This window comes from Coregonus clupeaformis, chromosome 17 (genome assembly GCF_020615455.1).
Source record: "Coregonus clupeaformis isolate EN_2021a chromosome 17, ASM2061545v1, whole genome shotgun sequence".
Classification (NCBI taxonomy): domain Eukaryota; kingdom Metazoa; phylum Chordata; class Actinopteri; order Salmoniformes; family Salmonidae; genus Coregonus; species Coregonus clupeaformis.
Genome location: NC_059208.1, coordinates 52,463,500 through 52,589,437, shown reverse-complemented (window position 1 = coordinate 52,589,437; position 125,938 = coordinate 52,463,500). Strand labels below are relative to the sequence as shown.

Genomic DNA, 125,938 nt, shown 5'->3' with positions numbered 1-125,938 from the left:
CACCCAGTGGCTGTTTATGCTCCAGGACCTGCTGCCAAGCTGTGAGGTCATGCTGAAGGAAGGTCCTTACAGATGGAGGACCGGATCCACCCACAGATAGAGGGGTTAGAATGAATAGACTCTGGTAAATCCCACACGCCCACTCTGTTTATTATGGATACGAGGAACACAGTCTACATGGAGCCTGGCTGGTCATTCTGTGTTGCAGCTTTCCACTTTCTATTTACATTTAAGTCATTTAGCAGACACTCTTATCTAGAGCTACTTAAAAACTATTGTTTTTAGTTTTTATAAACAAACAAGATACATACATACATACATACATACATACATACATACATACATACAGTTGAAGTCGGAGGTTTACATACACTTAGGTTGGAGTCATTAAAACTAGTTTTTCAACCACTCCACAAATGTATTGTTAACAAACTATAGTTTTGGCAAGTCGGTTAGGACATCTACTTTGTGCATGACACAAGTCATTTTTCCAACAATTGTTTACAGACCGATTATTTCACTTATAATTCACTGTATCACAATTCCAGTGGGTCAGAAGTTGACATACACTAAGTTGACTGTGCCTTTAAACAGCTTGGAAAATTCCATAAAATGATGTCATGGCTACCACGTTCATCTGTACAAACAATAGTACGCAAGTATAAACACCATGGGACCATGCAGCCGTCATACCGCTCAGGAAGGAGATGCGTTCTGTCTCCTAGAGATGAACGTACTTTGGTGCGAAAAGTGCAAATCAATCCCAGAACAACAGCAAAGGACCTTGTGAAGATGCTGGAGGAAACAGGTACAAAAGTCGACATAACCTGAAAGGCTGCTCAGCAAGGAAGAAGCCACTGCTCCAAAACAGCCATAAAAAAGCTAGACTACGGTTTGCAACTGCACATGGGGACAAAGATCATACTTTTTGGAGAAATGTCCTCTGGTCTGATGAAACAAAAATAGAACTGTTTTGCCATAATGACCATCGTTATGTTTGGGGGAAAAAGGGGGTTGCTTGCAAGCCGAAGAACACCATCACAACCGTGAAGCACGGGGGTGGCAGCATCATGCTGTGGAGGTGCTTTGCTGCAGGTGGGACTGGTGCACTTCACAAAATAGATGGCATCACGAGGAAGGAAAATTATGTGGATACATTGAAGCAACATCTCAAGACATCAGTCAGGAAGTTAAAGCTTGGTCGCAAATGGGTCTCTCAAATGGACAATGACCCCAAGTATACTTCCAAAGTTGTGGCAAAATGGCTTAAGGACAACAAAGTCAAGGTATTGGAGTGGCCATCAGAAAGCCCTGACCTCAATCCTCTAGAAAATGTGTGGGCAGAACTGAAAAAGCGTGTGCGAGCAAGGAGGCCTACAAACCTGACTCAGTTACACCAGCTCTGTCAGGAGGAATGTGCCAAAATTCACCCAACTTATTGTGGGAAGCTTGTGGAAGGCTACCCGAAACGTTTGACCCAAGTTAAACAGTTTAAAGGCAATGCTACCAAATAGTAATTGAGTGTATGTAAATTTCTGACCCACTTGGAATGTGATGAAAGAAATAAAAGCTGAAATAAATCATTCTCTCTACTATTATTCTGACATTTCACATTCTAAAAATAAAGTGGTGATCCTAACTGACCTAAGACAGGGGAATTTTGACTAGGATTAAATGTCAGGAATTGTGAAAAACAGAGTTTAAATGTATTTGGCTAAGGTGTATGTAAACTTCCGACTTCAACTGCACAGACACAGACAGACAGACACGTACAGACGTACATACATACATAAACAACCAAACATCAACAGCCAAACATCAACAGCCAAACATCAACATGCCTTTCCTGTCTTTATCCCCACCCACCCCATCCCCTCCAGAGGTAGGCAGGTCTATAGCCTAAAGCCCTCAAACTCAACTCTGGACCTCAAAGCCAGTTCCACTGCATTTTCTTCATTGTTCCCCTCTAATCAGGGACTGATTTAGACCTGGGACACCAGGTGGGTGCAATTAATTATCAGGTAGAACAGAAAACCAGCAGGCTCCGGACCTCATAGTTTAAGAGTTGAATACCTCTGGCCTAAAGTCTATGAAATGGCCAATAGACCTACTGAATTATGTAATTCAAGGGTAGGCAACCCTGTTCCTGGAGTGCCGCAGGTATTGCAAGATTTTGTTCCATCTAAGCACCATATCTGACCAACTGAGCTAATTGATCAGTTCAGTGATTGCCTAAATTCAACACACCCGGTCTTCCAGGTCAGTTAAATCAAAATGTATGAAGTACCTGTGACAGTCCAGGACCAGGGTTGCCTACCCCTGATGTAGGTGCCTACATAGCAACTCAAAGAATAAGAAAAGAAAACAATGGAATGGAGATGCGTCGAAGTATTACAGGTCATTCTTATTGTTCATAAGATTCATATGGAGCATAATCCTTTCTGCCCAAAATACAGTTTTTGTATCCCAAATGGCACCCCAGTCCCGATTTAGTGCACTGCTTTTTACCAGTGTCCTATGCACCCTGGTCAAAAGTTGTGCACTATACAGGGAATAGGATGCCATTTGGGATGCATCCCTTGTTTCTTTTTCCCAAGGGTAGCTGTAAGGGGTGTAATGCTGCCACCAGGAGGCGCCTGAAGTTCTTCAACTTCAAGTCCCCAAGTCATCCTCAAGCTTTGGTTACTGCCTTGTGTCATCTTTGAGCTTCCAGCACTTTCAATTGTATTATTTATAGAATACATGATTGTTGGTATACATGCGATCACTTTTATGAAAAAGTACTGTTTTGTTATTGTCTTTTCATACTAGCACTGACTGCTGATAAATACTTTTGAGGGAAAATGTACTTGGTACGATTGTAAAATGTTGTTGCCCCACCTATCTATCTTAAGATGAATAAGACAAAAAAATGTAAATGTTTGATTTCTATAGAACGCCAACCAATATTATGGTGACTGAATATTGCCTTAGAATAACAGGCTTATGCAGCACATAAGGTAAAGGGTCTGATAGCTCATGAAATGGCCTGATTAGCACATGGCATCCATGGTTCTCTATATAAAAGTCATTGAAATAAAACAGTGAATTAACAGTAAATTGCCTAACCCAATGTTCTGTCACTAATACAGTGGCCTGACTAGAAACTGATCGCACAGCTCAAGTACTCTTATGTGAGCCAAGTCTCTCATAATCAGCACCATTCTGAACCCATAAAGACCAATAGGTTCGAACTCAGAGGGTTTTTCTGTAATAGAAAATAAATCACCAAGTCTATTACAAAGATGGAACATCTTTCACGGCTTTGGCTGGAGGTTTTATCTCATAACAAAGCGACAAAAAACAGGGATCGATTTTTTTTTTATGTGATTAAACTTAAGAACAATCTTGTCTGAAATGCGTATTTTTGTTGTTGACAAAAGCGAGGAGTGGAAACTTCAAAGTAGCAATTTGCATACAACTATTGGAACATTTTCATTCCTTCTAAATCCTTCTTAATGCTTCCTCCATTTCTGGTCCATGGGTGTTCAATTGGATTTGAAGAATTGTGTCACTGTCTGCCTCCTTCCCAACACTAGCATCCTGTGACCCCCAACTAAGGACAGGGAGATAGCCACGACCAGATATATAGTGTATTTATGACATCATCTCTGATACCACATCCTCAGTAATGGATGATTTACCCTGGACTCCTAATAGAGAACCTGCCAGACATATTACATTAATACTATTTATATCTAGCAGTTACCTTTGACTTCCATAAATATTTATTGCAGCCAAATCACAGAGCTACACATTTTCTTTAATAGGATGATTGAATAATGTGAAAAAGCACAGGATGGGTACAACGGAGTGGATGACAAAAAAAGGCTACTAGGTTGTTTTATGAAACTCCACATGAGAAGATTTATTAAACTTTTGTAATATCTTAGATGGTACGGAACAACACTGAAAACAAGAAAAATATGCCTGTGTACTGATTCTGCAGCCCAAACTAATATTTACACATCAAATCAAAATGCATGAGCGTGAACAGAACACGTTATTACTTTTCTATTGAGTTTGTTTCTCAACGGAAATTTGCAAGTTAGGGTTCATGTCAAAACAACAAAATAGATTGGAAATGTCATGTTATTGTATAATGGGTGGGAATGTACCTGCAGTTGTGTCAGTGTTATGTATCACAGATTACATTGTTGTGTTGACTTATTCCCATACTGTATATACAGACTCTGGTGAAGAGGTTAATGTTAATATAGTTTGTTGACTTCCTTCTAAGCCCAGCAAAGTAATGAATGTGCTGCCATAACGCTCTCCATCTATTTAGTGGGGCAGCAGGTACACTAGTGGTTAAGAGCATTGGGCCCGTAACCGAAAGGTCGCTGGTTTGAATCCCTGAGCCGACCTAGTGAAAAATCTGTTGATGTGCCCTTGAGCAAGGCACTTAACCTTAATTGCTCCAGTAAATTGCTTTGGATAAGAGCATATGTAAAATGTAGTGGTTACTACCTTCCTTTAGACCGGCTGTTCTGAAGGGGCTGAAAATGACCAAACTACCCAGTCAAAGCAAGATAAGAGGAGAAAGTGAAAGTTTTAGGGGAGAAAGGAAGCGGGATAGGTAAAGAAACAGGAGAAAGTGTTCTGCTGAAGTATCAAGCCTTTGGATGAGAAGGGGCAAGGTGACGAATGCAAGCATACATGGGGGGGGAAAAAAGAGGACCCAGAGGAAAATGCAGAAGTGTTGACACACATTCAGTTCTTTTTCCTACTTAGTAACAGGATTATAGTTAGAGGCTAAGTGGAATTTCAGGACAAATGGGAGAAAAACGACTGAGTCCTGTACAGACTCATTTCTGAGTTATTTATTATATCCATTATGTCATGCTGCAAAAACTTCATATAAAGCTAACCAAAGGTTTTTGTTCAAATGTACTATGTTGAAAACACAAAAAAATACATTCATTATTTTGCTAATATTGCTTAACAATCTAAACAGTGCCTCAGTAATACTTCATCATAAATGGTAGAAAACAGTAAACAGTTAAAGTATAAACAGTATTTTAAAAAATCTAAAATAACAATATATTTTTTATATTGTATGATAGTTGCCATGATAAATGTATACTACAATACAAACTGTCTTGAGAAACCTACTCAGCAAAAATATTGCTGGTGTAGGTTGATTCACATTTGATTGATTGGTTCGCTATTTTCAACTGTGCATCACAGTTAATCATTACAGAAAAATGCAGTGCAAGTAGCAAGCCAATTCTGGTGCAGTAAAAAAAACATACAATTCAACATTTCAATGTCTGTTCATTTACGGTCAATTCATGTGACCCTTTGAATAAAAATCACTGAATCAAATTGTTGACCATTTTAATACCTCTATTAGACTTTATTCTAATACGTTTTCTGGCGGTTGTTCTCATCATGCCTGCTCTTCTGCCTTTGTTTTTGGTTATCCATGGTTTCCCATCTGAAACAAAGAAAATTACATATCATCATATAGGTTATTATTACATCACAGTAAGGTCCAGAACGTTCGGTTTGCCTGCTGGGGGGCAGGGAAACACTCAGCTCTGCTAAAACCATCTAAAACTATTGAAAACTATGTGCAGATTAACCTAAACCACACATACTGCTCAGTTATAGCACACTTTTATTTTGTATTACTCAGATATACAATTAATGTGGCCAATATTGAGAGATTAAGATGTAAAGCAGCTGTTTTTGGACGCTGTACTTCATTGAAAGCTGGCCGCGCTTGATCCCCAGTTAGAAATTGACAAAGACATAAAGCATGTTTCTTATAATCTGATCCATAGTTAGCCAGCATTCCAGTCACACAATGACCTTAAACACAACCTGTCTATAATCTGCCACATTTCAATTATTACTGGGATACTAAAAATATATACAGTGAGTTAGCTTGCGTTAACGAAAAGCCCTGTAGCCATTACTGCAATTATGGGGAACATGCAGCGCTCCTAGTGGCCGGGGACTTTAATGCAGGGAAACTTAAATCCGTTCTACCTAATTTCTACCAGCATGTCAAATGTGCAACCAGAGGGAAAAAAACTCTAGACCACCTTTACTCCACACACAGAGACGCATACAAAGCTCTCCCTCGCCCTCCATTTGGCAAATCTGACCATAACTCTATCCTCCTGATTCCTGCTTATAAGCAAAAACTGAAGCAGGAAGCACCAGTGATTCGGTTAATAAAAAAGTGGTCAGATGACGCAGATGCCAAGCTACAGGACTGTTTTGCTAGCACAGACTGGAACATGTTCCGGGATTCTTCAGACAGCATTGAGGAGTACACCACATCAGTCACTGGCTTCATCAATAAGTGCATCGATGATGTCGTCCCCACAGTGACCGTACGTACATACCCCAACCAGAAGCCATGGATTACAGGCAACATCCGCACTGAGCTAAAGGGTAGAGCTGCCGCTTTCAAGGAACGGGACTCTAACCCGGAAGCTTATAAGAAATCCCGCTATGACCTCCGACGAACCATCAAACAGGCAAAGAGTCAATACAGGTCTAAGATTGAATCATACTACACTGGCTCTGACGCTCGTCGGATGTGGCAGGGCTTGAAAACTATTACAGACTACAAAGGGAAGCACAGCCGCGAGCTGCCCAGTGACACAAGCCTACCAGACGAGCTAAACCACTTCTATGCTCGCCCGAGGCAAGCAACACTGAAGCATGCATGAGAGCACCAGCTGTTCCGGACGACTATGTGATCACGCTCTCCGTAGCCGATGTGAGTAAGACTTTTAAGCAAGTCAACATTCACAAGGCCGCTGGGCCAGACGGATTACCAGGGCGTGTACTCCGAGCATGTGCTGACCAACTGGCAAGTGTCTTCACTGACATTTTCAACATGTCCCTGACCGAGTCTGTAATACCAACATGTTTCAAGCAGACCACCATAGTCCCCGTGCCCAAGAACTCTAAGATAACCTGCCTAAATGACTACCGACCCGTGGCACTGACGTCTGTAGCCATGAAGTGCTTTGAAAGACTGGTCATGGCTCACATCAACAGTATAATCCCAGAAACCCTAGACCCACTCCAATTTGCATACCGCCCAACAGATCCACAGATGATGCAATCTCTATCGCACTCCACACTGCCCTTTCCCACCTGGACAAGAGGAACACCTACGTGAGAATGCTATTCATTGACTACAGCTCAGCATTCAACACCATAGTGCCCTCTAAGCTCATCACTAAGCTAAGGATCCTGGGACTAAACACCTCCCTCTGCAACTGGATCCTGGACTTCCTGACGGGCCGCCCCCAGGTGGTAAGGGTAGGTAACAACACATCTGCCACACTGATCCTCAACACGGGGGGCCCCTCAGGGGTGCGTGCTCAGTCCCCTCCTGTACTCTCTGTTCACCCATGACTGCATGGCCAGGCACGACTCCAACACCATCATTAAGTTTGCCGACGACACAACAGTGGTAGGCCTGATCACCGACAACGATGAGACAGCCTATAGGGAGGAGGTCAGAGATCTGGCCGTGTGGTGCCAGGACAACAACCTCTCCCTCAACGTGACCAAGACAAAGGAGATGATTGTGGACTACAGGAAAAAAAAGAGGACTGAGCACGCCCCCATTCTCATCGACGGGGCTGTAGTGGAACAGGTTGAGAGCTTCAAGTTCCTTGGTGTCCACATCACCAACGAACTATCATGGTCCAAGCACACCAAGACAGTCGTGAAGAGGGCACGACAAAGCCTATTCCCCCTCAGGAGACTAAAAAGATTTGGCATGGGTCCTCAGATCCTCAAAAAATTCTACAGCTGCACCATCGAGAGCATCCTGACTGGTTGCATCACCGCCTGGTATGGCAACTGCTTGGCCTCTGACCGCAAGGCACTACAGAGGGTAGTGCGTACGGCCCAGTACATCACTGGGGCAAAGCTCCCTGCCATCCAAGACCTCTATACCAGGCGGTGTCAGAGGAAGGCCCTCAAAATTGTCAAAGACTCCAGCCACCCTAGTCATAGACTGTTCTCTCTGCTACCGCACGGCAAGCGGTACCGGAGTGCCAAGTCTAGGTCCAAAAGACTTCTCAACAGCTTCTACCCACAAGCCATAAGACTCCTGAACAGCTAATCATGGCTACCCGGACTATTTGCACTGCCCCCCACCCCATCCTTTTTACGCTGCTGCTACTCTGTTAAGTATTTATGCATAGTCACTTTAACTCTACCCACATGTACATATTACCTCAACTACCTCAACTAGCCGGTGCCCCGCACATTGACTCTGCACCGTTACCCCCTGTATATATAGCCTCCCTACTGTCACTTTATTTTACTTCTGCTCTTTGTTTTTCTCAACACTTTTTTTTGTTGTTGTTTTATTCTTACTTTTTTTGTTTAAAATAAACGCACTGTTGGTTAAGGGCTGTAAGTAAGCATTTCACTGTAATGTCTGCACTTGTTGTATTCGGCACATGTGACCAATAAAAATTTGATTTGAACATGCAAATGGTTGTTCGGCTGACAGATGTAATAAGTCTTATTCATTATATTCAACAACACCCCCTCCCTTCCCCCCCAGTTTTATCTTCAGATAAACAAAGAATAGAGGATACTATGTGTGTGTGTGTGTGTGTGTTGGGAGGTTCACATGCATACTTACGTGTGTGCCCGTGTGTGTGTGTGTGTGTGTGTGTGTGTGTGCGCATCATGACCATTATCATACCTTTAGCACAGACGTCCATGCAGCTTTGTCTGGATATAAAGTTGTTGCTGCTTCCTCCACAGCCTGAATAGATGAACTGCTCACACATCCTGGAGGCTGAGTTGTAGTAGTAACGCGGTACAGATGCAGCACAGCCTCCTTTATCCAGGGGATCCAGGCAGAGCACAGGAGTAGCTGGCAATCACACAAAACAACTATAAGAACTCTGGGAGAGAGTAGGTTACTCTTCAGCCAACATTAACCAAGACGCTCATCTTTGGTAGCCTGGGTGCCAGCCTGTTTCTGATCTCTCGCCAACTCCTTATGGAATTGTAAATAATAATAATGAATAGGTCATTTAGCAGACGCTCTTATCCAGAGCGACTTACAGGAGCAAATAGGGTTAAGTGCCTTGCTCAAGGGCACATCGACAGATTTTTCACCTAGTCGGCTCGGGGATTAGAACCAGCGACCTTTCGGTTACTGGCACAATGCTCTTAACCACTAAGCTACCTGCCGCTCCTTGTCATTCCAAACATGACAAGGAGTGTCCAGGAGTGGAACAGCTAAACAGACGGGTACCCAGGCTACATCTCTGGTTTCTTAATAATGTAAGTAGATATAAAATTGAGAGAGGGTACCGGATGGAATCATTTCAGAATAATATTGTCTAAGAAAAACAGGACAATAAGAAGAGAGTAGGCTACTCTTCAGCTGAGAGGCTCATCTCCGGCTTCTGAACATAAACAGACGTACAACTGAGAGAAGTCTGTATAGAGGGCTGTATGCAATAATGTCAAGAAAATGTCGGAGAAAATTAAGGCACTCGCATACTGTGAGACCCTTGAGTATAGTATTGATAGAGGAGACTGTTACGAGCGTCAGGGTTGGTCCTTTTGTACTGGTCTTTCTATCTAGTTTGAGTATAGTAGTGATCAGTGGAGGCTGCTGAGGGGAGGATGGCTCATAATAATGGCTGGAATGGAGCAAATGGAATGGCATCAAACACATGGAAACCATGTTCAATGTATTTGGTACCATTCCACCGATTCCACTCCAATTAGGGTGCCACCAACCTCCTGTGGTATTGATAGAGGAGACTGTTAGAGCATCAGGGTTGGTCCTTTAGTACTGGTCCTTCTATCTAGTTTCATTTCCTGATTTCTCATCAACTATTGCAAGTCCTCATGGCTAGGATGTGATGAGGATGTAGGTGTTTGCAATTAAATTGCCAAATTTCATGAAAAAGCTTCCTCTAATCTTGTTTCTACATCATTCCTCATGTAATTATTGTGAGCTAAGTTAAAGATGTTTCCTCAAAAGTAATACAAAGTTAATAACACAACAGAGTGAACACAGTAGAGTCTGATGAAACGTAGAATATGGTTTAACTAGCATTGTTTATGGAATAAGCCTATGTGCTCAACACTGGATGTGGAAATGTTTTATCTGTTGTGCTTCACGGCTAATCGAAAACAGCCAGACTGTTGACCTTGACTATTGTCCACATACTTTTGTGTGGTCTGCAGTACTCCATGCAAGACATCTGGTCCTGGAAGCGGTTCTCGTTGCCCTGGCAGCCTCCGTAGAAGAACTGCTCACACTGCATGGTGGTCATGTTGAAAAAGTAGCTCAAGAACATGGCCCGGCAGGGACCCACCTTTTTCTGGAACCTGCAGATCTGAGGGATCTCTGGTGGGGTGGAGAAGTTTGAATAGGAACTATTGAAAAATGAAACCGGTCACATTGTATGGCCTTTTATCCTGAATTGGTTTGGATGAATTGACAGTCCATTTCAAAACTTCACAACCACAAAACTTTTCAAAAGTGCTGTAGGCCAAATGTTTCATAAAATTCATGATTTTATAATTGTTTTGATGACATAAGATAAATGGCATATAGTCTAAATAAATAAATAAATAAAAACAACAACCAAAAACTGAGCGTGACTGAGCGTGACAAAAACAGACCTATATAAAATGTAAATAAAAACTTACTTGGTATTCTAAAACATGCTTTCTGACACTCCTGAAAACTCATGAAGTTGTTTGCATTCCCTTGGCAGCCTCCATAGAGAAACTCCTCGCATTGTTGAGTGATAGTATTGTAGTAGTAACGCTGGATATCTTCTCCGCAAGGTCCCTCATCTACTTGAAGTAGACACACCTCTGGAACGAGCAGAAACAAACAACATCAACACTACTGCTGGCTACAAAACGAGGTCAAGGAATGTCTGCTGAAGTACAGATTCATGTCAACAACAACTTTATCACTACTGAAAAGTCATGAGCCAACGCCCATCGATTGATTATGATTGCAAAGTATTTTGGTGCGTCGAGAAAATCGAATAAAATATTAATGTGGCTATAACCAGTTACGGTATTAAGAATACAGTTAATACATGATAACCGAATTTTTCTTTACCTTGTTTCGGTGACAATGCAAAAACGTAACAAAGCGAGCATGAAAGTATCAGAAAAATCAATGAACTGAGGTCCATTGTTGTAGATCTTCCCCAAGTTCAATTCTTCTAACTTTACGCATAATCAGTACAGCCATTTATACTCTTGTACACGCTTTCACAAGGGGCTCGAGGGGCGGGCTATAATGGCTCATTTCCACGTAGTAGGAACGATCTGATTAATGTTATGATTTGCATCATAGGCAACGTCACGTTTATACACTGTTAAACTAATTATGCAATATGTCCCTTCATCGTGCGCAATGGATACGGTCCAATCATTGACGTGGAAATAGACAATAAGAAATGTAGGCTAGTCTGGGAACGAAACTACTATGGGAGTATCATGAGAATAATGATTTGTTAACAGATGTATGACCATATATGTAATGTTGTCAACTGCTGTCGTTGGAGTAGATACACAACATATGACAATGTTTATTTTTGTTTTTCCTTTTCTTTGCAGTGTGGTTTCTAGTAATTAATTATTACAAATTATTAGATCTAGAACTCGACAATGTATTTATTAATGTGGGCCATAGGCTTCTAATGTTCTATTCAGAGTTCATGTATTAGGCCTACATCTAATTCAGATGAATGAAATTGATTTACAGTATGTGTGTGAATAGTCCACATACTCACTACAAAATATTGCCTTGTATCTAAGGAAGTGATACAGTATAAAACATTAACACATTGAGCTTCTGTCATTCTTTCTTATGTCATAGTCCCCATCACATCTGGCTGTTTCCCATTAAGCAACAATAACTGTCACAACTTTGGGCATCCATGCAGGATCTGGTAGATCAGCTTAATATTGCAGATAGATTGTAGCTTCCATCAATGTAATTGTCTGCATCACTTCCAATCCCCCATGTTATATATATATATATATATATATATATATATATATACACACACATACATATATACACACATACATATATACACACATATATACACACATACATATATACACACATACATACATACACACACATACATATCCTTAAAAATATATATATATTCCCCTTTATTACTTTCCAACCCCGCCACCCTTTCCCTACTTGGAGTAAACTAGTGAACAACAATGCTTAGGCCTCTACTTCCAGCTTATACTTACTATCTACATTTTATGGACACAGTCAATTTTACAATAATTATATTTTGTTTGCCTTGGTGAACTCTATAAGCTAGTCTCTTTACATCAGTAGAAATGTCAACCGGTGGGAGCTCTAAAAGAAGGTATAAAGATACATGTTTCAACAAGGAACAACTCAGTGGCCTTGTGGTTAGTGTCCACCCTGAGATCGGAAGACTGTAAACATGGGACCCAATGCCTCTCTGCTTGGCACTCAGCATTAAGGAGATAGATTGGGGGTAACACCTCGATCACACCGGCAGCGTCATTGCATTTTGGTACGCCAGAAGCACAGTACATTCATTTCCAATGGAACGCTGTGTTTGTCTTGCAGCATTGCGTTGCAGAGGCAGTTGCAATGAGTCCTGTGTGGTGCATATGTTGGATTTATCGAACGTATGCATCAAACTGTATGCGTAGACGGCTTGACAGGAATGGTAGCAGAAGGTGAATGTTGAACTTTTGTTGCACACATATCCAGATGATGCTGCGTACCATTTCGCGCAATGACGCTGTCGGTGTGATCAAGGCGTAAGGCCCTGCGATAGACTAGCGTTCTGTCCAGGGGGTGTACATGTACATCAAACTGCCTCACGCTATGAGTCGTTCCGGCTTGCACATGCCAAGGCTCGTGCAAGGCTACTTACTTTTCAACAAGGAGAGTAGAGTGAGGAAAGATAATCTGAGCTGCAGAGCACGAAACATGTTTGAATTCATTGTCAGTATTGTTTTGTTAACAGCATGAATGAATGGAAACATACATTTAGGCAGCGCAAAAAGAATATGGGCTAGACTGTGTATTATCCCCAGTTCAGGTGTAGGATCTTAATTTGACCACCCTGTTGCAGGATAGATACAGTGGGGAAAAAAAGTATTTAGTCAGCCACCAATTGTGCAAGTTCTCCCACTTAAAAAGATGAGAGAGGCCTGTAATTTTCATCATAGGTACACGTCAACTATGACAGACAAATTTAGAATTTTTTTCCAGAAAATCACATTGTAGGATTTTTAATGAATTTTATTTGCAAATTATGGTGGAAAATAAGTATTTGGTCACCTACAAACAAGCAAGATTTCTGGCTCTCACAGACCTGTAACTTCTTCTTTAAGAGGCTCCTCTGTCCTCCACTCGTTACCTGTATTAATGGCACCTGTTTGAACTTGTTATCAGTATAAAAGACACCTGTCCACAACCTCAAACAGTCACACTCCAAACTCCACTATGGCCAAGACCAAAGAGCTGTCAAAGGACACCAGAAACAAAATTGTAGACCTGCACCAGGCTGGGAAGACTGAATCTGCAATAGGTAAGCAGCTTGGTTTGAAGAAATCAACTGTGGGAGCAATTATTAGGAAATGGAAGACATACAAGACCACTGATAATCTCCCTTGATCTGGGGCTCCACGCAAGATCTCACCTCGTGGGGTCAAAATGATCACAAGAACGGTGAGCAAAAATCCCAGAACCACACGGGGGGACCTAGTGAATGACCTGCAGAGAGCTGGGACCAAAGTAACAAAGCCTACCATCAGTAACACACTACGCCACCAGGGACTCAAATCCTGCAGTTCCAGACGTGTCCCCCTGCTTAAGCCAGTACATGTCCAGGCCCGTCTGAAGTTTGCTAGAGTGCATTTGGATGATCCAGAAGAGGATTGGGAGAATGTCATATGGTCAGATGAAACCAAAATAGAACTTTTTGGTAAAAACTCAACTCGTCATGTTTGGAGGACAAAGAATGCTGAGTTGCATCCAAAGAACACCATACCTACTGTGAAGCATGGGGGTGGAAACATCATGCTTTGGGGCTGTTTTTCTGCAAAGGGACCAGGACGACTGATCCGTGTAAAGGGAAGAATGAATGGGGCCATGTATCGTGAGATTTTGAGTGAAAACCTCCTTCCATCAGCAAGGGCTTTGAAGATGAAACGTGGCTGGGTCTTTCAGCATGACAATGATCCCAAACACACCGCCCGGGCAACGAAGGAGTGGCTTCGTAAGAAGCATTTCAAGGTCCTGGAGTGGCCTAGCCAGTCTCCAGATCTCAACCCCATAGAAAATCTTTGGAGGGGAGTTGAAAGTCCGTGTTGCCCAGCGACAGCCCCAAAACATCACTGCTCTAGAGGAGATCTGCATGGAGGAATGGGCCAAAATACCAGCAACAGTGTGTGAAAACCTTGTGAAGACTTACAGAAAACGTTTGACCTGTGTCATTGCCAACAAAGGGTATATAACAAAGTATTGAGAAACTTTTGTTATTGACCAAATACTTATTTTCCACCATAATTTGCAAATAAATTCATTAAAAATCCTACAATGTGATTTTCTGGAATCTTTTTTCTCATTTTGTCTGTCATAGTTGACGTGTACCTATGATGAAAATTACAGGCCTCTCTCATCTTTTTGAGTGGGAGAACTTGCACAATTGGTGGCTGACTAAATACTTTTTTTCCCCACTGTATATATATTATTATTTGTTGACTCGATTTTCCCTTACGAAAAATGTATCAACCCCTACAAAAATGTCCATTAATTATAATCCACCAGTGGAGGCTGTTGAGGGGAGGACGGTTCATAATAATTGCTGGAATGGAGTAACTGGAATGGTACCAAACACATCAAAGTTGTGGTTTCCATGTGGTTGACACCACTCCATTTACTCCATTCCAGCCATTATTATTAGCCGTCCTCCCCTCAGCAGCCTCCACTGTAATCCACATAATAATTCACATTTCCTGTTGCTGCAGTATTCGTTTCCTACTGTAGCAAACTGTCTTAAATTAAGATCCTACATCTGTACCTGACCTGTATTTGATAGAATATTGAATAGGAGCCTTTGTCAAAGAAGAGAGGCCTATTTCCTAATACATCTCAATTACATAAGTAGAGAACTAGTAGTAGAGAACAGCGAAAGGAGAAGGAAATGATTTCATAACATGAACTCATTCATTAATCATTTCAAGCCAAGGCCCTTTTCTCTCTGTGACTGACCTCTTGGCTAAACCTTGATCCCATCTATCTCAGTATATTGTAGAGAAGGCTATCATCCTTCAATAAAAATGAACTTCTCCACCCCATTCTCCCCATGGCACAATACTCTCCTTGTTTTCCCTCAACAGAATAATGTCTGACCGCCATAGAGAGCAATAATGGCGTCTTTGGGTTTTAAGGTTTGTGGTAAACACAGGCTTAGGAGATCTTATACATTTTGTTCAATTAATTAATTATGTAATTTATTTCACCTTTATTTAACCAGGTAAGCCAGTTGAGAACAAGTTCTCATTTGTGACCTGGCCAAGATAAAGCAAAACAGTGCGATAAAAACAACAACACAGAGTTACATATGGGGTAAACAAAACATAAAGTCAAAAATACAACAGAAAATATAGATACAGTGTGTGCAAATGTAGTAAATTATGGAGGTAAGGCAATAAATAGGCCATAGTGCAAAATAGTTACAATTTCGTATTAACACTGGAATGATAGATGTGCAAAAGATGATATGCAAATAGAGATACTGGGGGTGCAAATTAGCAAAATAAATAACAATATGGGGATGAAGTAGTTGGATGGGCTAATTTCAGAATGGCTGTGTGCAGGTGCAGTGATCGGTAAGCTGCTCTGACAACTGACGCTTAAAGTTAGTGAGGGAGATAAGAGTCTCCAGCTTCAGAGATTTTTGAGTTCAATGAGATAATCTTCATCAGCTAACCTCCGGAGGCTGAAGAAATTCGGCTTGGCCCCTAAGACTCTCACAAACTTTTACAGGTGCACCATTGAGAGCATCCTGTTGGGTGGTATCACCGCCTGGTACAGCAACTGCACCGCCTGCAACCGCAGGGCTCTCCAGAGGGTGGTGTGGTCTGCCCAACACATCTGGGGGCACACTGCCTGCCCTCCACGACACCTACAGCACCAAAAAGATCATCAAGGACATCAACCACCCGAGCCACGGCCTGTTCACATCGCTATCATCCAGAAGGCGAGGTCAGTACAGGTGCATCAAATCTGGGACCGAGAGACTGAAAAACAGTTTCTACAGCATCTCAAGGCCATCAGACTGTTAAATAACCATCACTAGCCAGCTACCACCCGGTTACTCAACCCTGCACCTTAGAGGCTGCTGCTCTATGTACATAGACATGGAATCACTGGTCACTTTAATAATGTTTACATACTATTTTACTCATTTCATATGTATACACTGTAGTATAGTCAATGCCATCCTATTCAACTATTGCTGTATATATACTATTCTATCCTACGTATTCTACAGATATACTAAATATTCTATCCACATACTATCCATAATGTCTATACATCCCATCACACACACACACACACACACACATATATATATGAATAGTGTTCAGACCCTTTGACTTTTTCCACATTTTGTTACGTTACAGCCTTATTCTAAAATTGATTAAATTGTTTTTTTCCCCCTCATCAATCTACATACTATACCCCATAATTACGAAGCAAAAACAGGTTCAAAAAAATGTTTGCACATGTATTAAAAATAAAAACGGAAATACCACATTTACATTATTCAGACCCTTTACTCAGTACTTTGTTGAAGCAGCTTTGGCAGCGATTACAGCCTCGAGTCTTCTTGGGTGTGACACTACAAGCTTGGCACACCTATATTTGGGGAGTTTCTCCCATTCTTCTCTGCAGATCCTCTCAAGCTCTGTCAGGTTGAATGGGGAGCGTCGCTGCACAGCTATTTTCAGGTCTCTCCAGAGATGTTCGATAAGGTTTAGGTCCAGGCTCTGGCTCTGGCTGGGCCACTCAAGGACATTCAGAGACTTGTCCAGAAGCCACCCCTGCATTGTCTTGGCTGTGTGCTTAGGGTCGTTGTCCTGTTGGAAGGTGAACCTTCGCCCCAGTCTGAGGTCCTGAGTGCTCTGGAGCAGGTTTTCATCAAGGATCTCTCTGTACTTTGCTCTGTTCATCTTTCCCTCGATCCAGACTAGTCTCCCAGACCCTGCCGCTGAAAAACATCCCCGCAGCATGATGCTGCCACCACCATGCATCACTGTAGGGATGGTGCCAGGTTTCCTCCAGACGTGATGCTTGGCATTCAGGCCAAAGAGTTCAATCTTGGTTTCATCAGACCAGAGAATCTTGTTTCTCATGGTCTGAGAGTCCTTTAGGTGCCTTTTGGCAAACTCCAAGCGGCTGTCGTCTGGCCACTCTACTATAAAGACCTGATTGGTGGAGTGCTGCAGAGATGGTTGTCCTTCTGGAAGTTTCTCCCATCTCCACAGAGGAACTCTATAGCTCTGTCAGAGTGACCATCCGGTTCTTGGTCACCTACCTGACCAAGGCCCTTCTCCCCCGATTGCTCAGTTTGGCCGGGCGGCCAGCTCTAGGAAGAGTCTAGGTGGTTCCAAACTTGTTCTTGGGGACCTTCAATGCTGCAGAATTGTTTTGGTACCCTTCCCCAGATCTGTGCCTTGACACAATCCTGTCTCGGAGCTCTACGGACAATTCCATGGTTTTTGCTCTGACATGCACTGTCAACTGTGGGACCTTATATAGACAGGTGTGTGCCTTTCCAAATCATGTCCAATCAATTGAATTTACCACAGGTGGACTCCAATCAAGTTGTAGAAACATCTCAAGGATGATAAATGTAAACAGGATGCACCTGAGCTCAATTTCGAGTCTCATAGCAAAGGGACTGAATACTTATGTAAATAAGGTATTTTTTTTATTATTTTTTTTGCAAACATTTCTAAAAACATTTCTGGTTTTGCTTTGTCATTATGGGGTATTGTGTGTAGACTGATGAGAAAAAGTTATAATTTAATCAATTTTAGAATAGTCCAAAATGTGGACAAAGGCAAGGGGTCTGAATCCTTTCTGAATGTCTGTTTGTCTGTGTGTGTGTATGTATGTGTGTGCTCCTCCTAATATTTATATATTTATTAATTCCATTCTTTTACTTTTAGATTTGTGTGTATTGTTGTGAATTGTTAGATATTACTGCACTGTTGGAGCTAGGAACACAAGCATTTTGCTACACCCGCAATACCATCTGCTAAATATGTGTATGCGACCAATACAATTTTATGCACATAAACGCTTCATAATTTGTAAAGGTCATGTTAACTGACTGATATTATCGCATAGAATAAAACATATGCGATCTCATAAGCCTCTGTTAACCTCCAAGACCCTATTCCTTCTCCATTCATTTTGCCCATAGGAATGGCTGAACAAGAAGCAGTAAATTGTTTCTGGTTTTGGCTCTATACTCCCACACATTTTTCTGTCCTCACTTTTTCTCTGCACTGACATGTAACTTTGCTACATCTTAAAGCCATAGGAAATGTAGGCTAATAGATCCATAGGCTTCACATCTCTACACATCTGATGGTCCCATGTGGCTCAGTGTCACGATCGTCGTAGGAGTGAGTAGACCAAGGCGCAGCGTGTGAAACAAACATGACTTTAATAGTTAAAGTATACCAAACAAAACACGACTCGTGAAGTCCACGGTAAACAAATACCGACACGGAACAAAAACCAACAACACCCAAGGGAAAACATACAGTTTAAATATGGCTCCCAATCAGAGACAACCCACAACAGCTGACACTCGTTGCCTCTGATTGGGAGCCACTCTGGCCAACATAGACATAGAACAACTAGACACTCAACCACAGCACATAAACACACGGAATCTACACACCCTGGCTCAACATATAAAGTCCCCAGAGCCAGAGTGTGACACTCAGTTGGTAGCACTTACAACACCAGGGTTGTTGGTTTGATTCCCACGGGGGGATGAGTATCAAAATGTATGAACTCACTACTGTAAATTGCTCTGGATAATAGTGATCTGATAAAATGTCTACAATGGATCCGTCTGTTGCAGTATCTTTCCTTCATCTACACGCTTTCTATGCACTGAAAACTCAAGTAACCTTGCTTCATCCCAAAGGAATAGAAAATGTAGACTAATAGTTACTTAGACTACTAGCCTACACATCCCATGGAGGCAGCTGTTGCTATATTGCTCTATGATTTCAGCTCAAACTCATCCATCCTATCTACTGTATCTCCTGGAGAACTGCTGTCATTGTCATATTCATAATGATTATGTATCCTTCAACATGACAGGTTGAGGGTAAATACAGATTAGCCTTCTTATCATGCTAACCTGAACTGTCCTGCCATTCCCCTTGACCCATATCTGCACTGGAACAGTGAAGAGAATCACAGGCAAAATATTGTAGGTATCCACATTTTATTAATATTATTCCACTCTCACTGCAATTCTTAGACATCATAACAACACAATGGCCATGTGGTTTAAAAAAGAGACTCATAACAGACACCTGAATGGTTCACTTTTCCTTTGGAGAGTGGCCCTATGGCCTCTGCTATGATGCTGCAGTGTTGGAATAAAGGGCATCGTTTTAATCAGATTAAGAGATTAGGATGTTTATGCAGATTACTTTATAACCCAGATTGAGGGAGTGGAGAGGGATTTCTCTGGCAGTATTCAGGGGTGGAAGACAGGTACCTGTAAAACGCGGTAAGTATTTTTGTTCCTTGTATTTTATCAAATTAATATAATTATTTGATAAATTAATGTTATTAAATTCATTAATCTAGCGATCATAAGGAAGGGATAATCTGAGTGTAGTATTGGGGACACTTTTTCCTAAAATGTCAGCTAATGTCCACAACCCTAATCAACAAAAAAAACAAAAGATACGCAACCTAATGCCTACAAGGATTATTATCATGGTTCTACGAGACACATTCTAAAAAAGTTTTTGTGAGTGTGGCAATGCTTTACGAATATGTTTACCTTACCTTTGGTAACGACGTATTTGTATTAATTGACAGACAATGCCGGGGGTGATAAATATGGACGAGTTGACAGACCTGGATAAGGCTAAAATGGAAAGAGACCAAAAGAAGATTGAAGTCAAGCTTGAGAGATGGATGGTACGTTTGACCACTTTACTTTGATTGATCATTTTTCCAATTGTAAAAGTAATTTCTATGTAATAACAATAAGTGGAATAGTAATAGATTTGTACTGTATTATTTTAAACATGGATAAAAAGCCATGAAATGTTCCAAAGTGGAATGGATTGGTCATCAAAAGAGACTGTAATGACAGGTAGCCTAGCGGTTAGTAGCCAGTAACTGAAAAGTCGCTGGTTCGAATCCCCGAGCCGACTAGGTGAACAATCTGTCCATGTGCCCTTGCGCAAGGCATTTAACCCAAATTGCTCCAGTAAGTCGCTCTGGATAAGAGCGTCTGCCAAATGACTAAAATGTAAATGCATTCTTGATATTACAGTTGTGTGTGTTACATGTTAACCCTTCATTTGTACGACAGATGTCTAAGTGCTGTACTGAGTTTATGGAGGCCGTTCAGGCCGGTGTAGAAGAGGACACCCTGGTCAAAGGAATTGCAGAAGACAAGAACCCATTCAAGGAGTTGAAAGGCGGATGTGTCGTCTGCTGAAGAGGACAGGAGTCAGAACAGACAGCAGAGCTTTTCTTTCACCGATTAGACCCTCTAGTGCCCAAGGATATTCCCCCTTCCTTTGAAACATAGCTGGATCACCAATAGCCAACCGAGAGGAGATGGTAAAAAAAACAAAACAGATGTACATAAATCTAAACCTCATGAACCCATGTAAATGAATCCTTCTAGATTGTGCTCCCTCCTTGGTGTGATGCAGTAAATAAGGGTTGTTTTTGGAATGATTGTCAGAGCTTTGTTGGATGGTTTATATTGTCAGTAAAGAGCTTGTCTTCCATAAGTCTGTCTATAGTCTGAGTGTGTACCATCTGTTTCATTATTGGACAAAACCACAGTCATTAAATGAGCTTGTTTACAACTACAAGTCACCCTGAATGTTTTGTGAAAGACAGAGTACTTTTATAGGCTTGTAGACACATCCATTCTTAAAAGGTGGTATTGAGGAATCTGGCATCAATGGAAAAAAAGTTGTTATGAAAGTAAGGAACAGGTATGTTATGGGCAGCTCACCTGCCATTATAAAATCCCCCCCTTCTAGCCTAAAGCTTGCTACTTTGCCTGCCATGACCTACTACTACTACATATATGCCGCGTTCAAAACAACTGGGAACTCGGAAAAATACGAAATCAAATAATGACGTCGGTGATCTTCAGGTCAGAAAGGCTGATCTCTAGAAAGAGGCCCGAGTTCCCGAGTTGGTATTCCGAGTTTTTTTTTCCGAGTTCCCAGCTGTTTTGAACGCACTAAAGTCGAAAGTCGGAGATATCTGAGTTCCGAGCTCCCAGGTGTTTTGAACGTGGCAATATCCTATGTGACACGACCATTTGCGCATGTGCAGCTCATAGACCCACACACAACAGAAACTGTCACTTGCACAGAAATGGCTCTGCGACTGAACTTGGCAGCAAGCCGTAATTTCTCCAAATTAACCTCGTTTAGCAGTACAAGGAAGCTGACTGAAAATGTGTCATCTAAACCCAAAACCGCCAGTGGTTCAGAGATAACGGCTGATCATTTACTCTACACACCAGAGCATTTTGCACTGAAGGAATCTCTTAAAAAGGTACGCAAGACTGGTAGCCAGTTAGTTAGCATAGCATTACAACAATGAAACAGAATAAAGAAATCATGATTCAATTTAACACAAAGTTATTACTAATATAGCTTTCGTGGATATGAATATTGGTGGTATAACTTGCAAATGATAATGGCATATTACAAAACATGAAAGTAGGTGAGAGGTCACTAGCAGAAAGGCTAACTTGACACAAACGACTTTTTTTCTATTCGTATTATCTGAATAAAGTTGAAGTTCTATCCTACGACAATTTTTCGCAATATTACAAGCTTCTCAACCTAAACAAAACAGCAAAAGCTGCATTGTTTTGATACAGCCTTGTGGGAGAAAAAATAAAAGTCCACCGACTGTCACGTGACGTCTGTCTGAACTTGATATAAATACAATACTTTGTATAATGTTATTGTAGTCCTTTACATTATATATTTGACAATGTATCACTCATTAGTTTTATCCCACTTATAGACCACCAAATGTAGCCCTCATTATGGTTGAAACATGTTGCTGCATGGTTGAAACAAAGATCTCCATGTTTCTGTCACGATCATCGTCAATGTCATTCAATATATCAATGTCATTCATTCAAACTGCCAAACATCAAGCACATTTCATATTCATGCACAATTGTCCCAATGCATTAATAACTGGAATTTTGTCAAATCTGAACCAGTATCTGTGCATTAGAGACCTCATGAATGGTCTTGTTACCACCTTATTAATAGCAGCGTGTAGGATGTGTTGATCAGTTGATTGACAGGTGTAGGACTGTAGAACGATAAACTAGAAAAGTTCCTCTAGTATGGATGCTCACCAACGTTTTATAGTTATGTAGCCTATTGTTTATCATTAGTTATCGTTATAGTTATTGGCTTGGTGGATGGCCCGGGCCTTAACTCTGACACAACACAACTAACATTATTATCACAACAGAACTAGCCTACTAGTAAGTAGCTAACGATAGCGAACTTGAATTAAATCAATATAAAATTAGAATTTTATTCTCTATAAATTGACTTTTTCAAATGATTTACTCTTGCAATTTTGCAAACAGTGTGCTGCACTAGGGACATGAAGCAGAAGTCGAATCCATCACTTCCGTTGTTTAGCTGTGCCCATTGCAACCCTCGAAAATGAGGTGGAACGTCATTTCCAAACATTCTGAGAATGTATGAAAACTTGAAAATGTACATATCTAAGTGCTAGCTTGTCAGACAATGTAAAAAATAAATAAAATGTAATATTCTTCCTGTGGGTGTATATGAACAGATTTGAATAAGATTTAATATAGTCAGGTCCACTTTAATGTTTATCATGAGTGACTCTATAGATAATGAGTCAGGTGTATGATGCCTAGTTGGGACCAGAGCCATGTATTTAGAGAGTTGGGCCAATGCAGATTCTTCATTATGATGCATTTACATGACACTTCCAACATTATATGGCTGCCATGTTAGCTCCCTATCAACCTTCTATGGGGAATATTTAAACAATGCTATGTAACTGAATGTCAAGAATTAGAACAATATTCAAGAAGTTGGCCTAACTCTCTAAATATATGGCTCTGGTTGGGACTAGGCATAGGCTAAACTCTACAGTACCTGCAGCCCTCTAAGACTATGGCTGCCTTCCGCTTTGCTACATGACTAGGCTAGACAGTCACCGGGGACAAAGAGCTAAAAATATAGAGAGCCCATAAAAAGAAGGAAACCAAGACTGGGAGGTAGATGGAAATACAATTGTTTTCAATTGTGACTTAAACCTCAAAGGATGCAGGGAGGTTGAAAATGAGATGACATGCGGAAGATAGAAAGGATATAAAAGCAAAAAGGAAACAACTCACCAGTGGGACATATGGGAACTGTAGTTTATTACAATAATACAGTTGAGGGTTCCGTGCATTGTAAACTTGGGAGTGGTACACAAAAGGGTTACGAAAAATCCAGAAGGTCAGAAGCTCATAATCACATTGCAAATCCAATCAGAATATTCTAACCTGTTCTAACCTACGTTCCATTTTAGAGTAAAGTAGAACTTCTGAGATTCCTCAATTTCAAATCCTCGGCTCAATCATTTGTTTGACATTTTAAGATGTTGAAGAAATTGTGATAAATCAATTCTGCCTACTTCACCCACCTCAAATCTCCTTCATCATGCTGATGAATGCCCTAAAAACATGTTTAAGTGATGTTACTGGAATGTTATTGCACTGCTCCCAGCTAGGAGTGAAACACAGCCATGTCAGGGGAAAGTGGTGTTCTTGACAGTGCTCTTGACCCCAACTCACAATTCACAGCTCTGCGATGTGAAATTGTTCTGGTATGCAACCCTACCAGTCAACAATAACCTTTGTGAATGATTTCTAGTCCCAGTAGACATTTCCCTTTCCAAGACCTAGCAGATCCTCCCTATCCCCTTCCTCAGGATTTGAACTGTTATTTCAGAGGAAGAGCCGGACCCGTACTTTGCTCATAGCTGTCTGTTTGTCATTTTGATTATACTGTGCTTTATTTCTCACAGATTTATAACTCATGCATTCCTTTGGAGTGAGTGGAGTGTGTATAGTGTTATTGTTCTGGACAATCCAGAAAGAAACTCGTAGGTTATAGGCCTACCTGTCCAATACTCGTAGGTTATAGGGCTACCTCTCCTGTACTCGTAGGTTATAGGCCTACCTCTCCTGTACTGGTAGGTTATAGGCCTACCGCTCCTGTACTCGTAGGTCATAGGCCTACCTCTCCTGTACTCGTAGGTCATAGGCCTACCTCTCCTGTACTCGTATGTTATAGGCCTACCTCTCCTGTACTCGTAGGTTATAGGCCTACCTCTCCTGTACTCGTAGGTTATAGGCCTACCTCTCCTGTACTCGTAGGTTATAGGCCTACCTCTCCTGTACTCGTAGGTTATAGGCCTACCTCTCCTGTACTGGTAAGTTATAGACCTACCTCTCCTGTACTCATAGGTTATAGGTCTACCTCTCCTGTGCTCATAGGTTATAGGCCTACCTCTCCTGTACTCGTAGGTTATAGGCCTTCCTCTCCTGTACTCGTAGGTTATAGGCCTACCTCTCCTGTACTCGTAGGTTATAGGCCTGCCTCTCCTGTACTCGTAGGTTATAGGCCTACCTCTCCTGTACTCGTAGGTTATAGGCCTACCTCTCCTGTACTCGTAGGTTATAGGCCGACCTCTCCTGTACTCGTAGGTTATAGGCCTACCTCTCCTGTACTCGTAGGTTATAGGCCGACCTCTCCTGTACTCGTAGGTTATAGGCCTACCTCTCCTGTACTCGTAGGTTATAGGCCTTCCTCTCCTGTACTCGTAGGTTATAGGCCTACCTCTCCTGTACTCGTAGGTTATAGGCCTACCTCTCCTGTACTGGTAGGTTATAGACCTACCTCTCCTGTACTCGTAGGTTATAGGCCTACCTCTCCTGTGCTCGTAGGTTATAGGCCTACCTCTCCTGTGCTCGTAGGTTATAGGCCTACCTCTCCTGTACTCGTAGGTTATAGGCCTACCTCTCCTGTACTCGTAGGTTATAGGCCTACCTCTCCTGTACTCGTAGGTTATAGGCCTACCTCTCCTGTACTCGTAGGTTATAGGCCTACCTCTCCTGTACTCGTAGGTTATAGGCCTACCTCTCCTGTACTCGTAGGTTATAGGCCTACCTCTCCTGTACTCGTAGGTTATAGGCCTACCTCTCCTGTACTCATAGGTTATAGGCCTACCTCTCCTGTACTCGTAGGTTATAGGCCTACCTCTCCTGTACTCGTAGGTTATAGGCCGACCTCTCCTGTACTCGTAGGTTATAGGCCGACCTCTCCTGTACTCGTAGGTTATAGGCCTACCTCTCCTGTACTCGTAGGTTATAGGCCTACCGCTCCTGTACTCGTAGGTTATAGGCCGACCTCTCTTGTACTCGTAGGTTATAGGTCTGTTTGTTATTCTTGGCTAGTAGAGGAGCTGGTTCTCTTTATGTTGCTATCACTCCTTGCACAATCTTTTGGAATAGGCATTTTGGGGAGGCATTTTACATTGGCAATTGTTCATTTGTCTTGAAATGCTTTCCAACCCCCACGGAAAGCCAGAACTTGTGCTTTACTCTGGTTAAGATTCTAGAACAAACTCCATTATGAACAGTGACTCATGGCCCCTAACAGTGGTTTATGCACTGAAGGAAGCTGCATTAGACTAAATTAGTAATTTTCCCCACTTAACTGTATAATTATGGTGGTTTTAATTGCTTTTAATTTGCTCTTTACCTGCCATTGGAGAGTTGTTGTGCTCCACAGCAACGCTTGAAAGCAGATGAATGGACGGGTTTGTCAAGGGTCTCTACATTAACTACCAAAATGGGATTGGGAGGAAGCACACGTAGTTGCCTAAAATCTAACTATTTTATGTAGGCAGTATTAACTGTTTTGAACATTTCCGCCCAAAAGCAGGTCCATTTTTATGAGGATATAGATTTAGCGAAACAATTTTGAGCCTGAATTTCAGGTGGCTTGTTGAAACCAATTATGCATCGTAGATTACATGCGTATAGGCTATTAAACACTTAAAAGCTCAAGCAGGAAGCACCAGCGACTCGGTCAATAAAGAAGTGGTCAGATGACGCAGATGCTAAGCTACAGGACTGTTTTCAGTAACTGGCTTCATCAATAAGTGCATCGATTACGTCGTCCCCACAGTGACCGCACGTACATACCCCAACCAGAAGCCATGGATTACAGGCAACATCCGCACTGAGCTAAAGGGTAGAGCTGCCGCTTTCAAGGAGTGGGAATCTAACCCGGATGCTTATAAGAAATCCAGCTATGCCCACCGACGAACCATCAAACAGGCAAAGCGTCAATACAGGACTAAGATTGAATCGTACTACACTGGCTCCGATGCTAGTCGGATGTGGCAGGGCTTGCAAACTATTACAGACTACAAAGGGAAGCACCGCCGCGAACTGCCCAGTGACACGAGCCTACCAGACGAGCTAAATTACTTCTATGCTCGCTTCGAGGCAAGCAACACTGAAGCATGCATGAGAGCATCAGCTGTTCCGGATGACTGTGTGATCACGCTCTCCGTAGCCGATGTGAGTAAGACCTTTAAACAGGTCAACATTCACAAGGCCGCAGGGCCAGACGGATTACCTGTACGTGTACTCCGAGCATGCGCTGACCAACTGGCAACTGTCTTCACTGACATTTTCAACCTGTCCCTGACTGAGTCTGTAATACCAACATGTTTCAAGCAGACCACCATAGTCCCTGTGTCCAAGAACACTAAGGTAACCTGCCTAAATAACTACAGACCCGTAGCACTCACGTCTGTAACCATGAAGTGCTTTGAAAGGCTGGTCATGGCTCACACCAACACCATTATCCCAGAAACCCTAGACCCACTCCCAATTTGCATACCGCCCCAACAGATCCACAGATGATGCAATCTCTATTGTACTCCACACTGCCCTTTCCCACCTGGACAAAAGGAACACCTATATGAGAATGCTATTCATTGACTACAGCTCAGCGTTCAACACCATAGTGCCCTCAAAGCTCATCACTAAGCTAAGGACCCTGGGACTAAACACCTCCCTCTGCAACTGGATCCTGGACTTTCTGACGGGCCGCCCCCAGGTGGTAAGGGTAGGTAACAACACATCTGCCACGCTGATCCTCAATACGTGTGCCCCTCAGGGGTGCGTGCTCAGTCCCCTCCTGTAGTCCCTGTTCACCCATGACTGCATGGCCAGGCACGACACCAACACCATCATTAAGTTTGCTGACGATATAACAGTGGTAGGCCTGATCACCGACAACGATGAGACAGCCTGTAGGGAGGTCAGAGACCTGGCCGTGTGGTGCCAGGATAACAACCTCTCCCTCAACGTGATCAAGACAAAGGAGATGATTGTGGACTACAGGAAAAGGAGGACCGAGCACGCCCCCATTCTCATCGACGGGGCTGTAGTGGAGCAGGTTGAGAGCTTCAAGTTCCTTGGTGTCCACATCACCAAAAACGATCATCGTCCAAACACACCAAGACAGTCGTGAAGAGGGCATGACAAAGCCTATTCCCCCTCAGGAGACTGAAAAGATTTGGCATGGGTCCTCAGATCCTCAAAAAGTTATACAGCTGCACCATCGAGAGCCTCCTGACTGGTTGCATCGCTGCCTGGTATGGCAACTGCTCGGCCTCCGACCACAAGGCACTACAGAGGGTAGTGCGTACGGCCCAGTACATCACTGTGGCCAATTTTCCTGCCATCCAGGACCTCTATACCAGGCGGTGTCAGAGGAAGGCCCTAAAAATTGTCAACGATTCCAGCCACCCTAGTCATAGACTGTTCTCTCTGCTACCGCATGGCAAGCGGTACCGGAGCGCCAAGTCTAGGTCCAAAAGGCTTCTTAACAGCTTCTACCCCCAAGCCATAAGACTCCTGAACAGATAATCAAATGGCTACCCGGACTATTTGCATTGTCCCCCACCCACCCCCTCTTTTATTATCTATGCATAGTCACTTTAACTCTACCTACATATACATATTACCTGAATTAACTCGACTAATTTGTGTCCCCGCACATTGACTCTGTACTAGTACCCCCTGTATATAGCCTCACTACTGTTATTTTACTGCTGCTCTTTAATTATTTGTTATTTTAGTAATATATTTTTTTACTTATCTATTTTTTACTTAAGACTTATTTTTCTTAAACTGTGTTGTTGTTTATGGGCTTGTAAGTAAGCATTTCACTGTAAGGTCTACAGCTGTTGTATTCGGCGGGTGTGACAAATACAATTTGATTTGATAGTAGGTGTACTTTTAAGCTCTTCTATTGTGAACTCTATTCACCTTAAAAAAAGAACACCATCCATCTCATCATGCTGTTTAACATTGAGAATGAGGTTAACATCTAAATATGTAGGCATCATCTCCCCCTAAGAAGTGGTTGAGTTGGCAGAGAAAATGTGGGATCTTGATAGTGTCTTCTTAAGTAGTTTTCCAGCACCCTATTCCTTGTACACTGAGTATTATTACATATGGGATAGACACTGAGTGTACAAAACATTAGGAACACCTTCCTAATATTGAGTTGCACCCCCCCACCCCTTTTTGCCCTCAGAACAGACTCAATTCATCAGGGCATGGACTCTACCAGGTGTCAAAAGCGTTCCACAGGGATGCTGGTCCATGTTGACTCCAATGCTTCCCACAGTTGTGTCAGGTTGGCTGGATATCCTTTGGGTGGTGGACCATTCTTGATACACACAGGAAACTGTTGAGTGTGGAAAAACCCAGCAGCGTTGCAGTTCTTGACACACTCAAACAGGTGCGCCTGGCACCTACTACCATTCCCCATTCAAAGTCACTTAAATCTTTTGTCTTGCCCGTTCACCCTCTGAATGTCATGGAAAGAGCAGGTGTTCTTAATGTTTTGTTCACTCAGTGTATTGGGCACTGTAGTGCACTACATAGGGAATAGGGTGCCATTTGGGACGTACCCATGGTACCAAGGCTCTCTTGACACTCACATTTCTCCAGAACGGGAGTGTTTCCTCATCCCTTCACTCGCTAAGAACAGTCTTCAAGCATGACATAGGGGAGTTTGGCCCCGCGATGAAGGGAATGCTCTCAGGTGGATTTAAGAGAGATTTTCGTAATCCATAGTCATAAAAATGTCCTCTTGGAAATATATTACTGTAGCTTTATATGGAGGATCTAATGTTGCACTTAATGTGAACCACTTCATCTTCATGCTACTTGATGCCTGCACAAATCTCTGTATGTCCATGTACTGAAGCGGTATACTGTAACTGGTACCGTTGGTATTAGGACCATTCCATAGGGAAATTAGATTTTAGGTTAGGCTAACATTGTCAGATGCAAACAGGCTTGTTAGTCTCAAACTGTATTATAGTTGTTTCCCTCTTAATGTCCAGAATGACAAGAATTTGGATTGGGTTTGGGGAGCTAGGCTACATGTTGACACACTAGGCCTATCTCTATCTGCAGTCTTGTGAAACTGCAATATTTAATGAAGGCTCGTTGACAGCGAGTGTAAAGGACAGGTGGGAAGTAGCACGCACAATACCATCCCCTCCTTATCATAGCATGTATTCATCCATATGAGATTTTCTTTCAGTATGTTTTGTGTTCATTTTGTATTCATTGATATTTAGACCTTAGTCTAGCAGTCTGCCAGTGACGGATTACATAGATTTAAGTAGAGGTAGAACAGGACTACTGAAAATAAGGTTGACGACTTCGCATTTATTTACAACCATGTACCTTTCTTAAGTGTTCTGATAAAATGGTGAGTCAATTTCCAAGTACATTTTCAGGGGGAAGATAAGCTATTTATATTAACATTCATTAGATTGGAATGAAATGTCCCCTGTAGCTCAGTTGGTAGAGCATGGCGCTTGCAACGCCAGGGTTGTGGGTTCGTTTCCCACGAGGGGCCAGTATGAAAATGTATGCACTCACTAACTGTAAGTCGCTCTGGATAAGAGCGTCTGCTAAATGACGAAAATGTAAATGTAATGTAAATGTTAGTCTCACACACCCACACCATTGGCATACATATCCATTCTCACACATACAGACAACCTACGTCCAGGGCACACCTAGTCTCTTGACCACACAGACATGTACCAAACCTACGTCTATGTGTTTGTCATCTTTCCATCTATCTTTGTCTGTGTTGTAGATCATCAACCAGGATATCAACCCCTATGTGGACCAATGGGAAGCAGAGGGGATATTTCCTGCCCACAAAGTCTTCAAGCTCCTTGGAAACGCCGGGTTTCTGGGTGTCAACAAGCCAGTTGGTACGAACTTCTTCTGTCTCTTCCTCTATGAAATTAAATTGTCTCAAATCACCCAGTTAATTACTTTTTCAACTTTTTCTGAGCTATTTCTTTGCCTGATTCTGATTAATTTGTGGGAAATTATGCTTAACCTATTTCACGTTCTCCCCCTTATAAAACTGTGTCAGTTGAAAGCACTTCCCTTTGAAGAGAAGAGGACGGCTAATTTCAGACGATAAAGATGGTTTCATTAATTGAGTGTTTTCATGAACATTCACCTGAATCGGAGTGAGACGAGGAGCAGCATGAAAATAAGAAAATGGTGAAGCCTCATTCCCCGTGAAAGGGTCTCGAAAGATACAGCAGCAGCAAGCGATAATGGGTTCCTCATAGACCCCTGAGCGCCCAATGTGTCAAACTAGGCACTGCTCTTCATCAAAACTCAACAAAAGAGCCTCTCAAGGGCTAGCGTGAGAAAATGAAGTTGAGTAATTTCGTTGCATACCAGACTCAAGATGATTTATATGCCTAAAATGACATCATTTTCATAAGAAAAGTTAAGACGTGCTTAGCATGTCATTCTGGCTTTGGCCCAGAAGTAGCGACCATATTGTGGTGAGTGTAGATATTTGTAGATGTTTGGAGTCACATCTCACAAAAGCTGTTAGTCCTATCTCCATTCCAGATACTGTCCTTTACCACTGTGAAAAAACTATGATACTTTTTGTCATATTTTAATAATCCAGACAGTATATGGTATAAGACGTTTAAAGTGATGATTCATTCCAAAATCTAATTATGTCAATGTTTTCGGACCTCCAAGTCCCACTACCCACCAATCTAGATCCAAATACTGCATATCAACCCCAAATGACTAGAAAAGACAACTCATCTTGACATTAGTCCCCATAGATGTCAAAACATCTAACAAACTTTGATTTTAAAGTGAAATACTACAGAGAACAATGCAGTGGGTGTTGTTGTCGTGGTGGGCCCTATGGGGAAATTGGCTCATAAATCTAGCTAAGTCAGAGGAGAGTGGGGCGAGCAGCATTACAAAGTGCTAACTACAGAGCCCTTCAGCATTAACAGGCTGGATTAGAGAGAAGGGGGACAAGGAAGTCTGTCCCAGACACACCAGATTACCAGATGGTATATTAGATCATCTCTTTATGGTTTATCCCACACTGTGTCAGAGAGAGAGACTACCGCTGAGACGAGACACATATTGCTAATAGACTATATTGCTGATAGCCTATATTGCTGGTAGGCCTACTTGTGTTATTATTGTATATATTCAAGAATACCACAAGAGTTGAGGATACACTTTTTGGAACTTTATCTAGACTTGATCAGAACAGACGTTACAGGACATTGGAATCTCTCTCTTGCACCAGCTTACATACCAATGTAAACTGGTGCAAGAGAGAGATTCCAATGTCCTGTAACATACCCCATAATATACCCTGCTTGCTTAGCGAGTACCATTTCCTCCAGATTTGGCTCACACAAGGTTTGAACCCAGGACCTCTGTCTTGCTGCTAGTAAACGTGACCGTGACTGCCCTCCTGAAGTGTCTTGCCAGTCGGCACCATGCGAACAAAAGTCACTCCCGTTTAGCAACTGTAAATTGCTTTGGCACAATAGGCATCAAGTCACTTGCCGATAATGTTGCATACACCGTTGCGTACAGCATTTGAAAGGTCTATCATTTTCATCAAACACAATCAAAGTTAACATAAGCCCTAGATGCTCAATTGCCCAATTTATGGCATTTTAACAATGTGATATTGCACTCCAAGTGTATAACTTGAAATAACATGATGTAGGTAATTAAATAAAACATATTTTTTTATTAGCCTAGTGGTTAGGTGTGCTCTTTAGTGTATTGTCAGCTGGGTGTTCAACCAGTCTTTGCTGGGAACACTAGTTGCTACCGTAGGCGCACACCAGGTGCTTTCCATTTTGCCCCGGTGAGTCAGTACTGCCAGCAGCTGCCAATGCCGAACCCCGGCGGCGGTTAACTAACCCGGAAAACTCAATATCTGAGTTTGGGTCTGTGGAACCCTTGGTGGAGGAAATACCAGAATGATCTCCAGCCGTCTTGACACTGTCTTGCCACTGGATACAGATGACACTGGACGAGAGAGTGAGGTCGAAGCTGCGCAACTCTCCCTCACTTCAAAGCGTAAGTCATGAAACCATCACCCATAGTCCTGTGGCTTTCGGCGAATGATGAAGCTGTAGCCGTGGACTCGCACACAGGTTATTGGGTCGCTTTTCACTGGACTGAAGCAGCAGTGGAACTGAGTGTCTGAGCAGTACTATTCAGGTTCACACTGCTCATCTCCCCAGCATGAGGAAGGGGCTAGAAAAGGTGCCCTAAACATTGTCTGCTTTACTTTACCCTGACCAGCCTACCGCAGCTGGAAGGGATCCCAACTCAGCAGTGGAACAAAGAAAAGAAAAGTGACACCACTTAATATTGGTGCTTGGAATGTGCGCACACTTATGGACACTGCTGGACCAAACAGACCTGTGAGACGTACACTCTTGTAGGCAGAAAACGTGCCAGATACAAAATGGACATTGCCGCCATAAGTGAGACCCAGCTAGCTGACACGGGACAGATTGCAGAAGTTGGAGCCGGTTGCACCTTCTTTTGGAGTCGGCATGGAAAATAGGTTTTGGTTTTGCAGTAAAATCTCACCTGGTCAACCAACTGTCAAGCTTACCTAAGGGTATAAATTACCGTTTGATGACCCTGAAGCACCATTTACCAGGCAAAAAGCAGGTCACCATCATAAACAATCTTCAAACTACCCAACCACAAGAAAACAATATGGATGTACAGTCCAAACACTGGCATTGATTGACAATGGCATTGTCAGGAGGAGAGACAGACAAGATGTCAAGGGTGAAAAAGGCCATGTGCGATGCAGAATGCTGGATAGATCACCGACTCATTATCTCCAAGCTCAACATCCAGATCAAACCTCCCAGATGTCCACAAGGCAAAATATCCTCTAAAGGACTCAACATCTCTCGGCTGAAAGAGGAGAACATCCGGCAGCACTTTGTTGAAGCCCTAGACCACTGTTTGGAGTCCTTATGCCTTGATTCGGAAGACGCTGAGGCAGATTGGACAGCTTTCATAAATCTGCTGCATTCTACAGTGCTCAAAACAGTTGGTGCCGCCACACGCAAACACCAAGACTGGTTAGATGAGAATGATGCAGAGATTCAGGCACTCCATGATGATAAACATCCGAAGGACTGTCCAGTTCAAGCTTAGAGCTATGCAGGATGCTTGGCTCAGTCAGAAAGCAGAGGAGATTCAATCGTATGCCAACAGCAACAACACAAAGCATTTATACGATGCACTCAAGTCAGTCTATGGCCCACAACCCTCAAGAACCTCACCTCTCCTGATTGCGAATGGAACTACACTGCTCAGAGAGAGAGAGAGAGAGAGAAAATCCTTGCCAGATGGGCTGAACACTTCAACTCAATAAATGAAGAAGCAATCAACAGGCTGCGGCAAGTTGAAATGACCCTGTCTCTTGCAGACCTACCCACCCTGGAGGAAACAAAAAAAAGCATCTGTCTCCTCTCATTGGGAAAATCTCCAGTAGCTGACACCATACCAGCTGAAATCTACAAGGTGGGAGGGCCTTGTTTGGTTGAGAAGCTAACCGGCCTCTTCCAGTCATTGTGGAGACAAGAAGCTGTCCCTCAGGAGTTTAAGGATGCCTCGATTATCCACCTCTACAAGAGGAAAGGCAATTGCCAAGCCTGTGACAATCACAGAGGTATATCCTTGCTGTCAATTGCTGGAAGAATCTTAGCTAGAATCCTCCTGAACCGTTTAAAAGAACACCTAGACCAAGACCTGCTGCCCGAAACCAGTGTGGCTTCAGAAAGAACTGTGGAACAACTGACATGGCGTTTGCAGCTTGCAAACACCCAAGAAAAATGCCAGGTGCCATACTCTGACCTGTACCTCACCTTTTTCGACCTGACATAGGCTTTTGACACCATAAGGGCCTCTGGAAGATCATGGCAAAGTTTAATCACAATGGTGTGTCAGTTCCATGATGGCATGATGGCTAGTGTGCAAGATCACCAAGAGTCCTCTGAGCAGTTTCCAGTCACAAATGGAGTGAAGCAAGGCCGTGTTCTAGCACCAACCTCGTTTAGCATGATGCTCTCCACCATGCTGCAAGATGCCTTCCCAAATGACCACACTGGGATCCGTTTCATCTACCGCATTGATGGGGGGCTTTTCAACCTGAGGAAGATGCATGCCAAAACAAAGGTGGAGGAGGTGACTCTCCGCGACCTCTTGTTTGCAGATGACTGCACACTAGCTGCTGGCTCACTTGCTGACCTGCAGATCCTCATGGACAACTTTTCATCTGCCTGTGACAACTTCAGCCTCACAATCAGTACAAAGAAGACCGAAGTTATGTACCAACCTGCCCCCGGTAATCCTTACGTGACCGAACCATCTCTGTGAAAGGTCAGACAAATTGACTTACCTTGGTAGCACAAGTGTTGTGTCCCGTGTGGTTCACATAGACGATGAAACAAACAACAGCATCACCAAGGCTAGTGCAGCCTTTGGCCGTCTGCCATTTTCTGTGTTTTATTTTTACCCACTTTTTCTAGTCTGAGATGTTTTGTGGTCTATCCCCAATATAAAGCTTGCCTATGCTAAAACGTTGACTAACGTGGCAAGCTCTCAAAGTATGCTGTATGAGTCTGGTTAGATTGATTGGAATGGGAGAGGATTACACCGACCAGGAGGCTTAGGCCTGTACTGTTGGGATGGAGAAATACCAGATGGACTGGGAATGGTTTTCACAGAAGAAATAGCCTTAGTGTATGGGACACCTTTAAATGTGCCTTTAGAGGCCATGCAATTCAGTACTCATCTCGAAAACAAAAGCAATTTAGGTCAAAAGAGTCCACACTAACAAAGGAAATAGAATGTCTAACAGAACAGATAGATAGCAATAAAAACTGTAACATAGAGGCTCAGACTAAATTAGAGGAAAAACAAAAATAAATTGAGAAACTTATTCAAGAAAGATCAAGTGTAATATATTATAAAAATAAAGCAAACTGGATGGAATATGGGGGAAAAATGCACCAAATTATTTTTAAATCTTCAACATAGGAATGCTACCAAAAATAATTTATTGAAACTGGTTACCCATGATTCAACAAATGATATTTTGAAGGAGGAAACAAAGTACTTTAAGCATACGTTTTCGTTTGTCGCCTCCATCTCCTCTAACTGAAGCAAATTGTAGAGATTATTTTTCTATTGATAATGTAAAATTAGCAGCCATGCAGAAAGACTCATGTGAAGGTGAAATTACAGAGGAGGAACTTCTGGATGCAATTAAAGTCCGGGAAAACTCCAGGGTTGGATGGCATACCAGTCGAGGTATACCAAACCTTTTTTGATATACACAGAGGACCATTATTAGCATGTTTTAACCACTCCTATGTAAATGGTAGATTATCAGACACTCAATAAGAAGGTCTGATTTCATTATTACTGAAACAGGATACAAGTGGAAAATATAAAGATCCAGTCCATTTAAAAAATTGGAGGCCCCTTACACTTCAGTGTTGTGATGCAAAAATTCTAGCAAAATGTATAGCGCATAGAATTAAAAAGGTATTGTCGGACATTATTCATTCTAATCAGACATGTTTTTTACATGGGCGATACATTGGAGATAATACAGTGAGGGAAAAAAGTATTTGATCCCCTGCTGATTTTGTACGTTTGCCCACTGACAAAGAAATGATCAGTCTATAATTTTAATGTTAGGTTTATTTGAACAGTGAGAGACAGAATAACAACAAAAATATCCAGAAAAACGCATGTAAAAAATGTTATAAATTGATTTGCATTTTAATGAGGGAAATAAGTATTTGACCCCCTCTCAATCAGAAAGATTTCTGGCTCCCAGGTGTCTTTTATACAGGTAACGAGCTGAGATTAGGAGCATACTCTTAAAGGGAGTGCTCCTAATCTCAGCTTGTTACCTGTATAAAAGACACCTGTCCACAGAAGCAATCAATCAATCAGATTCCAAACTCTCCACCATGGCCAAGACCAAAGAGCTCTCCAAGGATGTTAGGGACAAGATTGTAGACCTACACAAGGCTGGAATGGGCTACAAGACCATCGCCAAGCAGCTTGGTGAGAAGGTGACAACAGTTGGTGCGATTATTCGCAAATGGAAGAAACACAAAAGAACTGTCAACCTCCCTCGGCCTGGGGCTCCATGCAAGATCTCACCTCATGGAGTTGCAATGATCATGAGAACGGTGAGGAATCAGCCCAGAACTACACGGGAGGATCTTGTCAATGATCTCAAGGCAGCTGGGACCATAGTCACCAAGAAAACAATTGGTAACACACTACTCCGTGAAGGACTGAAATCCTGTAGCGCCCGCAAGGTCCCCCTGCTCAAGAAAGCACATATACATGCCCGTCTGAAGTTTGCCAATGAACATCTGAATGATTCAGAGGAGAACTGGGTGAAAGTGTTGTGGTCAGATGAGACCAAAATGGAGCTCTTTGGCATCAACTCAACTCGCCGTGTTTGGAGGAGGAGGAATGCTGCCTATGACCCCAAGAACACCATCCCCACCGTCAAACATGGAGGTGGAAACATTATGCTTTGGGGGTGTTTTTCTGCTAAGGGGACAGGACAACTTCACCGCATCAAAGGGACAATGGACGGGGCCATGTACCGTCAAATCTAGGGTGAGAACCTCCTTCCCTCAGCCAGGGCATTGAAAATGGGTCGTGGATGGGTATTCCAGCATGACAATGACCCAAAACACACGGCTAAGGCAACAAAGGAGTGGCTCAAGAAGAAGCACATTAAGGTCCTGGAGTGGCCTAGCCAGTCTCCAGACCTTAATCCCATAGAAAATCTGTGGAGGGAGCTGAACGTTCGAGTTGCCAAACGTCAGCCTCGAAACCTTAATGTCTTGGAGAAGATCTGCAAAGAGGCGTGGGACAAAATCCCTCCTGAGATGTGTGCAAACCTGGTGGCCAACTACAAGAAACGTCTGACCTCTGTGATTGCCAACAAGGGTTTTGCCACCAAGTACTAAGTCATGTTTTGCAGAGGGGTCAAATACTTATTTCCCTCATTAAAATGCAAATCAATTTATAACATTTCTGACATGCGTATTTCTGGATTTTTGTTGTTGTTATTCTGTCTCTCACTGTTCAAATAAACCTACCATTAAAATGATATACTGATCATTTCTTTGTCAGTGGGCAAACGCACAAAATCAGCAGGGGATCAAATACTTTTTTTCCTCACTTTATTTGGCTAACTATTAAACTAACTGTTTAGCAGTTTTATGGCTTGGGGGTAGAAGCTGTTCAGAGTCCTGTTGGTTACAGACTTGGTGCATCGGTACCGCTTGCCGTGTGGTTGCAGAGAGAGCAGTCTATGACTTGGGTGGCTAGAGTCATTGAAATTGTTTAGGGCCTTCCTCTGACAGCACCTGGTATATAGCTCCTGGATGGCAGGGAGCTCGGCCCAAGTGATGTACTGGGCCATACGTACTACCCTCCAGTGTCTTGCGGTCGGTTGCCAAGCAGTTGCCATACCAGGCGGTGATGCAGCCAGTCAGGATGCTCTTGATGGTGCAGCTGGATAACTTTTGGAGTATATGAGGGTCCATGCTAAATCTTTTCAGCCTCCTGAGGGGGAAGAGACATTCTTGTGCCCTCTTCACGACTGTGTTGGTGTGTGTGTGGACCATGATAGATCCTTATCTTCAGATGACGACACATTTTTTGCTGAGAACGATGAGGGACTTGTAGAGCACAGGGATAATTTGGAATGCAAACATGAACGCGGTGCGAGTGTGGAGTGTTGGAATGAAAGTTCTAGGGCATAAAGGCAAAAAAGGCCAACTCAGGCCCTTTAGTACCAAGCAAGCACAAGCTTAAACTTCTATTTCAAAGCTTTTCATTTCTTGGAACATCTCTTTCTTGGCGCTGTGGTACAGTACAAAACAAAATCTGGCAGATATCAACGTATGAAACATTCACATTTAGACTATTTATTTATCCATAGGTCACGACCAACCCACTCCAGTTTCTACAAATGATATCCACGTTTGGAGGCACTGTACTGGAGCCAGCCTTCACATGAATAAAGCTTCAGAGCCAGATTGCTCTTCAGCTGATTATCTCATAGGAACAAAGCTCTACGGCTCACAAACACAAACACACCCCTTTTCTTCCAGAAGGAAAATAACCAGAACAGGAAACTGTTGCCCAGGCAACGGGGAGCAGAACATGGGTGACCTTTCCCTTCCTGTGTGCGTGTGCGTGTGCGTGATGTTATTCCACGCCCAGTCAGGACAGTGGGATCCAGAGTTCAGCCTCTGACATTGGCCCGTCTCCGGACCGACTTACGAGGCTTGGCAACCCGGACGGGTTTTCCACTGGCCAGCATTTTTCTGATAGTTCTGTTATGATGGTCCAATGTTATGTTACCCCTGACTTTCTCCCTCGCTGTCCTCCACTCTTCATCCTTAGTCATTACATTTACATTACATTTAGCAGACGCTCTTATCCAGAGAGACTCATGTAGTAATAACATAATTATATTACACATACTGTACCAGTAACTCGTTATTCTTGTACTAAGCTAAGGGATTAATGAGTACACTTACTTTTTTTGCATTCTATTTTACTTACTGTAGAATTCTCATTATGACCTGTCATTGGAATACATTGTAGTCCAGTGAGCCAATTGGGTCTATCATTGTGGCAGTCGTCATTGATACACCCATGAGTGATTCATTGGTCTAGAGACTTCCCATGTTCGCCTCCCTCTGGAGTCACGGCCAATTAAATGGTTCGCTCTCAGACAACTATTCCACTGATTTACAGTGTGTTTAATCTACATGCATGTTCAATACAGCAATCGATGAGGATGACTGTCTGTCTTAGAAACCCATTGATTTGCTACACTCTCGAGCACTACTCTCATATTGTTAGGGCTCATTTTGCAATAGAGGGGCTTATAATGGAGTTGGTTGACCTTATGAAGGGCTTATGTAGACATTATGAAGGGTTTATGAAGGCTTCATTAAGCCCTTCATGTTTTGTTGGTTTTAGGTGGGTCAATGTTGTGCTATAGTAGGACCCCGTCCTGTAACAACACACATGTAAGGGATATTTATGGCTGACAGTGATTCTGTTTGCTTTCCTTCGTTCCACTATTCACGTCCGGCTGTTTTGCTAAAATTCTAAAACTGCATTTCCCTCCGTCTATATTGTCCTCCACAGGGTTCCAGGCCTGTCACACATTTATCTCCACACAGCTGTGCCCATTTCCTCTATTTTTTCCTCTAGTTTCTGGCCCTGATTTTCAGTGTTTTCCTTGTCCTGCCACAGTTTTCCCCCTGGCTGCAATATTCTGATAGCCATTTGGCAGGTGACTCTGACCCTTCTGGCTGGAGAGGAGAGAATAGAACTCTCTGGTGTCAGTGTTCTTGTTGTTCTTCATCCTCGTCATCATTAGTGTCTCGTTTTATCCGTGACTACACGGTTTGTGGTGTTCATAACTAACATGATGAAATATGACAGAGGTGTCAGACTGTTGTCATGCTCCCATTGAATTACTGTATGGTTCCAGTCGGCAGATTAGAGCTAGTTGATTAATGTAAATTGTCCAATTTTGATATTCCAGTGAGAAGTAAATAAATCATTTCTAATGTATTCTATTCTCTGTGTCACCTTACAGATGCTTTTGGAGTGTCATTGAGTACAAACACACATAAATACTTTCCTAGCCTTGATTATTAGGTTGCCGGGCAACCAGGCTACTAGGATATGCTAAAGTTATGCTAAAGCCTATATAATTGATTTTGTAGTACAATAAAGTTACTTTAAGATGATTTGGACGTGAGGTGCGGAAAATGCTAATATAGGAGATATTGACTTCCATTGGATTGTGCCAAAAAAGCAAAAAGGTTAGCATTTGGAGACGGTGGCTAGGTAAACTAAAAGCATGGATTGCTGTCTTACCATGTCCATAGACTGCTTATAGGGTAAGGAAACCAATATGTCATGTTTTAATGTGGATCACTATCCCTTTAAGAGGGTGTTTGTATGTTATGTGTCCTAGGTGAACTATCCCTTTAAGAGGGTGTTTGTATGTTATGGTCCTAGGTTAACTATCCCTTTAAGAGTGTGTTTGTATGTTATTTGTCCTAGGTGAACTATCCCTTTTAGAGGGTCTTTGTTTAAGTTTCAAGTTTTAATGTCACATGCACAAGTACAGTGAAATGCCTTTCTTGCAAACTCAAAACCCAACAATGCAATAATCAATAACAATGTATTACTAGAAAAAAACACATGAGAAATAAGAATAGGAAATATTAAATACACAATTATGTAAGTAAGCATACTATATACGGGAAATATTTAAAAAGTCAGTTCCAATACCATACAGTGAGGGAAAAAAGCATTTGATCCCCTGCTGATTTTGTACGTTTTCCCACTGATAAAGAAATGATCAGTCTATAATTTTAATGGTAGGTTTATTTGAACAGTGAGAGACAGAATAACAAAACAAAAATCCAGAAAAACGCATGTAAAAAATGTTATAAATTGATTTGCATTTTAATGAGGGAAATAAGTATTTGACACCCTCTCAATCAGAAAGATTTCTGGCTCCCAGGTGTCTTTTATACAGGTAACGAGCTGAGATTAGGAGCACACTCTTAAAGGGAGTGCTCCTAATCTCAGTTTGTTACCTGTATAAAAGACACCTGTCCACAGAAGCAATCAATCAATCAGATTCCAAACTCTCCACCATGGCCAAGACCAAAGAGCTCTCCAAGGATGTCAGGGACAAGATTGTAGACCTACACAAGGCTGGAATGGGCTACAAGACCATCGCCAAGCAGCTTGGTGAGAAGGTGACAACAGTTGGTGCGATTATTCGCAAATGGAAGAACAAAATAACTGTCAATCTCCATCAGCCTGGGGCTCCATGCAAGATCTCACCTCGTGGAGTTGCAATGATCATGAGAGCGGTGAGGAATCAGCCCAGAACTACACGGGAGGATCTTGTCAATGATCTCAAGGCAGCTGGGACTATAGTCACCAAGAAAACAATTGGTAACACACTACGCCGTGAAGGACTGAAATCCTGCAGCGCCCGCAAGGTCCCCCTGTTCAAGAAAGCACATATACATGCCCGTCTGAAGTTTGCCAATGAACATCTGAATGATTCAGAGGAGAACTGGGTGAAAGTGTTGTGGTCAGATGAGACCAAAATCGAGCTCTTTGGCATCAACTCAACTCGCCGTGTTTGGAGGAGGAGGAATGCTGCCTATGACCCCAAGAATACCATTCCTACTGTCAAACATGGAGGTGGAAACAATATGCTTTGGGGGTGTTTTTCTGCTAAGGGGACAGGACAACTTCACCGCATCAAAGGGACGATGGACAGGGCCATGTACCGTCAAATCTTGGGTGAGAACCTCCTTCCCTCAGCCAGGGCATTGAAAATGGGTCGTGGATGGGTATTCCAGCATGACAATGACCCAAAACACATGGCCAAGGCAACAAAGGAGTGGCTCAAGAAGAAGCACATTAAGGTCCTGGAGTGGCCTAGCCAGTCTCCAGACCTTAATCCCATAGAAAATCTGTGGAGGGAGCTGAAGGTTCGAGTTGCCAAACGTCAGCCTCGAAACCTTAACGACTTGGAGAAGATCTGCAAAGAGGAGTGGGACAAAATCCCTCCTGAGATGTGTGCAAACCTGGTGGCCAACTACAAGAAACGTCTGACCTTTGTGATTGCCAACAAGGGTTTTGCCACCAAGTACTAAGTCATGTTTTGCAGAGGGGTCAAATACTTATTTCCCTCATTAAAATGCAAATCAATTTATAACATTTTTGACATGCGTTTTTCTGGATATTTTTGTTGTTATTCTGTCTCTCACTGTTCAAATAAACCTACCATTAAAATTATAGACTGATCATGTCTTTGTCAGTGCGCAAACGTACAAAATCAGCAGGGGATCAAATACTTTTTTCCCTCACTGTATTTACATGTGCAGGGGATACTGGAGTGATGGAGGTAGATATGTATAGGGGTAAGGGGACTAGGCAACAGGATATAAGATAAACAGTGTAGCTGCAGCTTGTATGTGAGCGGGTGTGTAGAGTCAGTATAAATGTATGTGCAAATTATGGAGTTTGTGTGTGTGTTGGAGTGACAGTGTGTAGGGCCCTGTTAGTGTGGATAGAGACTGAAATAAAAGGTCAATAAAGATACAAGGTTAACTCAGATAGTCCATGTAGCTATTTTGTTAGCTATTTGTCAGTCGTATTGCTTGGGGATAGAATCTGTTCAAGAGCCTGTTGGTGTCAGACTTGATTAATCGGTACCTCTTGCCGTGCGGCAGCAGAGAAAATAGTCTATGGCTTGAGTGGTTGGAGTCTTTGACGATTTTCCAGGCCTTCTTTTCATACCGCCTGATATAGAGGTCCTGGATGGCAGGGAGCTCTGCCCCAGTGATGTACTGGTTTGTCCACACAACCCTCTGTAGAGCCATGCGATCAAGGGCAGTGTTATTGCCATACCAAGCAGTGATGCAACCAGTCAGTATGCCCTCAATGGTACAACTGTAGAACCTTTTGCCAAACTTTTTCAACCTCCTGAGGGGGAAGAGGCATTGTCGCGCCTTCTTCCCGACTGTGTGTGTGTTTGGACCATTTTAAATCTTTAGTGATTTGGACACCGAGGAAGCTGTCGACCTGCTCCGCTGCTGCCCCGTCTATGTGGATGGGGATGTGCTCGCCCCCCCGTTTCCTGTAGTTCATAATCAGCTCCTTGGTCTTGCTGACGTTGATGGAAAGGTTGTTGCTCCAGCACCACACTGCCAGGTCTCTGACCTCCTCCCAGTATGCTGACTCATCGTCGCCGGTGATCAGGCCTACCACCGTCATGTCGTCAGCGAACTTGATAATGGTGTTGGAGTCGTGCGTGGCCACACAGTTGTGGGTGAACAGGGAGTACAGGAGGGGACTAAGCACACACCCCTGTGGGACGCCTGTGTTAAGGGTCAGCGTGGCAGAGGTGATGTTGCCTACCCTCACCACCTGGGGTCGGCCCGTCAGGAAGTCTAGGATCCAGTTGCAGAGGGAGGTGTTCAGACCCAGAGTCCTAAGCTTGGTGATGGGCTTGGAGGGGACAATGAACAGCATTCTCACATAGGTATCCCTCTTATCTAGGTGGATGAGGCCAGTGTGGAGAGCAATTGAGATTGCATCATCTATGGATCTGTTGGGGCGGTATGCAAATTGGAGTGGGTCTATGGTGGCTGGGATGGTGGAGTTAATGTGTGCCATAACCAGCCTCTCAAAGCACTTCATTATTACAGAAGTGAGTGCTACAGGGCGGTAGTCATTGTGTTTATGTGTCCTGTGCAGAGTATGGAGGCCTGGGCCTGGACTTCAGCTACAGTATAGCCGTGTCAGAGGAGCTGGGCAACATCCGCTGTGGAGGCATCCCCATGGCCATCGGAGTCCAGACTGATATGGCCACACCTGCCCTGGCCAGGTAATGTATATACTGCACCCATCTGGCCCATAGCCATGCTATTTTCATTATGAGCCAATCAAGCAAGTAATTTTCACATTTACATTTACGTCATTTAGCAGACGCTCTTATCCAGAGCGACTTACAAATTGGTGCATTCACCCTATAGCCAGTGGGATAACCACTTTACAATTGTTTTTTGTTTTTTTATTGTTTTTTTTTTGGGGGGGTAGAAGGATTACTTTATCCTATCCCAGGTATTCCTTAAAGAGGTGGGGTTTCAAATGTCTCCGGAAGGTGGTGAGTGACTCCGCTGTCCTGGCGTCGTGAGGGAGCTTGTTCCACCATTGGGGTGCCAGAGCAGCGAACAGTTTTGACTGGGCTGAGCGGGAACTATGCTTCCGCAGAGGAAGGGGAGCCAGCAGGCCAGAGGTGGATGAACGCAATGCCCTCGTTTGGGTGTAGGGACTGATCAGAGCCTGAAGGTACGGAGGTGCCGTTCCCCTCACAGCTCCATAGGCAAGCACCATGGTCTTGTAACAGATGCGAGCTTCAACTGGAAGCCAGTGGAGTGTGCGGAGGAGTGGGGTGACGTGAGAGAACTTGGGAAGGTTGAACACCAGACGGGCTGCGGCATTCTGGATGAGTTGTAGGGGTTTAATGGCACAGGCAGGGAGCCCAGCCAACAGCGAGTTGCAGTAATCCAGACGGGAGATGACAAGTGCCTGGATTAGGACCTGTGCCGCTTCCTGTGTAAGGCAGGGTTGTACTCTCCGAATGTTGTAGAGCATGAACCTGCAGGATCGGGTCACCGCCTTGATGTTAGCGGAGAACGACAGGGTGTTGTCCAGGGTCACGCCAAGGCTCTTCGCACTCTGGGAGGAGGACACAACGGAGTTGTCAACCGTGATGGCGAGATCATGGAACGGGCAGTCCTTCCCCGGGAGGAAGAGCAGCTCCGTCTTGCCAGGGTTCAGCTTGAGGTGGTGATCCGTCATCCATACTGATATGTCTGCCAGACATGCAGAGATACGATTCGCCACCTGGTTATCAGAAGGGGGAAAGGAGAAGATTAGTTGTGTATCGTCAGCGTAGCAATGATAGGAGAGGCCATGTGAGGATATGACAGAGCCAAGTGACTTGGTGTATAGGGAGAATAGGAGAGGGCCTAGAACTGAGCCCTGGGGGACACCAGTGGTGAGAGCACGTGGTGCGGAGACAGCTTCTCGCCACGCCACTTGGTAGGAGCGACCGGTCAGGTAGGACGCAATCCAGGGAGTGAGCCGCGCCGGAGATGCCCAGCTCGGAGAGGGTGGAGAGGAGGATCTGATGGTTCACAGTATCAAAGGCAGCAGACAGGTCTAGAAGGACAAGAGCAGAGGAGAGAGAGTTAGCTTTAGCAGTGCGGAGAGCCTCCGTGACACAGAGAAGAGCAGTCTCAGTTGAATGACCAGTCCTGAAACCTGACTGGTTTGGATCAAGAAGGTCATTCTGAGAGAGATAGCAAGAGAGTTGGCTAAAGACGGCACGCTCAATAGTTTTGGAAAGAAAAGAAAGAAGGGATACTGGTCTGTAGTTGTTGACATCAGTGGGATCGAGTGTTGGTTTTTTTGAGAAGGGGTGCAACTCTCGCTCTCTTGAAGACGGAAGGGACATAGCCAGCGGTCAAGGATGAGTTGATCAGCGAGGTGAGGTAGGGGAGAAGGTCACCGGAGATGGTCTGGAGAAGAGAGGAGGGGATGGGGTCAAGCGGGCAGGTTGTTGGGCGGCCTGCAGTCACAAGTCGCAAGATTTTATCTTGAGAGAGAGGGGAGAAAGAAGTCAAAGCATAGGGTAGGGCAGTGTGAGCAGGACCAGCAGTGTCATTAGACTTAACAAACGAGGATCGGATGTCGTCAACCTTCTTTTCAAAGTGGTTGACGAAGTCATCCACAGAGAGGGAGGAGGGAGGGGGGGGAGGATTCAGCAGTGAGGAGAATGTGGCAAAGAGCTTCCTAGGGTTAGAGGCAGATGCTTGGAATTTAGAGTGGTAGAAAGTGGCCTTAGCAGCAGAAACAGATGAAGAAAATGTAGAGAGGAGGGAGTGAAAAGATGCCAGGTCGGCAGGGAGTTTAGTTTTCTTCCATTTCCGCTCAGCTGCCCGGAGCTCTGTTCTGTGAGCTCGCAATGAGTCATCAAGCCACGGAGCTGGAGGGGAGGACCGAGCCGGCCGGGAGGATAGGGGACACAGGGAGTCAAAGGATGCAGAAAGGGAGGAGAGGAGGGTTGAGGAGGCAGAATCAGGAGATTGGAGGGGAGAAGGATTGAGCAGAGGGAAGAGATGATAGGATGGAAGAGGAGAGAGTAGTGGGAGAGAGAGCGAAGGTTGCGGCGGCGCATTACCATCTGTGTAGGGGCAGAGTGAGTAGTGTTGGAGGAGAGCGAGAGAGAAAAGGATACAAAAGTAGTGGTCGGAGACATGGAGGGGAGTTGCAGTGAGATTAGTAGAAGAGCAGCATCTAGTAAAGATGAAGTCAAGCATATTGCCTGCCTTGTGAGTAGGGGGGGACGGTGAGAGGGTGAGGTCAAAAGAGGAGAGGAGTGGAAAGAAGGAGGCAGAGAGAAATGAGTCAAATGTAGACGTAGGGAGGTTGAAATCCCCCAAAACTGTGAGGGGTGAGCCATCCTCAGGAAAGGAACTTATCAAGGCGTCAAGCTCATTGATGAACTCTCCAAGGGAACCTGGAGGGCGATAGATGACAAGGATATTAAGCTTAAATGGGCTAGTGACTGTGACAGCGTGGAATTCAAATGAGGAGATAGACAGATGGGTTAGGGGAAAAATTGAGAATGACCACTTGGGAGAGATGAGGATTCCTGTGCCACACCCCTCTGACCAGATGATCTCGGGGTATGCGAGAACACATGGTCAGACGAGGAGAGAGCAGTAGGAGTAGCAGTGTTTTCAGTGGTAATCCATGTTTCCGTCAGCGCCAGGAAGTCGAGGGACTGGAGGGTAGCATAGGCTGGGATGAAGTCAGCCTTGTTGGCAGCAGAACGGCAGTTCCAGAGGCTGCCTGAGACCTGGAACTCCAGGTGTGTGGTGCGTACAGGGACCACCAGGTTAGAGAGGCAGCAGCCACGCGGTGTGAGGCGTTTGTGTAGCCTGTGCGGAGAGGAGAGAACAGGGATAGGCAGAGGCATAGTTGACAGGCTGTAGCAGATGGCTACAATAATGCAGAGGAGATCGGAATGAAATGAACTAAACATCTGGGAAAGGAGAGAGCAGGGCCTCCCTCACCAAAAAACTCCCAAATATAACTCTCCCAACTTCCACCTCAGAAACTATAATTGTTTCACTGAACCACCCGAATAAAACTCTCCCAACTTCCACTTAGAAATTAGAATTGTTGTAAACTACAGCGGTTCAATGTTTCAAGGAATAGACTCAACTTACTTTATTCAGTTAGCTAACTATGACGCCATAGCTAACTAGCATGCTAGCATCCAATAACACACAGTTTAGCACCAATACTTGGTTACAACACACTACCAATAGTGTGTTAACACACTAAACAGATAATTCGTGTCCGTGTCTAGTTCTTTCATAACGCAGCAATAATTAAACGTTGGCTAGCTAGCACAAAGATATTGTATTTAGCTACTACAGTACAGCTAGCTGGTAGTGTTGGCTAGCTAGCAATGGCTGCTGTGTTGACTTTGTTTGAAAAACGGCGTCGCTGCGAACGAATGTAGCTGGCTAAAAGGATATTGTATTTAGTTGCTACCGTTGCTAATAGCTAATAGCTAATAGCTAATTTCATTTGAATTTTTGTATAATATTTGATTAGAGGAAAATAAAAACATACGATCACATTGCTCCTCCCCCCTAATCCTTCAGAACATTCCCTTTTGACCCCCCTCCCTCTATCTCCCACCCCTACCCTTCCCAATGACATTTAATGTCTATGGTAAACTTAAAGTATGAAGAAAAAAATGTATGCACTCACTAATTGTAAGTCGCTCTGGATAAGAGCGTCTGCTAAATGACTAAAATGTAAAATGTAATGTAAACTTAATCAATTAGTGTCTGTTTCCCACTGACACGAACACACAAGAAACATTTGTAAAGTAAAGCTTTTGTGAAGACTTAGAGACCACCCACTCTTCTGACATCTTAGTTTCAACATGCACACCAACAATCCAAAACTAGGACTTAGTGGCTTCAATAAGTAATAATTTACAGATGTTTAAATACTTTAGAATATATCATGTTGTTGATGATGAGTCAAGCAGCTGTGTGCAGGCTATTCATTATACATAGCAAAATAAGCTTAAAGTGATAGTGCGAGATTTTGGCAACTAAGCACTTTTTCTACTTGCCCAGAGTCAGATGAACTTATGGATTCCATTGTTATGTCTCTATGTGCAGTTTGAAAGAAGTTGAAGGTAGTTTTCAAGCTAACGCTAACTAGCGTTAGCGCAATGACTGGAAGTCTACCGAAACAGTTGCTTGAACAGCTCTTTAACCCCATTGTCTCTGTGTGTTGTGGTACTGTAGGTTTGGCTCTGAAGAGCTGAAGAAGGAGTTTCTGCTGCCCTCCATAACGGGAGACAAAGTGGCCTGTCTGGGAGTGAGTGAAGTGGGAGCCGGCTCAGATGTTGCTAGTACGATGCCTTCATTTAGTATCCCTCTAGTATGTTATTATGGCCTGACTTCTGCTCGCCCTAAAGCAGATTCTCAGTAAACACTCAACCACTCTGGGCCGGAAAAGGAGGCTCAATCTGTTTCTAATGCGGGTGACATCAAAGCACAAGCATGACTATAACACTCTTAACACTTATTTTTACTATTTTCTACATTGTAGAATAATAGTGAAGACATCAAAACTATGAAATAACACATATGGAATCATGTAGTAACCAAAAAAGTGTTAAACAAATCAAAATATATTTTATATTTGAGATTCTTCAAATAGCCACCCTTTGCCTTGATGACAGCTTTACACACTCTTGGCATTCTCTCAACCAGTTTCACCTGGAATGTTTTTCCAACAGTCTTGAAGGTGTTCCCACAAATGCTGAGCACTTGTTGGCTGCTTTTCCTTCACTCTGCGGTCCGACTCATCCCAAACCATCTCAATTTGGTTGATGTCGGGTGATTGTGGAGGCCAGGTCATCAGATGCAGCACTCCATCACTCTCCTTCTTTGTAAAATAGCCCTTACACAGCCTGGAGGTGTGTTGGGTCATTGTCCTGTTGAAAAACAAATGATACAACAACTGATTGGCTCAAACTCCACAAATTTCTTGTTAACAAACTATAGTTTTGGCAAGTCGGTTAGGACATCTACTTTGTGCATGACACAAGTAATTTTTCCAACAATTGTTTACAGACAGATTATTTCACTTATAATTCACTGTATCACAATTCCAGTGGGTCAGAAGTTTACATACACTATGTTGACTGTGCCTTTAAACAGCTTGGAAAATTCCAGAAAATGATGTCATGGCTTTAGAAGCTTCTGATAGGCTAATTGACATCATTTTAGTCAATTGGAGGTGTACCTGTGGATGTATTTCAAGGCCTACCTTTAAACTCAGTGTCTCTTTGCTTGACATCATGGGAAAATCAAAAGAAATCAGCCAAGACCTCAGAAAAAGAATTGTAGACCTCCACAAGTCTGGTTCATCCTTGGGAGCAATTTCCAAACGCCTGAAGGTACCACGTTCATCTGTACAAACAATAGTACACAAGTATAAACACCATGGGAACACGCAGCCGTCATGCCGCTCAGGAAGGAGACGCGTTCTGGATCCTAGAGATTAACGTACTTTGGGAAAAGTGCAAATCAATCCCAGAACAACAGCAAAGGAGCTTGTGAAGATGCTGGAGGAAACAGGTACAAAAGTATCTATATCCACAGTAAAACGAGTCCTATATCGACATAACCTGAAAGGCCGCTCAGCAACGAAGAAGCCACTGCTCCAAAACCGCCATAAAAAAGCCAGACTACAGTTTGCAACTGCACATGGGGACAAAGATTGTACTTTTTGGAGAAATGTTCTCTGGTCTGATGAAACAAAAATAGAACTGTTTGGCCATATTGACCATTGTTATGTTTGGAAGAAAAAGGGGGTTACTTGCAATCCGAAGAACACCATCCCAACCGTGAAGCACGGGGGTGGCAGCATCATGCTGTGGGGGTGCTTTGCTGCAGGAGGGACTGGTGCACTTCACAAAATAGATGACATCATGAGGAAGGACAATTATGTGGATATATTGAAGCAACATCTCAAGACATCAGTCAGGAAGTTAAAGCTTGGTCGCAAATGGGTCTTTAAAATGGACAATGACCCCAAGCATACTTCCAAAGTTGTGGCAAAATGGCTTAAGGACAACAAAGTCAAGGTATTGGAGTGGCCATCACAAAGTCCTGACCTCAATCCTATAGGAAATGTGTGGGCAGACCTGAAAAAGCATGTGCGAGCAAGGAGGCCTACAAACCTGACTCAGTTACACCAGCTCTGTCAGGAGGAATGAGCCAAAATTCACCCAACTTATTGTGGGAAGCTTGTGGAAGGCTACCCGAAACGTTTGACCAAAGTTATACAATATAAAGGCAATGCTACCAAATACTAATTGAGTGATGTAAACTTCTGACCCACTGGGAATATGATGAAAGAAATAAAAGCTGAAATAAATCATTCTCTCTACTATTATTCTGACATTTCACATTCTTAAAATCAAGTGGTGATCCTAACTGACCTAAAACAGTGAACATTTACTAGGATTAAATGTCAGGAATTGTGAAAAACTGAGTTTAAATGTATATGTAAACTTCCGACTTCAACTGTATATACACAACCGTTCAAAAGTTTGGGGTCACTTAGACATTTTTACGTCCATTTAAAATAACATCAAATTGATCAGAAATACAGTGTAGACATTGTTAATGTTGTAAATGGCTATTGTAGCTGGAAACGGCAGGGGCCTCTGTACGCCTATCTACATAGGCGTACAGAGGCCCATTATCAGCAACCAGCAGTCCTGTGTTCCAATGGCACGTTGTGTTTGCTAATCCAAGTTTATCAATTTAAAAGGCTAATTGATCATTAGAAAACCCTTTTGCAATTACGTTAGCACAGCTGAAAACTGTTGGGCTGATTACAGAAGCAATAAAACTGGCCTTCTTGAGACTAGTTGAGTACCTGGAGCATCAGCAATTGTGGGTTCGATTACAGGATCAAAATGGCCAGAAACAAATAACTTTCTTCTGAAACTCGTCAGTCTATTCTTGTTCTGAGAAATGAAGGCTATTCCATGCGAGAAATTGCCAAGAAACTGAAGATCTCGTACAACGCTGTGTACTACTCCCTTCACAGAACAGTGCAAACTGGCTCTAACCAGAATAGAAAGAGGAGTGGGAGGCGTGCACAACTGAGCAAGAGGACATTAGAGTGTCTAGTTTGAGAAACAGATGCCTCACAGGTCCTCAACTGGCAGCTTCATTAAATAGTACCCGCAAAACACCAGTCTCAACGTCAACAGTGAAGAGGCGACTCCGGGATGCTAACCTTCTAGGCAGAGTTGCAAAGAAAAAGCCATATCTCAGACTGCCCATCTTCATCTTTTTTTTTTATTGGCCAGTCTGAGATATGGCTTTTTCTTTGCAAGTGATATTAATTTTGGAAATCTGTTCCAAAGTATTCCCACGCATAATAGAGAGATACACTACATGACCAATGTGGACACCTGCTCGTCGAACATCTCATTCCAAAATCATGGACATTAATATGGAGTTGGTCCTCCTTTGCTTCTATAACAGCCTCCACTCTTCTGGGAAGGCTTTCTACTAGATGTTGGAACATTGCTGCGGGGACTTGCTTCCATTCAGCCACAAGAGCATTAGTGAGGTCGGGCACTGATGTTGGGCGGTTAGGCCTGGCTCGCAGTCGGTGTTCCAATTCATCCCTAAGATGTACGATGGGGTTGAGGTCAGGGCTCTGTGCAGGCACGTTCTTCCACAACGATCTCGACAAACCATTTCTGTATAGACCTCGATTTATGCATGGGGGCATTGTCATGCTGAAACAGGAAAGGACCTTCCCCAAACTGTTGCCACAAAGTTGGAAGCACAGAATCGTCTAGAATGTCATTTGATGGTGTAGCGTTTACATTTCCCTTCACTGAAACTAAGGGGCCTAGCCCGAAACATGAAAAACAGCCCCAGACCATGATTCCTCCTCCACCAAACTTTACAGTTGGCACTATGCATTGGGGCAGGTAGCATTCTCCTGGCATCCGCCAAACCCAGATTTGTCCGTCAGACTGCCAGATGGTGAAGCGTAATTCATCACTCCAGAGAACACGTTTCCACTGCTCCAGAGTCCAGTGGTGACGAGCTTTACACCACTCCAGCCGACGCTTGGCATTGCGCATCGTGATCTTAGGCTTGTGTGCGGCTGCACGACCATGGAAACTCATTTCATGAAGCTCCTGACGAACAGTTATTGTGCTGACGTTGCCTCCAGACGCAGTTTGGAACTCGTTAGTAAGTATTGCAACCGAATAACAGCACTTACAGTTGACCGGGGCAGCTCTAGCAGGGCAGAAATTTGACGAACTGACTTGTTGGAAAGGTGGCATCCTATGATGGTGCCACGTTGAAAGTCACTGAACTCTTCAGTAGGGACCATTCTACTGCCAATGTTTGTCTATGGAGATTGCATGGCTGTGTGCTAGATTTTATACACCTGTCAGCAACGGGTGTGGCTGAAATTGTCGAATCCACTAATTACTTTTGTATATATAGTGTATATGTGATCATATACAAATGTAAGCAGGGTTTGAAATGGTTATGTTTTAGTGAAATAATATATCTGTTTGGGCTTCTTGCGGTCAATTTGCAGTCTACAAATGATTTGTAATTATGTTCCGGCCCGCTGACCATCCGCTCAAGAAGAAATCTTCCTGCAGTTTAATCTATACTGAACAAAAATATAAATGCAACATGCAACAATTTCAATGATATTACTAAGTTACAGTTCATATATGAGTTTCTCTGGTATTAAGGAAGTCAGGATGCAAGAATACAAATAAACTCTTAGATGGAGATTTGATACAATGTATTTAACTATACGGACCCGGATTCAACATAACAAGCTGCAAGTGAGTTGTCTCTTGCTATCAGAATGAGAGACAAAGAGATCTCTCAGTTTATATACTTACATTTACATTTTACATTTACGTCATTTAGCAGACGCTCTTATCCAGAACGACTTACAAATTGGTGCATTCACCTTATAGCCAGTGGGATAACCACTTTACAATATGTTATTTTTTTATTTCTTTCTTTGGGGTGGGGTAAGGGGGGGTAGAATGATTACTTTATCCTATCCCAGGTATTCCTTAAAGAGGTGGGTTAGGGTTAGGGTTAGGGTTAGGGTCTCGGGAAGGTGGTGAGTGACTCCGCTGTCCTGGCGTCGTGAGGGAGCTTGTTCCACCATTGGGGTGCCAGAACAGCGAACAGTTTTGACTGGGCTGAGCGGGAACTGTGCTTCCGCAGAGGTAGGGGGGCCAGCAGGCCAGAGGTGGATGAACGCAATGCCCTCGTTTGGGTGTAGGGACTGATCAGAGCCTGAAGGTACGGAGGTGCCGTTCCCCTCACAGGACCGTAGGCAAGCACCATGGTCTTGTAGCTGATGCGAGCTTCAACTGGAAGTCAGTGGAGTGTGCGGAGGAGCGGGGTGATGTGAGAGAACTTGGGAAGGTTGAACACCAGACGGGCTGCGGCATTCTGGATGAGTTGTAGGGGTTTAATGGCACAGGCAGGGAGCCCAGCCAACAGCGAGTTGCAGTAATCCAGACGGGAGATGACAAGTGCCTGGATTAGGACCTGTGCCGCTTCCTGTGTAAGGCAGGGTCGTACTCTCCGAATGTTGTAGAGCATGAACCTACAGGATCGGGTCACCGCCTTGATGTTAGCGGAGAACGACAGAGTGTTGTCCAGGGTCACGCCAAGGCTCTTCGCACTCTGGGAGGAGGACACAACGGAGTTGTCAACCGTGATGGCGAGATCATGGAACGGGCAGTCCTTCCCCGGGAGGAAGAGCAGCTCCGTCTTGCCGAGGTTTAGCTTGAGTTGGTGATCCGTCATCCACACTGATATGTCTGCCAAACATGCAGAGATGCGAAGATTAGTTGTGTGTCGTCTGCGTAGCAATGATAGGAGAGGCCATGTGAGGATATGACAGAGCCAAGTGACTTGGTGTATAGCGAGAATAGGAGAGGGCCTAGAACTGAGCCCTGGGGGACACCAGTGGTGAGAGCACGTGGTGCAGAGACAGATTCTCGCCACGCCACTTGGTAGGAGCGAACGGTCAGGTAGGACGCAATCCAAGAGTGAGCCGCGCCGGAGATGCCCTACTCGGAGAGGGTGGAGAGGAGGATCTGATGGTTCACAGTATCAAAGGCAGCAGACAGGTCTAGAAGAACAAGAGCAGAGGAGAGATAGTTAGCTTTAGCAGTGCGGAGAGCCTCCGTGACACATAGAAGAGCAGTCTCAGTTGAATGACCAGTCTTGAAACCTGACTGGTTTGGATCAAGAAGGTCATTCTGAGAGAGATAGCAAGAGAGTTGGCTAGAGACGGCACGCTCAAGAGTTTTGGAGAGAAAAGAAAGAAGGGATACTGGTCTGTAGTTGTTGACATCGGAGGGATCGAGTGTTGGTTTTTTGAGAAGGGGTGCAACTCTCGCTCTCTTGAAGACGGAAGGGACATAGCCAGCGGTCAAGGATGAGTTGATGAGCGAAGTGAGGTAAGGGAGAAGGTCACCGGAGATGGTCTGGAGAAGAGAGGAGGGGATAGGGTCAAGCAGGCAGGTTGTTGGGCGGGCGGCCGTCACAAGTCGTAAGATTTCATCTGGAGAGAGAGGGGAGAAAGAAGTCAAAGCATAGGGTAGGGCAGTGTGAGCAGGACCAGCAGTGTCATTTGACTTAACAAACGAGGATCGGATGTCGTCAACCTTCTTTTCAAAATGGTTGACGAAGTCATCCACAGAGAGGGAGGAGGGAGGGGGAGGAGGATTCAGCAGGGAGGAGAAGGTGGCAAAGAGATTCCTAGGGTTAGAGGCAGATGCTTGGAATTTAGAGTGGGTACTTCAAGATAAACAAGTTTTAACCAACATCTGGCAACCATCACTGGAGGACCCTCCCAACCGAGATGGTACCAGCCAGCACCCCAGACGGGACAGTACCTCTATAACTTAAATTCTAAGATAAATAACATAGGTTCCTTCGGACTTCCTGGCTCCCAGAGTGACATGATAAATGGATTGAACACATTCCCAAATCCTGTGTAAACACGAAATATCAATAAGGAAGTCAGTCAATTGAAATACATTCATTAGGCCCTAATCTATGGGTTTCACATGACTGGGCAGGTGCGCAGCCATGGGTGGGCCTGGGAGGGCATAGGCCCACCCACAGGGGAGCCAGGCCCAACCAATCAGAGTTTTTCCCCACAAAAGGGCTTTATTACAGACAAAAATACTCCTCAGTTTCATCAACTGTCTAGGTGGCTGGTCTCAGATGATCCCGCAGGTGAAGAAGCCGTATGTGGAGGTTCTGGGCTGGCGTGGTTACACGTGGTCTGCGGTTGTGAGGCCGGTTGGACATACTGCCAAATTTTCTAAAACGACGTTGATATGCCACACCTGTCACCTGTCAGGTGGTTGGCAAAGGGGAAATGCTCACTAAGAGGGATGTAAACAAATGTGTGCACAAAACTTTTTGTGCATTTTGAAAATGTCTGGATCTTTTATTTCAGCTCATGAAACATGGGACCAAAACTTTACATGTTGCTTTTATATTTTTGTTCGGTATAGTTGATAATCCCTGATCTATACTATAATCTGTCCTCATGGAAATTGTATCTCAAAACTACAACAGCGTTCCCCATAATGTGATTCCTTTCGGGCTGCGTGTTAAGACAGTTGTTTGGAAAATGTTGTTCTACAGAACAAGTCATATTTCTCTCTCTCGCTCCTCCAGCCATCAAGACGAACGCGGTGCGTAAAGGGGATGAGTATGTGGTGAACGGTGGTAAGATGTGGACCACCAACGGCACCCAGGCTGACTGGATGTGTCTCCTGGCCAACACCAGTGACGGTCCGTCTCACAAGAACAAGTCCCTCATCTGTCTGCCTATGAACACTCCTGGTGAGACACAATTATATATACTTAGTCTACGAAAACTCTCCAATAGTCAATAGCTTCATCTCCAGTCATTGACCTTATGTTCTGAAGTTGAAAGCGGGCTAATGAAAGATTATGTTAGAATTTGTGCTAATCTTCCTTTTTAGGGTTCAGTGCCTTGCTCAAGGGCACATCGACAGAGTTTTCACCTAGTCGGCTCTAGGATTCGAACCAGCGACCTTTCGGTTACTGGCCGGGTGCTCTTAACCGCTAGGCTACCTGCCGCTCTCCATCTCCCATTGACTTCAAATTGTGATCTATCAACTACAGATGATTATATTTATAGTCACATTTTAGTAATACCTCTGATTACTCACAGCATGTTCAGTGTTCTGTGCAGAAGACAATGTCCAAGACCAAGGTGTTATTATAATCTCCAGACAGTCATTTCACTCCACTGTGTTGTTATAATTAGTTAAGACTCATTCCATTAGAGAGCTACCAGATAGCCTCTGGTATCCCAGCCAAGACACACATGATGACGTCTCTCTCCGTTGTCTCCTTTCCCTCACAGGGGTTCACATCGCCCGCAAGATCGACAAGATGGGGATGTGGTCTTCCGACACGGCCGAGGTCTTCTTCGATGACGTGCGCGTGCCCTGCAAGAACCTCATTGGTCAGGAGGGGATGGGCTTCACTTATCAAATGCTTCAGTTCCAGGAAGAGAGACTTTGGGCGTGTGGCAACAGTAAGCAAACCTCTCCAATTCCATCGTGTTCCCTTCCTCTCTCCCTCTCTCCCTCCCCCACTCTCTCGCTCTCTCTCCTTCCTACCAAAACTCTCTCTTTTGGTCTCTGGGGGTTTTTCGGTATTTCAGAGAATTTCTCAAAGAGAAACGTTATTATCTTGAAACGTAATTTTTCATCAAGAGTCATTCAAAAGGTTTCCGCATGTCAGCCAGTGTGAAGAAAAGGCCTTTAGCAAAGACATAAGCAGGAATATCTAATTGATGGTGACGTGAAGTTGTTGAAAGCTTCTTGCCCTGACTCATTATATCCCAGTTTATTTAGTCTGGGCTTGATAACAGTCAGTCTGAGTAGGTTGTTAGCCTTTAGAAAATAGGGTGCGTCACACGAACACACACACAGATACACGTACCCACACTGTTAAATCACTATATGCCTCCATCAGTTTGTATCATCCACCCACTTCCAAGTTAAACTAGTGACACACTTTGACCTCCAAGTTAAACTAGTGACACACTTTGAGGGGCAAAAAAAGGACATTAACTTCCTCACACAACAACTTGTTCACAGCCTCTGCCCACTCCACCATCTGTAACACAAACAACATCTATATAGACCTATTTCCTGGGCGCGCCATGAAAAGTTGCGCGTGCAGTTCGGAATCAGAAAGCTCTTTGTTTACCTAGCAGTGGATACGATCACACGCAACTTCAAATGCAGCTCATGCAAGTTAACAAACACGTAATCAGATGGTCATCGCAGATGTAATCAGAGGATTGATTACCTAGCAAGCCAGCCAGCCAAGTTAAAATATCAAAATTAGAGCTAGATAAAGCCAGAATAATAATATACTTGTTAAACATAACTATAGCCATCAGTCTTGCGTGTTTTCATGGTCATTACTCACTCACTGTTAAGTTTGCCAAGGTCCAGACTTTAGCGTTAGCTATCCTGCTACAGAGGTTTTTGGTGCAGGGATGCACAGTCACGCACAGTTGCTTGTAAACAAAACACGTCTCTATACTACCGTTTATTCCCCTTCAGTTCTAACCATGATGGACAACATCATCCAGGAGACCATTCAGTACACCAGACAGAGGAAGATCTTCAAGATGCCTGTTCTCTACCACCAGTCAGTCCACTTCAGACTGGCCGAGCTGGAGACAGAGATCGAGCTGCTGCGCTCCCTCCTCCATCGCTCCACAGGTGGGTCTGCTCAGGATAAGATAATGACTGCATCCCAAACGGCACTCCATTCCCTATGTAGTGCATTACTTTTGACCAGGGCCCATAAAGCTATGGTCAATGTAGTGCACTACATAGGGAATAGGGTGCTATTTGGGATGCAGGCAATGACTGATTTCTATGGGGAAATGTTGTTTTCAGCTGGGCCTTGTGCATACATTAAGTATAAACACAGGACGTAAGACAGATACAAACCAGATACGTGTTTAGATACAAACCAGATACGTGTTGGATACAAACCAGATACGTGTTAGATACAAACCAGATATGTGTTAGATACAAACCAGATACGTGTTAGGGAAGTTACTATGAAAATATAGTTTACCATGCTACCAATTACTTCACACTGGAAGAAGTTAAGCTACACTAAAGCTACTCTTAAGAAAAATATAGTTTACTTAACTAAAGTTATTTTGAAAATGTATTTCAAACTACTTTGTGATAAATAATAATATATAAATCTGAAATATCATAGACTACAAATTGCAAGAACAGGTCTCTTTGGAATCAGATGTTAACAGAATGTTTAATTTAGCCTATTAAACACAAAAATATATGTTTCAAGTGAGAATTAGGAAGGTCTGATGCCAGAAAAAGAAAGGACATTCTTGCCTACTTTACCCATATTTTCTATGTTTTTTTCAGAAACATTAGTGTGTCATTCCAGTAGTTAGCTGCACCGCTGCATGGCAAAAAAGTAATTAACACTAAAACACTACCAAGATTAGAATTAGCTCAACTACCACCAAGCTACTACAAAATGGTGTTAAGTTACTAGTTGAATTACACTGCCAGATAAATACAATCAGTGCAGCCTATGTATGATTCATAATAATAAGATGTAAACTTTAACATCTAGGCCAGTAACACAACACATCTAATAATGGTCATTGTCAGGAGACTGGACACATCTGGCTGTTGTCCGGGTTCCATGGCCTTTGAGGGGGTTTAACTAATGCTCAACCACTTTACCAGACAGTAGCTTCAATGCACTAGTGCAGCTGTTAATTGCTTCATCAGATAGGGACTAGAGGCATCTGTTAGGCACATGTAGACAGTAGACAGACTGTGGCCACTGTACACGTCCCAATTCTCCCATTCTCTCCTCTAAACTGATCTGACATTAAAGATCAATGACAATAATATCAGTAAGTAATATCAGTTTAGGACTTTGGAAAGGAAACCAGCAAGGAGATTGTAGATACAGACTTAGAGCAGGGTGAGTGAAATGAAACAGCTTGTACACATCCTAAATCTTGGCATCAACCTCTTCCCTGCGTCTCCCCTCCCCAGCTCTGTACATCAAGGGCAACGATGTGACTAAGCTGGCATCCATGGCTAAGCTGAAGGCAGGCCGTCTGTCCAGGGAGGTGGGGGACAGCTGCCTGCAGTACTGGGGAGGGATGGGCTATACCAGCGATGTCCTGGTCAGCAGGTTTTACAGGTGAGTGGAGAAGAAGAACTCTAAAAGAAGGTTCAAGACGGCAGCTTAATTCCCCTTGATGTTTATTGCTGACGCGTTTTGGAGCAAGCTCCTTCGTTAAAGCACTGAATAAACTTTGTGACACATTATGTAAAGGTTACAAGTTCTGCTTATAAACCTGTCATAAACATGACTAAATATTTAGTTTGCTAACCATTCATAAACTTTATATAATGTACATTTTATCATTCGTTCACATATTTACTAATGATGACTACATGTATAAACTATACTGAACAAAAATATAAACGCAGCATGCAACAATTTCTACGATTTTACTGAGTTACACTTCAAATAAGGAAATCAGTCAATTGAAATAAATTCATTAGGCCCTAACATATGGATTTCACATGCCTGGGAATACAGATATGCATCTGTTGGTCAAAGATACCTTTAAAAAAAGGTAGGGGCGTGGATCAGAACACCAGTCTGTATCTGCTGTGACCACAGTTTTCCTCATGCAGCGCGACACATCTCCTTCGCATAGAGTTGATCAGGCTGTTGATTGTGGCCTGTGGAATGTTGTCCCACTCCTCTTCAATGGCTGTGCAAAGATGCTGGATATTGGCGGGTACACATCGATCCAGAGCATCCCAAACATGCTCAATGGGTGACATGCCTGGTGAGTATGCAGGCCATGGAAGAACTGGGACATTTTCAGCTTCCAGGAATTGTGTACAGATCCTTGCGACATGGGGCCATGCATTATTATTAGTGATGGCGGCGGATGAATGGCACGACAATGGGCCTCAGGATCTCGTCACAGTATCTCTGTGCATTCAAATTGCCATCGATAAAATGCAATTTTGTTCGTTTTTCGTAGCTTATGCCTGCCCATACCATAACCACACAGCCACCATGGGGCACTCTGTTTATAACATTGACATCAGCAAACCGCTCACCCACACACCGCCATACACGTGCCAATTGCATGTTCATCTGTAAATTGCACATTTTTAGAGTTGCCTTTTATTGTCCCCAGCACCAGGTGCACCTATGTAATGATCATGCTGTTTAATCAGCGTCATTATATATCACAACTGTCAGGTGAATGGATTATCTTGGCAAATGAGAAATGCTCACTAACAGGGATGTAAACAAATTTGTGCACAAAATTTGAGAGAAATAAGCTTTTTGTGCGTATGGAACATTTCTGGGATCTTTTATTTCAGCTCATGAAACATGGGACCAACACTTTACATGTTGCGTTTATATTTTTGCTCAGTGTATTATAAGGAAACTCAAAAGGAGTTTATTTAACCCACTGATATATGCTGTCCTTTCACTGATCAGATGATGCAGTTCAGACCTCTTACAGTAGTACACTAATCAACTACGGTTAATACTACTGTAGTCTAATTACAGCGACACCCAGTGATGTGGCAAATTAAGACATTATATGGGTTGCATCCCAAATGGCACCCTATTCCCTACATAGTGCACTACTTTGGCCAGCGCCTGAGGGTCAAGGGCAGGTCTCACTGTCACGGTAAGTTAAAAGGTCTCTGTTTCATCACTTCCCCTGAACCTTGCTATGTACAAATACTATGTGTATGCAGATGGATAGTGTAAGGAGGATATTCATGTACGGTAAGTTCATAACCAGTTGAGTCAATACAGTTAAGCAAAGGTGCTGTTTTTTCACTGCAAAGAGTTGACTTTCAATACTAGTTAATTACACGGACATTCTGGGTATTCAGATTGGTAATTTTGCTCAGGAAATTAAACTTAATTCATTCAGGCATCTAATCAGAAACGAGTCCCCATTGTCACACTTCATGGACAAAATACATGTGGCTTCCATGGTTTTTAAGAATGCGGCAGAGGCAATAGCTGTCACAGTGACCACAGTGTTCATTTGTCTTTAAATACGCAGAGACGCCAGGTTACTGTCCATTGGAGGAGGCGCTGATGAGGTCATGCTGTCGATCATCTGCAAGTACATGGACACCCTACCCAAGCCCCCACCCAAGAAGTGATGTCACAGTGCCAGTATTGCTTTGCCGCACATCAATCCAGAACATTGTTCCCTTTCCTTTGCTTATCTATAATGACTGGATAGGTCGAAGTGATACCTCTACTTAGTTTCCGCCATATTGCTTACACCTATCCAGTCCATGAAGGGGAGTGAGCGAGGTCAGAAGGAACCAAACCATTTTCTGGAATTTAATGAACACATCACCAGAAGTGCAGTTTAAGATCTTAATTTATTCATCCATTTAACCACTATTCAGCCTGTTGCACTTAATGCATGTACTACACTACAGGGCTAGCCAGGAATGTTTTTTTTCTTCAAATAGGGCCTCCATGTTTCCATCCTGGGGAAACATGCCTAAGATTTCCTTCCATAAGATTCTTCAGTGTAACTTCAGTTCCATTAATTTCCTTACGACAATTGAAAACGTCAGTCCTACAGTAGATGTGAATTTGTGTATTCTTTTCACTGTGAAGTGAAGGAGGGGATTTGTAATCAATGTCTAAGATCAACTTTTGTCAGTACAGATTGTCAAATCTTTGTAGATAGTCGCAGGAATGCAATGAATAGTATGTACCGTTGTGTAAAATAAACTAAATGCTATGTACCTCAACTGAGCCTGAACAATTGTTGAGAAAATAATCAAACTCTCTGGCGGGTCAAATTCAAAACATCCATGTTTATTTACATATAAAACAAATTTTTACATCAGTTGTTAACGGGAGAACAGTGTGCAGTGGTGGAGGTGAACAGTCTCTGTAGATGGGACAGGAAACATCTTGAAGTGAGCGCGTACCCTAATAATTCATTCCTCAAAACAAATAAGATGTTTGTTTATAGTGGAACTCGATTGTTGGCCACTGTATGGATCAAATGTTAAATCAGTCTCACATTGGATCAAGCAACCTCTTCAAGAGCATTACATCCAACTGTCACATGTGGGCTGCGTTTCGAGTAGACGGGCAGACCAATTCCCATATTTTTTCACTAATCAGCTCTGAGAAATGTGATTGGTCAATAGAACAATTAGTGGGAGAAATATCAGAATTGGGCTACCTGTGTAAACGCTGCGTATGTCACATTTGTACAAATGTTACTGCTTAGCCTTACCAGATGTGTTGATGCAATAGATCACTCATCCTGTACATCTGCTACAAATCAACTTATATGCCTCATCGTTAAGGGACTCCGTAAGAAAGTGTTACATTACAATCGTAAACTTATGGCAGTGTCTACTCATTCCATCAGGGCTGTCTATAAAATTAATGTCAGACATTTTTTATTATTCCCTATTGCACATTGTTATTGATGATTTGGGGGGTCTTCTCAAACATTAAGCACATTCTAACAGTCTCATTGTCATCATCCTGGTCTTCTGATCCAGAGGTACACAGACTGGGGAAGGAGACAAGGCAGGGAGGGAAAAGCCGGGCCTCCTGTAACGCATCACCTCAGTTTGATAAACCAGTACAGGATGGTGAAGACCAAGAGGCAGAAGAGCAGCATGTAGCACAGGAGCTTGGTCTGGCTTCCCCTGGAAAGATGCTTCACTCTCCCTATGGTGGCCCCCAGCAAACCTCCCGTTGAGTCAAAGTCTGAGTCCTGTTAGGAGAAAAAGAACAAACCAATAAATCCAGTGACATGTTATGCTGCTCTGAAATTTGTAGTAGGGTAAATCCATTTGAATTCAATCGCTTTTTGACAGCACCCCTTATGATTCGAATGAACCCTTCCATACATATTTGCCCATTGTAGAAGTGCTCACAAAGTGACCTTTTGGACCTGAATGTCAAAACATTCAAGAGATAACGGTGCTCAAAGTTATATTTTGCATACCCCACCATAGCATGAGACATCCATGTCTTCATCACTGGAAAATATAAAATGGTTGAGAAAGAGTGTTGTCGAACTGTTTTTGAAATTAACTGAAAAATAATTATTTTTAATAACAAATTTAATTTAACCTTAAATCGTCTTATCTAAACGTGTCAACTCAGATTGTATTTTTTATATTAGTATATGGTGTAGCTTATACCCTATTTTACACCTGAGGTTTTAGTGTTTTGTTCCTGCCATTGGTTGAGACAACATGCTCTACAGGCTGGGTGTCATGTTTTGGCTGATAAATGTCCACACATCAGAGAATGTTGACCTGAATGGGAATATCTGTTTTAAAATGATACTGTCAAACCTCCATAGGAAACCTATTGAAATCATAGAAATATAGATAGAGTAGACATGACCATTTAAGTTAACATTCGACAGTGGGTGGACCGGCGGCCATCTTTGTGGTAGTAATTACAAGTTAAAATTTCAATGAATTATTATTGAAATGGCACCCACTCTGTATTCAAGAGCATGTGTCTCAACCGATGGCAGGCACAACACAAAAACCTCAGATTATGTAAAGAACGGTCTAAAATGCAACATATGCGAATATGAAAACAGTTTTTTTTTTTTTTATATAATTGACGTTAAAGGTTAGTTTTTATTCAAAAAAATGTTTTTCAATAAATAATAAAATAGTTTCACAACCCTGTTTATACGCTTTTAGATTGTAGCAAACTCAACCATTTATCTTTTCCAGTGATGAAGACATGGATGTCACATGATGGTATGGTATGCAAAATGGGTCAACTTTGAGCACCATCTCCTTAATGTTTTGGCATTCAGGTCCAAAAAGTCACTTTCTGAGCACTTCTACAATGGGCAAAAATGTATTGAAGGTTTTGTTCAAATCTAATGTGATGCTGTCAAAAGGTGATTGAACTCATGGTTTTACCCTATAGCCTATATGTTGAGCAATATTGTGACCTGTTATGGATGCAAACTCAGCTTTTAATGGATTGTGCAATCTGGTAGAAGAGGGTATAGATAAGGGAGATTTGTGTGAATGTTTCTTGAGTTGAGTAATTATGTAGAGTAGCCTATAGGAGTGGGTGATATTTGGGGAGACCTCTTCTACAATATGCTACTCCAAATATTGCAAAATACGATATAATCGTTTTGCGCCTTTAATGACAATCATTCCACACTGTGCAATTTTGGTGCTTATTTACAATATTATAAAGTAGTCACATTCTCATTCAATAATATTTGTGGCAAGAATAAGCCTTAGTTCATTCATTTAGACTTCATGCTCAACATACTGATACAGCCTAACTAATAAAACTGCACAGTTTTGAATTTGTAAAGTTCGAACAGTCTTGATCAACACCATATATCGTCAATGTTAAAAACCACAATATTCAATTTAATCATATAGCTAGCTATGGGCCAAACCCTAGTAGCCTAGATGCTCATGACTGAAAATGTCACTTGCTTACCATATCGTCCAACATGTTTTTCTGGTACTTCACTTCCGTTCCAATATCTATAGACAGCTGTAGCAGGACAAACGTGAAATAAGGTTACCAAAGGAATTAATAACAACATGAGATAAAAGTTACTGTATACCTTTGTGAACACGAAATACTAACATGTTTCAAGGCGCTGACTTTGGCTCTCAGACCCTCTTGTAAGTGTTCATTTTCCTCTTCGTACGCGCTGTATCCACTGGCCACATAATTTCCAGGAGGTCCTCCTTCGCCTGTGTCACAATTAACAAACCCATTAAGCTACCTAGCTATGAAGGCCTGTCAGACAGCATTATTAGCTAGCTAGCTAAGACAGCTCGCTAGTTATAGCTAATACTGTCCTGATGACAATTTCCAATACAACTCCGTTATAATGTAGTAGCTAGCTATATTCTGTAGCTTTCTAACATTAAATATATACTGTTAGCTAGCTAACTAGCCTGCTAACTTTAGCCATTGAATGAGCGTCATCTATTTAAAACGGGGGGCTCTTACCCAAACCTGCTCGTCTCATGTTCCTTTATTCAATCAAAAGATCCTAACTGTAACACTTAGGTGATAATGCGTATCAAAGCAGCAGTAGTTTTGTTGGTAGATAGTTTGCTAGCTAGCAACCTAACGTTAATTCAGCAGGAGAAGAAACGCCACGACATCGTACGGGAACGTGATAAGGCAAATGTTTACATGGACGACTCCGCCCACTCACGGCATGGGTAAAGTTACATCAAAGAGGTTTTGGTGACATTTTTAATAGCTAGCTCAACTCATCCGAGAGCAATGATAACAAAAAAAATGAAATTAATTGCCATCTCCAATCAATAGTTCATCACAGGGAGTGCAGCAGATTTAATTTCAAATGTACAAAGGGGCATCATAGGCTGCGTTTCGACAGGAAGCTCAATTCTGTCTATTTTTCAGTAATTGGTATTTTGACCAATCAGACCAGATTTGAAAAAGCTCTGACGTGAAAATATGTGACGTGATTGCTCAAAAGACCAATTAGTGGGAAAATATGTGTAATAAGCATGGTGATTATAACCATTACAGGTTGCTGCCATTGATCATGCAAAATATAAAATCACCTGCACACTCATGATTAGTCTGCTTGGTAATTTGGCAAACAGAACAAAGTGTGGTGTCCAAGTCAACGTTGCTAATTATGCTGTGATGATAAGAAGTCCGCTTACACTGTTCTTTGATTATAAAGATGTATTGTATCAAAGTTCACAGTATTAATTTACAGATATCTGCAGTTATATTTGGAGAGAAACGGCCAATCTGTTGATCCCATATGTTGTCTCTCTCTTCTTTGTTTAAGACATGGTATTTATATCCTATGTGACATAGTATGGCGTGATTTTAATAAACCAATCCCTGGCTTTTCACATATCTTCCCATATCCTCTTTTCCGAAAGCAGAGCCAAGTTCCTCTAACACACTTTTGCAAACGTCAGCACAATCATAGACCCTCAGACACTACAAAAGATAACATTAATAGGCTAAATAGCAAGTTTCATATTATTCGTTTTCCACCTCCCCCACCTCCCTCATACATGGCGCCATGCAATACCAAAGAGGAAAGTAATGTCCGTTCTTGGCAATATGATCTGTAACTGTGGTAAGGCGTGGTGATGCAAAAAGTGATATGTAACTGTGACATAAAGCGTGATGACAGATGAGGAAGTATTAGCCCATTTCCTCCTACAATCCTCTCCTGATTACATTTACATTACATTTTAGTCATTTAGCAGACGCTCTTACCCAGAGCGATTTACAGTTAGTGCATACATTATTTTATCGAACCCACAACCCTGGCGTTGCAAACGCCATGCTCTACCAACTGAGCTACATCCCCTGCCGGCCAAATCCCTCCCCTACCCTGGACGACGCTGGGCCAATTGTGCCCCATGGGTCTTAATGTCATATTTAGAGTTCCACTATAAAACTATGGGGCTCCCCCTTTCATTAGTAAGGGAAGACAAGAGGTGGAGAGAGCATGTAATGTTGTCAGAGCACCTTACCGATCACTGCACCTGTACACAGCCCATCTGAAATTAGCCCACCCAACTACCTCATCCCTATATTGTTATTTATTTTGCTCTTCTATAGGTGAGGCAATGAGCAGGGGCATTGCGAGGAAGTGATTATGATGACATACAGACAGTAGTATGTGACCCCAAACTCACCTTAAGGGGACAGTTGGACTCTACTTTAGAGATGGGATGAGGGGACGACAAGCGGGCACTGAGGACACCTGGGCACTGCCACCACTACCACTTACATGCTGACCACACCGCTCACATCACGTGCAAAATAAATGTACACATACATGCTATTCAATCATTTCATCCAAACTTGGTTCTGTTTTTGACGCTTGACGCACTGCAAGTCCCGCCTCTCCCATCTCCTCATTGGTTTTTAGGAGCCTATACCCACGTGGGTGATTGAAAGATGAACTGAGGTCCACACTCCAGTCCAGTTGGTGGTGGTAATGTGCCTTAAAGTTGGTTACCAACCGCCATTATAAAGTCCAAAGAAGAAGAAGAAGAAGACCAAAATGAGGAGAGATTACTAGAAACTAACTAGGTTTACCCTTTTATCTGTGGAGTAATTGTTGGAGTAGAGGACCTTGTGCATTTCAGGTAAAATAACAACCCAATGTTTATATCCCATTCATGGCAATTTAGCTAGCTAGCTTGCTGTTGCTAGCTAATTTGTCATAAATGTTTGATGCGTTTCGACCTGTCCCCAATTGTATATAGTTGGTTCAGAGTTTGTTTTTATATTTCAACCTGCGTGTCCTGATGCCAAAAGTAGAAGGGGGGCTAATGACTTTGAACGGGAGCTAATGAAAGTTTCACCTAGTGATGTAGTCAAATCAATCTATCAACCAAATGTATTTATAAAGCCTGGCGGGTCTGACTTAGAATATGTGGACAACTACAAATACCTAGGTGTCTGGTTAGACTGAAAACTCTCCTTCCAGACTCACATTAAGCATCTCCAATCCAAAGTTAAATCTAGAATCAGCTTCCTATTTCGCAACAAAGCCTCCTTAACTCATGCTGCCAAACATGCCCTCATAAAACTGAATATCCTACCGATCCTTGACTTCGGCGATGTCATTTACAAAATAGCCTACAACACTCTACTCAATAAATTGGATGTAGTCTATCACAGTGCCATCCGTTTTGTCACCAAAGCCCCATATACTACCCACCATTGTGACCTGAACGCTCTCGTTGGCTGGCCCTCACTACATATTCGTCGCCAAACCCACTGGCTCCAGGTCATCTATAAATCACTGCTAGGCAAATCCCAGCCTTATCTTAGCACATTGGTCACCATAGCAACACCCACCCGTAGTATGTGCTCCAGCAGGTATATCTCACTGGTCATCCCCAAAGCCAACACCTCCTTTGGCCGCCATTCCTTCCAGTTCTCTGCTGCCAATGACTGGAACGAACTGCAAAAATCTCTGAAGCTGGAGACTCTTATCTCCCTCACTAACTTTAAGCATCAGTTGTCAGAGAAGCTTACCGATCACTGCAGCTATACACAGCCCATCTGTAATTAGCCCACCCAACTACCTCATCACCATATTGTTATTTATTTTGCTAATTTGCACCCCAGTATCTCTATTTGCACATCATCTTCTGCACATCTATCACTCCAGTGTTAATACTAAATTGTGCACTATGTCCTATTTATTGCCTTACCTCCATAACTTACTACATTTGCACACACTGTATATAGATTTTCTATTGTGTTTTTGACTGTACGTTTTGTTTATCCCATATGTAACTCTGTGTTGTTGTTTTTATCACACTGCTTTGCTTTATCTTGGCCAGGTCGCAGTTGTAAATGAGAACTTGTTCTCAACTGGCTTACCTGGTTAAATAAAGGTGAAATAAAATAAATAAATAAAAAGGGTCGTTCTTCAAGATGTTCAAACATTCATAGATGACCAGCAGGGTCAAATAATAATCACTGGTTGTAGAGGGTGCAACAGGTCAGCATCTCAGGTGTAAATGTCAGTTGGCATTTCATAGCCAAGCATTCAGAGGTAGAGAGGTAGAGAGGTAGAGAGGTAGAGAGGTAGAGAGGTAGAGAGGTAGAGAGGTAGAGAGGGAGAGAGGTAGAGAGGGAGAGAGGGAGAGGGTTGAAAACAGCAGGTCCTGGACAAGGTAGCCAATCTGTTGAACAGGTAAGGGTTCAATAGCCACAGGCAAAACAGAAGAAACTGAATCAGCAGCATGACCAGGTGGACTGGGGACAGCCAGGAGTCATCAGGCCAGGTAGTCCTGAGGCATGGTCATAGGGATCAGGTCCTCCGAGAGAGAGAGACGGAGAGAGAGAGAGATGGGAGAATTAGAGGGAGCATACTTAATTTCACACAGAACACCAGATAAGACAGGAGAATTTCACCAAGTAAGACAGACTGACCCTAGCCCCCCGGCAAATAGACTATTGCAGCATACAGTTGAAGTCGGAAGTTTACATACACTTAGGTTGGAGTCATTAAAACTCGTTTTTTCAACCACTCCACAAATTTCTTGTTAACAAACTATAGTTTTGGCAAGTCGGTTAGGACATCTACTTTGTGCATGACACAAGTCATTTTTCCAACAATTGTTTACAGACAGATTATTTCACTTATAATTCACTGTATCACAATTCCAGTGGGTCAGAAGTTCACATACACTAAGTTGACTGTGCCTTTAAACAGCTTGGAAAATTCCAGAAAATGATGTCATGGCTTTAGAAGCTTCTGATAGGCTAATTGACATCATTTGAGTCAATTGGAGGTGTACCTGTGGATGTATTTCAAGGCCTACATTCAAACTCAGTGACTCTTTGCTTGACATCATGGGAAAATCAAAAGAAATCAGCCAAGACCTCAGAATTTTTTTTATAGACCTCCACAAGTCTGGTTCATCCTTGGGAGCAATTTCCAAACGCCTGAAGGTACCACGTTCATCTGTACAAACAATAGAACGGAAATATAAACACCATGGGACCACGCAGCCGTCATACCGCTCAGGAAGGAGACGCGTTCTGTCTCCTAGAGATGAACGTACTTTGGTGCGAAAAGTGCAAATCAATCCCAGAATAACAGCAAAGGACCTTGTGAAGATGCTGGAGGAAACAGGTACAAAAGTATCTATATCCACAGTAAAACGAGTCCTATATCGACATAACCTGAAAGGCCGCTCAGCAAGGAAGAAGCCACTGCTCCAAAACTGCCATAAAAAAGCCAGACTACGGTTTGCAACTGCACATGGGGACAAAGATCGTACTTTTTGGAGAAATGTCCTCTGGTCTGATGAAACAAAAATAGAACTGTTTGGCCATAATGACCATCGTTATGTTTGGAGGAAAAAGGGGGGCTTGCAAGCCGTATAACACCATCCCAACCGTGAAGCACGGGGGTGGCAGCATCATGCTGTGGGGGTGCTTTGCTGTAGGAGGGACTGGTGCACTTCACAAAATAGATGGCATCATGAGGAAGGACAATTATGTGGATATATTGAAGCAACATCTCAAGACATCAGTCAGGAAGTTAAAGCTTGGTCCCAAATGGGTCTTCCAAATGGACAATGACCCCAAGCATACTTCCAAAGTTGTGGCAAAATGGCTTAAGGACAACAAAGTCAAGGTATTGGAGTGGCCATCACAAAGCCCTGACCTCAATCCTCTAGAAAATGTGTGGGCAGAACTGAAAAAGCGTGTGCGAGCAAGGAGGCCTACAAACCTGACTCAGTTACACCAGCTCTGTCAGGAGGAATGGGCCAAAATTCACCCAACTTATTGTGGGAAGCTTGTGGAAGGCTATCCGAAACGTTTGACCCAAGTTAAACAATTTAAAGTCAATGCTACCAAATACTAATTGAGTGTATGTAAACTTCTGACCCACTGGGAATGTGATGAAAGAAATAAAAGCTGAAATAAATAATTCTCTCTACTATTATTCTGACATTTCACATTCTTAAAATGAAGTGGTGATCCTAACTGACCTGAGACAGGGACTTTTTACTAGGATTTTACTAGGACTTTTTACTCAAGAATTGTGAAAGACTGAGTTTAAATGTATTTGGCTAAGGTGTATGTAAACTTCCGACTTCAACTGTAGATACTGGAGGCTGAGACAGGGGGGGTCGGGGGACACTGTGGCCCTGTCCAACGATACCCCCCGGACAGGACCAACCACGCAGGATATAACCCCACCCGCTTTGCCAAAGCACAGCCCCCACACCACTAGAGGAACTTACTACATTTGTAAGTCGCTCTGGATAAGAGCGTCTGCTAAATGACTAAAAATGTAAATGTAAAATGTAAATATCAACAGACCACCAACTTACTACCCTGAGACAAGGCTGAGTATAGCCCACGAAGATCTCCTCCCCCGCACGAGCCCGAGGGGGAGCAAAAACAGACAGGAAAATTACATCAGTGACTCAAGTCGAGTATAGCAAAAAAAGCCTGGCTGACGCACCCCACCTAGGGACGGCATGGAAGAGCACTAGTAAGCCAGTGACTCAGCCCCTGTAACAGGGTCAGAGGCAGAGAAACCCAGTGGAGAGCCGGCCAGGAAGAGACAGCAAGGGTGGATCGTCACTCCAGTGCCTTGCCGTTCACCTTCGCACCCCTGGGCCAGACTACACTCAATCATAGGACCTACTGAAGAGATGAGTTTTCAGTGAAGACTTAAAGGTCGAGACCGAGTCTGTGTCTCTCACATGGATAGGCAGACCATTCCATAAAAATAGAGCTCTACAGGAGAAAGCCCTGCCTCCAGCTGTTTGCTTAGAAATTCTAGGGACAATAAGGAGGCCTGAGTCTTGTGACCGTATGTAAAGAAATGTACGGTAGGACCAAATCGGAGAGATAGGTAGGAGCAAGTCCGTGTAATGCTTTGTAAAAACCTTGAAATCAGCCCTACCCTTAACAGGAAGCCAGTGTAGAGAGACTAGCACTGGAATAATATGATCACATTGTTGGGTTCTAAGATTCTAGCAGTCATATTTAGCCCTAACGGAAGTTTATTTAGTGCTTTATCCGGGTAGCTGGAGAATAGAGCATTGCAGTAGTCTAATCTAGAAGTGACAAAAGCATGGATTAGTTTTTCTGGACAAAAAGTTTCAGATTTCTGCAATGTTACGAAGATGGAAAAAAGCTGCCCTTGAAATATTTTTGATATGTTCGTCAAATGAGAGATCAGGTCAAGTCACTAAACCTCGAGTCCGAATCGAGTCCCAAGTCCCGTGTGCTCGAGTCCGATGTCCAAGTCGGAGTCACCAATGGTCGAGTCACGAGGTGAGTTACGAGTCCCTATGGCTGAAGTCTCCGTGCTCGAGTCCTGGTCCAAGTGCTCAAATCTGAGTCACTGGGTCCACATCAACTCAAAATAAAGATATAGTGTAGCGGCAAGAGGGATTTTGTCAATAAATTATTTGCTATCCATTTTCCTTTCTTTCTGTGCCACAAAATGTTTGCATATAGGCTACTGGTAATGTTACCCGGGCCACATTCAGTTGCAAAACGTTCTTGAATGTTGCAGATAGAAATTCCATGAATAGAGCCGTTTTCCCTCATTCAATATGTCAGAGAGGCATGTTTCTTCTACACCCCAGGTTGTTAGTTGAAGCTAGCTAATGAGGTAACATGACCGAACAAGTTGTAGCCTAAACAAATGGTCAACGGTGCGGTCTGCAAGTAGCATAGTTTTAGAACGGCCCGCGATATACTTTATGAATGTAAAGTGCGGCCTGCCAATGCACGATAGAAAGAAAAAAACGTAGCGCCACTATTATGGTTCATATCTTTTTAACGGTAATGGCTAGGAAAATAGGGAGACTTAGCTAGTTTGTTGGCTACTAAGCTATATGGAATTGTTTTAAGAAAGTCATACCAAGGATAATTTTGCTATTTCATTTTTAATTTTAAGACCCCATGAAGTATAACAAAAATATTTGATGAACATTTTGATTTGGCCTTACTGCTATGCCAAGAGTGTGCAAGGCTGTCATCAAGGCAAAGGGTGGCTATTTGAAGAATCTCAAATATAAAATATATTTTGATTTGTTTAGCACTTTTGTGGTCACTACATGATTCCATGTGTGTTATTTCACAGTTTTGATGTGTTCACTATTATTCTACAATGTAAAGAATAGTCCAAATAAAGAAAAACCCTTGAATGAGTAGGTGTGTCCAAACTTTTGACTGGTAGTGTATATCTGATGCAAACAAATCTGCTGCTGGAAAGCAAACTTTTCTGACAGAAATGTGTCTTTTGGGACTAACGTTGATTTGTTTTTGTTTCATGTTCTTAGCTGTGTCAATGGGTTCCCTACCACCAGTAGATGCTTGCCTATTTTTTTTTTTAAACGCTGGCATATACATGTACAGTATTTAGTAGGCTTCATGCGACGAACAACAAAATTAAAATCTGTTAAAAAAGGAAATGCTTTAGCCATTTCCGTTTTCTCTTAGCTGCTCAGGATGTTAGCACTTAATAATATCTGGTTCACCCTGATTAGGCTAATTTGTCTGGCTAATGGAGAGATCGCTCATGAATGAGTCAGAGCCCAGCGAGAAAAGATGAAAAGAAAGTATGCCAGGAGGAAGAGGGGGAAAGGAAGGTATTCTACTAGACTATTTTTAAACATGAGATGGGATCTTGACTCCCACTCTTGACATTTCTTTCATCTGCTGTTGAAAGAATCCCTGCAGCCACTCAGCGATGCTAAAATTCCATTTGACTGCAAATTAGTTTTACCTTTTTAAAAAGTTGAATTCAGATGGTCAGGGGTCCTTTCATAGGGGGATTTATGTCTCGGAGTCCCAGCAATGCCCCATGTTCTCTACCTGGGGAGATTCATGTGATTTAATTTCAACATTATTTTTGTTTTGTTGTGTTAAAAGGGATACATGGAACAGGTTGCACCATTCAACAGTGGTAGCTTTTAATGTTAGCAGATTCCTTTGAATCTGTAAACAGGATGATTGTGTCTGTTAGTGTCTGTCTGTCTGTCTGTCTGTCTGTCTGTCTGTCTGTCTGTCTGTCTGTCTGTCTGTCTGTCTGTCTGTCTGTCTGTCGTTCTCTCTGTGGTCATGAATACCTTCAGGGGATCCAGTCACTCCTAAGGAGAGAGTAATTCATTACTCAAGCTGAAATAAGTTCTCTACATTATTCATGATTTCTCTGTGTGACTGCTGCACCAGACCTCCCCTCCCCCCCTCCCCCCTCCCCCTCCCCCTCCCCCTCCCCCCCCTCCCCCCCACCCACATCCTTTAAGGTAATATTAAGGATGTGTCAATAGAATGTTTGCAGTCTATTAAATTAGGCCTTAGCCTCAATTTGACTTCTCAAACCTTCTTGAATCTCATCTATCAGAGGGCATGGCACTGTTTGCTATGGAATTGAGAGTATTGATCGTCAAGTCCCTCTGATAAATGATGCAGTGGCTCCTGAAAGATGATTCAGATCGGTCTAGACGTTCATTTGATTATGATGTATAACATAGTATCTATAGTATTTTACTTGATCTGATTATGATAGTATACGGTAATTCAGTATATAGTGTTTCACTGACTAACTAGGGGAGAACCGGGACGAAAGTAATACTTCTAGTTTTTTTCCTAATTACTCAGAGATCGATAGCTAGAGACACCAAAAATCAGAGCCAACAGGCTGTGTTCAGTAAATATGTTCTCTGACCTGGACAAACTCTAAACAGGAGAACATTGGAGGAGGATATTTCACATCATGTGGCGGTGTTGTATCAGTGTTGATTGCACAGTCTCGTGTGTTATTCAGAGAAATATCATAGGTGGTCTAGATGTACTTTGCCTTGGCAATAGTGGCTTGCATCAACGATTGAATAAAATAAAAATAATATTAAATGTTCCAACAAACACAGACTCTATCTATTGGCATGGCAAGAGGAATAGTCACTAGGGAGACATGCAGAGATCGTTGTATTATTACAAGGTTGTTATAGAGGCTGTCCTCTGTTTGACTTTGCTGTATGCCTGCCCTAATCAACTCATCTGTTGTTATTTTGATATCTGAAAGACCGGAAAATAATTCAAAGCCTTGTACTGACAATCCCCATTAGGCCAGACAGGCTACACATTTTGGGCCTGAGTGTTTACACAGCTGTAGCCATTTCCACTTCGGCGAACATGATCCACTGTTTTCTATCTGGAGGGTCATCGTCCGGTAACGTCTGTACTGAACATGTCTGTGAGTCAGGGCACATTAAGATAACACTTTCACATAGAGACCTGGTCGAAAGTAGTGCACTATAAAAGGAATATGATGCTATTTGGGATGCAGACCAGGTCCTTCTGAGCACAGACATCCACTATATGTCTTCGTGAGTATGATCCTCAACTCACCCATGATTACTCCAGTACAGAATCACTAAATCAACCCTGGGCTCTGTCATGGTATATCATTCTAGGTCAGGGGGTATGTCAGGTTAGATGATGTTAAGGTTGGTTAATAATGCTGAACTCCTGATAACAGTGACGAATAGATGCAGTGGAATGACTATGCCTATAAAAGCATGAAACCAGGTGGTCTGGTAGAGATTGTTGTCCTTGATGATGTTTGACAAGGTGTTCAGTAATCCATTAACGCATCTCCCGTGTTTGTGTTTGTGTGTGCCCTAGTCAGAGGATTGACTTATCTTAACCTAGTAACCTAGATAGCAGGTAGCCTAGTGATTAAGAGTGTTGGGCCAGTAACCGAAAGGTTGCTGGTTCGAATCCCTGAGCCGACAAAGTGTAAAAATCTGCTGTTCTGCCTTAGTAGTAGTAGTTAACCCCGACCAACAACTGCTCCCTGGGTGTGGATGTCAATTAAAGCACCGCAACTCTCTGATTCAGAGGGGTTGGGTTAAATGTGGAAGACACATCTCGGTTGAATGCATTCAGTTGTGCAACTGACTAAGTATCCCCTTCCCTAAACCTAGTAACCTAGATGACTTATCTTAACCTAGATGACTCATCTAAAACTAGTAACCTAGATGACTTATCTTAACCTAGATGACTCATCTAAACCTAGTAACCTAGATGACTTATCTTAACCTAGATGACTCATCTAAAACTAGTAACCTAGATGACTCATCTAAAACTAGTAACCTAGATGACTTATCTTAACCTAGATGACTCATCTAAAACTAGTAACCTAGATGACTCATCTAAAACTAGTAACCTAGATGACTTATCTTAACCTAGATGACTCATCTAAAACTAGTAACCTAGATGACTCATCTAAACCTAGTAACCTAGATGACTTATCTTAACCTAGATGACTCATCTAAAACTAGTAACCTAGATGACTCATCTAAACCTAGTAACCTAGATGACTTATCTTAACCTAGATGACTCATCTAAAACTAGTAACCCCTCTGTTGGACTATACAGGAGCAGGAGTGTAATAAACTCACTGTTCAAACCATATAAAAATAATTGTGGTTCAGTTGGTAGAGCATGGTGCTTGCAAGGATCCTGGGTTCAATTCCTGCTTGGGCCACACATACAATAAAATGTATGCACACATGAGTCGCTTTGGATAAAAGCATCTGCTAAATGGCATATATTAATTACCTACGTATAGAATTACCTCGTGACTCGATGACAATTTGAAGGATCCCTATCAGTCATTCGATGGGTTTGTCCCAAATGGCACCCGATTCCCTTCATAGGGCTCTGGTCAAAAGTAGTCTGCTATGCAATGAATAGGGTGTCATTTGGGACACAGCCTGAGATGCCACCAGACAGACAAACAAGAAAGGACATGTGAGAATCCTGTCCTCTAAGAGCTAATGAATCTGATTCATAATGTAGCATTAGAAATATGGCTATAAGATATACACTAATTAGCTGATTCCTCTGTAGCATTAAACATAAAGTGGAAAGTTTGTGAGGTGAAGAAATAGCATAGCTGATGAGTCACTGTATAAGCCACTGGCAAAGTTAGCTACATCTAGTTAATAAATAATGTTGGAAATGAATTGGGTAATTGTAGAAGCCTGTATTGCATCTGCCCTGATTCTGACAAGTGTAATGAAAGAGTGGGAGTGAATGAACACTGACTGAACAGATAAGACATTGTGCATTGATGTCCTCCTCTTGATCTTTGAATATGTTAACTGGAGAATCTGCCTGCATCATCACATCTTATTTATAGATTGCTGTTTTGTCTTCAAATAGCTTTCTTTTCATTTTACATGGCCACCTTTACATGGCTTTACATGGCCACCTTTACATGGCCACCTTTACATGGCCACCTTTACATGGCCACCAGACACAATCCATTCAGCGGTAAATACCTATTTATGCACCTGTGGGTATCAGTGCATTAAATTCACAATTCTATACATTGATAAAGCCCTATATTCCTATTACCCCTGGAGGGCAGTTCGGTGTGTCGTGCTCTGCATGCCTTTTTTTTTTTTGTCATTTAGCAGACGCTCTTATCCAGAGCGACTTACAGTTAGTGAGTGCATACATTTTCATACTGGCCCCCCGTGGGAATCGAACCCACAACCCTGGCGTTGCAAACGCCATGCTCTACCAACTGAGCTACAGTTGTCCTCTATAATTGAGTATCAGCAGGACTCAGTACCATTCATCTCTTTCTGCTGGTTCTCTGCGTGACAGGCTTTGTCAGGTAATTCATAGTTTGCTGAATAGAGTAAATTGCCTGGTTTAACCTCCCTTCTGGTAGCAGCCAACTGCACAACGATGGACTTCACGTTTTGTCACAGGTGTAAGTGCAATTGTCATTCCAGGAACGACACGATACCCAGTTAGACACACTTTTCCTGTTTCCTTTATTCATGTCTTGCTTGGCAGAGATGGGGGCCCGGACTGTATTTAGAGAATGTATTTCCCCTGTGGAAACTGGCTGTGGATCGGTAGATCGGATGATGAGCAGTTTGAGCACAAGAGAATCTGGTAAACACAATGAAGCCTGTTTGTTAGTTTCAAAATAAATACTATTATGAGTGAATGCCTGTAATTTCCTTGAAATCTATTTATTCATTCTCTATATCCATGATTCATCTGTTCTAGTGACAGATTTTGCGACATTCAAATGAAATAGATTGATTGTCAGTAGAAAGGTGGAATTTGATTTAAATATCAGCTTTAAGCAAGCAGAATGAAAAGAGAAGTCCACGAACAGCTAAAGCTAGCTGGAGGTATTTATCTGCGGAGATCAACACACAAGCCTCACAGAGAATACGTTTGAAGACAGGCTTAATTAATGTTCTTAATCAAACCCAGCGCTGATCTTGATTATTATTATTTTTTCTTCTTTAAAATGAATCATCGTTGCAAATTCCCCTGGAAAACCTCTTGATACTCAGTATGAATTGCAGTGTTTTCTGAAGTTATTCAAAGGTCACAGTCACCTTGGGTACACATCAACAGCATCTATCTGGCCGTCCCATGTGTCCTGACTTCTCTATGAGGGGAACCGAGTGTGGAGGAGGACCTAGTGAGGGTGTGAAGGATCCCTGTCCCTTTTTTAGGATTTCAATCATCCTAACCGTCAGATGTCTGTCAAAAGACCAAAGCCAAAACCCTAATACTGCTCTCAACAGAAAGCCTCTCTCTGCATCATCTGGCAGGGGTAGATGTGGCCTGTTGCCATTGAAAGCCCATGAATGCATTCATGAGTTATCATTAAGAGTGCAATTATTTACAGCTATTATTCATATGATGGCATCTTATGACAGACATCTTATAGTATGATTAGCTAGTTATTATAGCATCATGAGTAAGACAATGCAGTGAGTTGGTCCTACTATTTTCTCCTTCATATTGAGACATAATATCCCGTCTTAGGCCACTCTACTGTGAGAAGAAAAACAGTGACGTCTAATCCAGATTCTCAGCACAAGCCTCTAAATTCCCCCACATACTGTATCTTGATGAAAACTTTGGCTCCCATATCTACTCCCCAGTTTAAAGAGATCTTACTACATCAACTGGCTGTGGCAGGAACATATATTCATAACGATGTGCATTAAACTGTAAACATTTACAGTTGTGTATTTGCGTTTGGTATTATTACATGTGACATAGACACTGAGTGTACAAAACATTAGGAACACCTTACTAATATTGAGTTGCACCTCCTTTTGCCCTCAGAACAGCCTCAATTCGGCGGGACATGGACTCTACAAGGTGTCAAAAGATTTCCACATGGATGCTGGTCCATGTTGACTCCAATGCTTCCCACAGTCGTGTCAAGTTGACTGTATATCCTTTGGGTGGTGGACCGTTCTTGATACACACTGAAAACCCAGTAGCGTTGCAGTTCTTGACACACCCCGTTCAAAGGCACTTAAATATTTTGTTTTGCCCAGTCACCATAGGAATGGTACACATACACAATCCATGTCTCAATTGTCTCAAGTCTTAAAAATCCTTCTTTAACCTGCCTCCTCCCCTTCATCTACACTGATTGAAGTGGATTTAACAAGTGACATCAATAAGGGATCATAGCTTTGACCTGGATTCACCTGGTCAGTCTATGTCATGTTCCTAATGTTTTGTCCACTCAGTGTAGATGTTGTAAGTCTAAAGTTTCCTCGTTTTCTGTATTGTACATAAGTGATTATACAAATGACATGAGTGCATTTTTCAGGAATTGCACCAAAGAAATCCATATTCTAATCTAAAATCAGATTTGTATAAAACATTTAAAAATCAATAGTATGTGTTTTGTAAAAAAAAGTTAAGCTGTGCAAAATCAAAAGGGCTTATTTTTTTGCTTTGGAATTGTACTGTACTCTACAGTGCCTTGCAAAAGTATTCATCCCCCTTGGCGTTTTTCCTCTTTTGTTGCATTACAATGGAATTTTATTTGGGGGTGAATACTTTCACAAGCTACTGTACATCTTAATTTATATTTTCTGAAAATGATATTTCTCATGGTGGATATTTGTGTTTTCTGAACACAGCAAGTGTTCAAACATTTCTAACCTTCCTCACTTCATCAACGTTCATAATGAATTCTGTATACCTGCTGTAAATTAACATGTGGCAGAGATAAGTGTTGATATTTGCTTTAATTAGCTACATAAAAATGATATGAAAGAAACAACCCTCAGAGCTTGTATGTGTGGTCACAAAATGAATACAGAGAGCAGAAAATGCAGAGAAACATTTTGTCTACAAAAGAGCATCATTGTCATTTAAGACAACATCAACCTGTCTCTTTAGCAATGGAAATGGAGATGGAAATGTATTTCTGTCTACCTCCGTGTCTGACTGAAGCTACTGTATTTCAACCTGGGGTGGCAGGTAGACTAGCTGTTAAGCACGTTGGGCCAGTAAATCCCTGAGCCTACTAGGTGAAAGATCAGTCAACGTGTCCTTGAGCAAGGCACTTAACCCCAGTTGCTCTGGATAAGAGTGTCTGCTAAATGACAAAAAATGTAATCTCCTTCCCTGTATTTTTTTTTTACATATCTCAAGGCTGCCTCTTCTGTACCTCTCAATATTATCTCTCTGAAAGGGGTCAAGGGTCAATCGTTTTTCATCCCGGGTTTCCGATTTCTGACTGATCTGTCGCAGCCGAGCCTAAACTCAGAAGTTCAGACTCTTACACTATAGAATTAGCAATGTCTCACAAAATCCCCCCATTGCCTACGTATGAGTCCTGTCAGTCCTGTCAGTCTGTAAAGCCGGGCCATAATTGTGCATCTTTAGTCTGAGTGATTACATTGGGGTGGAGTGTGTGTGTGTGTGTGTGTGTGTGTGTGTGTGTGTGTGTGTGTGTGTGTGTGTGTGTGTGTGTGTGTGTGTGTGTGTGTGTGTGTGTGTGTGTGTGTGTGTGTGTGTGTGTGTGTGTGTGTGTGTGTGTGTGCGTGCGTGCGTGCGTGCGTGCGTGCGTGCGTGCGTGCGTGCGTGCGTGCGTGCGTGCGTGCGTGCGTGCGTGCGTGCGTGCGTGCGTGCGTGCGTGCGTGCGTGCGTGCGTGCGTGCGTGTGTGCGTGCGTGTGTGTGTTTGAGACAGAGAGAGAAGGATGTGACACTGATGTTTACTGGTGTAGAAAGAAACTGAAAGAGACATGAATGAGGCAGAGAGGCTGACACTAATTCAGAGTTTGATTATGCTTTGATATTCAAACATGCTATATGATGTTGCGGTTCACAGACAGAAATAGTTGAAAATCAGACATAGAAGCTCTGCTTTGGGTCTTATTTCATCTCTTTGTTCAAACAAGATGGTAAATTAACAATTGAGAGGATCTTCACAGCACTGGAGGCTAGCTTGAGACACTTCAGTCTTCAGAGCTGGAGCTCTAGTCATTGACCGATGAACAAATCAACCCTGCTGATTAAGTATCAACTTCAGCTAATTTGTCAGCCCACTGCCCTTATAGTGTGTGTGTGTGTGTGTGTCCATTTCTCAATTTCTATCCCTAGCGGTTCAGGATAGCACCACACTCGCCCCGGCCAAAACCAACATGCCTAATACTGCTCTCTACACCTCTAATCCCCGTTCAGCTGATCCGCTTATATTTCAGCAAGAGTGATTTGAAATGCCCACTGATTCTCAGGGAGGAGAGTCTATTGATAAACAGATTATGCCATAGCCGCCTCCAGTGGCGCTCCTTCTCTCTCTCTCTCTCTCTCGCTGTTGTTTTTCCAAAAGAGAAGAGTGGACTATCAGAAAGATGAACGTGTAGATAAAAGTAGCATCAATTGCATAAGCACTTTGTCTTTTTTTAATTTAATTTATTTAGGGGGTAGATCAGCATTTCTGCATCAAGTATATACAGTGTCTTAGGAAAGTATTCAGACCCCTTCACTTTTTCCACATTTTGTTACGTTACAGCCTTATTCTAAAATAGATTAAATCGTTTTTTTCCCTCATCAATCTACACACAATACCCCATAATGAAAAAGCAAAACCAGGTTTTTAGACATTGTTGCTAATTTATTACAAATAAAAAACTGAAATATCACATTTACTTAAGTATTCTGACCCTTTACTCAGTACTTTGCTGGAATACCTTTGGCAGCTGAAACACGATTACAGCCTCAAGTCTTTTTGTGTATGACGCTACAAGCTTGGAACACCTGTATTTGGGGAGTTTTTCCCATTCTTCTCTGCAGATCCTCTCAAGGTCTGTCAGGATGGATGGGGAGCATTGCTGCACAGCTATTTTCAGGTCTCTCCAGAGATGTTAGATCGGATTCAAGTCCGGGCTCTGGCTGGGCCACTCAAGGACATTCAGAGACTTGTCCCGAAGCCACTCCTGTTTGTCTTGGCTGTGTGCTTAGGGTCGTTGTCCTGTTGGAAGTTGAACCTTCGCCCCAGTCAGAAGCAGGTTTTCATCAAGGATCTCTCTGTACTTTGCTCCGTTCATCTTCGCCTCGATCCTGACTAGTCTCCCAGTTCGTGCCACTGAAAAACATCCGCACAGCATGATGATGCCACCACCATGCTTCACCGTAGGGATGGTTCCAGGTTTCCTCCAGACGTGACGCTTGGCATTCAAGCCAAAGAGTTCAATCTTGGTTTCATCAGACCAGAGAATCTTTAGGTGCCTTTTGGCAAACTCCAAATGGGCTGTCATGTGCCTTTTACTGAGGGGTGGCTTCCTTCTGGCCAATCTACCATAAAGGTCTGATTGGTGGAGTGCTGCAGAGATGTTTGTCCTTCTGGAAGGTTCTCCCATCTCCACAGAGGAACTCTAAAGCTCTGTCAGAGTGACCAAGGCCCTTCTTCACCGATTCCTCAATTTGGCTGGGCGGCCAGCTCTAGGAAGAGTCTTGGTGGTTCCAAACTTCTTCCATTTAAGAATGATGGAGGCCACTGTGTTCTTGGGGACCTTCAATACTGCAGAAATGTTTTAGTACCCTTCCCCAGATCTGTGCCTCGACAAAATCCTGTCTCTGAGCTCTACGGACATTTCCTTCTACCTCATGGCTTGGTTTTTGCTCTGACATGCACTATAAACTGTGGGACCTTACATAGACAGGTGTATGCCGTTCCAAATCATGTCCAATCAATTTAATTTACCACAGGTGGACTCCAATCAAGTTGTAGGAACATCTCAAGGATGATCAATGGAAACAGGATGCACCTGAGCTCAATTTCGAGTCTCATAGCAAAGGGTCTGAATACTTATGTAAATAATGTATTTCAGTTTTTAACTTTTAATACATTTGCAAAAAATTCTAAAAACGTGTTTTCGCTTTGTTATTATGGGGTATTGTGTGTAGATTGCTGAATTTTTTTATTGTTTTTATCCATTTTAGAATACGGCTGTAACGTAGCAAAATGTGTAAAAAGTAAATAGGTCTGGATATATGTACAGTACCAGTCAAAAGTTTGGACACACATACTCATTCCAGGGTTTTTCTTTATTTTTACTATTTTCTACATTGTAGAATAGTAGTGAAGACATCAAAACTATGAAAAAACACATATGGAATCATGTAGTAAACAAAAAAGTGATTTGAGATTCTTCAAAGTAGCCACCCTTTGCCTTGATGTCAGCTTTGCACACTATTGGCATTCTCTCAACCAGCTTCATGAGGTAGTCCATGGTGCTTGCCTACGGAGCTGTGAGGGGAACGGCACCTCCTTACCTTCAGGCTCTGATCAGACCCTACACCCAAACGAGGGCACTACGTTCATCCACCTCTGGCCTGCTAGCCCCCCTACCTCTACGGAAGCACAGTTCCCGCTCAGCCCAGTCAAAGCCATTCGCTGCTCTGGCACCCCAATGGTGGAACAAGCTCCCCCACGACGCCAGGACAGCGGAGTCACTAACCACCTTCCGGAGACACTTAAAACCCTACCTCTTTAAGGAATACCTGGAATAGTATAACAGTAATCCTTCTACCCCCCATCCCCTCCCCCACCCCCCCATTAAATAAATAAATAAAAGGGAGTGGTTGTCCCACTGGCTATCCTAAGTTGAATGCACCAATTTGTAAGTCACTCTGGATAAGAGCGTCTGCTAAATGACTTAAATGTAAATGTAAATTTAGTCACCTGGAATGCATTTCAATTAACAGGTGTGCCTTCTTAAAAGTAATTTCTGGAATTTATTTCCTTCTTAATGCGTTTGGGCCAATTAGTTGTGTTGTGACAAGGTAGGGGTGGTATACAGAAGATAGCCCTATTTGGTAAAAGACCAAGTCCATATTATGGCAAGAACAGCTCAAATAAGCAAAGAGAAACAACAGTCCATCATTACTTTAAGACATGAAGGTCAGTCAATAACGAACATTTCAAGAACTTTGAAAGTTTCTTCAAGTACAGTCGCAAAAACCATCAAGCGCTATGATGAAACTAGCTCTCATGAGGACCGCCACAGGAAAGGAAGACCCAGAGTTACCTCTGCTGAAGAGGATAAGTTCATTAGAGTTAACGTCACCTCAGATTGCAGCCCAAATAAATGCTTCACAGAGTTCAAGTAAAATACACATCTCAACATCAACTGTTCAGAGGAGACTGCGTGAATCAGGCCTTCATGGTTGAATTGCTGCAAAGAAATCACTACTAAAGGACACCAATAAGAAGAAGAGACTTGCTTGGGGCAAGAAACACCAGCAATGGACATTAGACCGGTGGAAATCCATCCTTTGGTCTGATGAGTCCAAATTTGAGATTTTTGGTTCCAACCGCTGTGTCTTTGTGAGACGGGTTGTGGGTGAACGGATGATCTCCGCATGTGTAGTTCCCACCGTAAAGCATGGAGGAGGAGGTGTTATGGTGTGGGGGTGCTTTTCTGGTGACACTGTCTGTGATTTATTTTGAATTCAAGGCACACATAACCAGCATGGCTACCACAGCATTCTGCAGCGATACACCATCCCATCTGGTTTGGGCTTAGTGGGACTTTCATTTGTTTTTCAATATGACAATGACCCAACACACCTCCAGGCTGTGTAAGGGCTATTTTAAGAAGAAGGAGAGTGATGGAGTGCTGCATCAGATGACCTGGCCTCCACAATCCCCCGACCTCAACCCAATTGAGATGGTTTGGGATGAGTCGGACAGCAGAGTGAAGGAAAAGCAGCTGACAAGTGCTCAGCATATGTGGGAACTCCTTCAAAACTGTTGGAAAAGCATTCCAGGTGAAGCTGGTTGAGAGAATGCCAAGAGTGTGCAAAGCTGTCATCAAGGCAAAGGGTGGCTATTTGAAGAATCTCAAATATAAAATATATTTTGATTTGTTTAACACTTTTTTGGTTACTACATGATTCCATATGTGTTATTTCACAGTTTTGATGTCTTCACTATTATTCTACAATGTAAAAAATAGTAAAAATAAAGAAAAACCCTTGAATGAGTAGATGTGTCCAAACTTTTGACTGGTAGTGTATATATATAACATTCAATTGGTTGCAAGAATTTTGTATAATCATTTAAATTGAAAAACGTTTTAATCCAGCGTGGTTTTGTGTATCAGTTCATAAACCGTGTGCCAAGGAATCGGTACATCGAAAATCTCTTCCCAACTATTTTGCTATCTTTATGGCACAGCTGTACATTTTTTAGTCATTAAATGAAACTGGTATACTTTTTTATTTATCACCATTTTCTTTAACCAATTTTGGTCTTTAATGCAGGGCTGACAGACAAGTTCCTTACTTTCTCCCCCTCCCACTTGCCTCTTCCACTTGCTTAGGACCCTGTGACTAAACACCTCCCTCTGCAACTGGATCCTGGACTTCCTGATGGGCCATCCCCTGGTGGTAAGGGTAGGTAACAACACATCTACCACGCTGATCCTCAACACGGGGGCCCCTCAGGGGTGTGTGCTCAGTCACCTTCTGTACTCCCTGTTCACCCATGACTGCATGGCCAGGCACGACTCCAACACCATCATTAAGTTTGCCGTCGACACAACAGTGGTAGGCCTGATCACCGACAACGATGAGACAGCCTATAGGGAGGAGGTCAGATACCTGGCCATGTGGTGCCAGGATAACAACCTCTCCCTCAACGTGATCAAGACAAAGGATGTAATTGTGGACTAGAGGAAAAAAAGAGGACTGAGCACGCCCCCATTCTCATCGACGAGGCTGTAGTGGAGCAGGTTGAGAGCTTCAAGTTCCTTGGTGTCCACATCACCAACAAACTTTCATGGTCCAAACACACCAAGACAGTCGTGAAGAGGGCACGACAAAGCCTATTCCCCCTCAGGAGACTGAAAAGATTTGGCATGGGTCCTCAGATCCTCAAAAGGTTCTTCAGCTGCACCATCGAGAGCATCCTGACTGGTTGCATCACTGCCTGGTATGGCAATTGCTCGGCCTCCGACCGCAAGGTACTATTTGTGAGCGGTATTGACATTTTGAATGCACCAAGCTGTCTGTTTGAACTACTGGCACATAGCTCGGACACCCATGCATACCCCACAAGACATGCCACCAGAGGTCTCTTCACAGTCCCCAAGACCAGAACAGACTATTGGAGGCGCACAGTACTACATGACTACATGGAACTCCATTCCACATCAAGTAACTCATGCAGGCAGGAAAATTTGATTAAAAAAACAGATAAAAATACACCTTATGGAACAGCGGGGACTGTGAAGCAACACAAACATAGCCACAGACACATGCTTACACACACATGTACACATGGATTTTGTGTTGTAGATGTATGGTAGTAGAGTAGGGGCCTGAGGTCACAGACAATGTGTTGTGAAATCTGTTGTGAATGTATTGTAATGTTTTTAAAATTGTATAACTACCTCAATTTTGCTGGACCCCAGGAAGAGTAGCTGCTGCCTTGCCAGCAGCTAATGGGGATCCATAATAAATACAACTACAAATGTCAGTTCGTTAACTCATCTGTAGGCAACACAGGACTGAATGCTGTTTCTTCTAGGTTCATGAAAAACAACCAAAGAGCATAAATGTTGAATACAATTCATGACTGTGTATCAATGTCTGTTGTCGGGTGTCACGCCCTGGCTCTGGGACTCTGTTATGTTGAGCCAGGGTGTGTAGTTTCTATGTGTTTGTGTTCTAGGTTGTTTATCTAGCTCATGTGTTTCTGTGTTGGCCGGGGTGGTTCTCAATCAGAGGCAACGAGTGTCAGCTGTTGCTTGTTGTCTCTGATTGGGAACCATACTTAGGCAGCCTGTTTTGCCACAGTGTTTGTGGGATCTTGTTCCGTGTATGGTTTGTGGCTGTTATCAAGGACGTCACGTATCGTTTTGTTCGTGTATAAAGTATGTTCTCATTCCACGCTGCGCATTGGTCCACTGTGTTCGACGAGCGTGACATCGGGGTTTGAATCTGTTTGGTGGATTTAGTAAACTTCCATAAAACATTGGGACGTTTTGAAGGACGTCATCCAACGATAGACAACTAAAACCTTCAGCAGGATTCTCAGATTAGTTGAAGTGCAGACATAAGTAAACATTTCACTTTGTTGTTGTTGTTCTTTGTTGTTTATTCTTTGTTGTTAAATCATGTTCAGAACTCTTTCACCCAAAAAAAAAAACTAGTTGGAGGCAGTAAACACTGAAAATATATTTGGTGTACTTCCCATCCTTCTAAACCCATAGTTTGTTGTTGCTGTCTGTCAGTGTCATTTCAATGATTCTGTGTATTGGAGTTTGTGATGAGCACATGGGTATACTATGGGTTACCTGGGTTCAAATACTATTTGTTTTTTCTTTCAAATATGATTAAGCCTGCTTACAGTGCCAGATGTGCGGGGCTTAGTTGGACTATGTCATTGGTACCATTGCGCCTGGCAAGCTCAATCAAGCGCAGCGCAAATATTTAAAAGACCACAAACAAGCCTACTATTTGAACCCAGGTCTGTTTGTTTGAGCAGCACGTTCGTTCGACTGGGTTAAGGTTGTGGAGTGGTCAAAGAGGTTTGCTTGACGGTTACCGCTGAAAGCAGAGTACTGGCAGATCTGCTCATGTAACCATCTGTGAGACAGTTGAACAGTTGAATCCCAGGGCTCCTGCGTATATCATCACTGTGATCCCTCTTCTCTGCGGGGAGTTTTCATTCTAATCTGTACACAATCCTTCCTTTGATATTAAATATTTTCCTAACTCAAGTTGAAAAGGACAAAGGACATGAACATATAAATTCAACATGATGTCTATGCCTAAAAGCAATTTTAGAGCGGCTAGTTAGACGGATATAGAGATAGACTCCTTGGATGGACTGATTTCTCCTTCTTTGTATCATAGAGATATTTCAGATGTTTTATCTATTGTAAGGTGTAAGTTCGACGTCTAGTTTTCATTTACATTTGGTTGAGTTGTCAACTAACTTGAATAAAACAAAAAAATAAAAAAATATCACTGTTATTGGATTTAGGTTAAAAGCTCAGTGAAAAAATACGAAATCCCCTTACGTTGATGAGTTTTTGTAAATCCAATCAGTTTTCCAAGGTGATTCAACATCATCACATTGAATTTTCTTGTTGAAATTACGTGTAAACAACTTTGATTCAACCAGTTTTTGCCCAGTGGGGAGCCGCAATCCAAACACTTAGGAAAGGAGTAGATTTACTAAGTTAGAATCGGGGTCTGACAGACTGAACTGTGGACTGAATTATTAAGGATCATTTATTGGATTTAAATGTACATTAAATGTATTATTTTTATTTTTATTTTTTTTAAAGTCATTTAGCAGACGCTCTTATCCAGAGCGACTTACAGTTAGTGAGTGCATACATTATTTTTGTATTATTTTTTTGTATAATATTTTTTTCATACTGGCCCCCCGTGGGAAACAAACCCACAACCCTGGCGTTGCAAACGCCGTGCTCTACCAACTGAGCTACATCCCTGCCGGCCATTCCCTCCCCTATCCTGGACGACGCTGGGCCAATTGTGCGCCGCCCCATGGGTCTCCCGGTCGTGGCCGGCTACGACAGAGCCTGGTATGTACACAAAGGAAAGCCTATATATCCCTTGGTATATTTTTGACTAGCTGTCTATAGCAACAATTGTTATGGTCTGATGCTCATCGGAAAGAAAATGTCCATCAGGTCAGTCTGAAAAGAGACAACAATCTCTTCAACCACGGATGTATTTATGATTCAATTTGTCTCCATGTGTTCTTGTTTTGAACCACTTTACCTATGGGTGGCTGTGCTTTTATTTCCACTAATAGTTCCTGTGGTTCCAGGAACCCATCCTACAGTAGACATTACAGTCCATGTACTTTAGGTAAAGTCTCAAATGGCAGCCTATTCTCTATATAGTGCACTACTTTTGACCAGGACCCATGGTCAAAAGTAATGAGTGTACTATAAAGGGAATAGGGTGCCATTTGGGACACAGGCAATGCGCTTTAGTCTAGCACATGCTGCAACACTGTCACAGCCCATCAGTACACACTAATCACCTCTACACTGTAACAGCACTGCAGACCCTCAGCCTCTCTGTTTGATTAATAAAGTATTAGTACACTGACATTGACACATTAAGACACAGTATGATGATCAGTCACCCATCAGTCACCCATAGTCACCCATCAGTCACCCATAGTCACCCATCATGATGAGTGATGATTATCAAGCGTGTGTGTGTGTGCGCGCGTGCGTTCGTATGTGTGTGTGCGTGTGTGCGTACAGAGCATTATTACATGTTACGCTAATAAGGTTTTAGAGGTCGTTTGCTGGTCTTTCTCATTTATAAGGCGGTGTGGGAGACTGACAGGACTAACACGGGATGCAAACAAGATTGACATGCCTTAATCCAATCTGAGGTACAGTACCAGTCAAAAGTTTGGACACACCTACTCATTCAAGGGTTTTTCTTTATTTTTACTATTTTCTACATTGTAGGATAAAAGTGAACACTATGAAATAACACAAATGGAATCATGTAGTAACCAAAAAAGGGTTAAACAAATCAAAATATATTTTATATTTGAGATTCTTCAAATAGCCACCCTTTGCCTTGATGACAGCTTTGCACACTCTTGGCATTCTCTCAACCAGCTTCACCTGGAATGCTTTTCCAACAGTCTTGAAGGAGTTCCCACATATGCTGAGCACTTCTTGGAGGCTTTTCCTTCACTCTGCCGTCCGACTCATCCCAAACCATCTCAATTGGGTTGAGGTCGGGGGATTGTGGAGGCCAGGTCATCTGATGCAGCACTCCATCACTCTCCTTCTTCTTAAAATAGCCCTTACACAGCCTGGAGGTGTGTTGGGTCATTGTCCTGTTGAAAAACAAATGATAGTCCCACTAAGCTCAAACCAGATGGGATGGCGTATCGCTGCAGAATGCTGTGGTAGCCATGCTGGTTATGTGTGCCTTGAATTCTAAATAAATCACAGACAGTGTCACCAGCAAAGCACCCCCACACCATAACACCTCCTCCTCCATGCTTTACGATGAGAACTACACATGCGAAGATCATCTTATCCTCTGCAGCAGAGGTAACTCTGGGACTTCCATTCCGGTCATCATGAGCCCCAGTTTCATCGTAGCGCTTAATGGTTTTTGCGACTGCACTTGAAGAAACTTTCAAAGTTCTTGAAATGTTCCATATTGACCTTCATGTCTTAAAATAATGATGGACTGTCATTTCTCTTTTCTTATTTGAGCTGTTCTTGCCATAATATGGACTTGGTCTTTTACCAAATCAGGCTATATTCTGTTTAACCCCCCTACCTTGTCACAACACAACTGATTGGCTCAAACGCATTAAGATGGAAAGAAATTACACAAATTAACTTTTAAGAAGGCACACCTGTTAATTGAAATGCATTCCAGGTGATCACTTCATGAAGCTGGTTGAGAGAATGCCAAGAGTGTGCAAAGCTGTCATCAAGGCAAAGGGTGGCTATTTGAAGAATCTCAAATATGAAATATATTTTGATTTGTTTAACACTTTTTTGGTTACTACATGATTCCATATGTGTTATTTCACAGTTTTGATGTCTTCACTTTTATTCTACAATGTAAAAAATAGTAAAAATAAAGAAAAACCCTTGAATGTGTAGGTGTGTCCAAACTTTTGACTGGTACTGTATTACAATCACACTGTATAATATTGAAATAGAAGATCATTCAAAACTGTCTCATAAAATATTACATGTGAAAAGTATGAAAGGCTGTTTCAAATAAGCCGTGTAAATGAAGTTATTTATCTGATATATTGTCCTGTACATACAGTGCATTCGGAAAGTATTCAGACCCCTTCACTTTTTCCACATTTTGTTACGTTACAGCCTTATTCTAAAATGGATTCAATTGTTTTTTTCCTTCATCAATCTACACACAATACCCCATAATGACAAAGCAAAAACAGGTTTTTAGATTTACTTAAGTATTCAGACACTTTGTTATGAGACTCGAAATTGAGCTCAGGTGCATCCTGTTTCCATAATTATTTAATCAATTTTAGAATAAGGCTGTAATGTAACAAAATGTGCAAAAAGTGAAGTGGTCTGAATACTTTACGAATGCACTGTACTCTACGAAACAAATCATAAAAAGTCCTAGACTGCAGAACGCAATGTCTTTAAGTTCATGGACACATTTCAATAAACTAATGAATTTTTATCATATGCATGATTACCTCAGCGCTTCCCTCAGCTTGGGTCCGGGCGAACAATCTTTCAAGAGCATTGATCTGTGTGGCTGCCTCTTCTCCCCAGAGCCTGTCTATGGACTTCTGAAGCTTCATCTTTATTTATGAGCACTAACTGTCGGGTGCACCTGCCCTACCGCATCTCCAAGTCTAATTCATGCAGATGGCATACTTTTATTTTCTTGTGGGAACCTTATGGGATGGGACACTTGGGATGGGGGCTAAGGGCTGGAAATGGCACTGGACCCTGCAACACAAAACAAACTCAGCTGGATCATGTCCAATCAAACTGGAAAGTTTCAAGTTTCAAAGTTTATTTGTCATGTGCACAGGATACAACAGTTGTGAAACAGTAGTGAAATGCTTACTTGCAAGCTCTTTCCAACAGCAGTATTCACTATCAAGGTGAGAGGAAATATTATTAAGGAAAATATGAAGTAATAATATAAAGTAAGAAATAGGGCTGGGAAAAAACAGAATGCAAGCTATATACAGGGTCAGTATCAGTACCATAATTACAGTGCAGAGGGATACTGGAGTAATTGAGGTAGATATGTACAGTGCATTCGGAAAGTATTCAGACCCCTTCACTTTTTCCACATATTGTTACGTTACAGCCTTATTCTAAAATGTATTTAATAATTTTTTTCCCTCATCAATCTACACACAATACCCCATAATGACAAAGCAAAAACAGGTTTTTAAAAATGTTTGCAAATGTATTAATTATTTACATAAGTCTTCAGACCCTTTGCTATGAGACTCGAAATTGAGCTCAGGTGCATGCTGATTGGAGTCCACCTGTGGTAAATTCAATTGATTGGACATGCTTTGGAAAGGCACGCGCCTGTTTATGTAAGGTCCCACAGTTGACAGTGCATGTCAGAGCAAAAACCAAGCCATGAGGTCGAAGGAATTGTCCGTAGAGCTCCGAGACAGGACTGTGTCGAGGCACAGATCTGGGGAAGGGTACCAAAAAATGTCTGCAGCATTGAAGGTCCCCAAGAACACAGTGGCCTCCATCATTCTTAAATGGAAGAATTTTGGAACCACCAAGAGTCTTCCTAGAGCTGGCCGCCTGGCCAAACTGAGCAATGGGGTAGAAGGGCCTTGGTTAGGGAGGTGACCAAGAACCCAATGGTCACTCTGACAGAGCTCCGGAGTTCCTCTGTGGAGATGGGAGAACCTTCCAGAAGGACAACCATCTCTGCAGCACTCCACCAATCAGGCCTTTATGGTAGAGTGGCCAGATGGAAGCCACTCCTCAGTAAAAGGCACATGACAGCATGGACTTTGCCAAAAGGCACCTAAAGGACTCTCAGACCATGAGAAACAAGATTCTCTGGTCTGATGAAACCAAGATTGAACTCTTTGGCCTGTATGCCAAGCGTCACGTCTGGAGGAAACCTGGCACCATCCCTATGGTGAAGCTTGGTGTTGGCAGCATCATGCTGTGGGGATGTTTTTCAGCGGCAGGGACTGGGAGACTACTCAGGATCGAGGGAAAGATGAACGAAGCAATGTACAGAGAGATCCTTGATGAAAACCTGCTCCAGAGCGCTCAGGACCTCAGACTGGGGCGAAGGTTCACCTTCCAACAGGACAACGACCGTAAGCACACAGCCAGGAGTGGCTTCGGGACAAGTCTCTGAATGTCCTTGAGTGGCCCAGCCTGAGCCCGAACTTGAACCCGATCGAACATCTCTGGAGAGACCTGAAAATAGCTGTGCAGCGACGCTCCCCATCCAACCTGACAGAGCTTGAGAGGATCTGCAGAGAGAAATGGGAGAAACTCCCCAAATACAGGTGTTCCAAGCTTGTAGCGTCATACCCAAGAAGACTCAAGGCTGTAATCGCTGCCAAAGGTGCTTCAACAAAGTACTGAGTAAAGGGTCTGAATAGTTACATAAATGTGATATTTCTGGGGGGGTTTATGTCTAAAAACCTGTTTTTGCTTTGTCATTATGGGGTATTGTGTGTAGATTGATGAGGGATAATTTTTTTGGAATCCATTTTAAAATGAGTCTGTAACGTAATAAAATGTGGAAAAGGTCAAGGGGTCTGAATACTTTCCTAATGCACTGTACATGTAAACTTGGGTAAAAAGTTACTGTTAGCAGGATAAATACTAATGGTGATAATAATCAATATAGCAGCAGTGTAAGTGGTGAGTGGGTGTGTGCATAGTGATGAGTGTCTGTGTGCGTGTGTGTGTGTGTGTGTGTGTGTGTGTGTGTGTGTGTATGCATGTCGTGTGCAAGAGTGTCTCGGAGCCTGTTGGTCCGAGACCCAATGCTCCGGTACCACCTGCCGGAAAGTAGCAGAGAGAACAGTCAATGGCTGGGGTGACTGGTGTCTTTGGCAATTTTTGGGCCCACATGGTATGAATGTCCTGAATGGCTGGGAGCTCGCCCCCAGTGATGTGCTGGGCCGTCCACACCACCCTCTGTAGAGCCTTGTGGTCTAGGGCGGTGTAGTTGCCATACCAGGCAGTGATTCAACCACTCAAGATGCTCTCGACGGTGCATCTGTAAACGTTCTTGAGGATCTGAGGGGCCATGTCAAATACCTTCAGCCTCCTTAGGGAAAGAGGAGTTAGGATAGATCTCTTCTCACAGCCACAGAGCGCTGAGTATGGCGAGAGAGACTAGGTAGGATAGGTGAATGTTGTGTAGGTCCCTCAAACTCAACTCTGGACCTCGAAGCCAGTTCCACTGCATTTTTTCATTGTTCCCCTGTTTAGACCTGGGACACCAGCTGGGTGCAATTAATTATCAGGTAGAACAGAAAACTAGCAGGCACTGGACGTCGTAGTGTAAGAGTTGAATAGTTGTATAGGTAATAACAAGATGTGTTCAATTGAGAACAAAAGAAAAGCACATAGGTATTGTTTGAAGCAGGATTATGTAACTGAAAGAGGGTCTTGATTCACCAAGGGCATCTAATAAAAATGAGTTTAGAGTCACATAATCCCCCATGCCCTTAAAGCATGTGTCAAACTCATTCCACGGAGGGCCGAGTGTCTGCGGGTTTTCACTCCTCTCTTGTACTTGATTGATGAATTAAGGTCACTGATTAGTAAGGAACTCCCCTCACCTGGTTGTCTAGGTCTTAATTGAAAGGAAAAACCAAAAACCAGCAGACACTAGGCCCTCCATGGAATGAGTTTGACACCCCTGCCTTAAAGCTCCTGTGAAACACACCTCAATCAATAAAATAAATCAATGTCATTCAATGTCCACTTTTGATACACCTAAGCACGCGCGCACGTACACACACACACCAGACCAAAGGCAACTTCAGGGGAGAAAAACGCCTTTGACAAATGTAGGGATACTTGTCTTTTAAATGAGATCCACACCCACCAGAGATTATGAATCAATTTAATGTTGTCTTTTGAGGCAGACAGGGAACCGACCAGACAGGGGACAGACCAGACGGAGAACCGACCAGACAGGGTACTGATCAGACGGAGAACCGACCAGACAGGGGACAGACCAGACGGAGAACCGACCAGACAGGGAACAGACCAGACGGAGAACCGACCAGACAGGGGACAGACCAGACGGAGAACCGACCAGACAGGGTACAGACCAGACGGAAAACCGACCAGACAGGGGACAGACCAGACGGAGAACTGACCAGACAGGGGACAGACCAGACGGAGAACCGACCAGACAGGGGACAGACCAGACGGAGAACCGACCAGACAGGGGACAGACCAGACAGAGAACCGACCAGACAGGGGACAGACCAGACGGAGAACCGACCAGACAGGGGACAGACCAGACGGAGAACCGACCAAACAAGGCACAGACCAGATGGGGAACCAACCAGACAGGGGACAGACCAGACGGAGAACCGACCAGACAGGGGACAGACCAGACGGAGAACCGACCAAACAAGGCACAGACCAGATGGGGAACCAACCAGACAGGGGATAGACCAGACAGCCTGGAGGTGTGTTGGGTCATTGTCCTGTTGAAAAACAAACGATAGTCCCACTAAGCCCAAACCAGATGGGTTGGCGTATCGCTGTAGAATGCTGTGGTAGTGTCGTAGAAACATTTGACTAAGAGATAATCAACTCAAACAAAATATCTCTATAGACACAGAATCTGTGAATTCAAGAATTTAGACTTTTATTGCAAAACAAAAAGCCGAGCAGTTCCATGAAACGGCTGTCTCTCTTTGGCTTAGAGCTCCCTTTTATACACATACACAAATGCACAAACATACCTCCATGGCATATTCAGTTACCCCCCTTATGGCAAATTCCTAACTTATTTTAGTTCTGCACCACCCTTCTTTTTCAACATCCAGCTGTCACACAATGTCCACTCCAAAAGGTCATGAATGCTTTTTTCTATATGAAGCCTCTCATTCTATCATTCTATTGGCTGCGTGGCTTAGGCCCCCTTCTTAAAAAAGAACTACAGTAATGCATACCATGTGTCTATAACAAGCCCATGGCCACAGTTTGGAGCCCCTGCGACAGAGCACATACATTCATTTAAACATAATCATGTTTATTACTAATATTATTATTTTACCTTTGACCTCTCCCTACTTTTGCCTTAATGATACATAAAATAATACCATATATCCCCCCTATGGGACATTCCAATATTGTCCCAAATAATACAAAGATTAATTACTCATATCACAAGTATTATAACAATCAAAATAATCAATATCCATATCTAATCAAGTAATTGCCATGTCAACATCACTAAGCATTAATATTAATAAGTTATTCAGATCAGTCAGTCCACTTATAATTTATAATCATAATCAAATTAATTACCCAAAACAACTTTAGAATGACAATTCTTAATTAGTCACCTTTGTTCCATCATTCAAAGTTAAAACTCTCACCTTGGCACATATCGATACTGGCCGAATGTACATGTATGTTATAATAATTCTAGCATTAGCTTCCTCATAGCAAGAATTACATCAGATCAGTACCCTAATGCATTGTCCAAATTATTATAAATTTAGTAGTGTATAATACCTCCTTAATCAACATACTACCTCAACTAACACTCCCTTCCTCTACCGGCACTCAATCTTCTGGCGTCTTCATTATGTTCTTCATTATGTTCTTCATAGTTCATCTTGGATTACCCATAGCAATGTCCCAATTCCAATGTCACACCTGAACCACCACACCTCCACCATCATCCTGTTTTGTCCATGTGCAAACCAGTATACCCAAACTAGGAAGAACGTTGCATTTGCATATACCTCTTTCCTCACATTCTTGAAAGAAAAAACACAAAAGAGAAGGCATTTGATTGCTTTGATTTGATGCTGGATTCAGGGCAGAGGTGGGTCAGACAGGAACCTCTTCAACGCCTTTGTTGTTCCTCTTCAGCCGAGTAAAGGATTTTTTTTTTTTTTTATTGAGGTTTACACCGTTCTGGGCCAATTGATCTCTGCAATGCATTACGACACCATCCGTAGTAACCTCAGGAAAGGACAGATCATAACAATTCAGTTGAGTTAATTTCCAATCCAAAACATCCCTATTAACATTGTCTACATGACAAATCATTATGTTTCACATTCTCCCTTGAATTCTTCCAAATTATATAACCCAATTGTTTTATTGTAACATTCCTATCTTTTTGCTCATACTCTATTTGACATTACTCTGGTGTTTCCCTTTCCTTGTTCCTATTCTAACAATTGCTTACACTTCTCTCTTCTAATAACACTTTCCCCTGGAAATCTAACACCAAATACTACATCAAATTGTTTATCTAAGTCTTGGACTGTTTTCCTTATGTCTATGATTCACCTATCTCTTTCTTTCATTACCTTAAGGTCACACTACCCCATGTGACTTCCCCATACTCTTTGTGCTGGTTTCTCACACACCAATACTATTTAACCCTTGTATTTTAATAGTGATCCCTTCCTGTATTTTTAGTTATGGTTCCTGCCTGTGCAAGAATCTACATTCTACTCCTGTCTATATCCCTTCTATGTCTTGTTCTTCTGCTCTTTATTATTATTATCAGTACTCCATTCCCCTTATTCTCAGGTAACTAGTCAATTACATAGAAATCAATGATGAGGATATCTGGTGCATCTTGGAGGTCTGGAATCTCTCGGCGATCTGGAAGGTCCTTAGAGTATCTTAATCATCAGTTCCCTCACTCTGGTACAATGGTTAAGATGATACCCGATACTCCCCTCTATCAGTACCATCGTTGGTATAACCTGGACAACGATATGTAGGTCACTTCTGTTGTTAACCTTCCCCCGTCACTAGGGTCTCCGGATCAGCCAAAATCCCAGAATCCCTCTCAATCTATCGACATCGGTCTGTGAAAAGTGTCCTTCTATCAGCCTTCCCATAGGGAAGCTCAGAGTTACTGCTGCAAAGACACAAGCACAGACACACACAAAACACAACAATGCTACCCCATGGCTGAGGTTGGAACACTCCCATAGTGGGAAACATGGATCTTAGTATCTGTCTCCACCAGTTTTACCATCATTAAGGTAGCCAACAACCCTGGTGCAGGCCCCTCCACATAGGGTCTTTCCAGCTCTTTCTTCTGTAGTCTTTTGCCATCACATAGTCTCCAGGGCACAGAAAATACTCAGATTATCCTACTCAGTTGGGCATAGTTATCTTCACCCATGAAAAGAAAATCTTAAGAACATTGTTAGGTTAGGTGAGACACAGTATGCTACTCATGTCCTCTCATCCGTCAAGAGAAGCCTTGAGATTATGAAGCACACCTGCTTCCAGCTTGTTGTCATCCACTTATTTCATAGACAGACCACCTCTACACCATGCCTCCTTTCACAAAAATGATTTAACCTAACCCATAACACATTATTACTACTGCTCACATCCTTAATACACCTTGCATACTTCCCCACAAAACCATAATAAACCATTAAAACCTCTGTAATCCCAACTTCCCCCCTTGGACACATACATCACATCTTGATTCATGTGTACAAAAAACAAAACAAAACAATATTGCCTATCAAACCTAACATAATAACTAACCTTAAAATGACAACCCTTGAGCATATCTTTACTTAACTGTATTCCATAACACTATTCAAGGAATACTTCTCCTTCAGGACTAACTCTCTCACTTCATCCTTGTCCTGTTTAGACTCATTTATATATAGGATTTTTCCAATTTGTAAACTTCTTTACAATTATCCTTATTTTATCTAACCCCTTAATTCAGCATGCCTCTAGAATTCATAGTGCGGGTGATCAGGTCACACTATAAAGCCAGGACAGATTTCAGAGGTCATTGAAATCATTCAATGAATTGTTTCATCCTATAGTATACTACTTCTAACAACCATCAAAACCTTTCATAAATGTTGTAATTCCTTAGTACAGCTCTTTTCAAAATAAATCACACATATTTACTTATCCCTCAGTAAATAAAACCCACATTACATGTGTATGCCCCTTTAAGATATTTCACTTCCATCCTGCCAAAAAACCCCAAATAGAAATAAAAATCCTATACAACTAACATTTCATACTAAGTAGTTTGTTTGTGGTTATTTGAACACCACATAGTAAAACAATAAACAAACAAAAATGGCCAGGCCTTATTTATCTTTGTAGCTTCCTATGACAACCTAAAAATAAACTACTTAATTTTACTAACTACTTCCACCCTAGCCGACAGACTTTTTAAACCTCCCACTAAAGAAATCCCCATGTTCCTGGAAGAGAAAGTATACATGTCGTTAACATATAATCAACAATCCAAAGTTAGTAATTACACACAAAACATCATACATACAGTACATAGAGCAAGTGACGTCACCCAACGAAAACCACACTAGCTTTCACCGCTAACTAGCTAGCAATCTCCTGCCGATAACAATAATAATATTAATATGCCATTTAGCAGACGCCTTTATCCAAGGTGACCCACAGTCATAATATTCAATCTCCTATGACTTCCTACAAAATACACAATCCTTGTACACTTAACGTAACCCATAATATCCCTTATAGCGCTCTCACGTTTCAGCAAGCCCCAATGTTTAACACCCACAGACAAAAATTGAAATTCTTCCATTTTTCCTAGCAGACCAAATAAAACACACTTTCAAACAGCGTTCTGCATTTACCTCTATCATAGGGTTTAAAAACTAACTTAACAACATTAACCATCCTAAATTGCCGTAGTAACGTCATGTTCGGTTCAGTTCATCTATTACCATATAAGACATTCACTTCTCCATGCGTCGTAAACTATATCCCATTTCTCCTGTAATCAACTAAAATCATAGCCACGCAATTATACCATCACTCCGCCATTACAGAATGAATTACTATCCTTGCTAAGTCAGCTACAAGTAACACCAAACACTTGCTGTAGTTCACCATCATATATTTAAATAATCAATTTATCACAATCCAATTTATCTATAGACATATTCCACTATTGTCACTCGTTTAATCTAGCAAAACGTTATTCAATGACTACCACGTACTCTCCTCTCCATACCCGTTAACATTTTAGCAGATGCTCTTTTTCCAAACGACACTCAATTCGTGAGCTCATACTTTTCTATACTTATACTAGCCCCCCTTGGGAATCAAACACCCAACCCTGGCGTTGCAAGCACCGTGCTCTACCAACTGAGCTACAGCGGACCACAGATGAGCGTATAGTGCCTTTTTCTGACAATGTTATAATTGTAGCCTATTGCATTACTTTTGTTTAAAATATAAGTTTGTTTATTCAACAAATCTAGAAGCCACTATAGCATAATAGGCAAAGCTTCTTGCATCCCCTGGTTTACGTAATGAAAATACATTATCATTCTACAATTCACCAAATATTCGCATACACCACTGGTGACGCAAACCATAGAATAAAATAATAACAATTAAAATTTTGTCAAATAGATGTTTTCCATCCAACTATTCAAACTTTCTTTAAATAACTATTTCAGCTAGATACAGTCAAACAAGTATGACTCTTTTTTACCGGAAACTAATTCATGGCATTAGTAAAATCTATTCACATCTCAACAAGAACTAATAATATATGTATATTCATAATACTAAAATACCTTACTTTCATTCCTGTCTACCTAAACAATTCAAATTATGGCCATAACTTTATCGCAATTGACAGTACGCTTATTTAGAATATAGTCTCTCCTCACTCCTTCCCGTTGAATAAGTGAGTCCTTCAGTCCGAAAAGAAGCAGGCTACTAGATCTTCCAATCTTATCCTGACTATTCCTTCAATCTAAACAACCCACAACTATAGCTAAAATATACTTAGAAAACCTAGACTCTGTTCAGCGATGCAGAATCTATGCTTTATCGAAATGACAAGTTAATCCTCCTTTATTCCAATGATAATGGTCAGTAGTTTTAGTATCTGGCACATACCACACTTTATCAGAAAATAGCTTTGAAGAACACAGATCTCACACGCTCAACGTAATCAACTTAGCAGTCAACAAGTCAAACCCCACATTCATTGATTTGGAAACAGATCTAACAACCTAACCAAATGAATTATATATCTGCTTCTGAAATAATAGATAGTTTATTACAATGCTTAATTCTACCACATGTCCTATGTACTCTCTCCCATTTCCACGTACGTCTACGTGTTTGAGCAAGTCAACACCTATAATTTTATCCAATCCCTCGTATTTTCCACACTCACATAAATTTCATTATATTCCAATTTATTCATATTTACCAAACCATTCATGTTTCTAATTATTCTTTATTGCCACAAATCAGTTAATCACCATCTAGTCTCAGCGGAACAAACAACAAATTACCAAAATCCTTTCCCTCAGTCATAGAATCCTCCTAGAATCATATAGGCTGGTCACTATTCCCTGATCTTACAAAATTCTATGACAGGCATTGTTGTACGAAACTCCAAGATATAATCTACAAGAAAAGCTTATTATTTCAATGTATATATAATTATCAAACACACCTCTATATCTCATCATTCAAACTTCAGAGTGTGACTAATTTACATCATTATACCACTCTTATTCCATATTTATGTTGTTCTTAAACGCCCTTAATTACTCTGTATAACCTACAGGAATATTTTATTCTATCAAAGGGCCCAAATTTGGAATGTTAACCCTATTCTAGTTATTATTTTACGTAGTCAATTTATCATAATACTGCATTACCTCTAAAGTTTCTAAATATAATGTCAGACACATACCCTAACAGATTTATCAAATTACAATGCATAGACGTCATATGACCACACCAATAAATGTGACCTGTTCCTCCAACAGGATTTATTCTACCCCTCCTGGTAACGTGAATTTTCTACACTCAGTTGGTCAATGAATATCCACGCACCATTTATTCTTCTCTTTCCTAATGTGAGATTAGGCACACCCTTTCTCCATCAGACAGAAGCTTCAAACAACCTCAAATAGATTTCCTTTCCTTACAGAAAGGCTATTTACTTGCAGGATTTCATATTATTCTCACTCACACAGATGAGTAGCCACTTGTGCCCAAATGAATCAGACAGTTGAATGACTCACAGCCACCAAAGTAAACCACTCACTCACATAAGATGAGCAGACCTAGTCTTGGTTTACACTTTATCAAAAAGTTTGAGCCCCTGTGATTATTTAACCCGTTCACCTACTCAGGATGACCCAACTTTTTTACCTGTCAGACCCTACCTAATTTTGGCATCACCACACACAGGATGATGACCTGCCCGTTCAGTCCTCTGGAATTTTAGCTTTCCAAAGCGTTTATCCACAGGATTTATATTTATTAGCCCCCTAGGTCTTAAGCTTTCTCAACACCTAATTTTGGCATCACCACACACAGGATGATGACCTGCCCGTTCAGTCCTCTGGAATTTTAGCTTTCCAAAGCGTTTATCCACAGGATTTATATTTATTAGCCCCCTAGGTCTTAAGCTTTCTCAACACCTAATTTTGGCATCACCACACACAGGATGATGACCTGCCCGTTCAGTCCTCTGGAATTTTAGCTTTCCAAAGCGTTTATCCACAGGATTTATTGGCATCACCACACATAGGATGATGACCTGCCCGTTCAGACCTCTGGAATTTTAGCTTTCCAAAGCGTTTATCCACAGGATTTATTGGCATCACCACACACAGGATGATGACCTGCCCGTTCAGACCTCTGGAATTTTAGCTTTCCAAAGCGTTTATCCACAGGATTTATTGGCATCACCACACACAGGATGATGACCTGCCCGTTCAGACCTCTGGAATTTTAGCTTTCCAAAGCGTTTATCCACAGGATTTCTGCCTACCTAAGCAGTCCTCAAGACGATTCACGTCTAAAGCGGTATCTGCAGGACTTAACATGTTTTTGTCTGATCGCTCAACCAGCCGTACAACCACCCGTGTCGAAATGACCCAGACAGATCAATCAGCAAGATGAATCAACTGAATCAAATGAATCAAATGAATCAAATGAATCAAATCAATTGAACAGACGGTTCAGACAAACAACAGCGACATGTATTCTTAAATTCAAAAGCTCCTAGTGTCTAACTTTCTGGTTCTTAACTTTGGAGAGACCTACTTGGTATTTCTTTGGATGTTGCCGAGCCCCGGATCGGACCACACAAACGTTTATACTATATTAGTAAGAACTTGGCTTACCTTTTAAAAACGGCCGCTTTTGTTTGTATGGTCCGTCCAAGCCGTTTCACAACTGCAACTGTATACCGTCACTGATCCCTATCAGGTCCCGTCTGGGATGCCAAATATGTCGTAGAAACATTTGACTAAGAGATAATCAACTCAAACAAAATATCTCTATAGACACAGAACCTGTGAATTCAAGAATTTAGACTTTTATTGCAAAACAAAAAGCCGAGCAGTTCCATGAAACGGCTGTCTCTCTTTGGCTTAGAGCTCCCTTTTATACACATACACAAATGCACAAACATACCTCCATGGCATATTCAGTTACCCCCTTATGGCAAATTCCTAACTTATTTTAGTTCTGCACCACCCTTCTTTTTCAACATCCAGCTGTCACACAATGTCCACTCCAAAAGGTCATGAATGCTTTTTTCTATATGAAGCCTCTCATTCTATCATTCTATTGGCTGCGTGGCTTAGGCCCCTTCTTAAAAAAGAACTACAGTAATGCATACCATGTGTCTATAACAAGCCCATGGCCACAGTTTGGAGCCCCTGCGACAGAGCACATACATTCATTTAAACATAATCATGTTTATTACTAATATTATTATTTTACCTTTGACCTCTCCCTACTTTTGCCTTAATGATACATAAAATAATACCATAGTAGCCATGCAGGTGAAGTGTGCCTTGAATTATAAATAAATCACAGACAGTGTCACCAGCAAAGCAACCCCACACCATAACACCTCCTCCTCCATGCTTTACGGTGGGAAATACACATGCAGAGATAAAAATCTCAAATTTGGACTCAAGACCAAAGGACAAATTTCCACCGGTCTAATGTCCATTGCTCGTGTTTCTTGGCCCAAGCAGGTCTCTTCTTATTATTGGTGTCCTTTGGTAGTGGTTTCTTTGCAGCAATTCAACCATGAAGGCCTGATTCACACAGTCCCCTCTGAACAGTTGATGTTGAGATGTGTCTGTTACTCTGTGAAGCATTTATTTGGGCTGCAATTTCTGAGGCTGGTAACTCTAATGAACTTATCCTCTGCAGCAGAGTTAACTCTGGGTTTTCCATTCCTGTGGCAATCCTCACGAGAGCCAGTTTCATCATAGCGCTTGATGGTTTTTGCGACTGCACTTGAAGAAACTTTCAAAGTTCTTGAAATGTTCCGTATTGACCGACCTTCATGTCTTAAAGTAACGATGGACTGTCATTTTTCTTTGCTTGTTTGAGCTGTTCTTGCCATAATAGGGACTTGGTCTTTTACCAAATAGGGCTACCTTGTCACAACACAACTGATTGGCTCAAACACATTAAGAAGGAAAGAAATTCCACAAATCAACTTTTAAGAAGGCACACCTGTTAATTGAAATGCATTCCAGGTGACTACCTCATGAAGCTGGTTGAGAGAATGCCAAGAGTGTGTAACGCTGTCATCAAGGCAAAGGGTGGCTATTTGAAGAATCTCAAATATAAAATATATTTTGATTTGTTTAACACTTTTTTGCTTACTACATGATTCCATATGTGTAATTTCATAGTTTTGATGTCTTCACTATTATTCTGCCATGTAGAAAATATAAAAATCAAGAAAAACCCTGGAATGAGTAGGTGTGTCCAAACTTTTGACTGGTACTGTATGTCTTCAACATCTGAATGAAAAACAGCAGCTCGTCTCAAACACATCCCTAAAAGGCTTTAGTCAAATACATACTGTAAATAATCTCCCAAACGTAAAAGCTATGACATTCTATCCGTCCTGGGTGAATATTGATAATGTTCTGTCTGATATCTGTCTCAAAACTACCTAAAAACTCCTACCTGGTACACAGGATATAAACAGCACTGCCTTTATCAGCACTAAATGCCATAGCCAAGGCAATACATCACCTGTCAGTGTGTGATCATTATGAAGAGAGTTAAATAATTGTTCAAAGAATCTATTCCACCCACATGAAAAAATCCCAAACCTTTTCATAATCAAAACGAGGGACCTGACATTGACTATCACACCAGCGCTGTAACTCTGTATCTGATTGTAACAATGAGCACACTACTTGAACAGTGGGTCACTGCTAAAGGCAAGTCAACATATTCACCTCGGCACGACACACGCACGCACACAAACACACACACACTTCTGCTGTGTGAAGGTTTAAGCGAGGCGACCTAATCCTGACGTTTTGTTATTATTTTCTCTCTGTTTTATTTCAGCAGCTCTGGCTCGTAGGCCTCTGTGATTTAAGCCAGAGTGGCCCTTAATCAGTGGGCCGTATAATCTATTGGACCCACAGAGTTTGATCAAGTGGTACAATAGCCAAACAAGGGAGCTGTAATCACTCTATCAAACACTGCTTGAATTGCCTAATGAATATCTAAGTTGCCCCTCTGCTAAAGAGCACTTCGGCAAATTCATTGAACATGCAAGCAAGCCAAAGACTGTGGTTAGTTACACAAGCTAGCACAAAAGCTGTATGTGTTGTGGCTAGCTCTTCTATGGCTTGACAAAGAGCAATAGGAGAGTTGGCTACAAGCCCACACGGTATAGGACAAGGCTAGGTTGTATCCAATAGATGTTTAGAACATGTATTGAGACAGAGCCAGTGTTCAGCTGAGCTGCCTGGGAGGCCCCAGATGTGTGAGGACCCAAACATACATTTAAGTCATTTAGCAGACACTCTTATCCAGAGCTAGTTAGTGAGTGCATACATTATTTTTTTATACTGGCCCCCCATGGGAATCAAACCCACAACCCTGTTGTTGCAAGCGCCATGCTCTACCAACTAAGCTACATCCCTGCCGGCCAATTGTGCGCCGCCCCATGGGTCTCCCGGTCGCGGCCGGCTACAACAGAGCCTGGATTTGAACCAGGTTCTCTAGTGGCACAGCTAGTTCTGCGATGCAGTGCCTTAGACCACTGCGCCACTCGGGAGGTTAGATAGATGTGTGTTGTGTGTTTGGGTCCCTCTGTGCAGGACACACACAGACATCAGCCAGCTGGACAGGACAGCAGGATCGTAGAACAGCCAATGGGATCATCCAGAGGCTTCAGGTCAAAGGGTCATTTCTAGGTTATACACTAGACTAGGATTTTGATTGTACATGCCTGAATAGCCACACTGACTAATACAACACTGAGGGCATTCTGAGGTGATGTTAGATAGGACTATATTGCCATGACACAGGATATGGAGAGGATACGATGCATGGAGAGAATAAGAAAAACGATTTGTGTTGATACACAAACACAGTCTTTTAGTTGATTGAATTATCTGCCGTTTCTCGTCAGTTGACTGAGCAGCTTCCTGAAACATTAGATGAAGCAGCCAGGTCACACGTGATACAAGTGAGTATTAGATGTCCATCCATGTCTGGGGATATTGGGAGATGATGTGGAAACTGGCGTACTAGGGGCAACAGTGAGCGCTGTTACCTTCAAGTACGTTTAAGTTTTGCTAGGGCATGGTGGATGGGGATGACGATTGGGCATCAGCATCTGACTGGTGCAAAAGGTTGTATATCTGAATCTAGCAATAGAAAGTTGTTTTTGATATTTTTGTTTTAAACTTATCCCAAACCTTAACCCTTACCTTAACCATTCGGAGTTAATGCCTAAACTTAACCCAAACTTAAACAATTCTGAGTTAACAATAATAATAATAATAATATGCCATTTAGCAGACGCTTTTATCCAAAGCGACTTACAGTCATGCGTGCATACATTTAATGCCTCAACTTAACCTTAAACACTTCGAAATTGGACGTTTGGAACAACTTCAAAATTTGACATTTGAGAAACATGGATGAATGTCTAATTCTGACATGAAACTGTAAGAGGTTGTTGAGATGAAGAGGGTCAGCTTTCTGTTGTCATACTCCTTCCCATCTTTAACAGTACCAGATCCTACTCCGCGGGATGGTGCTAGTAGTCGTGTAGCGCCATCCAGTGGAACATAAAATGCTGCTGACACATCTTCAAGTTCACTGGTAAAACAGTAGAGTACAATTGACCATCACCATGACAATCTAAATCCACTACCATTTGAACAGTGGTTCAGAAAGAAGACAGACAACCACAACACAGGATACAAACGATAATTAGGGTTGTACTTGTATTATTCATCAACATGATATTGGTTCATCTGTTTTCTTTATCAAAGAATATATATGGAGGGACTCAAAATGTGTCTGAAATTTGTCAGAGATCAATTGGACAGAGTTCTCTTACAAAACATTTTTTTTACTTCAGTCATTACCCATACACTACCAGTCAAAAGTTTGGACACACCTACTCATTCAAGCGTTTGTCTTTATTTTTACAATTTTTTACATTGTAGTGAAGACATCAAAACCATGAAATAACACATATGGAATCATGTAGTAACCAAAAAAAGTGTTAAACAAATCAAAATATATTTTATATTTGAGATTCTTCAAATTGCCACCCTTTGCCTTGATGACAGCTTTGCACACTCTTGACATTCTCTCAACCAGCCTCATTAGGTAGTCACCTGGAATGCATTTCAATTAACAGGTGTGCCTTCTTAAAAGTTAATGCGTTTGAGCCAATCAGTTGTGTTATTTATTTATTTATTTATTTGTGATAAGGTAAGGGGGGTATACAGAAGATAGCCCTATTTGGTAAAAGACTAAGTCCATATTATGGCAAGAACAGCTCAAATACGCAAAGAGAAATGACAGTCCAGCATTACTTTAAGACAGGAAGGTCAGTCAATACGGAACATTTCAACTTTGAACGTTTCTTCAAGTGCAGTCGCAAAAACCATCAAGCGCTATGATTAAACTGAGGACTGCCACAGGAATGGAAGACCCATAGTTACCTCTGCTGCAGAGGATAAGTTCATTAGAGTTACCAGCCTCAGAAATTGCAGCCCAAATAAATGCTTCACAGAGTTCAATTCACAGACACATCATGATCAACTGTTCAGAGGGGACTATGTGAATCAGGCCTTCATGGTTGAATTGCTGCAAAGAACTCACTGCTAAAGGACACCATAAGAAGAAGAGACCTGCATGGGCCAAGAAACATGAGCAATGGACATTAGACCAGTGGAAATGTGTCCTTTGGTCTGGAGTCCAAATTGGAGATTGTTGGTTCCAACCGCCGTGTCTTTGTGAGACGCGGTGTGGGTGAACGGATGATCTCCGCATGTTTCCACTTTAAAGCATGGTGGAGGATGTGTTATAGTGTGGGGGTGCTTTGCTGATGACACTGTCTGTGATTTATTTTGAATTCAAGGCACACTTCACCTGCATGGCTACCACAGCATTCTGCAGCGATACGCCATCCCATCTGGTTTGGGCTTAGTGGGACTATCATTTGATTTTCAACAGGACAATGACCCAACACACCTCCAGGCTGTGTAAGGGCTATTTTACCAAGAAGGAGAGTGATGGAGTGCTGCATCAGATGACCTGGCCTCCACAATCCCCCGACCTCAACCTAATTGAGATGGTTTGGGATGAGTCGGACGGCAGAGTGAAGGAAAAGCAGCCAACAAGTGCTCAGCATATGTGTGAACTCCTTCAAGATTGTTGGAAAAGCATTCCTCATGAAGCTGGTTGAGAGAATGTCATCAAGGCAAAGGGTGGCTATTTGAAGAATCTCAAATATAAAATATATTTTGATTTGTTTAACACTATTTTGTTTACTACATGATTCCATATGTGTTATTTCATAGTTTTGATATCTTCACTTTTATTCTACAATGTAGAAAACAGTAAAAATAAAGAAATACCCTTGAATGAGTAGGTGTGTCCAAACGTTTGACTGGTACTGTATATATTTTTTATTTTAAGACAACATGTAAAAATAATGGAGGGGGTTGGATGATGTCATCATTTTCTTCTTGGAGGTCTTTTTTTCTCTTGATTATTGGATTTCTAACCAGAAGAGGAGGCTGCTCTCTCACTCATGGAGTCTGAGATACAGAGACCAGTCCTCCCAGAGGCTCTATAGCTCTACACAATGGGCAAACCCAACGTATCATTTGAGTGAGAACTTTATATGTAAGCACACACTTGCACCAATGCCAAATAGCCTACCACAAAAGCCCTTAATTGACAGAGTAATGTAAAAGTTCTTCGTTTCTCACTCTTCTGAGTCACTGTTTGATGATTTTCCTGTTTCTGTCATTTTCTGCCTCTTATCCTGTTTATAGAAACAGTTCCGTTTTTTCCCCCTTTTATTTTTATTGGTCGGTTGGGACGGCCCAAGAATAGGGGGTGGAGTTGAGAATGCTTCACGTTTCTCCGACTGGTGCCAAAGGCTTGAGGTGAAACGTGAACACTCTTCCCTCCAAATAGGTTTCTATAGTCATAATAAACAGTAGGTATCAGGTTTCTATAGTCATAATAAGCAGTAGGTATCTGCAACCTTAGTTGTAGCAGTCTTTCTGACTGACAGGCAGTCTAGACATTGTACTGTACTTACCAAGCTTCTGATGCTTCCCACTGCTGATTATGTTTTTCCAAAATGGCTGCACTTCTTGCCAGTGTACAAACCTACCCATGTGCAAACATGCTTCAGGTTAGGTTCCATTCCATCATGTTTTCATGACCCTGGACCAACAAATACACTATATGTACAAAAGTATGTGGACACCCCTTCAAATTAGAAGAATTCGGCTATTTCAGCCACACCCGTTGCTGACAGGTGTATAAAACCGAGCAAACAGCCATGCAATCTCCATAGACAAACATTGGCTGTAGAATGGCCTTACTGAAGAGCTCAATGACTTTCAACGTGGCACCGTGTCATAGCATGCCACCTTTCCAACAAGTCAGTTCGTCAACTTTCTGCCCTGCTAGAGGTGCCCTGGCCAACTGTAAGTGCTGTTATTATGAAGTGGAGACTTCTAGGAGCAACAACAGCTCAGCCGTGAAGTGGTAGGCCACACAAGCTCACAGAACGGGACTGCCGAGTGCTGAAGCGCGTGGCGCGTGGCGTGTAAAAATTGTCTGTCCTCGGTTGCATCACTCACTACCAAGTTCCAAACTGCCTATGGAAGCAACATCAGCACAATAACTGTTCGTTGGGAGCTTCATGAAATGGATTTCCATTGCCGAGCAGCCAATGCGCAATGCCAAGCGTCGGCTGGAGTGGTGTAAAGCTTGCCGCCATTGGACTCTGGAGCAGTTGAAACACGTTCTCTGGAGTGAGGAATCACGCTTCACCATGGACGGACAAATCTGGGTTTAACAGATGCCAGGAGAACGCTACCTGCCCAATGCATAGTGCCAACTGTAAAGTTTGGTGTAGGAGGAATAATGGTCTGGGGTTGTTTTTCATGGTCGGCCTAGGCCCCTTAACTTTAACGCTACAACATACAATGACATTCTAGACGATTCTGTGCTTCCAACTTTGTAGCAACAGTTTGGGGAAGGCCCTTTCCTGTTTCAGCATGACAATGCCCCTGTGCACAAAGCGAGGTCCATACAGAAATTGTTTGTCGAGATCGGTGTGGAAGAACTTGACTGGCCTGCACAGAGCCCTGACCTCAACCCCATCGAACACCAACTCCATATTAATGCTCATGATTTTGGAATGAGATGTTCAACAAGCAAGTGTCCACATACTTTTGGTCATGTCGTGTGTGCAAGCATTATTGTATATTTGACATAAATAAAAAAGGCTTGCTGAAAGTTCAGGATTTTCTCTAAGTGGCTTTCATACGCATCTTCATAGTCGCTTAAGAAATCCTTGAACCTTCCCTTATCAGAGCTAAGTATCACAAAATATTGTAGAGTATTCTGCGATAAAAAATATTGTTTCACAGTGCAAATTAATTTAAGAATTGCCCTTAGGATAAAGCTGCCTCCCTCAGGCTACTCATGTCGACAGGCAATATCTCAGCTCTCTTAGGTGAGCAAATCACACAAAAATGCACCATGGTTCATTTATGTTTACACATGGAGATATTTTATCTTTATATTTGCATGCCGAATGTTTTTCAAAAACCAGTGCAACACAAAAAACAATAATGGTACGTGCCTGATAAGATTGTGGTGGGGATATAGGTTGAATGATTGAATATAGGTTGTTGCGACTAATTACACAGTCAAAACTACTACCATAAACTAAGCTACAGCTTAATGTTTTGGCAATATGGTAAAACAAAAGATCTGACATTTTATCCAAACAGATTACTGTATACAGAAACCCTTGGGCTGTTACAATATTTCTGACTGCACAGGCCAGAATATGCTAGACAAGTTTGGACTTACACTGGCAAAGACTCAAAACAGCAGCCATTTTGTATGAAAAGAAATCAACCCAACCATGATTGAAAATGCAAAGACAAGCCATACACAATCATTTGAATTTATCTCTGATAGTCTACTTACCGTATTACCCAATTCTCAATGTTTACTTTACTATAATATAGAAATAATATATGCCATTTAGCAGACGCTTTGATCCAAAGCGACTTACAGTCATACCTAATACAAACTATATAGTGTATGTGTATTGTTATATTGTTACGTCAGTTGGGGAAAACCCTTTACTTAAAGCCTGCAGGTATAATGGATTTTAATGGATAAACAGTTTTTCAACTGACTTTACATAGCTCACTTAAGACATAATAAGCAGGTCATGCTTATGACAAGTCTTACAATGCATTATAGCTGTATCATAATTGTAAGCATGTATGAGCCTCTGTAATGTCTTATAATACTGTATGTTGCTATGTATCAACATTTCACAGCATCATTATGAAGGGGTCATGCATGCTCATGACAAGTCTTACAATGCGCATTATAATTCCATCATAATGCATTATACTTGCAGGATTTAAGTAAATTGTTACCTCTTTCCTTTTCTGCAGTGTAATGGTTCAAGGTGCGTTTTTCTACAATGAGTCTCATACGACAGTGAACCGACGAGTCAAAGGGCCTGTGACTATAGTCTAGTACACACATAAAGGAGCGACTGGTGTGACTTAAATGTCTTTATCAAAGCTGTGTGACTTCAGTGGAGCAGTTAGTCCATAGGCCCTGTGACCTTCATGCAGCCAGAGCACTGTGGTCGCCAAGACGGCATTTATGTTGTACTGCACACAGGAAACAACTCAATTACACTGACCCTCCCTTCGTCCCTGCAACAGCCGCATCATACCCCTCACACTGCAGCCAAGGGAGGGGGAAAAGAAGGAGGAAAAAACTCAGAGGGAAATGTAGAGCGAGAGAATGAGGAAGAGGCAGAAAATAGAGAGAGAAAGGAAGAAAGACCGGGAGGGGAGTGAGAATAAGAGACAACGTGGCAAGAGGTTTTTCCAGCGTAGTCGTTGGAGAGAGTGAGAGGACGGTGGGGTTATGTGAGGTAGTGGAGGAGTGCTGTGTTCATGTACAGTATAATCACCTCAGAGTGTAGGCTGCTGTATTTACACAGCTTTTAGACTCAGACATAGTAATCATAGTTTTATCTATGGGCTAGCATATACAGTACTCTTTCCTACTCGTTATGCATATATTATGTTAAACTATATGTTATTATGTGCTATGTAACAAACTGTAACACGTCTCTCACAGTATGTATTCTTTCGAGAGTAGGTATTCTGAATGATTGATTTTAAGCCTGTATGTATGATGATTCAATCATAGAATTAGATTTACTAGAACAGTTATTCGGATTCTATAGCTCCAATGCTATTCTCTGGTAGAGGTGTTTATGTGTGCTAATGAGTCCAGCTCCACTGAACTGACTAGACCTCTCTGGTGGTTAGTCTTTACAGCCTGAACATCGTACTGATCTGCTTCCCCCCCCAATCATCTAATGGACAAGTTTCCTGTTTACCACCAAATAAGGCAAGTGGAGCATCTGAACAAATCAAGTCTCTGCATAATGTCACTGTACTTAATCAGAATCACCTTTATTCACCAAGTATATTTACATACTGTATACCTGAAATTTGACTTGGTGAAATGATGCTGCCAGCATTAGACAAGATATACAGACAGGATACAGTATAGACAGAGGAATTTACAGTCTAGATACAGTAAACATAGAACAATTACACATAATATGGATTTGTGTCGGCGGCTGACAGCAAGAGGCTGAATTGGAATACCGTGGGTTGATATGAGGAAATTATTCATTTTAATGCATGTCATACACATCATTTATAAAGAGATGTCCTGTATGTCTTTAATAAAAACCTATAGTTCTTTACATTTAACAATATCTTGGCAACATCTAAATTAAATTTCCTGTACCCAATAATTTTCTACAGACACATCACGTGTGGCTCTGTCCGTTCTTTATAAATGATAGGGGACTCTTTCATCTTTCAGAATAAAGTGAATGTAGCTAGAGGTATTGGAGCATCACTTCTGAGAATCTACAGTTGTGGAAGACAGACATAGACTTCAAGTGATTGAGAGCCGCTCCGTCTTCTCTCCTCAACCAACCTTTCAGTTTACACATTTATTACCCCCAAAATGAAGGGATTCTCTCAGCATGCAATCACGGCCCACGTGCCGGTAAATAGCTAGGTCTGCCGCACTCTAACACTGACTCAGGTGTGTAATTTACAGGTGAGCTTGGTCCAGAACAGAACAGGTTCTCTGGATCATCTAGTCTACCCTGGAGGCCTGGGAGCCATGGCAACACTGGATGACTAGTGCTAAATATGGCTCCTATACAACATTTAGTCACAGTATTTTGAAAGTACTGTATATGTATGTATCTTTCAAGCTTTATCAATCCAAACCATTTTTAGGAATGCTTTCCTCCTCTTTTTCAGTTTATGTTAAAGACAGTGTCAGACAGGGAGGAGTGTTGTAGGGTGTGGAAAAGGAGGAGTATGGAAGGGTGGGAGAGGGAGGGAGGAGTATGGAAGGGTGGGAGAGGGAGGGAGGAGTGTGGAAGGGTGGGAGAGGGAGGGAGGAGTGTGGAAGGGTGGGAGAGGGAGGGAGGAGTATGGAAGGGTGGGAGAGGGAGGGAGGAGTGTGGAAGGGTGGGAGAGGGAAGGAGGAGTATGGAAGGGTGGGAGAGGGAGGGAGGAGTGTGGAAGGGTGGGAGAGGGAAGGAGGAGTATGGAAGGGTGGGAGAGGGAGGGAGGAGTGTGGAAGGGTGGGAGAGGGAGGGAGGAGTATGGAAGGGTGGGAGAGGGAGGGAGGAGTGTGGAAGGGTGGGAGAGGGAAGGAGGAGTATGGAAGGGTGGGAGAGGGAGGGAGGAGTGTGGAAGGGTGGGAGAGGGAAGGAGGAGTATGGAAGGGTGGGAGAGGGAGGAGGAGTGTGGAAGGGTGGGAGAGGGAAGGAGGAGTATGGAAGGGTGGGAGAGGGAGGGAGGAGTGTGGAAGGGTGGGAGAGGGAAGGAGGAGTATGGAAGGGTGGGAGAGGGAGGGAGGAGTGTGGAAGGGTGGGAGAGGGAAGGAGGAGTATGGAAGGGTGGGAGAGGGAGGGAGGAGTGAAAAAGGGTGGAAGAGGGAGGGAGGACTGAAGAAGGGTGGAACATAGAGGAGTGGAGACTAGAGGGGTGAGAGACACCAAAATTCCTCCACTCACTACTTTTCTTTTAGTTTCCTCTCGTCAGTGAAAGTAATTCACACATAAAGGAAGTCATCTCTCCGCCCCCTCAATCACCATCACTTACCCTGGTATTTGGTTTACTATGCTTCCCCTCAGGCCAGGGAGAGGCTCCCATAAACCCCTCTTACACCACCCAAGTGGTCCAGTCTCCAGTCCCCATCCTCCTCACTGACCAGAGTGGGAGAGACCATTTGGGGAGAGGATGGGGGGATGAGGGGAGGAGAGGAGTTTCAGCCAGGAGCTTCACCTCTTACCTCCAGGCCACAGGATTCCATTCCTCTCCATTCCCCTGCTCGGTTTTTTTCCACCAGAGGCTGACATGCAGCAGGCTGAGACAGTCCAGGAGTGGTGGAAGTGATCACTCTGAGGGTGGGGGTGTATGGAGGAGAGGGAGGGTGGGGGTGTAAGGAGGGGGGTTTGAAGCCTGTTTTGGGCTTTCAGATGTCTGTGGAAAATGAATCACAGAGGCCTGCGCAGGGGGAGCGAAGAGAGAAGTAGAAACACATCTGGCCCAGAAAAAAAGAAGAATAGGAATTGGAGAGCTATGAGTTTGCTCTTTTCTTACGTCTGTATACTGTAGGTCTCAAACACAAACTGTAGAATGCTTAGGTATCTTATGATGTCTTTAAAAGCTGAGGTGTCAGGTGTGATGAGTGAGCTCTCTTCGCCTTATTGTCCACCCCACATAAACAGCAAAACCTATAACATTGAGAAACAGACAGACAGGCAGAGAGGCAGGCAGGGAGGCAGACAGACAGACATAGCAAGAACAATTAGAAAGAAATGAAGGAGATACCCTATCCACTGTCATCCTTGGTCTATAATGCTATGTTATTCTAGGCTTGAGACGGCTCTCCCTAAATACTGACCAGTTTCCACAAAACCCGAGGAGGAGGTAGAGGGAGAGGGAAATGCCAGGTTCCAATCCACTCTGGCTAGTCTGGGTTGTCATTAACATTTTTCCCTTTCATTTTGGAAATGGTTTGAAGCGACTTGCCATAGACCTTTCTTTTAACTGAGCCACGTCATCTACCAGTCTATGTGAAGAGAGAGATCCTCATTGGGAGTGAATTTTTTGTGGATTAACTTTTGAAAATGGTGTAATGATATTAGCTACATGCTTAAGAAAATACTGAAGGTTCACTCTCATATATTATCACAAACTAGGTTAGTGGCTAAGGATGAAGATGGGATCGAATTTCAATATGGCATTTTATACTGTACAGTATACTAAAAACAAGTCGAGATTCTTTGTAACTAATAACATGTGCAGTAAAGACATATAATTTCAAGTGTATTTTTGGTACATTACTTTTATTAGCAGACAATATGTTAAGAGAGGAAGTGGTCTACGGATGGTGGAATAAGGTGACACGTGACAGATACAGAAAAGGCAGACAAACAGAGAGGGAACATTCCTGACATCTTGGAGGAGACCCAGACCTTTGAGACTGCTGGGGAGAAATGGGTTGGATCTCTCTCTCTCTCTCTCTCTCTCTCTCTCTCTCTCTCTCTCTCTCTCTCTCTCTCTCTCTCTCTATTGAATATGCAGTAAAATTGGTCTGACACTAAATGCTTTAAGTCTATCCACAAGGAATTGAAAGCTGATCGAAATTCGCTACTGGCCCTTGAGAGTAGTTCTTCTACCCACCTGTGAACATTTCCATCAGTAATTGGCACCAGGGTGATAGAGGGGAAGAGGGGGATGATAGGAGGGGAGGAAGAGAGAGAGGGTTACCAGGGTGAGAGACAGGGTATGACAGGGGGCCATGTCTGTGGTCACAGGGGCCCCTCCCTTCCCCTCAACAGTACACACACTGATCACACGTGTAGAGGATCAGACGAGGGAACACAGGGAGTGTGTGGTGCCAAGTGAACTCCTGGCCAAAGGGCAACGTATGCGCCTGTTTATCTTGGTACCTCTGGGACACACAGAGGAAACAGTCCTGATTCCAGCTCAGTGTGGTTTATCCTGCCTGCCGGAGCCAGAGCAAACACATCAACACGGCCCTCTCATCAGCTACTCTGCAACGATATCCTAACCATTTCCTATGGCTTACCTGTACCTGTGTGTGTGTGTGTGTGTGTGTGTGTGTGTGTGTGTGTGTGTGTGTGTGTGTGTGTGTGTGTGTGTGTGTGTGTGTGTGTGTGTGTGTGTGTACACATTTTACTATACTTGTGAGTACCAGAAGTCCTCACAAGTATAGTAAACCAACTAACATTGTGAGAGGTGAGGACATTTTGCCGGTCCTCAATTGTAAAAAGGCTATTTTAGGCTTAGGGGTTAGGTTTAGGGTTAGAGTTAAGGTTAAGGGTTAGTGGTTAGGTTTAGGGTTAGGAGTTAGGGGATAAGGTTAGGGTTAAGGTTAGGTTTAGTGAAAATAGGATTTTGAATGGGAATCAATTGTTGGTCCCCCAAAAATCCTCAACAATATAGTAAGACATAGCTGTGTATGTGTGTGTGTGTGTATATGCCTGATTGCTTGCGTGTGTGCACGTGTGTGTGTGCACGTGTGTGCATGTGGGCCTGTGTGTGTGTGGTACTGAATGGTACTAGGAACTCTGAGCTCTGTCCAAGTACATACTGGAGGTGTAGGATCTTAATTTGAGCCAGTTTGCTACAGCAGGAAAATATTCCTGCATCAACAATAAAGGTTCATTATTATGTGGGTTATAATGAATGGGCATTTTTGTAGGGGTTGATACATTTTTCGGAAGGGAAAATAAAGTCTGAAATTTCAAAGTGGAAATTACAAACTTCAGAAACCTTTTTAAACCTCAAATACATTTACATTTACATTTACGTCATTTAGCAGACGCTCTTATCCAGAGCGACTTACAAATTGGTGCATTCACCCTATAGCCAGTGGGATAACCACTTTACAATTTATTTATTTATTTATTTATTTTTGGGGGTGTAGAAGGATTACTTTATCCTATCCCAGGTATTCCTTAAAGAGGTGGGGTTTCAAATGTCTCCGGAAGGTGGTGAGTGACTCCGCTGTCCTGGCGTCGTGAGGGAGCTTGTTCCACCATTGGGGTGCCAGAGCAGCGAACAGTTTTGACTGGGCTGAGCGGGAACTATGCTTCCCGCAGAGGAAGGGAGCCAGCAGGCCAGAGGTGGATGAACGCAATGCCCTCGTTTGGGTGTAGGGACTGATCAGAGCCTGAAGGTACGGAGGTGCCGCTCCCCTCACTGCTCCATAGGCAAGCACCATGGTGTTGTAACGGATGCGAGCTTCAACTGGAAGCCAGTGGAGTGTGCGGAGGAGGGGGGTGATGTGAGAGAACTTGGGAAGGTTGAACACCAGACGGGCTGCGGCATTCTGGATGAGTTGTAGGGGTTTAATGGCACAGGCAGGGAGCCCAGCCAACAGCGAGTTGCAGTAATCCAGACAGGAGATGACAAGTGCCTGGATTAGGACCTGTGCCGCTTCCTGTGTAAGGCAGGGTCGTACTCTCCGAATACACTACAAGTTTTAACTTTCCAGCATTGCAGCAACAGGGTGATCAAATTAAGATCCTACATCTGTATGCGTTGAAATGTGGACCAGAGGATCAGTGTGCTGTAAACTGAACATCCGCAATGTGTTCTCCTCTTCTTTTCTTTTCTTCCTGAGATCACATATAAAGTCAATTCCTGCATGTTCTAGCCAGGCTTGAAAAACATTAATAAAATAGAAAAACATGTAATCACTCCTGAACTCTGCTGGGTGAACAACAAGCAACCCAGTCCTTTTGTTCTGGACAGAGGACCAGATCAGCAAGAGACTGAGGGATAAAATGGAGATAATTGAAATGGAGATAAATGAAAATAATTTATTAAATGTCCAAATGTATTCCCAGACTGGGAGACAGAGATAATCCATCACAATTTCAAACAAACCAGTCTATTACACATTTTTACAAATATTGTTCGGTGAAGTAAGTCGTATTTAAAATGTCTTAAGTTTCATTAACATACATGAGGAATTTAGTTAGTATGACTTAATGTAATCAAGTTAGTATGACTAATGTTTAAATAACCATTACTCAGTTAATTTAGTGACTTATACGGTTATGTTTTACAGTGCACTGAATCTGTTTTTGTTTTTTTACCGGATCAAAGCTGGCCAAAGGACAAGTTTGTGACTTGCCCATTACGGTCACGGCTGAAACAATATGGTCCTCCCCACTACCGACCCTGCAGGGCCATTTACTTAATGTAGCAGCAGCAGCAAGTCATAGCACATGACACATCTCAATCTCTCAACCACGACTGGCCAGCTGCATAGCTACAGCCTCACCACAGCTAGCCTGAAATTATCTCAAATGAAGGACTGCAAAGAGAGAGAAGGAGATTGCTGGCAAGAAAGAAGAAGAGGCAGAGAGGAAGAGTGGGAAAGAGACAGAGAGGAAGAGTGGGAAAGAGACAGAGAGGAAGAGTGGGAAAGAGACAGAGTGGAAGAGTGGGAAAGAGACAGAGAGGAAGAGTGGGAAAGAGACAGAGAGGAAGAGTGGGAAAGAGAAAGAGAGGAAGAGTGGGAAGAGACAGAGAGGAAGAGTGGGAAAGAGACAGAGAGGAAGAGTGAGAAAGAGACAGAGAGGAAGAGTGGGAAAGAGAAAGAGAGGAATAGTGGGAAAGAGACAGAGAGGTAGAGTGGGAAAGAGGCAGAGAGGAAGAGTGGGAAAGAGACAGAGAGGAAGAGTGGGAAAGAGGCAGAGAGGAAGAGTGGGAAAGAGACAGAGAGGAAGAGTGGGAAAGAGGCAGAGAGGAAGAGTGGGAAAGAGAGAGAGGAAGAGTGGGAAAGAGAAAGAGAGGACGAGTGGGAAAGAGACAGAGAGGAAGAGTGGGAAAGAGGCAGAGAGGAAGAGTGGGAAAGAGACAGAGAGGAAGAGTGGGAAAGAGGCAGAGAGGAAGAGTGGGAAAGAGAAAGAGAGGAAGAGTGGGAAAGAGACAGAGAGGAAGAGTGGGAAAGAGGCAGAGAGGAAGAGTGGGAAAGAGACAGAGAGGAAGAGTGGGAAAGAAGCAGAGAGGAAGAGTGGGAAAGAGGCAGAGAGGAAGAGTGGGAAAGAGACAGAGAGGAAGAGTGGGAAAGAGACAGAGAGGAATAGTGGGAAAGAGGCAGAGAGGAAGAGTGGGAAAGAGGCAGAGAGGAAGAGTGGGAAAGAGGCAGAGAGGAAGAGTGGGAAAGAGGCAGAGAGGAAGAGTGGGAAAGAGACAGAGAGGAAGAGTGGGAAAGAGACAGAGAGGAAGAGTGGGAAAGAGACAGAGAGGAAGAGTGGGAAAGAGACAGAGAGGAAGAGTGGGAAAGAGGCAGAGAGGAAGAGTGGGAAAGAGGCAGAGAGGAAGAGTGGGAAAGAGACAGAGAGGAAGAGTGGGAAAGAGGCAGAGAGGAAGAGTGGGAAAGAGGCAGAGAGGAAGAGTGGGAAAGAGGCAGAGAGGAAGAGTGGGAAAGAGAAAGAAAGGAATAGTGGGAAAGAGATAGAGAGGAAGAGTGGGAAAGAGACAGAGAGGAAGAGTGGGAAAGAGACAGAGAGGAAGAGTGGGAAAGAGACAGAGAGGAAGAGTGGGAAAGAGACAGAGAGGAAGAGTGGGAAAAGACAGAGAGGAAGAGTGGGAAAGAGGCAGAGAGGAAGAGTGGGAAAGAGAAAGAGAGGAATAGTGGGAAAGAGGCAGAGAGGAAGAGTGGGAAAGAGGCAGAGAGGAATAGTGGGAAAGAGACAGAGAGGAATAGTGGGAAAGAGACAGAGAGGAAGAGAGGGAAAGAGACAGAGAGGAAGAGTGGGAAAGAGAAAGAGATGAATAGTGGGAAAGAGACAGAGAGGAAGAGTGGGAAAGAGACAGAGAGGAAGAGTGGGAAAAAGACAGAGAGGAAGCGTGGGGAAGAGGCAGAGAGGAAGAGTGGGAAAGAGGCAGAGAGGAAGAGTGGGAAAGAGACAGAGAGGAAGAGTGGGAAAGAGACAGAGAGGAAGAGTGGGAAAGAGAGAGAGGAAGAGTGGGAAAGAGAAAGAGAGGAAGAGTGGGAAAGAGACAGAGAGGAAGAGTGGGAAAGAGACAGAGAGGAAGAGTGAGAAAGAGACAGAGAGGAAGAGTAGGAAAGATAAAGAGAGGAATAGTGGGAAAGAGACAGAGAGGAAGAGTGGGAAAGAGGCAGAGAGGAAGAGTGGGAAAGAGACAGAGAGGAAGAGTGGGAAAGAGACAGAGAGGAAGAGTGGGAAAGAGGCAGAGAGGAAGAGTGGGAAAGAGACAGAGAGGAAGAGTGGGAAAGAGGCAGAGAGGAAGAGTGGGAAAGAGAGAGAGGAAGAGTGGGAAAGAGAAAGAGAGGACGAGTGGGAAAGAGACAGAGAGGAAGAGTGGGAAAGAGGCAGAGAGGAAGAGTGGGAAAGAGACAGAGAGGAAGAGTGGGAAAGAGGCAGAGAGGAAGAGTGGGAAAGAGAAAGAGAGGAAGAGTGGGAAAGAGACAGAGAGGAAGAGTGGGAAAGAGGCAGAGAGGAAGAGTGGGAAAGAGACAGAGAGGAAGAGTGGGAAAGAGACAGAGAGTAAGAGTGGGAAAGAGACAGAGAGGAAGAGTGGGAAAGAGAAAGAGAGGAATAGTGGGAAAGAGACAGAGAGGAAGAGTGGGAAAGAAGCAGAGAGGAAGAGGAAAGAGGCAGAGAGGAAGAGTGGGAAAGAGACAGAGAGGAAGAGTGGGAAAGAGACAGAGAGGAAGAGTGGGAAAGAGGCAGAGAGGAAGAGTGGGAAAGAGGCAGAGAGGAAGAGTGGGAAAGAGACAGAGAGGAAGAGTGGGAAAGAGACAGAGAGGAAGAGTGGGAAAGAGACAGAGAGGAAGAGTGGGAAAGAGAAAGAGAGGAAGAGTGGGAAAGAGACAGAGAGGAAGAGTGGGAAAGAGAAAGAGAGGAAGAGTGAGAAAGAGACAGAGAGGAAGAGTAGGAAAGAGAAAGAGAGGAATAGTGGGAAAGAGACAGAGAGGAAGAGTGGGAAAGAGGCAGAGAGGAAGAGTGGGAAAGAGACAGAGAGGAAGAGGAAAGAGACAGAGAGGAAGAGTGGAAAAGAGGCAGAGAGGAAGAGTGGGAAAGAGACAGAGAGGAAGAGGGAAAGAGGCAGAGAGGAAGAGGAAAGAGAGAGAGGAAGAGTGGAAAGAGAAAGAGAGGACGAGGGAAAGAGACAGAGAGGAAGAGGTAAAGAGGCAGAGAGGAAGAGTGGGAAAGAGACAGAGAGGAAGAGTGGGAAAGAGGCAGAGAGGAAGAGTGGGAAAGAGAAAGAGAGGAAGAGGAAAGAGACAGAGAGGAAGAGGGAAAGAGGCAGAGAGGAAGAGGGAAAGAGACAGAGAGGAAGAGTGGGAAAGAGACAGAGAGTAAGAGTGGGAAAGAGACAGAGAGGAAGAGTGGGAAAGAGAAAGAGAGGAATAGTGGGAAAGAGACAGAGAGGAAGAGTGGGAAAGAAGCAGAGAGGAAGAGTGGGAAAGAGGCAGAGAGGAAGAGTGGGAAAGAGACAGAGAGGAAGAGTGGGAAAGAGACAGAGAGGAAGAGTGGGAAAGAGGCAGAGAGGAAGAGTGGGAAAGAAGCAGAGAGCAAGAGTGGGAAAGAGGCAGAGAGGAAGAGTGGGAAAGAGAAAGAAAGGAATAGTGGGAAAGAGATAGAGAGGAAGAGTGGGAAAGAGACAGAGAGGAAGAGTGGGAAAGAGACAGAGAGGAAGAGTGGAAGAGAAAGAGAGGAATAGTGGGAAAGAGACAGAGAGGAAGAGTGGGAAAGAGGCAGAGAGGAAGAGTGGGAAAGAGGCAGAGAGGAAGAGTGGGAAAGAGACAGAAAGGAATAGTGGGAAAGAGAAGAGAGGAATAGTGGGAAAGAGACAGAGAGGAAGAGTGGGAAAGAGGCAGAGAGGAAGAGTGGGAAAGAGATAGAGAGGAAGAGTGGGAAAGAGGCAGAGAGGAAGAGGAAAGAGACAGAGAGGAAGAGTGAAAGAGGCAGAGAGGAAGAGTGGGAAAGAGGCAGAGAGGAAGAGTGGAAAGAGGCAGAGAGGAAGAGTGGGAAAGAGAAAGAAAGGAATAGTGGGAAAGAGATAGAGAGGAAGAGTGGGAAAGAGACAGAGAGGAAGAGTGGGAAAGAGACAGAGAGGAAGAGTGGGAAAGAGGCAGAGAGGAAGAGTGGGAAAAAGACAGAGAGGAAGAGTGGGAAAGAGGCAGAGAGGAAGAGTGGGAAAGAGAAAGAGTGGAATAGTGGGAAAGAGGCAGAGAGGAATAGTGGGAAAGAGACAGAGAGGAAGAGTGGGAAAGAGACAGAGAGGAAGAGTGGGAAAGAGACAGAGAGGAAGAGTGGGAAAGAGAAAGAGATGAAGAGTGGGAAAGAGACAGAGAGGAAGAGTGGGAAAAAGACAGAGAGGAAGAGTGGGAAAGAGGCAGAGAGGAAGAGTGGGAAAAAGAGGCAGAGAGGAAGAGTGGGAAAGAGACAGAGAGTGAAGAGGGGGAAAGAGACAGAGAGGAAGAGTGGGAAAGAGACAGAGAGGAAAAGTGGAAAGAGACAGAGAGGAAGAGTGGAAAGAGACAGAGAGGAAGAGTGGGAAAAGGACAGAGAGGGAAGAGTGGGGGAAGAGGCAGAGAGGAAGAGGGGAAAGAGGCAGAGAGGAAGAGTGGGAAAGAGACAGAGAGGAAGAGGGGAAAGAGACAGAGAGGAAAGAGGAAAGAGGCAGAGAGGAAGAGTGGGAAAGAGGCAGAGAGGAAGAGTGGGAAAGAGGCAGAGAGGAAGAGTGGGAAAAGAGAAAGAAAGGAATAGGGAAAGAGATAGAGAGTAAGAGGGAAAGAGACAGAGAGGAAGAGGAAAGAGACAGAGAGGAAGAGTGGAAAGAGACAGAGAGGAAGAGGGAAAGAGAAAGAGAGAATAGTGGGAAAGAGACAGAGAGGAAGAGTGGGAAAGAGGCAGAGAGGAAGAGGGAAAGAGGCAGAGAGGAAGAGTGGGAAAGAGACAGAGAGGAAGAGTGGAAAGAGACAGAGAGGAAGAGGGAAAGAGACAGAGAGGAAGAGTGGGAAAGAGAAAGAGAGGAAGAGTGGGAAAGAGACAGAGAGGAAGAGTGGGAAAGAGACAGAGAGGAAGAGTGAGAAAGAGACAGAGAGGAAGAGTAGGAAAGAGAAAGAGAGGAATAGTGGGAAAGAGACAGAGAGGAAGAGTGGGAAAGAGGCAGAGAGAGGAAGAGTGGGAAAGAGACAGAGAGGAAGAGGGAAAGAGACAGAGAGAAGAGTGGGAAAGAGGCAGAGAGGAAGAGTGGAAAGAGACAGAGAGGAAGAGTGGAAAAGAGGCAGAGAGGAAGAGGGGGAAAGAGAGAGAGGAAGAGTGGGAAAGAGAAAGAGAGGAATAGTGGGAAAGAGACAGAGAGGAAGAGTGGGAAAGAGGCAGAGAGGAAGAGTGGGAAAGAGATAGAGAGGAAGAGGGAAAGAGGCAGAGAGGAAGAGTGGAAAGAGAAAGAGAGGAAGAGGGAAAGAGACAGAGAGGAAGAGTGGGAAAGAGGCAGAGAGGAAGAGTGGGAAAGAGACAGAGAGGAAGATGGGAAAGAGAAAGAGAGGAAGAGGGAAAGAGACAGAGAGGAAGAGTGGGAAAGAGAAAGAGAGGAATAGTGGAAAGAGACAGAGAGGAAGAGGGGAAAGAAGAGAGAGGAAGAGGGGAAAGAGGCAGAGAGGAAGAGGGGAAAGAGACAGAGAGGAAGAGTGGGAAAGAGACAGAGAGGAAGAGTGGGAAAAGGCAGAGAGGAAGAGTGGGAAAGAGGCAGAGAGGAAGAGGGGAAAGAGGCAGAGCGGAAGAGTGGGAAAAGAGAAAGAAAGGAATAGTGGGAAAGAGATAGAGAGGAAGAGTGGGAAAGAGACAGAGAGGAAGAGTGGAAAGAGACAGAGAGGAAAGGAAGAGAAAGAGAGGAAATAGGGAAAAGAGACAGAGAGAAGAGTGGGGAAAAGAGGCAGAGAGGAAGAAGGAAAGAGGCAGAGAGGAAGAGTGGAAAAGAGACAGAGAGGAATAGTGGGAAAGAGAAAGAGAGGAATAGTGGGAAAGAGACAGAGAGGAAGAGATGGGAAAAGAGGCAGAGAGGAAGAGGAAAGAGATAGAGAGGAAGAGTGGAAAGAGGCAGAGAGAGAAGAGTGGGAAAGAGACAGAGAGGAAGAGTGGAAAGAGGCAGAGAGGAAGAGTGGGAAAAGAGGCAGAGAGGGAAGAGTGAAAGAGGCAGAGAGGAAGAGTGGGGAAAAGAGAAAGAAAGGAATAGTGGGAAAGAGATAGAGAGGAAGAGTGGGAAAGAGACAGAGAGGAAGAGTGGGAAAGAGACAGAGAGGAAGAGTGGGAAAGAGGCAGAGAGGAAGAGTGGGAAAAAGACAGAGAGGAAGAGTGGGAAAGAGGCAGAGAAGGAAGATTGAAAGAAAGAGGAATAGTGGGAAAGAGGCAGAGAGGAATAGTGGGAAGAGACAGAGAGGAAGAGTGGGAAAGAGACAGAGAGGAAGAGTGGAAAGAGACAGAGAGGAAGAGGGGAAAGAGAAAGAGATGAAGAGGGAAAGAGACAGAGAGGAAGAGGGAAAAGACAGAGAGGAAGAGTGGGGAAGAGGCAGAGAGGAAGAGTGGGAAAGAGGCAGAGAGGAAGAGTGGGAAAGAGACAGAGAGGAAGAGTGGGAAAGAGACAGAGAGGAAGAGTGGGAAAGAGACAGAGAGGAAGAGTGGGAAAGAGACAGAGAGGAAGAGTGGGAAAGAGACAGAGAGGAAGAGTGGGAAAAGGACAGAGAGGAAGAGTGGGGAAGAGGCAGAGAGGAAGAGTGGGAAAGAGGCAGAGAGGAAGAGTGGGAAAGAGACAGAGAGGAAGAGTGAAA

The 125,938-nt window shown here is 42.9% G+C and overlaps 4 protein-coding genes across 4 annotated transcripts; 2 read left to right on the top strand and 2 right to left on the bottom strand.

Moving 5' to 3' along the window:
- Nucleotides 1-4,835: 4,835 nt before the first annotated feature.
- On the bottom strand, nt 4,836-11,329 carry LOC121586743 (tissue factor pathway inhibitor 2). Its single transcript, XM_041903691.1, has 5 exons — nt 11,141-11,329; nt 10,714-10,884; nt 10,229-10,408; nt 8,738-8,911; nt 4,836-5,479 (listed from the first exon to the last, which is right to left on the bottom strand). The coding sequence occupies exons 1-5, from the start codon at nt 11,214-11,216 to the stop codon at nt 5,355-5,357; spliced, it is 726 nt and encodes a 241-aa protein (XP_041759625.1). The 5' UTR covers nt 11,217-11,329; the 3' UTR covers nt 4,836-5,354.
- Nucleotides 11,330-19,781: 8,452 nt separating this feature from the next.
- On the top strand, nt 19,782-21,199 carry gngt1 (guanine nucleotide binding protein (G protein), gamma transducing activity polypeptide 1). The gene is made up of 3 exons (XM_041901999.1): nt 19,782-19,871; nt 20,189-20,290; nt 20,691-21,199. Exons 2-3 carry the CDS (start codon nt 20,192-20,194, stop codon nt 20,817-20,819), a joined length of 228 nt encoding a protein of 75 aa, XP_041757933.1. The 5' UTR covers nt 19,782-19,871; nt 20,189-20,191; the 3' UTR covers nt 20,820-21,199.
- A 476-nt stretch (nt 21,200-21,675) lies between these two features.
- Nucleotides 21,676-62,577, top strand: zgc:85777 (uncharacterized protein LOC405871 homolog). Its single transcript, XM_041903689.2, has 9 exons — nt 21,676-21,904; nt 30,622-30,742; nt 44,232-44,361; nt 48,881-48,987; nt 56,372-56,539; nt 57,090-57,263; nt 58,306-58,467; nt 59,800-59,950; nt 61,866-62,577. Exons 1-9 carry the CDS (start codon nt 21,722-21,724, stop codon nt 61,966-61,968), a joined length of 1,299 nt encoding a protein of 432 aa, XP_041759623.1. The 5' UTR covers nt 21,676-21,721; the 3' UTR covers nt 61,969-62,577.
- Nucleotides 62,578-62,623: 46 nt separating this feature from the next.
- On the bottom strand, nt 62,624-66,023 carry LOC121586742 (BET1 homolog). The gene is made up of 4 exons (XM_041903690.2): nt 65,816-66,023; nt 65,444-65,553; nt 65,291-65,347; nt 62,624-63,566 (listed from the first exon to the last, which is right to left on the bottom strand). The coding sequence occupies exons 1-4, from the start codon at nt 65,832-65,834 to the stop codon at nt 63,411-63,413; spliced, it is 342 nt and encodes a 113-aa protein (XP_041759624.1). The 5' UTR covers nt 65,835-66,023; the 3' UTR covers nt 62,624-63,410.
- Between the last annotated feature and the right edge of the window lie 59,915 nt (nt 66,024-125,938).

What these genes read in the sequence shown, in the direction of transcription:
- LOC121586743 (XM_041903691.1), bottom strand. Translation starts at nt 11,216, where the DNA reads ATGGACCTCAGTTCATTGATTTTTCTGATACTTTCATGCTCGCTTTGT. An exon ending in GTACTGCAGACCACACAAAA is followed by an intron (nt 8,912 to 10,228) that starts GTATGTGGACAA and finishes TGTGATTGCCAG; the next exon opens with CTACTCCTGTGCTCTGCCTG. An exon ending in CATGGACGTCTGTGCTAAAG is followed by an intron (nt 5,480 to 8,737) that starts GTATGATAATGG and finishes TCTTTGTTTCAG; the next exon opens with ATGGGAAACCATGGATAACC.
- gngt1 (XM_041901999.1), top strand. Translation starts at nt 20,192, where the DNA reads ATGCCGGGGGTGATAAATATGGACGAGTTGACAGACCTGGATAAGGCT. An exon ending in TCAAGCTTGAGAGATGGATG is followed by an intron (nt 20,291 to 20,690) that starts GTACGTTTGACC and finishes TTTGTACGACAG; the next exon opens with ATGTCTAAGTGCTGTACTGA.
- zgc:85777 (XM_041903689.2), top strand. Translation starts at nt 21,722, where the DNA reads ATGGCTCTGCGACTGAACTTGGCAGCAAGCCGTAATTTCTCCAAATTA. An exon ending in TGAAGGAATCTCTTAAAAAG is followed by an intron (nt 21,905 to 30,621) that starts GTACGCAAGACT and finishes TCTGTGTTGTAG; the next exon opens with ATCATCAACCAGGATATCAA. An exon ending in GGGTGTCAACAAGCCAGTTG is followed by an intron (nt 30,743 to 44,231) that starts GTACGAACTTCT and finishes TGTCCTGTGCAG; the next exon opens with AGTATGGAGGCCTGGGCCTG.
- LOC121586742 (XM_041903690.2), bottom strand. An exon ending in AAGTCAGCGCCTTGAAACAT is followed by an intron (nt 65,348 to 65,443) that starts GTTAGTATTTCG and finishes GTCCTGCTACAG; the next exon opens with CTGTCTATAGATATTGGAAC. An exon ending in AAAACATGTTGGACGATATG is followed by an intron (nt 63,567 to 65,290) that starts GTAAGCAAGTGA and finishes TTCTCCTAACAG; the next exon opens with GACTCAGACTTTGACTCAAC.